Source organism: Chanodichthys erythropterus, chromosome 22 (genome assembly GCF_024489055.1).
Source record: "Chanodichthys erythropterus isolate Z2021 chromosome 22, ASM2448905v1, whole genome shotgun sequence".
Classification (NCBI taxonomy): domain Eukaryota; kingdom Metazoa; phylum Chordata; class Actinopteri; order Cypriniformes; family Xenocyprididae; genus Chanodichthys; species Chanodichthys erythropterus.
Genome location: NC_090242.1, coordinates 16,694,258 through 16,838,436, shown reverse-complemented (window position 1 = coordinate 16,838,436; position 144,179 = coordinate 16,694,258). Strand labels below are relative to the sequence as shown.

General features: G+C 36.9%; 3 protein-coding genes across 3 annotated transcripts in view; all 3 read left to right on the top strand.

The window, feature by feature from the left end:
• Positions 1 to 33,610, top strand: part of cacna1bb (calcium channel, voltage-dependent, N type, alpha 1B subunit, b) — a 194,733-nt gene extending 161,123 nt beyond the window's left edge. Inside the window, exons 33-51 of the mRNA XM_067376885.1 lie at positions 15 to 179; positions 1,315 to 1,425; positions 7,381 to 7,464; positions 9,358 to 9,474; positions 11,706 to 11,771; positions 13,570 to 13,661; positions 13,773 to 13,923; positions 15,092 to 15,219; positions 16,729 to 16,825; positions 21,247 to 21,352; positions 21,689 to 21,796; positions 22,064 to 22,173; positions 22,672 to 22,829; positions 22,934 to 23,063; positions 24,082 to 24,192; positions 25,694 to 25,732; positions 29,060 to 29,315; positions 32,752 to 32,975; positions 33,062 to 33,610. Of these exons, the coding sequence (XP_067232986.1) occupies positions 15 to 179; positions 1,315 to 1,425; positions 7,381 to 7,464; positions 9,358 to 9,474; positions 11,706 to 11,771; positions 13,570 to 13,661; positions 13,773 to 13,923; positions 15,092 to 15,219; positions 16,729 to 16,825; positions 21,247 to 21,352; positions 21,689 to 21,796; positions 22,064 to 22,173; positions 22,672 to 22,829; positions 22,934 to 23,063; positions 24,082 to 24,192; positions 25,694 to 25,732; positions 29,060 to 29,315; positions 32,752 to 32,975; positions 33,062 to 33,610 (2,802 nt within the window). The remainder of the gene's footprint in view (positions 1 to 14; positions 180 to 1,314; positions 1,426 to 7,380; positions 7,465 to 9,357; positions 9,475 to 11,705; positions 11,772 to 13,569; positions 13,662 to 13,772; positions 13,924 to 15,091; positions 15,220 to 16,728; positions 16,826 to 21,246; positions 21,353 to 21,688; positions 21,797 to 22,063; positions 22,174 to 22,671; positions 22,830 to 22,933; positions 23,064 to 24,081; positions 24,193 to 25,693; positions 25,733 to 29,059; positions 29,316 to 32,751; positions 32,976 to 33,061) is intronic.
• Positions 33,611 to 38,589: 4,979 nt separating this feature from the next.
• Positions 38,590 to 116,466, top strand: si:ch211-196i2.1 (collagen alpha-1(II) chain). Its single transcript, XM_067376436.1, has 68 exons — positions 38,590 to 38,707; positions 61,338 to 61,482; positions 62,358 to 62,516; positions 63,565 to 63,760; positions 66,509 to 66,640; positions 66,830 to 66,910; positions 79,978 to 80,631; positions 86,587 to 86,631; positions 88,006 to 88,125; positions 89,778 to 89,816; positions 89,902 to 89,955; positions 90,782 to 90,835; positions 91,703 to 91,810; positions 91,978 to 92,031; positions 92,156 to 92,209; positions 92,407 to 92,451; positions 92,639 to 92,692; positions 92,852 to 92,896; positions 93,085 to 93,138; positions 93,219 to 93,263; positions 93,340 to 93,393; positions 93,718 to 93,762; positions 94,012 to 94,065; positions 94,366 to 94,410; positions 94,499 to 94,552; positions 94,663 to 94,770; positions 94,886 to 94,939; positions 95,268 to 95,321; positions 96,324 to 96,368; positions 96,481 to 96,534; positions 96,979 to 97,023; positions 97,545 to 97,598; positions 99,036 to 99,089; positions 99,596 to 99,649; positions 99,762 to 99,815; positions 100,566 to 100,619; positions 100,809 to 100,853; positions 100,989 to 101,033; positions 101,120 to 101,227; positions 101,317 to 101,370; positions 101,455 to 101,508; positions 102,760 to 102,813; positions 102,935 to 103,042; positions 103,168 to 103,221; positions 103,299 to 103,406; positions 103,798 to 103,851; positions 103,980 to 104,033; positions 104,116 to 104,169; positions 104,325 to 104,378; positions 104,507 to 104,614; positions 104,716 to 104,769; positions 104,902 to 104,955; positions 107,543 to 107,596; positions 107,773 to 107,826; positions 108,069 to 108,122; positions 108,245 to 108,298; positions 108,413 to 108,466; positions 108,554 to 108,607; positions 108,692 to 108,745; positions 108,909 to 108,962; positions 109,245 to 109,262; positions 109,475 to 109,528; positions 109,633 to 109,695; positions 110,187 to 110,352; positions 111,161 to 111,270; positions 111,353 to 111,433; positions 112,342 to 112,524; positions 115,162 to 116,466. Exons 1-68 carry the CDS (start codon positions 38,590 to 38,592, stop codon positions 115,303 to 115,305), a joined length of 5,451 nt encoding a protein of 1,816 aa, XP_067232537.1. The 3' UTR covers positions 115,306 to 116,466.
• A 4,419-nt stretch (positions 116,467 to 120,885) lies between these two features.
• Positions 120,886 to 140,434, top strand: man1b1a (mannosidase, alpha, class 1B, member 1a). The gene is made up of 13 exons (XM_067376501.1): positions 120,886 to 120,987; positions 122,792 to 122,900; positions 123,068 to 123,255; positions 124,087 to 124,223; positions 126,200 to 126,309; positions 126,420 to 126,611; positions 128,198 to 128,346; positions 128,508 to 128,696; positions 128,772 to 128,962; positions 132,069 to 132,189; positions 137,325 to 137,519; positions 137,837 to 137,968; positions 140,228 to 140,434. The coding sequence occupies exons 1-13, from the start codon at positions 120,886 to 120,888 to the stop codon at positions 140,432 to 140,434; spliced, it is 2,022 nt and encodes a 673-aa protein (XP_067232602.1).
• The last annotated feature ends 3,745 nt before the right edge of the window (positions 140,435 to 144,179 follow it).

Below are 144,179 nucleotides of genomic sequence, written 5' to 3'. Positions count from 1 at the left end.
GATTTCGTCAACAGCGAGCTTGTATTGACTTTGCCATCAACGCCAAACCTCTGACCCGCTACATGCCGCAGGACAAGCAGTCTTACCAGTACAAGATGTGGAAGTTTGTGGTATCCACTCCATTTGAGTACTCCATCCTGAGCATGATTGCCGTCAACACAGTAGTCCTCATGATGAAGGTAAAACATAAGTTGAAGGACTGCGAATGACGTAATCGAGTCAACCTCGCTACGCTCTCAAAATACTTAAATATTTGTATATGTATGCATATTTTGTGATTGAATTTAAAATGTATTTTTTTTTTATATAATCAGTATTTGTACAATGAGAAGTTTTATATTTTATATTTTATCATTTTTAATTTGATTATGTTGTGTGCAGTGCTTCATGGGAGTGTAGTTCTTTTCCTCACTAAAGCCATTAACTACACTGTTGTGCCTTTGTCTTTTTTTCTGATTTTTTACACTTTTTTGCTTTGTAATGTTATGATTCACCTCGTAGCTGGTTGGCTTTGTTCATGGCTTATAGCGCTTTAACAAATACTTTTTAAAAATCCCTATGGGAGAAATGAATGGAAAAAAATATGTGTAAATCCTCACAGGAACCTCAATTTTTGTGATATCAACTTCAAATTTGGAACACAACTTTTTCAGACATATGGCTTTGATTTTCTAGTAATCCAAATTATTTAGTAAAATATATATTTTGTATAATATAAAATGTTTAGTGCAGTATATTTACTTTAAACATAAACGTCCTCTTTAAAACTAGACCAACTTTAGGTCTGTATTCCACAGCATTCATGAATTACAACCATTTTCAGAGTGCATTTTTACCTCTTTACTGAAAAAGGGGGGTGACAGTTAACAGGTTAAAAAAAGGGAAATTTACCACCCGATGTTTATCTAGGATGCTTTTTTCTCTCTGTGGCCTGGCAGTAATACAGAAGACTGTCTAATTAAATTGAACAAAAAGCGGCTTTTTAGATTAAATCAGTGCATCCGAACATACAGGCATAATGCTTTTTTTCCCTTGGGAACGGTCTAGTGCAGCTCAGAGTTCATCAGTCAATTGTTCGTCTGGTAAGCTGCCAACAGGAAGTGCCCTTTATCTGTAAGTTAGTGTGTAAGGCATTGCCAAGGTTGATTGAGGTTCAGCAATGCTGATTATTGCATATGAAATGATGTTTGTGAATAGTCAGTTATGAATAAGTCATTTCTAATTTTGGAGACGTGAAAGCCTATTTTACAGGTCTTTTGAATATTTGAGTGAGTGCAGAGTCACTATCGCTGTATGTTTTTTCTTCCTCTGCAGTTCCATGATGCTCCTAAACCGTATGAGGACATGTTGAAGTGGCTGAACATCATCTTCACGGCTCTCTTTACACTGGAGTGCATTCTCAAGGTCATCGCCTTTGGCCCTCTGGTGAGAGTGGAGAGACTCCACTAATCTTTTATCATTACATTTTACAACGAAGGGCCAAAAATCAAACTTGATTGAGGTTGTGGGCTGAAAGTAAAAGTTGCATTATATAAAACTATTAAATGATTAGTTGACTTTCAAATGAAAATTACCCCAAGCTTTACTCACCCTCAAGCCATCCTAGGTGTATATGACTTTCTTCTTTCTGATGAACACAATCAAAGATATTTTAATAAATATACTGACACATCCGAGCTTCACAATGGCAGTGAACAGAGGTCACTAGTATGAGCTTAAGAAAGTGCTCCATCTAGATCCATCCATCATAAACATGTACTCCACACGGCTCCGGGGGGTTAATAAAGGCCTTCTGAACCAAAGCGATGCATTTGTGTAAAAAAAAATTAAAGGTGCCCTCGAATGAAAAATTGAATTTATCTTGGCATAGTCAAATAACAAGAGTTTAGTAAATGGAAATGACATACAGTGAGTCTCAAATACCATTGTTTCCTCCTTCTTGTATAAATCTAATTTGTTTAAAAGACCTCCGAAAAACAGGCGAATCTCAACATAACACCTACTGTTATGTAACAGTCGGGATCATTAATATGTACGCCCCCAATATTTGCATATGCCAATGCCAGCCCATGTTCCCAACATTATGAAAGGCATTAGACAAGGGCAGGCAGTAACGTCTGGATCTGTGCACAGGTGAATCAACAGACTAGGTAAACAAGCAAGGACAATAGCAAAAAATGGCTGACATGATCCATGATAACATGATATTTTTAGTGATATTTGTAAATTGTCTTTCTAAATGTTTTGTTAGCATGTTGCTAATGTACTGTTAAATGTGGTTAAAGTTACCATTGTTTCTTACTGTATACACGGAGACAAGAGCTGTCGCTATTTTCATTATTAAACACTTGCAGTCTGTATAATTCATAAACACAACTTCATTCTTTATAAATCTCTCCAACAGTGTAGCATTAGCCGTAAGCCACGGATCATGGCCTCAAACTCATTCAGAATCAATGTAAACAATATAACAGTATACAATACTCACATAATCCGACGCATGCATGCCGCATACATAACGAACACTTTGTAAAGATCCATTTGAGGGTTATATTAGCTTTGTAAACTTTGTTTATGCACTGTTCAAGGCAAGCGCAATCTTCGTGGGCGTGGAGCAGGAGAATTAAAGGGGCAGTAGCCCTGAATCGGCTCATTTATAATGATGCCCCAAAATAGGCAGTTAAAAAAATGAATTAAAAAAAATCTATGGGGTATTTTGAGCTGAAACTTCACAGACACATTCAGGGGACACCTTAGACTTATATTACATCTTTTTACAAAAAGTTCTAGGGCACCTTTAAGTAAAATATCTAGCTAATATTAAAGTTATGAAACACTTTCTTCAGCTCATACTAGTGACCCCTGTTCACTGCCATTATAAAGTTTGGATGCGTCAGGATATTTATTAATATTTCTCCAATTGTTTTCATCAGAAAGAAAAGCGTCTTATACACCTAGGATGGCTTGAGGGTGAGTAAAGCTTGGGCTAATTTTCATTTGAAAGTGAACTAATCCTTTAACTAACTAATAACAACGACTTTTGTCTCAATAAACTCCTAATTACTGCTTATTAATAGTTAGTAAGGCAGTTGTTAAGTTTAGGTATAGGGTAGGACTAAGGGTTTTAAGTTTTGTTTATACTCTCATTCTCAGTCAGATGGGGCACACAGTGGGCGTGTTAAACAGTTGTGTTAGATCGCTTTGAATTGTGACTCGTTGTAAATTAAGCTACTGTAGGTTCAGAGAAATGAAAACGGTTATGCTAATATGTTATCTAGAATTATTCAGTGCCCACAGTAACAATATTATGCATATTAATTGCTACTATAAACAGTATTACAGAATAAACGGCACACATCTACTTCAACGGCAGGTTTTTTATATTTTTCCCCTCATGACATCCCTCATAAAAATGAGCATTTATGAGCATTTAAACTTAAAATAGGCAAATAGAGCAATTCTCGGCCAGAATAAACTGCAAGGCTTTGATCCAAAACTGAGAGGAACTGAAAAAAAGTGAGAATAAAGCTGTGCTCTGTTGGTTGATTGACTAGCCTGCAAGGCCATCAGAACTGTGAAATGAGCGAGAGGCTAATGACGGCCCTGTGGGTGAGAAGAATGTGTAAGTATGAGTATGGCTGAGTGTACAGTATGAGCGATGCATCATACATTTCTCTTCAGTGACGGCTGGTCTGACCTGCAGCAGGAGGTCTCATCTCAAGCTCCATTTCCATTTATGAGGCTCGTTTATTAAGAAGCTTTTGTGGTGCGTGACGCTTGCGTTTACCTCCACCTGTTCGGAGCCCAGGGTTGATGAATGGGTCTTGCTCATGTTGTTCAGTCCGGGATCCATGTCTAGCAGCAGTTGACTAATCTTTGCGGCGTTCAGGAGAGACATGGACCCAAGGCTAAGACACCTGACAGACCGTCCTGCCTTGAAAGATCTATTTCACAACTCACCAGATTGCCTGTTTTTGTGTGCCACATTTTCCTCACTAGAATAGTAAAAGCTTTTTACGAAAGCGTTTTTACAAGTGAAATCAGTCCATACTTAAGCTAAATTGAAAACTAAAATGCCCAAAGATGTCTCTAAGGATTAGGAATAAGTGTAGTTTTAAAGTGGGGTAAGTATAAATGATTCAATCACAAAATTTAAATCTAGCTGTTTTCACATCTACTACCTACTGTTACGGGTGGCTGGTAGAGAGATGAGGCAGATACGGATTTCCACGATAATAGAGACTTTACTTCAAACAATGGCAATGAACAACAGACAGACACCTTAACAAAACAGAGAACGGACGAGGAGTGAAGGGAGTGAGTGCAATATATGGGGAGTGCTGACAATAGAGTCCAGGTGCAGGTGATGAGTGACGATGAGGAGCAGACGAGGGAAGTGAGTGCAGGTGTGGAGAACAGGAGGATTCTGGGAAATGGAGTCCAGGGAAACAAGGGATCTGTAACAGTACCTCCCCCTCCCGGTAGGCGCGTCCTCGCGCCGTAGATGTAACAACCGGGAGGGGGGCGGGCGCCCTGGAGACCTCAAACCGGAGCAGGGGAAGGAGTAAACTGGAGTGGAGGTCTCCAGGGCAGGTCCAAAAACCATGGCGGGTCAGGAGCCGTGGGCAGCCATGGGGGGTCAGGAGCCGTGGGCAGCCATGGCGGGTCAGGAGCCGTGGGCAGCCATGGCGGGTCAGGGGTTGAAGGCAGCCATGGCGGGTCAGGAGCCGAAGGCAGCCATGGCGGGTCAGGAGCCGAAGGCAGCCATGGCGGGTCAGGAGCCGAAGGCAGCCATGGCGGGTCAGGTGCAGCGGGCAGCCATGGCGGGTCAGGTGCAGCGGGCAGACATGCAGCGGGCATACATGGCGGGTCAGGTGCAGCGGGCAGCCATGGCGGGTCAGGTGCAGCGGGCAGCCATGGCGGGTCAGGAGCCGAAGCCTTCGAGGCGTTGAGCCCAGGCGTCGCTGAAGGACTGGCGGGTGATGGCGGAACCGAAGGCTCCGCCGACCGAAGCGCAGCCGGGGCTCCAGAAGGCCGCAGTGAAAGCAGAAGGACAGCCAACAAAACGAACACCGGGGGGAGTGAGGAAGCCAACTGAATCCGAGGGACGGAGTGACGGAGCGGAGACGGAGGAGTGAAGTCCAGAGGGGAGGGCAGGCTGATGAATGACCAAGGTGTGAGTGGAGGCAGGATGGAGACTGGTGAAGCTGGAGGACTGATGGGCAACGGTGGAGCAGAGGGAGGTTGGAGCCGGGGTGAAGGTAATCGCCCAGAGGTCCGAGGTGGAGATCTGGGCGAGGGGGCTTGAGGTGGAGGTGCAGTATAGACATGACTTGGAGGAGGCGGGAGAGGGAGGCAGGGAGGGAAAACAGTCTTTGGGCTGGAGAGTTCAATCACAGAGACCATACTAGGAGCGGCTGGCACGGCGGCGGCGGCTGGAGCGGCAGGCTCGGCGGCGGCGGCTGGAGCGACTGGCTCGGCGGCGGCGCTGGAGCTGAGGGCTCGGCGGCGGCGGCTGGAGCTGAGGGCTCGTAGGCGGCGGAGACTGGAGAACTTTGCTCGGCGGCGGAGACTGGAGAACTTTGCTCGGCGGCGGAGACTGGAGAACTTTGCTCGGCGGCGGAGACTGGAGAACTTTGCTCGGCGGCGGAGACTGGAGAACTTGGCTCGGAGGCGGAGACTGGAGAACTTTGCTCGGCGGCGGAGACTGGAGAACTTTGCTCGGGCGGCGGAGACTGAGAACTTTGCTCGGCGGCGGAGACGGGAGAACTTTGCTCGGCGGCGGAGACTGGAGAACTTTGCTCGGCGGCGGAGACTGGAGAACTTTGCTCGGCGGCGGAGACTGGAGAACTTTGCTCGGCGGCGGAGACTGGAGAACTTTGCTCGGCGGCGGAGACTGGAGAACTTTGCTCGGCGGCGGAGACTGGAGAACTTTGCTCGGCGGCGGAGACTGGAGAACTTGGCTCGGAGGAGACTGGAGAACTTGGCTCGGAGGAGACTGGAGAACTTGGCTCGGAGGAGACTGGAGAACTTGGCTCGGAGGAGACTGGGGTTGAGGGCCACTTCATCCCCTCAAATACAATTAAAATCCCCACAGGCACTGGAGCTGGCTCTGTGGGGATTGGAGCTGGCTCTGGAGATACTGGAGCTGGCTCTGGAGATCCTGGAGCTGGCTCTGGAGATACTGGAGCTGGCTCTGGAGATACTGGAGCTGGCTCTGGAGATACTGGAGCGGGCTCTGGAGATACTGGAGCGGGCTCTGGAGATACTGGAGCGGGCTCTGGAGATACTGGAGCGGGCTCTGGAGATACTGGAGCGGGCTCTGGAGATACTGGAGCGGGCTCTGGAGATACTGGAGCGGGCTCTGGAGATACTGGAGCGGGCTCTGGAGACATTGGGGCCGCTTTCTTCCTCCTCCTCCGCTTACTGGGCCCAGTAGCGGAATATGGGTCCAGCCTGGGGCAGGCAGGGAGTTCGCTGGAGCGGTATGCGGAGGAAGCCGGAGGTTGACTGACTGGCCCGGCCAACCGTGTTTCTGGATGGACCGGACGACAACACTGATCCTGAACCTCTTTCACTAAGAATTTGGAGCCATTCAACCACAAAATTAAATTGATAGTTTCGCTTAAGGAGAAACAAAAAACAGGTTCATCAAAACGGATAGTGTCGTCATCCAATCCATCCAAAAACAGGGAGATCAACTGAGCGTCGGGCCAGTTAGACAAGTAAGCAAGTTCAACGAACTCCTCCACATACCTCTCCAGCGAACGTCCTACCTGCAGGAGCCCGATAATGCGTTCGCTGGCTGTTAGGGTGAGAGGCGATGGAGGAGCTGGATCCAGGGAGCTGGGGAAAGTCTCCATTTTTTTTTCGTGGAAAATCCGGTCGGTATAGGTCCGTTCTTCTGTTACGGGTGGCTGGTAGAGAGATGAGGCAGATACGGATTTCCACGATAATAGAGACTTTACTTCAAACAATGGCAATGAACAACAGACAGACACCTTAACAAAACAGAGAACGGACGAGGAGTGAAGGGAGTGAGTGCAATATATGGGGAGTGCTGACAATAGAGTCCAGGTGCAGGTGATGAGTGACGATGAGGAGCAGACGAGGGAAGTGAGTGCAGGTGTGGAGAACAGGAGGATTCTGGGAAATGGAGTCCAGGGAAACAAGGGATCTGTAACACCTACATCAACACCTGCCTTTAACACAACATCATAACTGAAATCAAACCTCAAAAAGGACTTGTTTTTGAACTCTTTTATTGCAGAAACTCCACATGGCACTTAAATAACACTCCTTATAGGAGATTTGTCTCATTCAACTGATTCCAACAGAGTTTGATATTAGCGTGTTGCATATTTTTCTCTATGTTTGCAGAACTACCTGAAGGAGGCGTGGAACATTTTTGACTTTGTTACTGTGCTGGGGAGCATCACAGACATTCTGGTTACTGAGATCAAGGTGAGTCATCAAAGAAGCACATCAAAGCTTTTGAGAACCAAAATTCAAAGGTATTTAAAAAATAAAATCATTTTAAATTTCAACACATATGATAGATGTTATAAATTATGTATCTTTCTGCAGTAGAAGTTCTAGATGAGAAGCTCTTGAAGCTTAACTTTATGTCTCTGTGAGCTTTCAGCGTTTATTTTTTGTGTCGCACTTGTGTTGCACTTTTAGTCTGCTTTCAGTGTGTCTTAAAATTGTGTTAACATTGTGTGGACAGGGTTCCATTGAAAACCTTGAACTATTAGAAAATTTGAAAATTGTCAAAAGTCATGGATTTTCAAAAATCTTTCAAAAATATATATATAAATTAGACGGTATGCACAGGTAAATATAATATATTGTAAATCAAAAATGGGAACTTTCAAACCACATTTAGCTGATTTGCTAACATCTGCCCATGCAACATTTGTACTAGATGACTTCAAATGAATTTGCTTAAGACCTCGATTAACTCTTAATCATTCAACCTGTTATAAGACCAAATCATCTGCTGAAGATGACAATCCAGAGATCTCCCCCAATGACTGTTGACAGCTGCGTCTCTGCATGTTGGAGACGGACTCCAGCCTCTCCTAACGATTTCACTGTGACTCTTGTTTTCATGCTTAATCTCTGTTGGCACCTGTCCCCTTCCTTTCCCCAATGGACTACACAGACGGTAAGTGGCTTTATCGCTCCTGCACTGCCTGTCTTCGTCCAAACCTCTTCTCCTGTCAAACATCTTTATGCAAATTTTGAATGCTCACCTTTATACCTGCTGAGATCAGGCTTGACTATTGTCAAATTTGTTCAATCCAGCATCAAGCTAAGATGTAAAGGGTGAGGGGGATTTATAAGGTCTATTCACAGTAGCCATGTTTCCATTCACCTATTTTTATGGGCATTTTGGAATATCACATAAAAACACTGGAGTGAAAAATGTGCATACATTTTTTTTTTTTTTCATCCAATAAGTAGGCAAGCATAAACTAAGAGGAAAACACATTTACCAAATAAATTTCTTGATTTACTGTAAAAAAAATCTCATGTGACTTTGCCTTGACAGTGGATGTGACTGGATAACTGGACTAAGCAGATCAGTTTAAATGCACAGCATTTCAAATATTGGTTTAGTTATTCTGAAATGCCTGAGCCAAAGTCTGTCATCAAAATAAATTGGTATAATGACCTCCCAGAACTGTCTCACTTGATTGTGTTCACAAACACATCCGAACACAAGATAACATGACAATGTTTATTGCGTTTTGTCTGCACGCTCTGGAAACGGTGCATTATTCGCAGATGTTTTATGCGATATTCCAATTTAGCGCATAAAATTATAAAATTCTGTAAGTTGGATGGAAACATGGCTAATGATGAATAGATTTTCCCTATTTTTACCCCTTTTCAAGTATTGAAAGAGTAGGGATGGGTGGTATATACATGGGCAATATATACTGTGAAGTTCTATATTTAAATTGTCCTTGTTTTTTCGTTGGTTTGTGTCCAATAAAAAGAAAAAAATAATAAACTCAAATTAAAATATACTAAAAAAAAAAATAATAAATAAAAATATCTATAATTTGTGAAGTATTGTTGATTTTATAATACTGTGATATAAGATTTTGGTCATATCACCCATCCCTAATAGATAAAAGCATGTTCATGCAAGATTATTCATGCATCATAACCAGACTATCAACAACATTGTCCTGCATGAGACTAACTAGCCTTAATACCTTATCAATAACAGATCTAATAGAGGCTATTGCTGACACGCTGACTGACTGAGGATGCGTTTTCGTCTCGGGTTGAGATACAGCGCCAGTGATGCGCCTCTGATCTTTCTTTCTTTCTTGTATCCAGGATAAGAAGATTAATCTGAGTTTCCTGAGACTCTTCCGGGCCGCTCGTCTCATTAAACTCCTCCGGCAGGGCTACACCATTCGTATCCTGCTCTGGACCTTCGTTCAGTCATTTAAGGTCAGACCTTAACCTTTGACTTTACTCTGACAACTTAGGAGCCCTTCACAATGTGCAACTTTTCCATTGTTTGTATGACCGTTGAGCTCACGTCTTGCATCTCGCACATGACATGGCATTCTAAAGACAACGCTTAAGTTAAAATCAGTTCAACTTTTGAAAAAACGCATCTCGAGACCTTTGCTTTTTTCCCCATTCCACTGCCCGCGTCAACGCGTTCTGTGTGAATGGCCCCTTAGACAACATTAAAGGGTTAGTTCACCCAAAAATGAAAATAATGTCATTTATTACTCACCCTCATGTGAACCTTCATTCATCTTCGGAACACAAATTAAGATATTTTTGATGAAATCCTCAGGCTCAGTGAGGCCTCTATTGCCAGCAATGTCACTGAACCTCTCAAGAACCAGAGAGCTACTAAAGACATATTTAAAACAGTTCATGTGACTACAGTGGTTCTACCTTAATATTATAAAGCGACGAGAATACTTTTTTTACGGCAAAAAATAAACAAAATAACGACTTTTCAATGATATCTAGTGATTGGCGATTTCTAAACACTGCTTCGAAGCTTTACAAATCTTTTGTTTTAAATCAGTGGGTCAGATCGCGTAAATGAAGCCTCGTTTACCGAAATCATGTGACTTTGGCGCTCCAAACCACTGATTCGAGCCATTGGATTTCATAAAAAATATCTTAATTTGTGTTCCGAAGATGCATGAAGGTCTTACGGTTGTAGAACGACATGAGGGTGAGTAATTAATGACATTATTTTCATTTTTGAAACTAGGGTGAACTAACCCTTTAACTGTCAACAATAATTTCCAAGAAAATACATCATATAAATAATACATAAAGTGCTGGGTAGGAAATTATTATATGTAATCTGGATCAGATTCCAAAAATTATATTATTAATAATATAAACAATTATATTACATTTTAAAATACTCATAATCAGACTACAGTTACATTTACATTTACAGTATTTGTGTTTTATTCTGAAAAAATTGAAACATTTTCTTAAATAATTAAAGGATTAGTTAACTTTCAAATGAAAATTAGCCCAAGCTTTACTCACCCTCAAGCCATCCTAGGTGTATATGTCTCTCTTCTTTCTGATGAAAACAATCAGAGAAATATTAATAAATATCCTGACGCATCCAAGCTTTATAATGGCAGTGAATGGGGGTCACTAGTATGAGCTGAAGAAAGTGCTTCCATCCACATCGATCCATCATAAATATGTGCTCCACATGGCTCCGGGGGGTTAATAAAGGCCTTCTGAAGTGAAATGATTTGTTTGTAAATATACATATTTAAACAAGTTAAGAAGTCAAATATTGAGCTTCTGCTGGACCGCCTTCCATACTCAAGTTATGAATAAAGTGTAAACTGGCGTCATGTCACTTACACTTTTTCCGTAAGATAAATAGAGAAAGCATAGGACGTAGCGTAAGCTTTATGAACTGCAAGAGTTTTACTCTTACACTTTCTTCGTACATCGAATACGGAAGGCGGTCACATATTTATGATGGATCGATGTGGATTGAAGCACTTTCTTCAGCTCATACTAGTGACCCCTATTCACTGCCATTATAAAGCTCGGATGCATCAGGATACTTATCAATATAGCTCCGATTGTTTTCATCAGAAAGAGGAGAGACATATACACCTAGGATGGCTTGAGGGTGAGTAAAGCTTTGGGCTAATTTTCATTTGAAAGTTAACTAATCCTTTAAATGCAATTTTTTTTTTTTTTTCATTTTAATTAATTACTACTTTAATTATTATTAATAAATAATTATTACATAATTAATTATTACTTTTTCATCAACTTAAGAATTTCCTGCAGTTCCTTCACCAAAACTCAGACGTAATGTAATGTTTAATGCGCTTAATAATGTTGATGACAACGATACAAGATTATTCTATTCAAACCTATGTGATAACATTTAGTCAGATTATATTACCTAAAATGTGTAAGGTAATAGATTGTTACTAACTGCAGTTTTCATTTGTGTTCAGTAATGGACTATAATTTGTAAGTAATGTATCCATCCATGCCTGTTTTTAAACCCTTGTCTTTAAATATTTTTTATGAACATATAAAAAACATACTATAATAAATGAATATCTTTGCCTGTCTAGATCAGGTGCATCAGAAGGTTAATCAGTTAATGTTTCTATAACATTTATGTTTGTCTCTAAACAACTGTATTTTGTCCTCAGGCTTTGCCGTATGTGTGTCTCCTCATTGCAATGCTCTTCTTCATTTACGCCATTATCGGGATGCAGGTGAGATCCAGAGGACTTCAAAAGCCTCTGTTGCTCTCTCATAAACATTACCCTTCATACAACCTTTCCATCTGAGCCTGTTACACCATGGATTCATCACCAGAGCTGCTGCGTGCATTTTGCTTCACATTTAACAGCTTCAACATGATAAACAGAGTATTGACCTTTTCGGTAATCTTTTTAAAAAGCAAAGCGATATATGTTTAACCATAAGCGTTTTGCAAGGGCAGGTGGTGTTTTTCCATATGAAAGATACTTTATGAAAAAGAGGCCATTGTTCCAGTCTAACAAACTGATCTCATCTTTAAGTTTGATTGCTCATTTAAGGACGCACAGGCAATCTCCCAGATTGTGTTGGAAATGATGGCGTCTGCCATCTAGTAGATTAGGACTGCATTGTAAATCAATCCTAATTGTATCCTGTAAGACTTGGAAAATAACATCATCAGTAAGCCATGTAATCAGCTGTACGCTTGGAACTCCTGCCGCCAACTGTTTGTTCACTTCATCATTCAGCATAAAACGTGGTTTTGAACCAGTTTTTGCAACCTTTCTGATATTTTTATAGGAGGATTTGGATTATAAGCTTATTAGATCCATGGTTCAATTTCAAGCTTTATTTACACCATGTGACATTCTGTTGATTACCACAGACAATTTCACACCCTTCATTCTGTAAAACTGTGTTTACCTTGTAATTAAAATATGTGGGGCAAGAGCTTGTGTTTTAAATCATAAATGTGAAGCTTATATTTTTGTTAAATTAAACTAAATCTTTTTGTTACTGCACTTACACTACTGTTCAAAAGGCTTTTTTTTTTTTTTTTTATAAATTCAACAAGGATGCTTTAAATTGATTAAAATTGACAGTAACAATATGTGTAATGTTACAAAATATTTGTATTTCAAGAAAAAAATATTAAGCTGTACAACAGTAGTGGCTGCTGAAAATTCAGTTTTGCCATCACAGGAATACATTACATTTTAAAATATATTAAAAAGAAACCAGTTATTTTAAATTTTAAGATTATTTCACAATATTCCTGTTTTACCAGAATGTTTTAAACAGTAGTGTCCATTAATACTTGAACATAAATGTGTTATTTTAGTTGCACCAGGTGTGTGAATGTCTGATTATGTGTTACCAATGTATTTCCTGTGTAAATACTCCCTCTGTGGTATCCATATTGTGCAAAAGTTACAGGGTTTACTGACTTAACATGGTCATGAAAAGACATAACTTGGCCCAAAATGCTTCAGACAAGTCAATTGTTTTAGGAATAATATAAAGTATACTCTTAGCAGTGGGTTTGATATGCATTCTTGGTGGCAGAAATGTGTATAAATATATTACTTTTATTATATACTGTGCATATGCCACCCGAAAAGATGATCCATCCTTGGTCACTGGATGAACTTTCATAATATATGCGGCTGACGGATTATTGTGATTTGTTTTACTGTCTGTCAGTGCATTACAACTTTGTAGATTTGAGTGAGTCAGTGTGTTTATTTACGTGCCTGCTGTCTGACATAAAGCCATAAAATTCAGAAACATGAGTCACAGTTTGTGCAATATGTGTATATGGCATTGTGAATACTGCAGATGCTTACTGTAACATACCCTCCAGGCAGTCTGAATTATTGAGACAGTCCCTGCAGGTATTTTCATAAAGCTCCAATAGGAAAGTGCACACATCGTGCAATGTTTTTCTCGGCCCATCTCAACCAAAAATGCTTGCATTGTCTGTAATTCATCCAAAATTAGAATGCTGATGTGCTTTTCTCTCTGTGTCAGGTGTTTGGTAACATCAAGTTGAATGAAGAGTCAGCCATCAATCATCACAATAACTTCCAAACCTTTTTTCAGGCCCTCATGTTGTTGTTCAGGTAAAGCCATTGTTTAATCTCTGTTCAACTCTTTACTTCATACTGTTGCAATTTAGCACAAGCGAAGCCAAAGATTCTGACTTTAGCTGTTTGTGTACATGTATTTTACAGGAGTGCTACAGGGGAAGGTTGGCACGAGATCATGCTGGCTTGTCTGAGCGAAAGGCCATGTGACGACGAATCTGGCTACAGTGGAAAAGAGTGCGGCAGTGATTTCGCTTACTTCTACTTTGTCTCTTTCATCTTTCTTTGTTCTTTCCTGGTTAGTGGAGCACATCTCACATTCAAACAGATACACTTAAAATGACAATGCTGCCATTGTTTCAAACCTTTATGACTTTCTTTGTTAGTTATAGCAGGATGTCTAAGCTTCTCTTTTAAAAACAATGAAAGTAAATGGTGACAATGGCTGTCAAGTGAGGTTTTCAGCAGATAATGACATAATTCTTAATACAAAGGTACTTTAAGGCTTCAGAGCACTTGAAATATGTTGTTATGTTGACCAGTTAAATTATGCTTTTGAGGTTCTTGTTTGGAACTTGACAACCCCTGGTCCCTATCCACCTTCATTGTATAAAAAAGAGCAGCTGAGACATTTTGCTAAACTTCTCCTTTAGTGTTCCACAGGGAAATAATGTCATAAGTTTGGAATGACATTTTATTTTTGGTTAAACTATCCCTTTCAGCAGTCATGCATGCTCTTACTTGGACACAACATCCTAAGTACAGAAGTTGAAGATGTCTACCAAGTGCCCAAAAATGGATCTAAATATGAACTAGTCTGTTAACGGCCTGTTCATTCAATACTGTCATTCCAAAGTTTGGGGTCAGTGAAGTTACAGTAAAGACTTTTCAATTTTAAAATAAATGATATTCTTTTTTTAACTTTCCATTCATCAAAAATCCTGGAAAAAAATGATCACAATTTCCATAAAAATATTAAGCAGCACAACTGTTTTCAACAGTCATAATTAGAAGAAATGTTTTTTAAGCACCAAATCAGCATATTAGATTGATTACTGAATTGCTGCTGAAAATTCAGTTTTGCCATCACCAAAATTACATTTTAAAATGTATTAAATTTGAATGTTTTTTAAATTGTAACAATATTTAACAATATTACTTTTACTGTATTTTTGATTAAATAAATGCAGCCTTGCTGAGCATAAGAGAATTCTTTCAAAAACATTTAAAAATCTAACCGACCCCAAACTTTTGATAGGTGTAGAGTATATGTACAAACAAAATAGTATGCAAAACAAAAAATTGCGTAGAGTACGCTGGCTTTAATCAGTGAAAACTTCCTTTAAGTCTAGCCAATAAGATCCCACTTGTAACATCAAAAAAAAAAAAAATCTGTTATTGTATTTTACATAATTCTGATTGAGATTTCTCCTTTTATATTTAATAATCCTTCCTACAACCATCAGATGCTGAATCTCTTTGTTGCTGTCATCATGGATAACTTTGAGTACCTGACACGTGACGCTTCTATTCTCGGGCCTCATCACCTCGACGAGTTCATCCGGGTCTGGGCTGAGTACGACCCTGCCGCCTGGTGCGTATCTCTCCTCCACTGTGTCACCTCAGTTAGTGCCTCTTTAAAAGAATGTGACAGCTCAAGACTAAGTGATTGAAAGATGCCGGCTTAAGAGAGTACGCCACCGGCACTGTGTCTGATTTACTCATGGCCTTAAGTCACAAGAATCGCATTTTACTGTGTGACCATGGCTAACATCAAATCCTCAAGCTTTGTCTATGCTGAGGAATGCAAATCTTTGCACGCCATCCACTTTTAGTCTATCTTGAGCAGAACGGATTTGAATCCTATCCTCTCTGTCAGTGTAATCCATTCTAACTTGAAAAGGGGCCGTTTACACGACACCGTTTTCAACTAAAAATGGGAAACTTTTTATGCGTTTTGACAATGGTGCTTTGGGGGCCTGAAAACGCAAACTTACACAAACGGGATTCAAAGTGCAAGTTTTTGAAAACTATATTGTTATTGTCTCTGTGTAAACTACAAAAATGTGAATTTTTGAAAAAAAAAAAAAAACAGTGACGTCATGTGCATGTGTATTGTGTTCATGCATCGCCATCTACTGGCCTGCATGCATAATACAACATTTTTAGTTTTTTTCGTGGATCTGTATGAACAGGGTTCGTTTTGACAATGTTTTTGTCTGTGTGTAAAAAACGCAAAGGAAAAACTTTACGGTTTTTAGTACATCATTGTCGTGTAAACACGCCCTCAATAAGCATGAATATTTTGAATACATATATACACGGAATATGGAAAAAATGTATTAAAATCTGTCTTTTTAACCCTTATCTGTTTTTTTCAGCGGAAGGATACGCTATATGGATATGTACAATTTGTTGCGTGTAATCTCACCCCCCCTTGGCTTAGGAAAGAAGTGCCCTAATAGGGTGGCATACAAGGTTTGAAAACCTACACGCCTTCCCTCTAGAGGGCGGTGCTGTAAAATCGAATGCCCATGAAATGCCTGATGTCTGATTGGATTATACTCCCCCTCTTCCCTTACTAATTTTAATATGGGTAACCATGGTAACCAGGAAACAAAGCCAAATGCTAAATCCCTCACCCCAAACTAATCCCATATGTTCACAATGCACATTTCTGTCTGGTTGTTGTAAATACTGATGTACTAGAGCAGCTTTTATTTGCTCTGTTAATATAGTGCTTAAAATTAGGCCAAATATTAGCTTTGTTCCTGAGTATCTGATTGGTTAGCCGTGGTTGCATCCTAGCATGCAAGGACAGAAGCTCCAGACTGCAGCCCCTCAGGCCAAACCCATCATGCCATGTTCTTCATCCCTGGATCACCGGCAGCCTGAAAAGCAGGCATGATCCATCCGTCCTTCTGAGACAAGATGGTATCAGATACCCTTGACCTTCCTTCAGAATCCTTAATAACAATGCTTTTTTTTTTTTTTTTCATTTCCCTTTCTTTCTCTCATTCACATCACATTTCCATCATGTTCTCCACTACTCTCCTTTTCTTGTCTGTGTGACCTTTGAACTCTGGGTGTCGCCCCTGTGAAGTGGACGCATGTCCTACCTCGATATGTACGAGATGCTTCGCCACATGTCCCCTCCACTAGGTTTGGGAAAGAAATGTCCTCCACGAATCGCCTACAAGGTAGATCCCGTCCCCCTGACCTTTCCTTGGCTCCTCCTCTGTCCTCTCATTGGCTGATGTGGCTGTCAGTCAGTGTTCTTACTGTGGAAGTGATTTTTCGTGTGTGTTTCATGTTGTGCTTTTTTTTTTATGTGTCTTTTGATCTCACTGATGTTCTCAAAATGCTAGATTTAAACTGAAATGATAGTTCTGTTACAAAACTTTGTGAATACTAGTAAGTCTCTAATGCTCACTAAGTTTTTTTAGAAGGCAGAATACTAGTAAGCAGCGTTTGTGCCTTGAAGATGCACTTAAAATGCTGTCCTGATAGGCAGCTCAATAGATTTTGAAACCAAACAAATGTAGGCAGTTGAATAAATATACAGCAAGCACTGAATTTCCTATGGCATCTGCAGCTGTACTAAAATTGTTCCATCATGTAAGAGAAAGTAAAGAATAGTGCGGAAAAAAAAAGAGAAAATCTGAATATCGAAACTGAATCTCAAACGTCACTGGTACAGGGCTGCCTGTTTTGGTCGCAGCCCGTTCTGCCACTTTGAGAGCTGCCTCCGAGTCAATAAGTTTACACACCCTGTTCCAGCTGTCTGAATGGGTAACGTTCAAGAGACACGCGTCCGTGGCTGTCTGCTGAGCTACTCTCTGAGGCCACACAGTGTGTGTGAGTGTAGGCTTGAGGATGCGACGTTCTCCAGCGAGCTCTAAATAGAACAAGCCCCCACTCCCCCCACATCAGAGCACTGAATCAACAGGGAGGAAAGAGCAAAAGCTTGCTGTAGATGTGTGCTCAGTGGAGCGTCCTTTCCTCCTTTCTCTTTTTTTATTGGTAGTTGTTGTGGAAACATGTCTTCACTGGCCTACGCTCTCTAATGAAGGAAGAGTGTTGTCCCTGTGCATGATTTTACGCTCTTATACACTACACCACAGAAACAGATCCATTCTCAGTTTATTTTGCATCTGTTTTCTTTTCACCTCTATTTTCAATTACCGCTGAGTGTGTTAATGTGTGAAGCGTTTGCTCTGACTTCATCTTGAGTGATGTGTTTGTGTGGTGGGTGCTGCTGTGGCTCTTGGTTTTGATTGGTCAGCATGCTATCTTTTCTCGCTGTCTGATCATCATCCTCTCTGAAGGTCATCGCTGACTCTATGAAAACACCTCATGTTTCAGTGCACATTAACAAATGTATTTGCATTCTCGATGTGGACAGTAGTCATAGCTGTCCGCATACAGACTGGCAGTATTTAATAACAAGACCTCATACACAAAAGACTAAAGTAGTTTGATTCTTACAAATTCTGTCAAGAACAAATTCATTCCGGGTTCAGACTACACTGTATTTTTGTCAGTTACGATAGTCACTGTGTCAGATTATACGATTTCGACTCCTGAAATCTTGTCGTGGACAAGAAACATGTCAGACTATACGTTGCTACCCGACCATTCATCGCTTGCCGTCTTTAACAATGTGTGTGCTGTCATTGAGAAGGCGGGACCATCGACTGACAGAAGGTGCATGAGCGTAAACAAACAATGGCTAGCAGTATACGAAAAAATTAAACATGCTAGTCTTTCTGTTGTGACGTCATGAAGCATCGCAGATGCAGCATCAGTTGCTGTCCACTATGACACACTACATAAGCTGAATCGATCGAATCTTGCATGCCGACGCCCATTGACATTTACGAATCCCCACAGCACCTTACATCAAGCAGATCATGGCAAAATCGTGTAGTCTGAACCAGGCATCAGGTCATGTTTTACCCCAAAATCAAAAAAAAAAATAATAATAATAATGTTTTGAGAAGGTGAAGCACATTGGGTCTTTATTTAGATGACAATTAAGCACAAACACATTCCTTTATTATATATTACAAAAATGATATTTACATTTTAAAGTTTTGATACATTTTGTTACTGTTTGTTGTTTCATGTTTAATTCCATTTTCTGATTTTAATTTAAAAATAAATTGTATTGGCAGGATGAGTTATTGAGTATATTGTTCTGCAAAAAAAGTCTTAATGAAAAAAAAATAATTTTATTTATTTATTTGTTTATTTAATTATTGCTTTAGATTTGGGGTGAAATATGTATTCCATGTGAAAAATGGAATACTATATCATTACATGCAGACATATACATTGATGTTAGTGTGTTTATATGAAAAAAATGAGGATGACTATCAAAAATCAGCTGATTCTGAAATCTTAAAGGATTAGTTCACTTTAAAATGAAAATTACCCCAAGCTTTACTCACCCTCAAGCCATCCTAGGTGTATATGACTTTCTTCTTTCTGATGAACACAATCTGAGTTATATTAATAAATATCCTTACGCATCCAAGCTTTATAATGGCAGTGAACGGGATCAACAAATATGAAGCTCAAGAAAGTGCATCCATCCATCATAAACGTATTCCACACGGCCCCAGGAGGGTTAATAAAGGCCTTCTGAAGTATTTATTTATTTAAGTATATTTAAAAATTTATAAAGTAAAATATCTGGCTTCCGCCAGTCCGTCTTCCGTATTCAACTTACGAAGAAAGTGTAAAACTCTCGCAGTTCAAAACACTACGTCCTACAGCTTCCCTATTCAAATGAAGAAAAAAGCTTAACTGACGCGATGTCAGTTACGCTTTTTCCCTAATTTGAGTACGGAAGGCGGTGTGGCAGAAGCTAGATATTTTACTTGTTAAATATGGATATTTTTCTTCACAAACGCATCGCTTTGCTTCAGAAGGCCTTTATTAACCCCCTGGAGCCGTGTGGAGTACGTTTATGATGGATGGATGCACTTTCTTCAGCTTTATACTCCTTGATCCGAAGTGGTAGGCCACATAAAATCACAGAGCTGGGTTAGCTCATGCTGAGGTGCACAGTGCGCAGAAGTCGCCAACTTTCTGCAGAATCAATAGCTACAGACCTCTAAACTTCATGTGGCCTTCAGATTAGCTCAAGAACAGTGCGTAGAGAGCTTCATGGAATGGTTTCCATGGCCGAGCAGCTGCATCCAAACCTTACTTCACGAAGTGCAATGCAAAGCGTCGGATGCAGTGGTGTAAAGCACACCGCCACTGGACTCTAGAGCAGTGGAGACGTGTTTTCTGGAGTGATGAATCGTGCTTCTCTGTCTGGCAATCCGATGGATGAGTCTGGGTTTGGCAGTTGCCAGGAGGACGGTACTTGCCTGACTGCATTGTGCCAAGTGTAAATTTTGGTGGAGGGGGATTATGGTGTGGGTTGTTTTTCTGAGGTTGGGATTGGCCCCTTAGTTCCAGTGAAAGGAACTTAATGCTTCAGCATACCAAGAAATTTTGGACAATTTCAAGCTCTTTCAAGTTTGGGGATGGCCCCTTCCTGTTCCAGCATGACTGCGCATCAGTGCACAAAGCAAGGTCCATAAAGACATGGATGAGCGAGTTTGGTGTGGAGGAACTTGACTGGCCTCCACAGTGTCCTGACCTCAACCCGATAGAACACCTTTGGGATGAATTATAGCGGAGACTGTGAGCCAGGCTTTCTCACCAACATCACTGCCTGACCTCACAAATGCGTTTCTAGAAGAATGGTCAAAAATTCCCATAAACACACTCCTAAACCTTGTGGAAAGCCTTCCCAGAAGAGTTGAGGCTGTTATAGCTGCAAAGGGCAGGCCAACTCCATATTAAACCCTACGGATTAAGAATGGGATGTCATTAAAATTGATGTGCACGTAAAGGCAGGCGTCCCAAAACTTTTGGCAATATAGTGTATCTCTGATTGTGTTCATCAGAAACAAGAAAGTCATATACACCTAGGATGGCTTGAGGGTGAGTAAAGCTTGGAGTAATTTTCATTTTAAAGTGAACTAATCCTTTAACAGAGATTTTGAAAACACCCAGTTTTTTTTTTTTTCTCTCTTCTGATTTTGAAGTCCAAATACTGTTAAAGGTGACCAGTTGCAAAGTAGAATTGAAGTAATGGTCAAAAATCTTTGTGCACCGTTTTTGTCTAAATCTGATTAAAAAAAATTGAAAGTGTTAATGTGATATTACACATCGTCAGGTTATTATGCATAATCAGTGTAAAGTCGTGCATGTAACCACACATACTGAGAAACCTGTAAACCTCCACAGCTTTACTGTCTGCTAGCAGGAGAAATGCAACAAAACATCTTCCATCTCCAACATCACTCATCCTCCCCACAGCATCTGCATGAAATACAAACACTCTCTCTCCTTCTCATCATTTTGATGTCCTGATGAGACCATTTGTGTGCTGAGATGAGTGTTCGGAAATGACAATTGACGAAAGAGAAATTACATAGCCCGAGTCGTCACTCTCCCTCAGCATTCAAACTCCTCCTGGCATTTGTTACGGTCATTTCCGTATCCCACAGTCATGTTTAATATTAATCACATGCTCTCTGTGTCTGTGACTCCACAGCGGTTGGTGAGGATGAACATGCCCATAGCTGAAGACAACACTGTTCACTTTACCTCCACTTTAATGGCTCTCATCCGGACCGCCCTGGAGATTAAACTGGCATCAGGTGATTGTCCGGCAGGGCCAGAGCACAGAGTCACTTCAATATGTCAAAAGCTCCTTTAACTGTCCATCTGCTTCAGCAGACTTTTCACCAGTCACTGCTTTGTTTCATCAGCCTTAATTAATTTAAAAACGTTACAACTTAATTGAATGATGCTTTCTGCTCTGACTTTGACTTTTATTCAATCTTTTACTTGGTGCAAAATATGATTAAAGAATAAGATAACATCCATTAACAGCTCAACAAAAGAAATCTCACTGGGAATATTAAAGTCTGCAGGAATTATTAATTTTGATTCTTTTAACATTATTGCGACTTGCTTTCTTGCTGTTTTTCCAGGAGTTCTGGCTCAGCGCCTTTGTGATGCTGAGTTAAGGAAGGAAATAAATAAAATTTGGCCTAGCTTATCTTCAAAAACAGTGGACTTGCTGGTGACACCTCATAAACGTAAGCCCTCCATTTAAAAAAAAATGTCATTATAAAATGACTATTTCTGTTTAAAAAGCAATTAACATTTATATGGATTCTTAATTAAATGGTTATGGGAGTTTGAGTTTTCAATTTGAAATGATATTAATGCCGTTTTCCACCTGAGTGATTCAGTCTGGTTTTGCTTGTGGCATCTCTGAGTTTTTGCTGCCACCTAGTGGACATCAGTTTTCCTTCTGCACTAATGTCCATATGATACCTCATGTCCTTTTCACTCTCTCTTAGATAATGAATTGACTGTAGGGAAGGTCTATGCTGCTCTGATGATTTTCGACTACTATAAGCAGAACCGAGCCAAGAGACTCCAACAGCAGCAGGCTGCACCAGGCACACAGGTAGAGCATCTTCATGAGGGATCTGCTAAAAACTGAATATACTGCTACAGTTTTAGTCTCACATAGCCAGACCTTCAGACTGATGGCAGAAACCGGCGTGTAAAACTCTTGGATATATTTAATTTCGTCTTCCTTGAGGGGGGTTGGCATCACCCCGGCTTTGTTTCCAGGCCGTTAAAGAAATCCTGCTGAATTCAACCAATTAGATGGTGACCTTCAGAATTATAATTAATATTAGAAATAGTATGTTAGATGTAGGGATCCAGAGGATGGAAAATTTTCTGTAAATTTCCAGAAACTTTCCAAAAATCCTGGAAAGTTTCCGGAAATTTACCCGGATATTTTCTGCCCCTTTGCATCCCTTGTTAGATGTAAATTAAAGCCATACTTTATTATCAATTCAATTATTAGTAACAAAGTTTCTCAAAGAGTCATTAATAATTGATTAATGTGGTCCTCGTTAAACTCATCTTTGTGTATATTGTGTCTTCTCCTCAGAGTAAAGTCGGAGTTCTCTTCAGACCAATGCTTCCTCTCACACACTTGCACGATCAGGAGCCAATGCTGCCACAAGTCCTACCTGCTTCTCAATTAGAGACCACACCACAGCCAGAGGCCCCGCCCACCTCCTTTCACCTGACCAATGGGGATGCAGTGTGAGTGTTCTACCATTCTGGTCTTCAAATACTTTCCTTTGAGAATGTGTTTTGTGTTTATTATTTTTGAATGTATCTTTTTTGTGTAATTTTGTGTGTCAAAGACAAAGCCAGAGCAGTGGCATGAAAAAGTTTCCCTCAGGAGGCATACCTCAGGAAGCTGCACAGGAAGCGAACAGAAGGCCTCTCCAACGTGGCCAATCGGAAGACGTGCCAAACACATACAGATCTCAGGTGATTTATTGCAAAATAGTCAGTCTTATGTAAGTTAGGTGTCGGACATTTATAGCCATTTACTGCACTTGTCAGTTAAACTATATTTTTTGTGGCTTTCTTTAAATTGAATGTGTAAAAACTGCCACATCCACCAGCAACAATTCCACACACAATGTTTGTACCATTAGTAACTGCTGTAACTTCTTTTCACTGTTCAGTTCTTTGTTACAAAGAAGTGTGCTTAACTGCATTGACTTTACACTAGTAGTATACTTCAAATCTATTATATATTGTAGTGTATATTATAAGTATAGTATAGTTTGTAAGTATAGTATACAAGTATATATTTAAAAAAATGCACTTGTAGATAATATACTGTAATATTACTGAAACAAAGGCCACTTAAGTGTACTTATAGAGTACACTTTCATGACTTTGTAATAATATCAAATTATATGCTTTTCCTTAAAGTGCATTTTTTTAATCATTATGTTTTAATAATCTTTTGTCTTGCTTTAAGTACACTTATTTTGATGTTGACTATCATACGAAAGCACATGTAAAATACTTGATTATAAATGTAACTGTAGTGTGTTATTCAATATTACATTTAAAGCTAATATATTATAAATGTACTAAATTGCACTAAAAATGTGTAAATTTATTGTGTCTGGCTAAATTGCACTACTTGTACTAAAATTAGGTTTCATAAATGCGAATGTCAGTACATTCGGCAGTACAATAACCATATTTCAAAGACAATAGAAGTAATTATGAAATTAGATGTAAGGATGTAATAAAGTCCTACTAAAGGCAGACTGGGTCAAAAACTCTAAAGTTCAGTTACATTTAAAGTAAATTTAAACTATCTACATTTACTTCCAAATAACATGCAATTAAGTGTCAGAAAACATTATTCATTTTGCACTTAAGTATATTATTTCAATAATATGTGCACTTTTTTATATAAGTGTACTCCTTTTTTACATAGATTTCATTTATGCATTTGTTTTATCTGGCTCTACATATGTTGCAGGAATTAGTTGAGATGAGTGACATGGAGAATGACTCGGATGTGGGTGGGTATCCTGTGCTGGAGGGTCACGGCAGAGCTGCCTCCATGCCCAGACTCAATGCTGGCTTTCAGGTAAACATCTCCTATATGTGTTGGCCTTATGAGGTCATTCTGGTGGGAGTTGGGAGTTGAATATAACTGCTGTACAGCCTTTGTTTCTTATTCTCACAAAATTGATTTCTGCAAAGAAAGAGGCAGCTGGAGTATGACTGCAGGAAGATACAGGGAAGAGGAATGAATGGGCAACTGTATGAAAGAATGGATGAATGGAGGCAATAGGGAGGGTGTATTAATGAATGCAGAGAGGAGATAAAAAGTTCAAGCAAATTAATTGGTGGAAGTCAGAAGAGTCTCCACTGTGAGACACATTTTTGTCTCCTCAGCTCAGTTGAGTGTGTGTGTGTGTGTGTGTGTGTGTGTGTGTGTGTGTGTGTGTGTGTGTGTGTGTGTGTGTGTGTGTGTGTGTGTGTGTGTGTGTGTGTGTGTGTTTGTACAGGTTTGGCTATACTTGTGAGGTCCTCACTTATATAGTGAAGTGTGTTTGTGTGTGTGAGAGAGAGAGAGAGTAAAGGAGAAGAAGGGGGACAATGCAAAGTCTACATACTGTATACCGAACTATATAGGAATATTTTAACTTATCTTTTCTGTTTATCTTATTTTTATCTGTTGTATTTTAATCTTTTAATTTATTTTACATTATATTTATATCATATAAATATCTAGAATTCTTATTTTAATATTGTTTATATTTTAATGTAGTATTTATGAATATTTTGAAATTCGTTCTTTTTTAGCGTTTTTGATATTTTAAATTTTTTTTTTAGTATAAGTTTTAGCAATTTTGTGATCTTGTCATTTTCAGTAGTTTGTGTTATTTAAAAATTTAGCTTTCTATTTATCTTAATTTTTTTTTACTTTAGTACTTATTTTCAGTTAGTTACCAAGGTAAAATTTCTAATAGAATTTTTTTAAGTAAAAGTTTTTCATCTAATATTTATAATGTATTGTATGTCAGTTATACTCCAAAAAAATAATTTTAGTTATAGTAATAATAACACTAATGTAATTTTGTTTTTACATGTTTCATATTCGGTTTTTTCCTCATTATCAGCTGTAGTGTAATTATTTTATGTTGCTTTTTAACTGTAATTTATTTCTGTACATACTTTTTTTCTGTATTTTTGCCACATCGCTAAATGACTCAAACAGTGTTCAGCATCCTTGTTATAATGTCTTGTCTTTAGTCTTGTCCTGTCTTGTCTCGTCCTGTCTTGTCTATTTCTTCTTTCTCTCCACCTCTCTTTAAAACATCAAACTCACTCAAATCTCTTTTCCTCCACCTTTTATTTCGATACAAACAATCTCTCCACCATCCCTACTTTTTAGCCACCTATTTTCTGACCATACTGGATCTTGATATCTAAACTCTTCATGAACATCATCCAGTCTTTACTCTGTCCCTCTCTTCTGATCTCTTTCCTCCTGTCTCACTCTGTTGCTGTGTCCATGAGTGCCACAGCTGTGTGCCCTGCTCTCCTCACCTATGTGTCCTCTTCCTCTTCCCGTCCAACAGCGGAGCCACTTACGCCACACCGCCGGAACGTATCTAGCAGTATGTACAAGTGTTCCACCTGCAATCGCTCTCTCTCTTTTTTTTTCTCTCTCTCTGCCAGCCACTCCATTTTTATGTTGGCTTGTGTGTGCTTTGTCCATTCCAGCTCTTTTAGAGTCCACACTCTTTTAGCAGGCCAATAAACTTATACAGGCACACTTCATATTAGCCTGGTGAGGTAAACACAAAACTGACATGCACTGCAAAGACATATATAGTAGTTAATCACTGTGGAAAACTCATTTACAAGTAATGGAATAGATTAACCACAGTTTTGTTACAGCAAAATGAAAAGCAAAGAATAAAATGCAATGCTTATTTTATCTTGGATGTTGTGAGGTGCTAACTGTAAGTATGAGTGTGTTTCATTTAGTGGGTTGTGTATCATTTTGATTTGTATTAGTGCAGTCCTCTCTTCACATATCTTTCAGCGATATAAATATATTATAAACAGTGTTGGGGAAAGTTACTTTTAAAAGTAATGCATTACAATATTGCGTTACTCCCTAAAAAGTAACTAATTGCGTTAGTTACTTTTTTATGGAAAGTAATGCGTTATGTTGCGTTATTACTTTTGCATTACTTTTTCTCATCCGGGCTGTTTGTTTGTTTGTTTTTATAATAATAAAAAGTTATATTTTTGCCAAATACAAAGGCCCTTCAACACCAAAAGTGAAATGAATAAGCCTCAGGCTAAAGGAAGTACAAATTCACATCTGTACAGTAGAGGGTGCAGTTTAAACAAACAAGCCTTTCATCTGTGCAGCCATTCTGGAATACAGAGCATAGAACAAAGAAGAAGAAGTAAATGAGTAAATGTATGTTCACATTTAGTCTAGAACTAGTCTAAAATAACCATCATGTTCACACATAGCGCAGACAACGCCTCTGCATTTCTCTTAACATAGACATGAGAGCTGTCAGTCAATAAATGGGAAAACAAAGTAACTTGCGTTACTTATTTAAAAAAGTAACTCAGATATTTTGTTGTAAATTTAAAAGTAATGTGTTACTTTACTAGTTACTTGAAAAAAAGTAATCTGATTACATAACTCGCATTATTTGTAATGTGGTACCCTCAACACTGATTATAAACATACACCGTTCAAAATTTTGGGGTCGGAAAGATTTTTGAATGTTTTTGAAAGAACTCTCCTATGCTCAGCAAGGCTGCATTTATGTGATCAAAAATACAGTAAAAACAGTAATATTGTAGATCATTACAATTTTAAATAAATGTTTTGGTTTTTAATATATTTAAAAATGTAATTTATCAGTCTCACGTGATCCTTCAGAAATCATTCTAATGTGCTGATTTGGTGCTCAAGAAACATTTCTTATTATTATCATTGTTGATTAATATTACTGCTTAAAGGTGCCCTAGAATTAAAAATTGAATTTACCTTGTCATAGTTGAATAACAAGAGTTCTGTACAAGGAAATGACATACAGTGAGTCTCAAACTCCATTGTTTCCTCCTTATGTAAATGTCATTTGTTTAAAAGACCTCAGAAGAACAGGCGAATCTCAACATAACACTGACTGTTACGTAACAAACGGGATAATTAATATGTACGACCCCAATATTTGCATATGCCAGCTCATGTTCAAGGCATTACACAAGGGCAGCCAGTATTAACGTCTGGATCTGTGCACAGCAGAATCATCAGACTAGGTAAGCAAGCAAGGACAATAGCGAAAAAAGGCAGATGGAGCAATAATAACTGACATGATCCATGATTACATGATATTTTTAGTGATATTTGTAAATTGTCTTTCTAAATGTTTCGTTAGCATGTTAAATGTGGTTAAAGTTACCATCGTTTCTTACTGTATTCACGGAGACAAGAGTCGTTGCTATTTTCATTTTTAAACACGTGCAGTCTGTATAATTCATAAACACAACTTCATTCTTTATAAATCTCTCCAACAGTGTGTAATGTTATCTTTAGCCACGGAGCACTATCAAACTCATTCAGAATCAAATAAATACTATACTCACATGATCCGACGCATGCATGCAGTATGCATGACGAACATCTTGTAAAGATCCATTTTGAGGGTTATATTAGCTGTGTGAACTGTGTTTATGCTGTTCAAGGCAAGCGCGAGCTCCGGGGGCGGGGGAGCACGAGATTTAAAGGGGCCGCAACCTATATATCGGTACATAGTTAATGATGCCCCAAAATAGGCAGTTAAAAAAATGAATTAAAAAAAATCTATGGGGTATTTTGAGCTGAAAATTCACAGACACATTCAGGGGACACCTTAGACTTATATTACATCTTTTAAAAAGAAGTTCTAGGGCACCTTTAATATTTTTTTTGGAAAACTTTATCCATTTTTTTCAGTAGGCTATTTGATGAATTTATAGAGTTGAAAGAACCGCATTTATTTAAAATGGAAATCTTTTGTAATATTATAAATGTCTTTACTCTCACTTTTGATCAATTTAATTTGTCCTTGCAGAATAATAGTATTCATTTCTTTAAAAAAAAAATATTACTGACCCTAAGCTTTTGAATGGGAGTTGGATTGGGGGGACTAAATATAATGAATGAACTACAGAAAACTTCATAATTCCAAATTTTGTGGATCGATTAGATTCGAACCAAGTATTCAGGAATGCAACAAAGCAAAATAAACTTTTCTTGCTCAAGCTATGTGGAAAGGGGATGCACTGCTTCTTAGAGTTTCTGAAATCTTATGCCACTGGGCGGCACTAGTGAGTGTTTGTAGAAGACTACAAAAATAGAAATTCCAGTCATCAAGCAGTGGTCATGGATCCTCTAAAGAGTCTGCCTTAAAGTCACTTTTAGGCCAGTTTAACATTAATTCATCTTTTTGAGACTGTAAATGCACATGTACACTGTATTTACATTATACTATATGAATACAGATTTACAGACATACATAGATTATTTGTATACATGGAACAGCAACAGTTAACCAAGAAAAGCTCCAGTGACTCTTTATCGATCAGTGACCACTGCTTGGCTGTGGATAGTTCATGCAGCAACTATTCCAGCCGTCCAGTCCGTGTGTATAAGAGACGAATCGATGACAGCATTCAAACAGCAGAGTGTTTGCATCGACCGTGACGATGTTCCACTGTTTTCCGACACGCGTGTGGGTCCGCAGGAGCGGGCTGAACGACGCTATTCAGTGAAAGTGTGTTTTCATGCTCAGCTGGTGTTGTGCGTCTGTTGTGACAGGTCTAGTGGTCTGAAACTCTAGTCATTCTAGTACTGTGCTAGATATGTGTCCTGTCCTTTATCTCCTTTCTTCATCTTTCACATGTTAACACAATTTATTTCTGCTGCACAGCCTATCGCAGACGTGAGTCCCATGCGGCGGTCTACGTCCTCGTTGACTCCTCAGAGAGGGGTGCGAGAGGTCAATCTGAGCGAATATGACCTGGAGAGGCCCCAGATGGCCTCAGGTCAGACCCTCGCTCAGGAGAGAGAGAAGGAGCGAGCCCATCATCATCATCACCATCATCATCACCGCTGCCAGCGGCGCAGAGACAAGAAGCACAAATCACTGGATCGAGCCATCAGTGAGGAGCAGCCACCGCCCACAGGTGGGCTTGATTTTCATCTCATTCTTTTACACTCTTCAGCACATCCATGTGAAAGAAAATAGTGAATATCATACAGCCAGTACAGAGCCAGACAGTAGATCTCAACCTTTTTGATTCAAAGGTCCCCTCTGTCTAACACAATATTCCCCAATAAGACTGTAAGACTTCTATATAATATAATATTAACAGACTAAACACCCTCTGACTCAGCCTGCTACAGACAAACTCTTACACCCACACTTTTGGGGGAGATAAACCCATGAATAGCATACTAATAGTAGTTAATAAACAAAAAACTTTTAACATAAAAATCTTACATACTTCATCTTTAAATAATTTTACGTCATCCACCCACTAGAACACCCTAGCAGCCACATAGCAACTCGTTAAAATCTGGGCTTTGGTATGCAGTTTTATATGTTTTTTTATTAATAAATTACAGTTTTATATAAGATTTGACATTTGCCATATATAGGTCTGTAAAATCTTTAAGGATTATGAAGAAAAATGGAGTACTCGTTGAAAATCCCAGCTTCCTTTGCTTAGCACAGTGATGTAAATTCTTTTAAGGATTATAGTGATCAGGTTATCGAGGAAAAGACTCTTTATTGCTCTCCAAAGCGCTTTGGTCTGGGATTTACTTTGTCAACCTCTGTCTTTGACTGAGAGTGGGGCTTACAAACCATTGCTAGAAAATGTGCTTTTGAATTATTTCTGATGTTTGTTTCTTTGCCAGTTTGTGGCGTGACTGGGAAAGTCAGCATTTGAGAAAAAGCAGCTCTTGATCGCTCTCAGAATGACAAAATGAACCACCTCCTAGTTCTTTAATACAAGACTTCTACCCTTTTCTTTCTCTACTCCTCTCATTCTGTTCTTAGAAACTCTGGAACGTAAACATGTCTCTCAGCCTGAGTCTGGCTCTGCTGTTAATACATCGGTCAGCTTTGACTGAGTTGAAACAGGGCAATATATCAATTCACTGAAAGCTCATTTCACTTGGGTGTGTTTGTACTCAGATTTCAAACACATACAGACACCCACATACATCTTCCTCTACATGTTTTTGTTCCTCTGTAGTCAAAGATCACAACACCAAACAGCAGGGCTCACACACACACCAAGTCACCAGCCCTTTTGTTGTGATATATAAGTGCCCTCTGGTGTTTTGAATACACAGTGGTTTCGATTAGTGTTGGGCAGTGTCTGGTGTTTACAGCTCAGTTAAAAGGCCCTGGTGCATGGATACCATTGTTTATTGACACACTTGGAGGAGAATATAAGCAGAAAAAAAATGAGAAATTAATAATTAATCATTTAATTAAATTGAAAAATTCACATTTTTTTAAGTACACAACCCACATTCTTTTTTCGTGCATTATTTATACAAATTACTTTACACATCTTTATTCACTACATGAACACGCTTGTTTATTGACATAATAGGGAGAGGACTAAAGCAGAAAAAAATAATTAATTTTTGAAATGATTTTATGAAATGATTTTAAGACTTATTTTAATTTTAAGAATTATTTTAAGCATTCTCTCAGTTATTTGATAATAGATGTAAATTAGTTTATTAACTATATAGTTTAGTTTATGAACTATGTGTGTGTGTGTGTGTGTGTGTGTGTGTGTGTGTGTGTGTGTGTGTGTGTGTGTGTGTGTGTGTGTGTGTGTGTGTGTGTGTGTGTGTGTGTGTGTGTGCATATACATACAGTACAGTCCAAAAGTTTGGAACCATTTTTTAATGTTTTTAAAAGAAGTTTCGTCTGCTCGCCAAGGCTACATTTATTTAATTAAAAATACAGTAAAAACAGTAATATTGTGAAATATTATTACAATTTAAAATAACTGTTTTCTATTTCAATATATTTCACAAAGTAATTTATTCTTCAGTGTCACATGATCCTTCAGAAATCATTCTAATATGCTGATCTGCTGCTCATGAAACATTAAATGTGTACAATTGTACAAAATATTTGTGTAAAATATTTTTTTTCAGGATTATTTGATGAATAGAAAGTTCAAAAGAGCAGTGTTTATCTGAAATCTAATCTTTTGTAACATTATAAATGTCTTTACTATCACTTTTGATTGATTTAATGCATCCTTGCTGAATAAAAGTATTAATTTCTTTAATTTCTTTTCAAAAAAATAAAAATAAAAATTCTTACTGACCCCAAACTTTTGAACGGTAGTGTATAATGCTACAGAAGCTTTGTATTTCAGATAAATGCTGTTCTTTTGAACTTCCTATTCATCGAGGAATCCTGAAAAAAAAGTACACAACTGTTTTCAACATTGAAAATAATCATAAATGTTTCTTGAGCAGCAAATCAGCATATTAGAATGATTTCTGAAGGATCATGTGACACTGAAGACTGGAGTAATGATGCTGAAAATTCAGCTTTGAATCACAGGAATAAATTACTTTGTCAAATATATTCAAATAGAAAACAGTTATTTTAAATTGTAATAATATTTCACAATATTACTGTTTTTACTGTATTTTTAATTAAATAAATGTAGCCTTGGTGAGCAGACGAAACTTCTTTTAAACACATTAAAAATCTTAGTGGTTCCAAACTTTTGGACTGTACTGTATGTATATATATAGAGAGAGAGAGTTCAGATGCAAAAGAGATGATATTAAGCAAATGCTGTCTGCATATAGTATACGTTCATCAAATACTTTCGCTTCAGATCCACTAAATCCCAGCGTCAGCCCATTCAGAAATACCGGATTGTTTGCAGAAACCACTAAATGCTTCTCTTTGTCAGCAAATCGTTACAGTGGCAATGACAGGATTTTGTGAGTAGCAAGTAAACACAACAGTGTTCCTTTTGTTGCTGTAAAACTGACAGAAATTGACATTTTACTATGTCTTGTTGTCCAAAGAGGAGGACTTAGAGGTTTTTGCAAAAAAAGATATTGTTAAATACCAATGAATTGACTAAAGTGACATTTTTCAAAATAAGGCATTTCAATAACTGACTAATAAACTTTTCCTAAACATAGGAGCCTGGTGAAGATGCTTATTTAAATCCTTTATATATTCAAATAAATATATATATATATATACACACAAATACACACACACACACAAATGCTGTTCTTTTGAACTTTCTGTTCATCAAAGACTCCTGGAAAAATGTATCATATTTTTCTGTGGTTTCTACAGCAGCAAAGTTGTTTTCAACATTGATAATAGAAAGAAATGTTTCTTGAGCAGCAAATCAGCATATTAGAATGATTTCTGATGGAAGGATGTTGAGTCAATATTGCTAAATCAGGCTGGTCACAACACACAAACAAGAAATGGTTTGAAAATGCCACAGAATATCATATTTTAACATTTTAAAAACAAATACAAAATTCTTCTTTGAACAGGACATCGACTGGTTAATATACAGTATGTGATGTTTTTCTGTACAGCAGCAGATCCAAACACTGAGTCATTGCCTAGGGAACGAGCGCGGGAACGTGACCGTGGCCGCTCCCACGAGAGGAAGCACCATTCATCCTCAGCGGCGGAAAGACAGCAGCGGTACTACTCATGCGACCGCTATGGCAGCCATGAACATGGCCACAGCGTGTCCGCCGGGCCCAGCCGGGCCACATCGCCAGGAGAACCACATGACCCAAACAGGCTTAAACAGGTCAGGTGGTTTCTCTCGGTCACACTAGCTTCTAAACATGCTGTTTTGGCAGCGACTCATACTTTCTTCTCTCTGTTGTGTTTCAGGGAATTAACACTGCTAAAGGAAGTTCAGTCGCTCATACCTCAGGCACCAGCACACCCTGCCGTGGGCGTAGACAACTCCCTCAGACGCCCCTTACTCCTCGGCCGGCTGTTGCCTACAAGACTGCCAACTCCTCTCCGGTCCAGCTCAACACTGCCCAGTCTACAGGGCCCTGCCCCACTCGCCTTAGTCGTGGCCTGTCAGAGCACGATGCCCTACTCAGCGGTAACGCTCACCGCCAGTCTCCCGTGCCTGTCACTCGTATCAGCTCTGACCCCAACATAGGTCCCCTCCAGCAAGACTCGCACTTGTCTGAAGCAGATGACTTCCACGATGCCTTGAGCACGTACGGTGCGGGCCGCTCCCCTAGGACTGCACCCTCCGTCACCTACACATCGTCAGGTGCAACCTCCACTTCCACGCTGCTCTCGCGCAGCCAGAGCGGAGTCCCCAACGGCTATCACTACTCCCTCGGAGTGAACTCGGCACCCGGTTCGAGCGGCAGAGCATCTGGAAGCTACCAGGAGACTGAGAGAGATGACTGGTGTTAGCATGATTCAATCTAGCATGCATTTTATCATCTTTGCCCTGAGTGGAGGAGCTATTTTTGGGGGGAAACGAGTTTTGTCCACAGTTTACACTGCTTTCTGCCCGTTTACCATCAGGTTGAGCACATAAGATTTTATAAAGGTGTACTTCTCTTGTTTAGAACGAAGCAGACAACCTTGTCACTGTTTGCGAAAGTAGCGGCAAGCTGGAAAGCGTTTAAAGGTCTTGATGGGTTTCAAACAGTTTAGCCTCAAGTGACACTCCCCACCGCTTTTAATTTAGTTAGGGCTGATTCCACATGCAGGGAGATGGTCACATCAGCTGTGCCTGTGATCACGACCTCAGACCTCAGAGAGGAAGATGCCCAAAAATACAAGCTATGATCAAAACACTCTTGATCAGTTGTGTGGAAGAAGTGAGATGTTTAGTTGTTGTGGTTGGAGAGGTTGTTTAGGCTCTTTGCACAGGACGCAATGACTGAAAAGTTATTTCTAGGGATTTTGGCTCTGTGTCCACTAAAACGTTTTTTTTTTTTTTTTTTCAGAGGCTTTGTTTAGTTGTTTGCAATGGAACCTCCATATATTTTTTTTTTAAAAAGCCAGCCAAATGATGAGGCACAGAGCGTTTATTCCACGCTGAGCGTTGCACGCTTGACGTTGATGTTCAGCTTAACTTGGATCAAGTGGAGGAGAGACAGGACAAATACCACATGACCAGCCGCTTGTACAATGACTGAATAACTATGGTCTGAATATTCATTTCCATACCAGATGACATCCCTGGACTACCACAATATTAATGAAAAATAATGCTTGGAGAACCATTTCGTTTGCAATGAGTCTACCAGGTAAGCAGCTAAACACTGCGCCTCCAAAGCGTTCTCAAGTGCCCACAACTGGGCATTTTCAGAAGAGCGCCTGGCTAAAAACTCTTTGGTGGACACACAGCCTTAAGGTTTGTGCTGCTGTAATTGTACATCCTTCACTAGCGTGAGTGGAATAGATGGTTTGCTCCCACCTACTGAAAAAAGGCCAAATTGAACTCACTTTTCTAACAGACTGCAGTAGATTGAATATCTTTTCACAGTGTTCCATTTTGTACCTTGTAAATGATCCGAGTGTAGCTGGACATTACATAAGGTCTAATCCTTTTCTTACTCTTGAGAGGTAAGATATCAAGTGCCTAAATTTTGAGATTTTATTGCCACATTGGTGCGCAATGCATTACGAAGCATTTTGGCTTGAAAGAGGCTGTGAACAGAAGCTCTATGGTGTAGGTTAAATGTCACTGATATTTGTTTCTTAAATGTACTTGAGCATGTATTTGAGGAAAGATATTGCACAAAACAAAGACTGTAGCGTTATAAAGATAGTTTAGGTGGATGTTGATGATGTTGGTCTATTCAGAGTGTGTTAATGAAAAGATTCAGTGGAAAATTGATGATATATTAAAAATGCTAATGCAGTTGATTTATAGAGGACTGAAAGGATGTTAGAAGGTTGTATTTGTTGGTTGCTGTTGGTGTCAGTGTTGTTTCCAGAGGGTGTATTGTGAGCTCATGCCTTTCTCTTCCAGTATTTAATTAAAGGAGGAGGAAGGTGAGGGAATTGAAGCGCTTTATTGACTTCCACTTGTGTCTATTGTTCACCACGCAAAAATGCTTCAGTGCGACCTGTTTGAAATAAAGACTATGTTGTATTCTGATGTTTTTGATGATAGTTAATAAATTAAGGTTAATTTATTCTGAGAAGGTGAATTTCTCTCTGATCCTGCCCATATTTTCAGTTTGTCGCCTCCAACCGCGTCTTTTCTATGTCAGGGGTTTTTAGATGGTGTTATATTAGGGTGAGCCTGCAATAGAGCACAACAGTTGCTGTCCACTTTTTCAGCTGTTTCGGTTCTGGAAATTTCAAGCAAAAAAGTATGTGAAGTTGGGGAATTTTTTTAAATAGAATGAGGGAATGAATCCCACAAAGCTAAAACTTTTGACTTAAATTATAGACGTTGTGTAGCCCCGCCCCTTTTTCAGCACCACGCTCATTGTGTTCTGTCTTCCGGTTTGTATTTCCACAACAAGAAGGTGAGATGTTATGGATTTATGAATGAACATTTGTTATGACATCTGCTTCAAACATTACAATGCTCATGATAACTTTATTCCACTTCACCAGCTAATTACTCTTTGACAGCGATGCCATAGAAATATACAGAGCTACTGCAAAAACTGAAGTTCAAACTAAATTCTAAAGATGGCTGCGTGCTTGTTTATCTGGCGCATAAGGTGTATAAAGTTACTGGAAATCGATAAAAAAATGTAAGCATTTTTATATTGATTTTTTAAAACAAAGAGGTATAAAGCTACTGGGAGGAAAAAAAACATATTTTGATGTGATTTTCATGATTGGAAAATCTGTTTGAGTGGTGTATACAGTAGTGACAGGAAACATCCATGGATATTATATCCCACCCATTACTGTTTAAAGTCCCCCTGTGGCTAAAATTAAGTTTTTAATGTTGTTTATATGTCTATGTGGTGTTTTTAATATGTTTTAAGACAAACCATGTGCAAATTCATATGTCAGCACCATTGCTGAGAATTTTCTCTTTAAAACTGCAGTGATCTAAAAACGAGGTTTGAAATCGCTGGTATTTCTTACATCACAGACTACCTTCTGACCAATCACGTCAACATGCCGGTAGGTTTTAGCACATGATTAACTATGACCGCTCTGACGCAAGGGAGTCTCAAAAGCAGCCAGGTTATCCTGTAATATTTTATTACTGATATGAAAAATCAGGTAGTCAACCAAAAGGCTAATTATATTAAAGGTGCCCTAGAATCAAAAATTGAATTTATATTGGCATAGTTGAATAACAAGAGTTCAGTACATGGAAATGGCATACAGTGAGTCTCAAACACCATTGTTTCCTCCTTTCCTCCAAATCTCAACATAACACTGACTGTTACATAACAGTCGGGATCATTAATATGTATGACCCCAATATTTGAATATGCCAGCCCATGTTCAAGGCATTACACAAGGGCAGCCAGTATTAACGTCTGGATCTGTGCACAGCTGAATCATCAGACTAGGTAAGCAAGCAAGAACAATAGTGAAAAATGGCAGATGGAGCGATAATAATTGACATGATCCATGATAACATGATATTTTTAGTGATATTTGTAAATTGGACACCTTAGACGTATATTACATCTTTTAAAAACTGGTTCTAGGGCACCTTTAATTACCGTTATGTGTCTGAAGTTGTAAAAAGCGATACCATTGTGCAGCGTTTACCTCCGTAAGTTGACCAAGTTGATCTCGTCTGAGCGCGTGCGAGTGAGTGGGGGCGGGGCTAATTAGCATATTCATAGATCCGTGTATACTAAATGAAGCAAGGGTGTAGAGTTACAGTTCTCTATCGAAAAAATGAAAAGAATCTTTACCTGTGGAACCTGACTGTTGTGCTCTATTCCATAAGTTCAGGGAAACGTTGACTGTTGTACAGTAGGGCTATGCAACAAAATGACACTTTAGGACTGCTCCTCATCCTGTAGCTTTACCTGCACTCAACACACTCTAGCTTTAGCACCAGTGGGACCAATTCACTGCTTCATAGAGATCTTGATATGCAGGATGTGTCGCTCACCTAAAAATGCATTGCTGGTTATGCTTGATATTGAACAGCCCTCTGAAAGAATATAAAATAATATAGTGGTATTTGTACTGGTTGCACTAGGAGGTGAACCAATGCCGTTTTACGCAACCTGTCACTAAAAGGATGGTTAATGTAAAGACATTTTATTTCTTTATTTTTTTACACTATGTGATGTCCTAGTGAACTGCTTTTGGCCATGATTTCCTTGCTTTGGGATGGAGATGAGTGTTGTGATCTACCCCGATACCCAGTAGATATTTGATTTCCCTTAATTAAGACATCACCTTTCCTCTTTAAAAAAAAAAAAAGAAAAAAAAAAACAGAAAAATATATATATACCAGGTGCCAAATTTATTACAGCACTAGTTTGTCTCTGTGTGCTGTATAGGCTACTTTGTCCAACTAAACTGTGGCTAATCTCTTTGGATGATGTCATGTTTGCATGTTATGATGACATATGTGCATGTAGGAAATTGTAAACATTCATTTATGTTTTTCTATGAGAAGTTAATTGGCTGTTGATTTTTTTTTTTTTTTTTTTTTTTTTTTTAGAAACAATGTTTGCTACACTTACCTCTGGATTTCTGGGAGAAAATTAGAAGACCATGCACTTCTCAGTTTGTTGTAAAAGAGTTGTTGAACAGTGGAGCGATGCACAGAGACGACTGCCTCACTCATGTGATCTGATGATTGATCTATGATGCCATATATTTTTGCTCATTGACTCTTATCAGTCTTATCATTTCTACCATTTACATTTTGTATGAAAAACATCACTGAATTGAGAGATATATGGAAATAAATCTTGGGGGGAAAATGTTTGCCTTTCTTTAATCTTTCCTATTCAATTTTAATTTGGTAATGCGATGTTTGTGTCATGGACAAATCTGAACACACACACACACACACACACACACACACACACACACACACACACACACACACACACACACACACACACACACACACACACACACATATATATATAGCCTATTCTCTTTCCTCTTTATATATTGCCTCTGCCAGTCTCATGTCCTGAGATGTTAATGAGTCTTGGGATGCCGCTTCTCATTGGCCTGTGGCGTGGGAGTGGGCGGAGCTCCTTGAGCAAATACTGTCCAGCTGAAGGTGTCTGGCGACAAGCGCGCAAGGTGATCACAGTGACGCTGAGGTGCGGTGGTAAAGTGACCAGACTTCAACGGTAGACACGTACCACTCCAGTATTAACGGCCTCAGACAAATCTCATTATCTTCTAAACTATTAAAATGCGATGAATGATCACAGCGCTTGTCTCACGGCATTATAAATCAGGTAGACATGATGCTCGCGCCTGTGGTGTGGACTGCTGTTTTAATTAGTTTCGTGAAAGCTACTATCCTGGACACCGGTCCAACTGATACACCAGACATGGAGAGCGGCTCGGGGATAGTTCTGACAGGTAAGTCGTCAAAATGTAATTAATTAATGTATTTATTGTGTAACTTATAGAGTATAATGTTGTTTTTTTTTTTTTTTTTTTTTTACATCTGTTGAGAATAGCGTATGGTAAGGTGCCTGTCTGACCACTAATGTTGCTAATTTGCATGTTTAGATAACTGATAAATAATTAAAAAAATAATGTATAAAAATGTGAGCTCTGAATAAATGAAGGAAATATACATTTTCTTTCATACATATAAATATTAACACTACCTGAAAGTTCTTTCATGTACATGTTTTACCATTATTTTTCATGTCCAATGTTTCCCTCTGGGAGCCGCTGTTGTTTAAAGCTTTACTCTGTATTAGAGCAGGTGCAGGTACTTCAGCAATGAACTATTTTGACACCCCGCCTGTTTAAACACTACTGCTGTGTTTCCAAACATGAGGGCTGAACTAGTGTGACCGCACATACATGATAAACACTGGGCAGTGATTGCTGCATGCAGCACCTCACCCATTTTCGCTCTTGTTGTCCAAACACATGTTTAACAGATTTGTGGCAGATGTGAGGGCAATTAGTTCCAGCAATCTTGGGAGAAGGTAGAGGATGCCATCATCATCATCAAATGTATAGTGACCTGAATTCTTTTCTGAATCCTTTATATACATTATGCACAAGCAGATGCATTTAACAAATGATGCTTTGGTTTAACCTGATGTTCTTCTGCAATTAAATTGTGATTCCTGCAATTCAATTGTGTTTATGCGCCATTTGCAGTTTATGCCCAGTGCTTTGTCAACAAACTTTTCAAATTAATCAGCTTTTTGCTTCCTCCAGTACTGCTTCTAGCAACTTAAAAAAAAAAAAAAGCTTATTTTTTGCCATACACAGTCTTTTATACTATTGCCATTGTCACACAATGTATTGGTACTATTAACATCCACCTGATTTTATTTTTATTTTTTTATTTCGCTATGATCTTGATAGCAAATATATATATATACACAGTCCAGTCCAAAAGTTTGTAACCACTAAGATTTTTAATGTTTTTAAAAGAAGTTTCGTCTGCTCACCAAGGCTACATTTATTTATTTAAAAATACAGTAAAAAACAGTAATATTGTGAAATATTATTACAATTTAAAATAACTCTGTACTATTTATATTTGACAAAGTAATTTATTCCTGTGATGCAAAGCTGAATTTTCAGCATCATTACTCCAGTCTTCAGTGTCACATGATCCTTCAGAAATCATTCTAATATGCTGATCTGCTGCTCAATAAACATTTATGATTATTTTCAATGTTGAAAACAGTTGTGCACTTTTTTCAGGATTCCTTGATGAATAGAAAGTTCAAAAGAACAGCATTTATCTGAAATACAAAGCTTCTGTAGCATTATACACTACCGTTCAAAAGTTTGGGGTCAGTCAGAATTTTTATTTTTATTTTTTTGAAAAGAAATTAAAGAAATTGATACTTTTATTCAGCAAGGATGCATTAAATCAATCAAAAGTGGCAGTTAAGACATTTATAATGTTACAAAAGATTAGATTTCAGATAAACACTGTTCTTTTCAACTTTCTATTCATCAAATAATCCTGAAAAAAAATATTGTACACAAATATTTTGTACAATTGTACACATTAAATGTTTCTTGAGCAGCAGATCAGCATATTAGAATGATTTCTGAACGATCATGTGACACTGAAGACTGGAATAATGATGCTGAAAATTCAGCTTTGCATCACAGGAATAAATTACTTTGTGAAATATATTCATATAGAAAACAGTTATTTTAAATTGTAATAATATTTCGCAGTATTACTGTTTTTACTGTATTTTTAATTAAATAAATGTAGCCTTGGTGAGCAGACGAAACTTCTTTTAAAACATAAAAAATCTATCTATCTATCTATCTATCTATCTATCTATCTATCTATCTATCTATCTATCTATCTATCTATCTATCTATCTATCTATCTATCTATCTATCTATCTATCTATCTATCTATCTATCTATCTATCTATCTATCTATCTATCTATCTATCTATCTATCTCTCTCTATATATATATATATATATATCTATATATATATATATATATATATATATATATATATATATATATATATATATATATATATATAGAAACAATAATGCAATAATGGACACTTAATTATGCATGTTCATTCCCTTATTTTAAAGGATTAGTTTAGAATTAAAATTTCCTGATAATTTACTCACCCCCATGTCATCCAAGATGTTCATGTCTTTCTTCAGTCGAAAATAAATTAAGTTTTTGAGGAAAACATTCCAGGATTTTTCTCCATATAGTGGACTTCAGTGGGGTTCACTGGGTTGAAGGTGCAAATTGCAGTTTCAGTGCAGCTTTAAAGGGCTCTACATGATCCCAGACGATCAGTCATTTTCTAAAAAAAGTAAAAATGTATATACTTTTTAACCATAAATGCTCATCTTGCCCTAGCTCTGCGATCCGCACACATGACGTAATCATATTACAAATGTCAAGTAACGTGGGGGTGAGTAAATTATCAGGAAATTTTAATTTAAAAGGGAACTAATCCTTTAACTTAATGTGTAACATTTACAATTATTTAACTTTTAAGCCAAATTATATACAATTTTAGCTTTGCCATATAATTAAACTTAACTATTGTTATCGGCCAAAAAAAGGAATTTGTTTTATCTTATTATTATTATTAAATGAGAAAAAAAAAACATATTTGTAATGTTGTAGATTTATTGTTAGTAGTAAAATGCAAAAAACAAATATTAAAAATGTTCTGTTATGAAAACTACCCTTACAGTTTCTCTAAAAAACCTTAAACTGCCATGACTGTATTATACCAAATGACTGCTCATGTTTCATCCATCTTGTTAAAAGGAGAACCTCAGCGCTCATTAAGAGACTTTATTAGTTTTAGCTCATTCTTCTTTTCAATTGTTTTAATCAACCTTCAGTCTCAGCAAACAAGGTAGGCTTGGCTTAATGAGCTCAGATTTTACAGTCACGCTGACCGATGAACGGGTTTATTAAATCCAGACCCCAGAATGCAATCACTTTGATGGCTTTTTGAAATCTGTGTGCTACAGCATGCCATGAAAAGCCCATTTAAGCACAACAGGTTCAGACTGTAAGGCCTGTAGTTATGTAATTCACATGCAACATTTCTCCAGGTGGCTTTAAAACCAGCATTTGTCTTTGTGAGGTGGACGCCAAGTTATTTAAAATTTTATAGCTGTTATGCCCATGCAGTAAAACCGATCGCGCTCGTTCAGATTGTGTTGTTTTTGTGAAATCAAAACCCACTGGGAAATGTGATGAAAATATGATCGCCAGTGATTCTGACAGATGACATCATGTGAATGCCGCCCACCGTGGAGGTGTGTGTAAACAAACTGTGCTGTGATGTGATGTCATGCTTTTGAAAGTGTATCTTCTGCTTTTACTGTACTTGACTTGCTTTGGATCTTTTGACAGTCTTGATGAATTGCATTCTTTTGTTTGATGTCCTTTTTTCAGCTAGATTCTTTTTGTTTGAGTTGGACACAAATGCAGGTTTCTTTGCACTTAGAGTTTTGTCAAACCTAAATCTAAATCAAAAGTCACATATTAAAATCCCTTGGTCTTTAGAGAACACAATTATTACTTGCCATAAGGTTATTTGACATCAGAGCTCATAAACAAAAACAATATTTTTATGAATGATTTGATTTTGATTTTATTTTAAAATTTTAGCCCTGTAGGAGATCATAATTGGCTAATGCTGTTGTTTTTCATAAAGCACAAGATTATCACATGCTGGGTAAGAAAAAAAAATAATTGTATTTATTATTAAATGCCTTTGAATTCAGGATTGTTTTGACTATGGATAAAAGGAAAATAGAACCATATGTTTATATAAAAATAACATGAGTCTTGGATACAAGATTGTGCTTATTCAGCAGCCAGAATTTAATAGTTCAGATTAACAAACATTTTTTACATATAATTCAGGGCATTTTTCTCAAATCACATCAAAAACTCCAATCTGGTCTGTCTATAGGATACTGTATGTTATGAATTTAGTGATGTCATATAAGCCTGTTTTAAAAGGGGCCAAAATAAATTAATAAGCCCTGTGAAGCTGTGGTTTACAGTGAATTTATAACAGCTAAGGGGCGTTGTTAAAATCCCCTTTGCTGTTATAAATCGGGGCTTAAACGGTTACCACACAATACAAATATTAAAGCCAAAAAATATATATCAATGCAACTGGGAAAAAAATGGTCCCTGACCGTGAACCGCAACAGAAGTTACATCTATTACACCATTAGATGGCGGCATAGAGTCACTCAGTCGCAAAGACTTTTATATTGAAACTTGTTGTGAAACACGGAATAAGATGCAAATGACAAATGCTTTGACCAGTGCTGTCAGTTTCAGCAGGGCACGGGAAAACTTATTAAATGTTAAAAAGACAAGATCGCAGCGGACATTCAAACAGATTTTGTATTATGAACATAGGACTGACCTAAAGCAAAATGCTAAATCTGAATGCAGGTAATGCACTCTTCCTCTCTCAAGATCCATAAAGGTACTAAAAACATTTAAATCAGTTCATGTGAGTACAGTGGTTCAACTTTAATATTATAAAGCGATGAGAATACTTTTTTTGTGCCAAAAAAAAAAGATCTTTTAACAATATCTATTTCTAAACAATACTCCATGAAACTTGGAGTTTTACGAATCGAGACAGTGATTCGGAGCACCAAATTCACATGATTTCAGCGGATTGATACGCGATCTGAATCACTGATTCGATTCGTAAAGCTCTGAAGCTTCATGAAGCAGTGTTTTGAAATAGATAAAAAAGTATTCTCATTGCTTTATAATATTAAAGTTGAACCACTGTACTCACATGAACTGATTTAAATATGTTTTAGTACCTTTATGGATCTTGAGAGAGGAAGTACCATTGCTGTGAATGTAGGCCTCACCGAGCCATCGGATTTCAACAAAAATATCTTAATTTGTGGTCCAAAGTTGAACAAAGGTCTTATGGGTGTAGAATGACATGAGGGTGAGTAATAAATGACATTATTTTAATTTTTTTGTGAACTAACCCTTTAAGTTATCTTCAAGCGCCCCTGGATGATCACTGGTCTTCACAGTCATTGTTATAACACATCGCCCTCCACTGGATGTATAATGAGCAGCAATAAACTACAATTTATCATTTTATGCCGTCATACTTCTGTGGTTTGGTGAAACTAACTCAAAAGTAACGCAAAAATAGTGTAACGCATTACAATTCAAAGACAGTTGCTGCGTCTCATTTCGAAGGTTGTGTCCTCCGGAGGTTGCATTTGAAGGCTGCGTACATCATCGAGGCGGTCTCATTTAAGAAAAATAACCGTTAGATTGCAAAGTAAGAAAGAAATGACTGTATTTTACACCTCACAAGGAATAACAGTCAAATTTATTACATTTTTCTTTTCTTAAAGGTGCCATCGAATGAAAAATTGAATTTACCTTGGCATAGTTGAATAACAAGAGTTCAGTACATGGAAAAGACATACAGTGAGTCTCAAACTCCATTGTTTCCTCCTCCTTATATAAATCTCATTTGTTTAAAAGACCTCCGAAGAACAGGCGAATCTCAACATAACACTGACTGTTACGTAACAGTCGGGATCATTAATATGTACGTCCCCAATATTTGCATATGCCAGTCCATATTCTAGGCATTAGACAAGGGCAAAACGTCTGGATGTGCACAGCTGAATCATCAGACTAGGTAAGCAAGCAAGGACAACAGTGAAAAATGGCAGATGGAGCAATAATAACTGACATGATCCATGATAATATGATATTTTTAGTGATATTTGTAAATTGTCTTTCTAAATGTTTTCATTAGCATGTTGCTAATGTACTGTTAAATGTGGTTAAAGTTACCATCGTTTATTACTGTATTCACGGAGACAAGAGCCGTCGCTATTTTCATTTTTAAACACTTGCAGTCTGTATAATTCATAAACACAACTTCATTCTTTATAAATCTCTCCAACAGTGTGTAATGTTAGCTTTAGCCACGGAGCACAGCCTCAAACTCGTTCAGAATCAAATGTAAACATCCAAATAAATACTGTACTTGCGCGATTAGACATGTTGCATGACGAACACTTTGTAAAGATCCATTTTGAGGGTTATATTAGCTGTGTGAACTTTGTGTTTGCTGTTTAAGGCTGTCGAGAGCTCATGGGGAGCGGGAGATTTAAAGGGGATTTATGCATCTCTAATAATTAGAAAGAGAATAATTGATAGAACTACACATGCTCTCCATTGTTGTCTCTCAACTTCGCTTAATCGGTGCATATGTAATTATGGCTCAAAATAGGCAGTTAAAAAATTAATTTAAAAAAATCTATGGGGTGTTTTAAGCTGAATTTCAGACACGTTCAGGGGACACCTTAGACTTATATTACATCTTTTGAAAAGGGGTTCTAGGGCACCTTTAAATAAGACATCCTTGATGACGTATGCAGCCTTCAAATGCGACCTCCGGAGGATGCAGCCTCCGAAATGAGACTCGGCTAATAATATTGTACTGTAATTACTTTCAAACGATGGTAACTAGTAATATATAAAGTATTACATTTTGGAAGAAACTTGCCCAAATCTGGTTTGCCACAATGATAGTTTGACAGGTCTTGCAAATGACCTGGTTCTGATACATCTTCTTTACTGTATCCAAGATAATCCCAAAGCACGGTTGTTTTTGTTTTGTTTTTGGTCCTTATCCTGTCCTGACTTCACTATCCGTTTCTGTTCTTTCTTCCACGTTGTAACAGTAAACCCACTCTGTTGTTCTCACACTGAATTAAGGCACACTGCTTTCAGATTGCAAGTTTGCTTTCCTAAAAAGCCACAGTGATAACCATGCTTTCTGGTTAAACAATACCTATTGGTTTATTTTCATAGTGTTAAACTGGAACCTGCAGGTTTTGTCCTTGTCATCTTGACTGTAGTGTTGGCATCATTTACATTTGTGGCCCCCGTAGTGCCTCTGGGCCAGTTAGATTCGTAATTTATTACCACTTACGTTACACTCAATCACCGCTGTAATGTAATCTGCAATGTCTATGTCAGGCAGACAGACAGCTGGGGGGAAAACCCATAAATCAAGAAATAGCATAATCATCAAATCAGGTTCTTTGGTGCTTTTTCTCCTCAAAGAGCTTTGCATTGGTCATGATATAAACATGCCACAAATATGACCATTTTTCTTGTGGATTTGACACTCTTGTTGTGGCTGGTTGACATTGTAAACAGCACACAGCTGTCTGTAATGACACACTGCAGGGTATTTTGTCTCCTCAAATGGCTGTTGATCCAAACAGTGAAGCAGAAACCATGGTAATATCATGTTAACAAGGAATAAAAAAAAAAGATGAGAACACCTGGCACCAATATGATTTATGCATCTCTAATAATTACAAAGAGAATAATTGATAGAACTACACATGCTCTCCATTGTTGTCTCTCATTTTCTTTACAAAAGTAACATTCTCCTTTTGGTAAACAGATATGAAAGCTTCAATGGCTTCCCGCATCTAGTCAGGGAAAGAAAAAAACATAACTCAGGAATCCAAGAAAAACACCCGGTGTGAGTTAGGAGTAGTGCCTGTCTGCTGGATGGCTGACAAGAGCAGGCCTGCTGTAGATTTGGACCTAATGGTGCTCTTGGCACAGTTTTGCCTTGAGCCAAATCTTAAAACTATCACAATGTTCAAATTTATCTTTTAAAAAAAGTGGGTATCTATAACTAGAATAGCAGCCCCAACATCTCTGCTTGTATTCCGCACTGAAATGTATGCCAGATGATGTCATGCTATTCATGAGCACCTAAACACGCACTCATTCAGCCGACAATACAACCTGTTACTACTGGCACACACTGGGGTCCATTGACGCGTGGGCACTATGAATGACATCACCACAAAACAATTTATCCTGTTGGAACATATGGGCCAAATATGGTCTGTTTAAAGAACCTCTGAATCTGATTATAATATCTTTGAAGAACCAATGGTGGGTAATTGGCAAGCATTATAATGTGAAGTTGTTAATGCATTGTTTCATTATAGGATACTTAGTTTTGTAGCATACTTTATTGTTAAACTATATTATTTGTTGTTGACTGCAGATTATAAAGAGGTTTAGTGTTTCTTTTGTTGTTGTTGTTTTTTTTTTTGAGATTCATGACTAATGCTGTTTGAATTATGACAAGCAAGAGAAACATACGGTGGCCGAGAGAGCTCAACGCGCTGCAAATAAAGAAAACATCTTCATCAGTTTGACAACACACGCGCTGCAAACTCCACAACACTTACAAAAAGAAAAACGCGCTGCAAATAAAGAAAACATCTTCATCAGTTTGACAACACATGCGCTGCAAACTCCACAACACTTACAAATAGTGAAACGCGCTGCAAATAAAGAAAACATCTTCATCAGTTTGACAACACATATGCGCTGCAAACTCCACAACACTTACAAATAGTGAAACGCGCTGCAAATAAAGAAAACATCTTCATCAGTTTGACAACACATATGCGCTGCAAACTCCACAACACTTACAAATAGTGAAACGCGCTGCAAATAAAGAAAACATCTTCATCAGTTTGACAACACATGCGCTGCAAACTCCACAACACTTACAAATAGTGAAACGCGCTGCAAATAAAGAAAACATGTGGAGTTTGCAGCGCGTGTGTTGTCAAACTGATGAAGATGTTTTCTTTATTTGCAGCGCGTTTTTCTTTTTGTAAGTGTTGTGGAGTTTGCAGCGCATGTGTTGTCAAACTGATGAAGATGTTTTCTTTATTTGCAGCGCGTTCCACTATTTGTAAGTGTTGTGGAGTTTGCAGCGCATGTGTTGTCAAACTGATGAAGATGTTTTCTTTATTTGCAGCGCGTTTCACTATTTGTAAGTGTTGTGGAGTTTGCAGCGCATGTGTTGTCAAACTGATGAAGATGTTTTCTCATTTGCAGCGCGTTGAGCTCTCTCGGCCACCGTAGGAAACAGCATCATAACAAATTATGATATAACCATCTTGGCTGTCAGCATTTTCTTTTTCTTGGTATCTGCTTATTTGTGACTTGTCAAATCTTGTCTTGACTAATCTTTAATAATGACAGGCTTTCAGGTGGAAACTGAGGTCAGCTATCTTAAGTCAAATCGGCCGTTTCTGAAGCTCTGACACATTTGTCACAGATGAATGAATTATTTGTTTTCTTTCTTTCTTTCTTTCTTTCTTTCTTTCTTTCTTTCTTTCTTTCTTTCTTTCTTTCTCTTTCTCTTTCTTTCTTTCTTTCTTTCTTTCTTTCTTTCTCTTTCTTTCTTTCTTTCTTTCTTTCTTTCTTTCTTTCTTTCTCTTTCTTTCTTTCTTTCTTTCTTTCTGTCTCTCTTTCTTTCTTTCTTTCTTTCTTTCTTTCTCTTTCTTTCTCTTTCTATCTCTTTCTTTCTCTTTCTTTCTTTCTTTCTTTCTTTCTTTCTTTCTTTCTTTCTTTCTTTCTTTCTTTCTTTCTCTTTCTTTCTTTCTTTCTTTCTTTCTCTTTCTTTCTTTCTTTCTTTCTTTCTTTCTTTCTTTCTTTCTCTTTCTTTCTTTCTTTCTTTCTTTCTTTCTTTCTTTCTTTCTTTCTTTCTTTCTTTCTTTCTTTCTTTAAAATTATATAATTTGAATGAGAGATTCCACTCACTGACTCAATCCGGGTCAGTTTAAGGGTTAGTTCACCTCATGTTGTTCCAAACTTGTAAGACCTTAGACCTTAGAACACAAATTAAGATATTTTTAATGAAATCGGAGAGCTTTTTTTAATTTTTTTTATCCTCCATAGAAAGAAACATATTTGCCACATTTAAGGTCCAGAAAAGTAGGAAAGACATCGTTAAAATAGTCAACTTTAATGTTATGAAGCGTTGAGAATACTTCTTGTGCGCAAAAACAAAACAAAAATAATGGCTTTATTCAACAATTTCTTCTCTCCCCTGTCAGACTCATACACTGTTGACATAGTAAACACAGTGCAGGCTTCCGGGTTCTACGTCAGAACGCCGACTCTAACATTAAGGTTGAACCACTGCAGTCACGTTGACTATTTTAACGGTGTCTTTACTACTTCTCTGGACCTTGAATGTGGTAATTATGTTGCTTTCTATGGGAGATAAAAAAAAAAACTCTCGGATTTCATTGAAAATATCTTGTGTTCTGAAGATGAACAAAAGTCTTTCAAGTTTGGAACGACATGAGGGTGAGTAATGACACAAATGTATTTTTTGGGTGAACTAACCCTTTAACTACCTGCTATGACTTTATATGATAATAAATAGCCCTGTCCTCTTTAAGTACAATAAGATAGCTATAGATAAACTGTGTTTTAGTGTGTGCATCTCAGCTGGACCACAATTTGATTACATGTGGTTCTGTTGTCTTTCTCATAATACCTTCCAAACACACTTTAAAGACATGAAATCATTCATTAAACACAATCTACTAAAGGACAACATTATTTTTTTAATACTCCACTAAACACAAACACATTCAGCCCTTTTAAACAGTCACATGATCCTCGAGCAGATAAGCAAGGTGTGAGCATTCATTCACAAGCCATTGTAACTCCCAATATTCACGCAACAAGCTGTTTGTTGTGAAGACAAGCTGGACTTCATCTCCATTAAATTGGGAAGTGTGGACTTTAGTCAATGTAGATGCCGTTTTTAATTTGATACATAAGAAGGGATTTTTTTTTAATAAAAATGTAAAATAAGTAAGAAAATGTTGGCTTATTTCTTAGCAAAACATATCTATGACACCTTTTTTTATTATTAATGAACACTAAATGATTATCTTACGTTGTGTGTGTGCCCATGTCGTACTTGAAAATTCGATGAGGGCATGTGTTGTTTCAGTCATAACATCATATTTCACTCTGTGAACCGTGTACCATGACGTAAGTGTCTTCAGACTGCGAGTGGTTTGTGGTCTTATATCAGGTTGTGTGTTATTGTTTCTGACCAGTTTAAAGCCTGTCAATGCACAGATGCTGTGGTCAAGAGAGCTGTTTGTCTCCCAGCTGGTCCAGGTTCTTGCTTTTGTTTGGTCTCTGAAGGTCTAGCCTGAAGTCTGGCTTTGGTGGGGGGCAGTGTTAGCCCAGCCTGTAGGGTGCGCGGTAAAACCCTGTAAAAATTTTACAAGAGCTTTTTACAAGATACTAAAAAGACATGTTGTAGCAATTTCTGGTGTTGTCTTGCCCTTTTAGTGGCCTTTTATGTGATAAGGTTGACCCCTATGTCACGGAAACGCAACATTTGTTGAGAACAAAGTGGATTGTGGATTCATTGGAGTTGTTAGTGTTATCTCCAACAATGAAGTTCAGTCCGTTTCAGAGATCCGCTAGACTTTGAGCTTGAACTTGAGGTTGCCTCTGTAACTTAATCTTTACAGGCTGGTATGTGATGTGATGTAAAATAAAATAACATGATGTATTGGAATGGCATATATAATATTTCTGTATTTATAGATCTCCTTATTCACCCTTGATGGGCCTCGAGATGGAGTTGAGCATTATATTATAGGTCTCTTTATACTTATTGGCTTTTCTGCTTATGCTTTTTTAAACTGTAACACTATCATTTTGGGTCTTTTCCATCAATTCACTCTAACTCGTAGGTTTATGCATGTTCACACAAATACTCCATCACCAAAGATGTTTATCTTGGATCTTCCAACATCTCATGATTATGCATTATTAAATTAAACTAAAATAATTCTTCCATCTTTGCTTCAAAATATTGATGAGTATGTCTGCAGCTGTATCTTTTTTTTGTATCAAAAATAAGCATCTCAAACTATTTTCCTAGTCTGCCCGCCAAACCTCAACAAAGGTCTTTTGCTGAGTTACGCAACATAGCTCATGTTAGGATCTGTACTGTTTTCCAAAGCTTCGTATAGATGTAGACAGTGAGCTACATAAATATTCCTCAAATTGCTTTCTACAGGAAAAAATGATTAGTTGGCTCTTTTTCAAAATAGAGGCATGGGCTTGTCCTAAAAATGATGGATCTCCTTAAATGATTCCCAAAGTAGCTGTCAGTCTGTTTGTTTTAGTTTAGTTTGATGAAGTGGTTGTTAGATCACAAACTCAGTCACATCTATAGGTCTTTGTATGTGAATGAGATCATGCTGCCAATGATCATTTATTCTGGAAGATTCCTACAAATAAAACTAAATATAAAAATAAAATTGCAAATTACGGATCTGAAAACCTAGCCATCTGATGAATATGATGTTTTCGTGATGTGAACACTGGCATTCTGTAATGTTTTCTGTGCAGTGCTTGTCCTGGCATTGTTCAGTCTCTTTCAGATGTTCTTAAGGTTTCTGCTCAGCTTGTAACAGGCGTCTGTAGCATCAGGGGTCTGCTGCGAGTGTGTTTTTCTCATCTGGTGCAGAACACAGGTTACAAGCAGTCACCTCCTGACCTACAGATGAACACCGCTCCCTCTCATGGGCTTTCACGCTTTCTCACATGCACACACATACATAGGGTGATTTCCATTTTCATACCCGAACTTCACCACAAAACACATTTCTATATGTATTCATATTTAGTTAAAACAGTATTTACGATCAATCCTTTTAAATTTAAGTTAAAAATGGCACAATGTGACACCTGTAGTAGTTGGTTTTCATTTCTCAAAAGTACTGGATTGCTGAAACATGCAGGGCTGAACAGTATGTAAGGGCTACATAATGTGAAGCTGTGTTAGTACTCATACCAGATAATACAAAATATTTTTATTTGTTAAAGTCAAGTTAAAAGTACAGTATGTAACAATGACAGCTAGCAGTTGAAATGGGTACTGCAGTCCAAATTCAAAATATTGAAGAGAGTCGTTTCCCCCACCCCCTATTCCTCAGACCCGACACTAGCGGGTTGCCAGATTCGGGACACGCAATTGACAGTTGGAAGGTGAGGAAACGTACACACTGTAAGTTGATGAGTTGATGTAGCCAAGTTTTAATATAGATTTTTCAATGGATGCCAAGGCTTTTTAGGTAGGGTAGAATCTGCGACCTCTGACCCAATTTGTTTGCTGGCTTCACTGGCTGCAAAATGCTGTGTTTTCCACAAACTGGCAACCTGGAATTTCAAAATACTATTTGGTTGTTAAGTCTGACGTCACACTGCAGCACTTCTGGGTTCAAACGCTCTATCTCATACCACAAGAAAACAAGAAATGGTGCTAATATACACACATGATGTGGTGTAATACTTCCAAAAAACTATTATCATAACCTTTATCTCCATACCAAAATCCCAGATGGCCAGACAGTGATTTATCTTTTATTAATCGTTAAAATATTAATGTCTGTGACGCTGTGAGCACGGAGGCTGCTGTGTAGACTGTATTTAAAATGGTTAACTTTAAAATGTTAAATGTTTAATATGAATAAATAGTGCATCTTAAACGGCCGTGGAGATGCCATTCTCAAGTGAAACGAGTCGAGGCTTGGACCCAGAAATGGTGTTCCTTACGTCACGACTTAAGCGGATTGGGTAGATTGGCAGTGGCTGGGATCACATAGACCAAAAAAAAAAAAAAGATATTCTGACACGGAACACATATTTCAAAGTAAAATAACTGGCCGTAGCATTGTTTTTCAGAGAAATGAGTACAGTCAAAAAATTACATATAGTACCTTTAAAGGGGCTCTATGTAAGGTTTTTACTTTAATAAAGCATAAAAATACCCAGATATGTTTGCAGATATTTAGGAAACATGCTAAGTTCACCTACTTGTTTCTCAGAAAAACAATGCTACAGCCAGATATTCTACTTTGAAATGTGCGTTCCGTGTCGGAATGTCTGTTTTTGTTTTGGTCTGTGCGAAACCTCGTGCTGCAGTTTATCCAATAGTATTTCGACATCACAGGTTGCCAGTTGGCGGAAAACAGCGCATTATGCAACCATGGAAACCAGCAAACAAACTGGGTCAGAGAATCGCAGATTCTTCCTGACCTAAAAAGCCTCTGAATCCAACTAAATATCTCTATGAACAAAAGCATATTAAAATAGGTAAAATAACTCATTAGCTTACAGTGTGTAAGTCTCCTCAGCTTTCATTGTGAATTGCGCTCCCTATCGTTGCTGGCAACCTTTGAACGAGGGGGCGGGGCAAACAATATTTTGAATTTGGACTGCAGTACCTATTTTGAACACTGGGTGTCATTATTACATAGAGCCCCTTTAAATACTTTTTTGGTTATTTACTTTTTTTGTAAATAATTTACTTTCTTTCTGTACATTTATACAAGTTGTGATGCCTAGCATTCAAACTACTTTAATTTTTATAATAATTTCAACATTAGTGCATTAAGAAATTCACTTCATTCCAGGTTTTTTAGTTAATAGTTTATTGAAAAACAAACCTTAGTACATAAAACAAATTGGGATCGATTTTCCAGAAAAGAATCTGGAAAGAATCTGAAAATAATATAAATTTATGAATTTTTGACTAACGATTAGACATTGAATATAACATTTATCACTTGTATTTGCCTCACGTTTCTGTATTTGGGTCTTTTGTGAACTTTTGCAGGGTGTTTCTGGACTTGGTTGTGTTTTGAGTATTTACAGCACATGTGTTATCAAACTCATGAAGACGTTTTCTTAATATGCTAGTGTTTTTGGGGGGTTTTTTTTGCATGTGTTTTCTTCAGTTGCAGTGAGTTCAGCTCTCTCGGCCACAGTACCACGTGTGAAAGTGCAATTAATAATACTGCAAGTATGTCTTGCGTACCAGCAGTGGGAGCTAAAGCAGACATTAGTGTAAATGGTCAATTTACAGTGAGTTTTCTCTTTCAGGTCAACTACTGTAAGAAAAAAAGGTTTCTTGGTCAACCAGCTTCACCACAAAGACCACCTTGGTCAACCAACATTTTTGTCCACTAGCAAGAACAAAATTCATGCTGGTCTATGGGGGACTTTACTGTAATCTCAAGAAAGTCTAAGACTAGAAACATACTCTACTCTGCTGTAGACACATGATTTTTACAGTTGGATAGCTGCTACAAAGACAGTGTTTGACATGGATATTTGACAACCGGCTAACACACAATAACATGCTAGACAGAAATGTCTGACCTCAACCACAATGCATATTAATTTGTGATTACCTCTATTCAGGTTTACAGTAAACGATGGCGAATTTGACCTGGAGCAATTTCAGTCATCTGCCTCCTGTTATTGTCTGCAGATAAGTATTCACAAGTGTCCATTTTAGACAGGCATGTTTTGACTGGCTCTACATACATAATTTTTTCTGACGCAATGCTGTTGTGTCTTTCATGGTTTTGGGCATTACATTTTAGACAGCATAAGTGGAGGGATCAAGTTATGTAGTGAAAATATCTGTGAAATATGAAAAATGTTTCAAAATGTTCAGAATGGCATACTAGCACAGACATACTGCTTAGTACTTGTATATATACACAGTACTGCATAATACTTCATTAAAAAAAATATCCATTGTCTTTCCAAGGGAAAGGATATTCCTCATTTGTGCTCATTTTTGCAGCTGTGTATCACACTACTAGAAAATCACTTTTAAACAGCTGAGAATCTTGAGAACTAGCCTACTTCCCAGTCAGTTCAGATACTCTGAGTTCACTATCTCTTATATTTTAGGGCAAGAAAGCTGATACTACTTAATGATCCTTTAAGCTCTTGGCAGATGAACCACTGCACAGCTATTACAAGTAAAGTCTCCTTTCTTACAGTGGGTCTTTTGAGCCTTTGCTCCAGAGTATTCCCTAAGGAACATGCCTTATTCTCTGTAGTCAAAGGCTGCCAAGTGCTGTCAATTCAAACCAATCCGAGAAGGTTAAACAGAATTCTAGACATGCCTGACTTAACTCCTATGACTTAACAAATCTCTGTGTTTTGAAAAGGCTTGCCCCAAAGAAATGCCATCGCAGCAGAACACACACTAGATAGCAGTAAAGTTGTGTGATTCCCTCAAATCCTCACTAGTTATCTTTGAGTGCACTTACTTACTTAATATATTATTGCTTCAGTAAGTAAGTGAAAGATCATCTTTTACTTTACTGGATGTTTCTTCTCCCTTGAGTTTGAGTTCCCACTGGCACCCAGTAGACTTTTCGCTCCCCTATATCCGGGAAGTTACTTACAGCCTGTATCTTTCATTAATTTTCCAGATGAGCGGCAGAGCGAAGAAAAAAAAAATCTGTTAAGGCACGTGTTCTTATTTAGACAGTCCTAATGAGTCCAGCAGGGTCTTCACATATATATATATATATATGTATACAGTGAATATCCCTGGCTCTGCAGCAGGTTAAAGCCATAAAATAACATATTCGCTGTTAAGATGGCAATCAAGTACTTGGAAATTCAATCTACTGACATTTTCTTATTACTTTTGATTAATCAATATACAAGTATGGGTGGAAGCTGAATAATGGACAGGAACAAATTTATCAAAGTGACCACATCTTGGGTTGTTAAGATGCAGTGTTCTTCCCATGTGGAGGTCTAGGGGAAGTCTTTAATCACTGATTATTAGTGCCATCCAACCTCAATCTCTTCAGGCTGCCCTACATAATTGGGGTACAGTAATTGAGCTATCCTCTGGCCCTTCCCGTGCCATTAGTGTAATGCGATCCTGGAGGGAAGACGCTGTGGCAGGCGACTCTACTTCCCCTGATTATGGAGCTTCACATGATCTAGGCGAAAGGGGCCCAGGGTGGATATCAGCTGATGGCCATGTATTACTCTTGGAAATCAGCCATTTGGTTCTGGTAGGGCATTTTCGCCAAGGACAGAGCCTGATATGACCTCATATGGGGTGGTTAAGGCTAAATAATCCATTACCTTGGGGTACAGGGTGACGACAGCTTCCATATGCAAGAAGAAGACTCCAGGAAATGTAGTTGTGACTTGGGGAAAAAGGTTAAGCATATGTCTTTCTACAAAGGCTGATTTTTGTTGCATTTAAAATCCCAGTTTTGTTGAAAGTTGGTGTAGCAGTGTCTGCTGCTTTTATGCTAGATGATTGCTTTTTGATCCACTAACAAGCTCCAGATCCATAAGTTCTGTCTGTAGAAGACATTCGTGCATGCTATATAAGGAAAATCTGTTTTGGATGTGGTTTGTGTTTTAATATAAGCTAGCAGGCCTTTAAATAATTAATAAAAATGGCTCTACTAAAATAACTCAAGGGACTCAAACACATCAGGAAAAATCCAATTGGTTGGTTGATTTACTTTATGGTACTGCCTTGCATAATCAAAAGCATGAATGTCCTTTTATGTTCTTTAAAAAATATGATTGACATGAGGTTTTTATAGGCAAGTCAATTGGAGAGTTTTCACAATGATCAAGGGGTGTGATGTCCTGCTTGCTCTGCAGGACTGTATAATATTCTGTATTCAAGTCAAATTTAGTGAAATACCCTGGAAAGCAGCTGTTTTTCTCATTTGGTGAAATGTGTGAACCCCATCTCGTAACATGAAAGCAGAACATTTTGGGAATTTTCAACTGGCTTTTATCAGTCATCACAGCAAAGTGTCGTTGTGTCACATGGGATCAATATGACCTCTGACCTCTCAACTGCCTTTCAGAACATGAGCTCTATGTCTGGTTTCTCATATCCATATCTCCTCTGAGAGTTTTCATGGAGTCTGTATCACAGCCCATCAATCCAGTCTTTTTGAGGCAGTTTTAACCCTCTTTCAGCCACCTGGTAGGTCCAGGTGAAACAACTTCTGGACCTCAACATCTGCTTGGATGCTTCAACAATTCTCACAGAAGGTTTATTTTTCACAATTTCTTACTTTATAGCCTATACTCCTCAGCCTCGCTTTATTTTCCTTAATTTGTTGGTTGCTTTGGTAAATGTAATATTGTTCTTCTTATCATTTTGTCTGTTTGTAAGACCTATAAACCTTCACACTTTTTTGAACTTTTAAACAGACAGACATTCTAAGTTTGTCTTCATTGTAATTTCCTTAAATTCAAATTTCAGTTCTGCATCCTGTTTGTTTCAGAGTCAGAAATTTAACTGCAATGAAGTCTAAAAGCTTGACATGCTGTACTAATTCTGTACTAGAGCATCACATCTTGCTATTATCAGCTAGAGAAGCCCAGACGATGGTGAATGATAAGAAACATTGTTTGAAGATAATGTAGTGGCTCTGTATCTAGTTTTTGCTTCATGCATGCAGCATGTGACATGATGTAACTTGTGGCTAATTCTGGATTTTATTTTGTGTCTGCACATGCGGTCCATCAACACAATCCCTGAGTGCCAGTGTTATGCGGTGTCTGAACTCTCCTCCCACGTGATACAGACAACCACATCTGGCGCTGTGTATTGGGCTCTTAGGAGAAAAACGAACCTGCTTTCTCAGGATATGCTGAGGAAGATGCTTTACTTCATTTGTTTTGTACCATATGCTACTTTATTGCTATACAGGCATCTCTTATTTGCACATTTAAGCTTTTCTGCAGAAATATGCCATATTTAAAGGCCTTTTCTGTTTGTTTTTCTTGTAGCACGTAATCTTGAGTAATGAAAGACCTTAGTGAGTTTCATCCTTCTGGTATTTTACTCAAGTGAATATAGATGGTTGCAATGGGATATTATTTATTTCACCTTCTCATGTAAAGGTTAATGTTTTGCATCAGTCTTGTCATTCCTCCTGCTTTTAAACTCTAAGCTGTCTCTGGCTCATTTATTTATGGCTTGACCGTAAGGGTTTTGCTTTTATTCTTTAGGTCACTCCTCATGCAGCATCCCATTTCAAATGAGCCTACTGAAGGAATCTTCTACCCACTAAAAACCATTATGGAAGAGTTATGAGGGAAGAACAGACTTTACTACCAGGGCAGAGCAACTCATTCGTCTGCCTTCAAATTATCTTTCCGTCACATTGTCTCTGGCACATTTTTTCCAAACTTTTTTTGTGTCATTTTCTCATGTTGTTCAATCGTGGCCTCTTCAAGTGGTCCATCCACCTCCTGTATTTTGGAAAAGAGCTTGCACATTTCACCACAAATGTTTGTCTCTAAAGAGAGATTCCAATAAGCATGTGTGAATGATCATGAGGGTCTTCGCTGCAGGGCATGGGCATAGATGAAGAGGCTTTCATTTAAGATGCAGTTGTGGCTTTTGATGCATGTTTTAGACAACAACGCAGTACTGTTATGGCTGGTGAGACTCTACAGAGAAGTTATTATCATATGCCATAATGACTTACAGAACACCAAACAATCCTTATTCAAATAGTTCTCTGACATTTGATCAATTATTCTCATTATTCTCACATAGAGGTGCTGACAGGAAATGAAGCAGTGGTTGCATGATTGGTACTTTTATAGTTACTTGTAATTGACTGAAATCTTTTTAGTACTAAAGCTGAGTTTACGTGGTGCGATTTTTGCTGTCGTTCTAGCTTGCAGGCATTTTTTTTTTTTTTTTTTTTCCTTTTGGGACTGGAGAAATCGCATGGAAATCGTTGATGCCCGTATGGCCACGGCTGATGTTGTGTGAGAGGAATTACAAGCCGAACTGAGTGCATTACAAGCACCTCCCAAAAATTTTTAAACATGTTTTTAAAAAAAATCAGGCAGTCGGCCCGATTTTAACCAGCATATAGGCTGTCCCCTCTTGCCAAATCATACACAACCATGTCATATAGGCAAGATCTATGAATATTATTATAGCTGCAACCCTACAGTATAATACACTGACACACAAATGCACTCTCTAGTTGCTTTTGTTGAAAGGAATGGCTGTGCTTCTTTTTAGCAAATCATTTGAACACTCGTCTTTTTAGTTTCTTTCTTCTTTCTTTTCGAAGCTATATTAGCAACATTGAATGCTCCATTTTCCATGTTTAGTGCGAAAGCTCATGCGATTTGTCGCCACCATGCAGTACAGTTTTGCCATGTACCAGCTGCTTTGACACAATTATCTGGTTATCTTACTCGTAACATGTGCAATGGCTCACAAACTCCAAAGTGTCCGAACCCGCACAGTGTATGCCCGCTTTAAGTAACTATGAAGATTATAAATTATTTGGTTGAGCCACCTTTTGTTGAATAGCAAAAATGTAAATAAAATGAACGAATATAATGATATTAATATTATAATTTCAAATTTAAATTGAATTTTGATCAAAATTCTCTGTGTTCTAATTTTATTTTTTATATTTCAATCTGCTGTAAATGATATTTGCCGTAGTTACAAAGCACACTTTCCACACCAACTCTGGCTTGTAATTAATGAACTTTGTCTTTTGTCGGAGTTGGTTTATGTGCCCTGTTATCCACTCTGTTGCACATCCATATGGCAGTCGTACGGCTTGCAGACATGATGTGTCCTAGAGGAATGTTCTCCTTGGCGTAGTCCAAACACGGCCACAGAAGAACTGTAGGCCCGAGCCTATGGAAAGGGCTTGACTGATTAGAATGCATTGCTTACAGCCCTTGAAGAAAGTATTCAGACTGTATGCATTGTGTGACCCCCAGATCAATCTCTCCTGTCATAACACAACTTTGAACATGAGCCGTGTTTTGAAACATGGACACCACGGTGCCCTTAGGATATGGCGGTAGTATGAGTGTACACATTTCAAGTAAGAACGCTTTCAGGCATCTGGTTTATTTTTTCTGTGTGTTGTCATTTCTGTATCTGAATTTGAGGGAGAATGCATCAGTCATTTTGCTGGAGTGAACTTGGGTAAGAGCTGTTTAACCTTAACCTTTCCTGAAAGTGAGGAGTGTATACGTTCTCTAGTCCTCTTTGTTCTTTCTTCTTCTTCTTCTATATGATCTAAATGAGTGGAATATCCTTGTAGGATCTTTTATTCAAATGTAATTTAAGATGACAGCATCTCAACATCTGGACTGAAGTCATCTGCGCTTTGATGTGAGTGTGATGTCATATCCTCAGTATTTATGGATCTTTTTGTTAGTCTAAAGCAGGTCTTAACCTGAAAATCACTTCTTTTGTTTTCAGACTTTCAGCCAGCAGGCTCGGTTTGTTGATATATCATTGTAAGGACAGAAAGTAAGCCAAAATCTTCTCTGAATATCTGTAAAATGTTCCATTGGATAGCTTGTGTATGGGTTAATATTGTAGGCTAATGGTTCAGAAACAATCATAGTGTTTTGAAAGGTGGATTTTAGTCTATGTCACCAGATAGGGGTCTTGATGTCTGTTTCCAATGTAAATCTGTGTGACCGATACAGCTTGACTAATATCTATGAATAATGTGACAACCATTGTGGGATTGACAGGAGTGAAGTATAGAATCTAGCTGAACTGTTATTTTTGAGCAAAAAGAGTATGAGAAAATGTAATAAAGAAACTGTTGAAATTTCAAATGTCCGAAATAAAAAAATCTGGTGTAAGTTTGGTGCATGTTCACTTTGCAATGTGGCTGAGGTTGAGTGAGGGAAGAGGGGAATGTGTAATCCTGTTGGAGCAATTACATGTTCCTGGAAAAAGGCTTGCAGTCCTGGTCCAGCACTCGTTACATGGTGTGTAAATCAGCTGTGGTCCGTGTGCATGTTCAGTCATCAGAATCCTCGCTTAACCTGTTGACTCACTTTCATCCTTGTTAGCAGTGTTGGCAGAGGCACTGTTTTTTATATATAGTTTAATTTTACATGGTAATTTCACCAATTTTTACATTTAGATTACCTTTTATTCACTTAGGTAATTTTTTAAAACACTAATAATTTAACAATACTACTAAATGATTTCTTTTGCAGATCTCAAAATGAATATCCATTTTTCATACAATGTTTTTTGAACATTTTTCTGCGTTATTAAGTGGGTCTTTATATTTAATTATTGGCCTTCGCTTACAACTTTGTCTGTGGTGATGGATCAGTTCTCACAGAGTCAGCTGACTTCACTGCCAGGTGTGTTTCAGACCTGCTTTCTGAGTCACTCACTCTCATTTGATTAAATGCAGCATTCAGCAAGATTTATTTGTCTCATTTTGCACAATACTGCACACTAAATACACACAGATGAACACGAGCAAGCTCACAGTATACTCTATAAATTAAGACCTTCAGCGTCCGCAGGAAATGAGCATGTTAAAGAAGGAACACAATGGTGGGCACTATGGGGTATGACTGCTCCGTTTAAGACCAGCTGATTTGTTATGACCCTCTAAACATTTAATGAAAGGACTGAACAGGTCTGTTTCTCTGTATGGTGAACTGATTTCCTGAATGACTGCTCTCACACACAGACTTACCTCAGAGTTGCTAAGACCTCATCAGAACTAATGATTAATATTGGAAAAATTCACCTACAAAACAGAGCCTTTTGTTTACAGGCTCGGTTCTCATCTGTACCTGCTGTTTTATCCAAAACAGATGTTTCTGGGATCCATTATGCAATTTAGGGTAGACCTACCTAGTCACCCTGTGATTTTCCCACCCTCCAATGTTTCAGCAAAAATGCTGAAGTTTTGTTGAAAATGTGCTTAAATGGACCTAACATTTTTTCCTCTTACTTTTAATTGTTTGGCAGAAGCAATAGACCTTCTTGATCATCTGTGGCAGGTGGCTAATCGCAGCAATGCATCAGTAACGCATGAAAGTCAAAGATGTCCAATCCTGCATGTAGGCCAGTACTCCACCCTCTCTATCCCACTACAGCAGGTGTTTGGACACAGGTACGTACACTCAACAGCCACTGACATTAAAAAAAAAAACTGTTTTTATTTTGTTTTTCAGTTTAGACACTTCAAACTTGGTTTGTACATGCATTATGATTGATACACAATATAACATACACAATTTTGGGTCTTTGCGAGAATATCTACTTGTTTTTTTTTTGTTTTTGTTTTGTTTTTTAAACTTTATATATGATATTCTTCCATAAAGTGTTAGTTCACCCCAAAAATATCATGTCATTAATTACTCGCCCTCATGTCGTTCCAAACTTGTAAGACCTTTGTTCATCTTCAGAACACAAATTAAGATATTTTTTGATGAAAACCGAGAGCTCTCTGACTCCTCCATAGACAGCAATAAAATTAAGGTCCAGAAAGGTACTAAAGACATTGTTAAAATTGTCCACATGACTGCAGTGGTTCAACCTTACTTTTATGAATACTTTTTTGCGCAAAAACAAAACAAAAATAGCGACTTTATTCAACAGTCTCTTCTTTTCTATGTCAGTCTCTTATGCAGAAGAGATTATTGAATAAAGTCGTTATTTTTGTTTCATTTTTGCGCACAAAAAGTATTCATAAAAGTAAGGTTGAAGCACTGCAGTCATGTGGACAATTTTAACGATGTCTTTAGTACTTTTCTGGACCTTGACAGCGGTAATTAAATTGCTGTCTATGGAGGAATAAGAGTGCTCTCGGATTTCCTCAAAAATATCTTAATTCGTGTTCCCAAGATGAACGAAGGTCATCTTACGGGTTTGTAACAACATGAAGGTTAGTAATTAATGACAGAATTTTCATTTTTGGGTGAACTAATCCTTTAAAACCAGTGTAAGCATGTAATACCAAGCTTTTTTCTCTAATTTCTTTCTCAGGTTTGGTGATGAGTTCAGTTTGCTGTTGCATCTGCGTAGCTCCCAGTCTGAAGACCGCAGTGTGCTGACCTTCCTCTGTCCAGATGGACACATTCTCCTGCAGATCCGCATCAGTGCCTACACCTTCACCTTCATCAGCACCCAACAACGACATTATGAGTGAGTCTTCACATCAGTGGCAGACGGGGAGTGTTTGGGAAACCTGTTTAAAAATGGCACACTCTAATTTTATCTCTTGCATTTGCCATGTAGGAAGTTTCTAGGAAGTCCCTAAGAAATATCAGAGAGTCCCTGATTTCTGTTCTTATGTATTTATTTTTTTATTTAGCATTTAAAGCATCTGATCTGAATAATTAATCACAGAAAAAAAAAACTTTTTGGAAAGGAGACAAGACTACATAATTGGCAATGCTGAATCATTCTTAAATGAGGATTAACGGGGAACTTGGTGGTCTTGATTATTTTGTGGTTCATACTTTGGTCCCAAAGCCGTCATCTTGGCAGGAAAAAAGATAATTAAAAAGGCACATCTCAGTGAATCCTGTTATGTAACCACAGTCTGTTTATTCTACTTCTCCTCTCTTGTTTTTTGTTGCTTGCTTTTTAATGTCATTGACCTTCTTTGTTCCTCTTCCATAATGACAAAACCATCCTCATCCTCTCCTCATTCTTCATGTCAGTAAAGTATTAGTTTTGGCTAATGGTTAATCTTAAACACAAGCACAGCTTGTCGAGCTCTGTGATATATTTAATCTAGATTTCTGTGACTTTAGGCAAGCCTTACAGTCGAGATGTATAAATGAGGCATGGGGTTTAAGTCATGGCCTCTCAAAACTAATATTTGTATCTGTCGCCTAATTTCCCACCTCCAGGACAAAATAAATGGACGTTTTACACTCACATTTTACCTGTTTGTGCTTCTCATTCATCATGAGGTGACATAACCGTGCCATAATGTTCTTACTGTGTTCTCATATGGTTTTCTGTTTAGTTTAAGCTTGCATATATGAAAAAAAGTCATGTGTCATTACACAGACAGGAAGTGTTGTATCTCTGAATGTTTTGCCAGGAAATTTAATGGCTTCTACTTTACTTGGGTTCTCCTAACTCTTCCTGATCTCCTGTACTTTAACATGCTATTTGTTTAGCCCATCCTGTCAAAAAAAAAAAGTTTGTTTTTCAAAACCTGTCCTGCTGTTGTTCCCAGGTTCCCCGTGGCAGTGCTATCCGATGGAGGTTGGCACCGTGTGGCCGTCAGTGTCTCCTCGGGACGGTTGGCATTGTATGTGGATTGCTCCATGATTGAGAGCGTGGACTGGGCCTATAAGGAAGGTTTGGGAATATCCACCGATGGCCTGGTTATGGTGGGAGGAATCATTGAGGGGTTCGAGACCCCTTTTGAGGTTAGTTTTCAAACAAAATTTAGTTTTGTGTGGTCCAAACATGCAAGTATGTAGTACCTACTTAGTGTAAAATAAGACTATCCTTCATCTCACCAGCTCTCGGCACATGACATATACTGTAAATACATCTCCAGAACGTTCCCAGTCGGCATTTAAAACCAAAGTCAGGTTTATGGAGGATGAGGGTCTCTCAGCGTATAGGAGTTACTATACCCTAAGCTGAACATCTGCGTTTATACTCATCCAAGTTTCCAGATGGATTGGCCATTGTGTTGCTAACAAGCAGATAGAGATTTTGTATTTTTATGTGCAACTCTCTGTTACAATTTACCAGCACGATTTCTTACATAAATAATAGCTGATGAAAAATTGAATGAGTATGATTCAAAAATAGCAAGGCATAACATTTCTTTTGCTGGCACTGTTCCATGTAGCACTCATTTATTGAATGTTTTTATTAAATGAAATTATTATAAACTTGAACTTTTCCCTATAGTGCAGGTATCCTAGCTTTAAATCTGAAGTTCCTAATCCATTCATGCATTTTTCATACTGACGGCCATATTTATTCACTGTTGAATATTGCGTACGGAGGAAAGGAGTAACTTCTACTACCCTAAACGTGATTGTTGACATTACCGCGGAGGCACTAAATGTTAAACAAGACACACATGTACCAGCTTAAGTGCCAGTTTCACCTGTTTGGCATTAGCTATAATTGACCAACGTAAAGTTAACTACTGAACATGTAAAATGTATTTAGCTGGAGTGTATACATGGCCAGAGATTATAGATTATAACATTGCACAACAAGAGACCCACTTTAGGTTGAGGGATAAAAGGCATTTTAGCAGATTTTTTTGGCCTTTTGAAATGGATTTACGCTATGTTATGTTATGTTGTGCTGAAGAACAGGCCTTTTAATGGGGGTAGGAGTATAGTTTAGACAGCTGTGCAAAAAAGTTAAATGCCCTTTTTTAGTTGCGTTAGACAGGGAAAGTTAATACAGCATGAAGTCTAGGCTGAGTCTCAGAGAATTACATCATAGAGTCCAAACATCCCATTTGCATACTTACACACTGAACTCAGTCATGAGGTAACATGATGAGAGTTAGCATTTTAGCAAATTTCTTGACTTCTATGGCAACACTTTGTGATCATTATATTATTTGCCATTGAGGAACATTGTTTTTAATGTATTCCACAATCTTTTTACGCATTCTTTCACAAATTGGAGAGCCTCTGCCTCTAAGATATCCCTTTTAGCTAATCATGTTACAGACCTGATATCAATTAACTTAAAGGGATAGTTCACCCAAAAATGAAAATTTGATGTTTATCTGCTTACCCCCAGCGCATCCAAGATGTAGATGACTTTGTTTCTTCAGTAGAACACAAATGATGATTTTTAACTGCAACCGCTGCCGTCCGTCAGTCAAAAAATAGGAGTGAATGGGAACTTCTACTATAAGAGTAAATAAAACTTGCTTAGACAAATCCAACTTAAACCCTGCGGCTCGTGACGACACATTGATGTCCTAAGACACGAAACGATCGGTTTGTGCGAGAAACCGAACAGTATTTATATCATTTTTTACCTCTAATACACCACTATGTCCAACTGCGTTCAGCACTCGCTTAGTGAGGTCTGATCACGCTCTGAATATTGCTCTATAAATATTGTTCGGTTTCTCGCACAAACCGATCGTTTCGTGTCTTAGGACATCAATGTGTCGTCACGAGCCGCAGGGTTTAATTTTAATTTGTCTATGAAAGTTTTATTTACTCTTATAGTAGAAGTTCCCATTTACTCCTATTATTTGACTGACAGACGGCAGGGGTTGCAGTTAAAAATCACAATTTGTGTTCGACTGAAGAAACAAAGTCACCTACATCTTGGATGTGCTGGGGGTAAGCAGATAAACATCAAATTTTCATTTTTGGGTGAACTATCCCTTTAATTAGTTGCTATATGTTCTCCCAGCTGAATCTTTTCAAAATTTCTTGTGTTTTCAGCCATTTGTTGCTACTGTGCCAACTTTTTTGAGTCCTCAAATTTGAAATGAGCTCATTTAGTGGATAAAAGTGTAAAATTTTTCCATTTAAACATTTGTTATGTTATCCATGTTCTATTGTGAATAAAATATTGGCTCATGTGATTTTAAAGTCTTTTATTTTTCATTATATTCAAATTTTTAAAACCTCTAACATTTCCGGAATTCGGGTTGTAGAATACTAGGCTTAAAGAGCCTACAAGAGTTCATGTCAAACTGAACATAATTACAACCCATAAGATGTGACTGAGGACAAAAACAAATCGAAACTCCTAAATGAACATGTTTACAAAGATACTCGCAAAGACAGGCATTTTGACACGTAAGTATGTCTATTTGACCGTTCAAGCCCATTAAGATATGTACGCGTGCTGTATGAGCAGCAGTTTTATGTGCTTTATGTGCAGTTTTATACAACATACACATGTGACTGCAGTGCTAAAGTCTGACGTCATCAATTTGCCATTGGTTGGTGAGATCGACCTATTTTAGTGACACCAGATCAAGTCATAGAATGTGATTTATTGATTGATACCGATCTGCGGCCGATCAATTGGAGCATACTTAGTACATGCTTATGTGTTTGTGTGTCTAACCAACCATGCATGCATTGCATGTATGCACCTTGTGACCATATGTATTGAATGCATGCATCTGTGTAGGTGTAAATATTTAATTTGCCTTGTTTCTTCAGGGTGATTTGATGCAAGTGGCATTTTTGATGGGAGAACCAGATGCAGCTCGAGATCAGTGTGCTGCTTTCCAATCCCAGTGTGGCAGAACCGGACACAAACCTCCTCGCTCTCCTCGCATACACACTGTAGAGGTGAGCGAGCCATACTGTACAAGGAACATTATACAACCTACCCATGTTGATGTTTTCCAAATCAGGCTAGTTTCTACTAAGTGACATATGGATTTGTGTCAACATATCATAGTATTTGCCACTGCAATTCATTTCATTTTTTATCTCATTTATCTTTTCTGTCTACATCTTTTCTCTTTCTCTGTCCAGGAACTTTTGCTGTCCTCAAATGACCTGGAAGACTTATTAGTGTCAGCAAAGGACAATGACTCTATTCGTGCAAAAATGACTGTAAGTATTAATAGTGTTATTTTTCATCTTTACTGTATATGTAGTAAATTACCTGGTTCACCCCAAAATGAAAATTCTATCATTTACTCATCCTTATGTCATTCCAAACCCATATGACCTTTTGTGAAACACAAAAGAGGATGTATTGCACAATGTCTAGAGTGATATACCACGAAGAAAGAAGAGGACTGTCACACATGTCAAACATTATGAAAAAGCAACATAAAAGTGTTTGTGTTAGTCTTTTGAATCCATATTTGAACTGAATGAGTTTTAGTCTGTTATCATACAGCTTCACAACACTATGTAGGAATAGGAATATAGCGGACAAGTCATATAAACCACTTTTATGCTATATTTATGTTGCTTTATGGTTATTTTGAGAGCCCAACAGCCTTAGTTCCCATTATGAACGAGAGCTCTTTTTACAATCTCTAGTATGCCTTCTTGTGTGTTCCATGGAAGAAAGAAAAACGGCTTTGGAGCAATATGAGTGATTTTTAATGACAGAATTTTGGGTGAAGTAACCTGTATCTGTCTAAATCAGCCATTAAATTATTTAGCAAAAGATCAAACAGCCTAAAAATACTATTAAATATATTGATATTGTTATTCTCCTGCAGTTTCATAAATTAACTGGATAAGGAATTGCTCAATCCTATCTGCTTTGGGCACATCGTGACTTACTTTCTTGTGTTTTAAAAAGTGTATTTATCTCAAGCACTGACGAGTATTTAGTTTTGTGAATCATATTTTGATTGCATGTTTGATGTTGATATAACTGCTTAAAATTGTAGCCTGAAGCATTACACATGAACTTTCAGTTTATATTACCATTAATATTCTTATACCTTTTAAGAAACTTTAAGAATTTGTATTTACACAAATCCTGTCAGACTAATTTCTTCTCCTGTAAGTGTTTTTGTTCAAAAAAAAAAAAAATCCAGTCTTCAAACATACTGTGAACCTGTAATCACATATCAAACCCAAACAGGCTTTCCAAATCTCCCCTGTCTTCTGTTAATCTAAATAAAGATGGTGTGTGGTGTAGTTGAGTTACAGCAGTCGAATCAGTCCATGTGTTTGGCTGCTGTGTGAATTTTGATGGACTCCATATTCTTTTTGATTCAAAACCAAATGTTTCTGTCGGTGAGACCATAGTATGTTTAAAACATCTAGTGCCCTAATCAATCACCTGGACTCCATTATGTTAAGTCAAAAAGGTGAGGGATTTCAAAGACTAAAGCACACCAGACTTTTTTTTTTAAATAACCTGTTTTATTTCTCCAGTTTTGGTCTCTCTTGTGGCGTAACCTCTTGACTATGAACTTTTTGTTGTGTTGTTTCGCTTTGATGCCTCTGCCATTTTTGGTTTGCCAGTTTCCTGGATGGATTAATGGGAAACTTATGGTTTTCTTTGATCTCTTAAACCCAACAGGAGGTCAGAGGTCAAAGGTAATCACTAAATTAGCTTGTCACTCATTTCCAATGTCACAGCTTTGAGGCCCAAGTCAAGAATGTTTAGTTGGATATGTGTATGTATGCATATTTTTGGGTCAAATGACCAATTGAGAGACTCACCTACTTGATGTATATACAGTGGCTTGCAAAAGTATTCAAACCCCTTAATTTTTTCACATTTAATGTTGTTGCCTTGTTAAACTACTTTAAATTTCTTTTTTCACATTAATCTACACTCCCACTCCATACACCATAATGACAAAGAAAAAAAATATATAAATGACAACTTTTGAAAATTTATTTAAAAAAAAAAAAATATATATATATATATAAATAAATTATTAATAATAATAATAATAATAATAACAATTACATTAAGGCACAGACCTCTCAATAAAATGTCTAACTGCTGAAAGTACATGTCAGAGCAAAACCAAATGAGGTCAAAAGAAGCTCAGAGACTGTAGAGCTCAGAGACAGGATTGTGTCAAGACACAGATCTGGGGAAGACTACAAAAAAAAATCTGCTGTACTGAAGGTTCACAGAAGCATGTAGCCTCCATAATCCTTAATGAAAGAAGTCTGGAACAACCAGGTCTCTTCCTAGAGCTGACCTCCTGGCCAAACTGAGCAATCGATGGAGAAGGGCCTTGGTTAGAGTGGTGACCAAGAAGCTGATGGTCACTCTGGTTGAGCTCCATGATGATCATACATGGAGATAGGAGAAATTTACAGAAGGACAAAGATCACTGCAACACCCCAGTGATCAGGGCTTTATGGCAGAGTAGCCAGACTCAAGTCTCTCTTCAGTGAAGACGCATGAAAACCCACTTGGAATTTGCAAAAAAGCACCTGCAGGACTCTCTCAGCCTGTGAGAAACAATGTTCTCTGGTCTGATGAACCTCAGTTCCAAGCGTCATGTATGGAGGAAAGTAGGCACCGCTGATCACCTACACAACACAATACCATCCCATCAGTAAAGAGTGGTGGTGGCAGCATCATGCTGTGGGCGTGTTTTTATAAAATATAGAGATGGCCATAATGAAAACCTAGTCCTGAGCATTCAGAAACTTTGACTGGGCAGAATTTCCAACAGGACAATGACCCTAAGCATACAGCTAAGACAATGCAAGAGTGACTTATAGACAACTCTGTGAATGTCCTTGAGTGGCCCAGCCAGAGCCTGGGCTTGAACCCAATCAAACTTCTCTGAAGAAACCTGAAAATGAGCTTATGTGAATCTGAGGAGAAGAATGGCAGAAAATAGCCAAATGCAGATGTACACAGCTTCTCACATCATACCCAAAAAGACTTGAGGTTGTAAAGGTGCTACAAGTACTGAGTTAATGGTAGCTAAGTTGTCACACATCTGTTTTTTTTGCTTTGTCATTATGGTGTATGGAGTGTAGATTAATGTTGAAAAAAACTAATTTAAAGTAGTTTAAGGCAGCAACATAACAAAATGTGAATATTTTTGCAAGGCACTATATTTTCTACCTTATTTTTCGATGCGGAAGTAAGGTGTTTTCTGTGAATGTGCAAGACTTCCGATTTATTAGCCGCTATAGGGAAATAACAAGAATATCAAGAATATAACTGCTACAAACCATCATGTTTATGATAAAGACAATACATTAAAATAATATGGTAAGAAATACCAGTTTGCAATATCAAGCAGCATAACAAGCTGTTTTTTACAGCTAAAAATAACTGGAAGCGAATGACACCAGAAGCCAGACATTAAATTTACAAATGGCCGTGCTCGCTCTTACCTGAAAAATAAGGTAGATATATTATGTACAAACCCCATTCCAAAAAAGTTGGGACACTGTACAAATTGTGAATAAAAACAGAATGCAATGATGTGGAAGTTTACAACATAGAATACAACATAGATGACATATCAAATGTTTAAACTGAGAAAATGTATCATTTTAAGGGAAAAATAAGTTGATTTATAAATTTCATGGCATCAACACATCTCAAAAAAGTTGGGACAAGGCCATGTTTACCACTGTGTGGCATCCCCTCCTCTTTTTATAACAGTCTGCAAACATCTGGGGACTGAGGAGACAAGTTTCTCAAGTTTAGGAATAGGAATATTGTCCCATTCTTGTCTAATACAGGCTTCTAGTTGCTCAACCGTCTTTGGTTTTCTTTGACGCATCTTCCTCTTTATGATGCGCCAAATGTTTTCTATGAGTGAAAGATCTGGATTGCAGGCTGGCCATTTCAGTACCCGGATCCTTCTTCTACACAGCCATGATGTTGTAATTGATGCAGTATGTGGTCTGGCATTGTCATGTTGGAAAATACAAGGTCTTCCCTGAAAGAGACGACGTCTAGATGGGAGCATATGTTGTTCTAGAACTTGGATATACCTTTCAGCATTGATGGTGCCTTTCCAGATGTGTAAGCTGCCCATGCCACACGCACTCATGCAACCCCATACCATCAGAGATGCAGGCTTCTGAACTGAGCGCTGATAACAACTTGGGTTGTCCTTGTCCTCTTTAGTCTGGATGATATGGCGTCACAGTTTTCCAAAAAGAACTTCAAATTTTGATTCGTCTGACCACAAAACAGTTTTCCACTTTGCCACAGTCCATTTTAAATGAGTCTTGGCCCAGAGAAAACGCCTGCGTTTCTGGATCATGTTTAGATATGGCTTCTTTTATGACCTATAGAGTTTAGCTGGCAATGGCGAATGGCACGGTGGATTGTGTTCACCGACAATGTTTTCTGGAAGTATTCCTGAGCCCATGTTATGATTTCCATTACAGTAGCATTCCTGTATGTGATGCAGTGCCGTCTAAGGGCCCGAAGATCACGGGCATCCAGTATGATTTTCCTGCCTTGACCCGCACAGAGATTGTTCCAATATTTGGCATGACATTTCAAAATGTCAAATAATTTGATACGTTATCTATATTCTATTGTGAATAAAATATACGTTTATGAGATTTGTAAATTATTGCATTCCTTTTTTATTAACAATTTGTACAGTGTCCCAACTTTTTTGGTATCGGGTTTGTATATGTCTAAGTATGTGTGTAGTACTTTACCTTGTCCACTGTCAAGTACTGTTACATGAATGAATGAATTCTACAGTATATAAGCACCATGCGGCTCAAGGTCTGGAGCAGAGGCCCTGTTGAGAAATTAGGTTTTATGTGTAAATGTTATAGAACATGTTTGCTTAACCCACTGGGTGACGTGCGATTGCCAAAGTTTAAAATGCATGTGTGTTTGTGTCTGTCTGTTTCTGTTTATTTGTTTTGGGTTGTTCTGCTTAGTCTACATGGGCAGTGTGTATGTTTACAAGTGGTGTTAGTGTATTTAGAAATATACTTGTTCTTTTTGTGGGTTTCATTTGGCAGAGGTTGGCACAAGCCTGTAATTGATTTGCTCTGCACTAAAATTAGGTTTGAGTTGGACTGAGTACTCCTCTAGGGAAGTGACAGAATTACTCAGGCTGTGAAGGATTCACAGTGTGCCTCCAAACGTGCCTTTGAACTCACTCTGTCTGTGAGTATAAAGTAATAAATGTATGATCTGTGTTTTAAAGGTAGTTTATTTGTTCATGAGCAAAAGTGAGAACATGCATGAGACAATGCCAGCTATGCTAAACACTATGGAAGTGTTGTTTATAGAAGATCTTCATTTACAAAGAAGCCTGAGCGGCTAATTTCCTCACCTCTTCTTCCTGATATCAGGGACAAAGGTTGAAAGTTAGGTTGAGTGCATTTTGTCCATTTTGTCATCTGTCATTCTCTGCCCAAAGAGTTATTATTGTTGGTTCTTTAGAAGGAAGGGCTTTAAACAAAAGGGTAATTTGTTATACAAGTTGTCTAGACACTTTACCTTTTAATTGTCTTTTGTTTTCCTGATTTATTTCTCAATGCTGTGATATACAGTACTACTTCTCAAAGGTATTTTTTTATGCTTATTAGCATGCATATTACTAAAATATTGCTGTTTATTAGTACTTATAAGGCACATATTAACGCCTTATTCTGCATGACCATATTCTACATCCGAATACCTAAACTTAACAACTACCTAACTATTAATAAGCAGTAATTAGGAGTTTGAGGCTAAAGTCGTAGTTAATAGTTAGTTAATAGTGAGAATTGGACCCTAAACTGGTATGACCAATTTTTTTTTTTTTTTTTTTTTTACAGAAATTAATACTTTTTATTCAGCAAGGATGCATTAACTGTAGTCAAGAGTGACAGTAAAGACTTTTTTACTGTTACAAAAGATTTATAGTTCAAATAAATGCTGTTCTTTTGAACATTCTTTTCATCAAAGATTCCTGTTTAACGGTTTCAACAAAAATATTAAACAGCACAACTGTTTTCAACATTGATAATAATAAATGTTTCTTGAGCAGCAAATCAGCATATTAGAATGATTTCTGAAGGATCATGTGACACTGAAGACTGGAGTAATTATGCTGAAAATTCAGCTTTGGCATCACAGTAAAAAATTACATTTTAAAATGTATTCAATTAAAAAATATATATATTTTAATTGTAATTATATTTCACAATATTTCTGTTATACTGTATTTTTGATCAAATAAATGCAACCTTGGTAAGAATAAGAGATCCCCAAACTTTTGAATGATATTGTAGGTTCCTATTTTCTCTTGCATCACTTTTTGATTAGTCAAAAACTTTAAGATGAGCCCCCAATTTCTGTTACGACCGCTAGGGGTCAGCCGTAACAGAAGGGAAGCGAGTCTCAATAACAGAGAGATATCAAAATCAATACAAAGTTTATTTACAATGAAAATAAGGGTTTCAATGTCAGGGCAGACACGGCCAAAACAATAAACAAAACAATCTTCTTTTAGAAACTAAATTACCTCACCAAAAATAAAGAAAACAAAATACAACTTAACTTACCTATCTCCCTTAACCATAAACAAAGTGAAATTAAGATACAAATAAATTGGCGTCAAACCCCCTACCTCCCTTAAAGTGAAAATAATATTTACAAGAGTTTTTATATAGTTTTATATAGTTTTTATATATATAGGGTTTTGGGCAAACAAATCAGATTTGGAATTCAATTAGCGTAGTCAAACAGGCAGAGATCAAATAAACCAGGTAATCTAAAATATTAACAATAAACAAACACTCACAATCTCTCTGGCACGACACTCTCAAACAAACGATGACGAAACGAACAGTATTATCAAAAGTCAACTTAGGCGAAGAACGATGGCGATAGCAAAAAGTCAATGAGGCACGAGGCAAAGGCTGAGTGTTTGGGGCGGTCCTTAAATACAGGTCAGGTGCTTAGCTGGACCAATCAGTGTTTCCCGAACGGTAAATGGAAACCACGCCCACCTGGAACACAAACACGACTATACACACAGAGAAAGAGTATACAGTGACAGATGAAAACAGACAAAATATCTTAGGGTCTTAACACAAGTCTCTACAAAGATGTTTAAACACATACTGGCACACATGCTTAGGTGAGAAACAACCTTGGATTAAAAAAATAAAGAAGCTATTTAAGAGTTATGAGTATATGAACACATCTGTCATCTTAGTAATAACTGAAGCAATAAGTTGTTTTCTTGTCTCTTTTCTTTGTGTAGTTTGTAGTGCATGCCATTTCCATGTCTCATTGGAGTCAAGGATTTCCAAGGATTTCATTGATAGGATAAAAAAATAAAAAATATATTTATGACTTGATTCTATCAGGTATTTTATCAATGCCTACATGGGACAATTGTGATTTAGTAAATAGAATTCTATTACAACTTTTTCATCCAAGAGATGTAAATAAATTTAATGTAAATGCAAATTACACTTAAGTTCTAAAAAGTTTTGGTTTTTGGTCAAGACAGCTGCTGAGAATCCCATCTATAAAAAATCTGTTTGATCAGTTCAGATGGATCTGTTTCCAGCTGGCAGTTATTTAGAACAACAAATATGAATGTGTTTGTAATTAAGTTAATATCTATTTATACATGTGCGGAAACTTGTTTCCCATTTGAATGTCACAATGACAATAAACAAGAGTAAGCACCATGTGATTATGTGACATTCTCCTCTTTTAGAGCTAATCTGTGCAAATTGTTACAGAAGTTAAGGCATTTTTCCCTTTTTGGTGTGTATGATGGTTTACTGAAAACTCCATAAATATATGTCATTGTGCAGGCGTCTATATCATGCCTGTTCTCCTCCTCACTGTGTCTCTATCCTCAGGCAGTCACAGACCTCAACTCCACTGGCTGTAATTATCAGTTCTGAGACAGTAATTTAGTACCATCCATCCCCAAACCCACAATAAATCACAAGCAGTTAATGCAAAGTGACTTTAGGTGCTTTCACAATAGCACTTTTGGTGCACACCCGGGTTCGACTGACGTCAGAGTTCTGTTCGTTTGGATGACGTAAACGCTGTCTTCTGAACTCGGTTGTGCAACCGCGAACCATACACGAGTCTGCTTAAAAAGGGTGGTCTGGGGTACAGTTCATGTAAACTCCGGTATGGTTCAATGCTGATATGAACGCAATCATACTAAATCGCGGAAGTGAACCGCTATTACTGACGTTTGATTTGATAAAAATGTGTGTTTGTGTGTGTTTCAATTTTTCAGTTTCAATTCCTAATTTTCCTGATGAGCGTGACTGATGCTCCACTACTGTAGATAGATATAAGAAGATACAGTAGATACTGTATAGATAGACAGACAAACTTGTCAAAACTTATCAGGGTCCTACAAATCCAGAACTGACTGGAATTTTCTGGAAGCAATTATCCGCTATTTGTGAAGGACCCTTGTGACAGATCTCTGTGGATTGTCTCCATGAAGACTCCACATTGCTTTCTGCTTTGTGAGTGAAGAGAGTGGATGGCCTCCTCTTTGATTTAGGGTCTTCTCTGTGATTCAGGGCACTGATAGTCACTTTTTCTTCTTCTACTTGAACATAATTCACATCAGCAGAATCTCAACAAGCTGTCTAGGAGCTTTATCCTGTCAAACGATGCCAAAATGTGTCTGCAAGTGAGCAGTGTATGAATTTCCCATTGGTCCATTTGTCCCTATTAGCAAAAAGTTATTGTATAAATCATATTGTTTCTGTCAGTTAATTCTGATCCACCTCAGCAAGCATGTAAGTACTTGTATCTGGACACTACAAGCGTTCTTAACCACTCACAAAGACAAGAGCGCACCCTCTCACATACACCCGCTCGATTTGCCCTGAGGCCACACAGCCAAACAGGTGTCTCATTGTGTGAAGTAGATGATATGTGTGTGTCTGCATGTAATCTGCGTGTATGTGGGTGGATTGAGAGTTTGTGGGTGTGCTAGCGTGTTTTGCACATATTTGACTAACCTTGACTGCGTTTCACTGCATTAATGTCGTTGATGATGTACGTGTGAGTGAATGTGTGCGTGTATGTATGTGTGCCACCATGAGGATCTGGATTTGTTTGCTTGGATGGTTTCTGTTGGATTTAATGAGATTTGGAGCGCAAGGTCAGAGGAATCACATTCCAAAGGTATGGCTTCATTCTGGAAACCTTTCCAAAATGTGTTTGTTTGGGAAAATTGTTCTTACAAATCATGCATTAACTCCTATCTAATAATGACACGTGGGTTTGGTGGTGTGCGGTAATCCAACACTTAATGAAGCTCCACTTTGATTTCATTTTTTGTGGTTTTTAGTATGTGTATAAATATTCGTGTTGAAAAATAAGACATATGCATGCAATCAAGTGTTAGTCCATCTCTCCTGAAGGCTGACAGTGGTTTGGATGCAGATGTGAGAGGTTACAGTGGTTTCGGGTTATATGAGGGAAATAGTTTTCACTTTGCTAGTTCGACCCTTATTACCACAAACGCTGGGTTCATGTCTAGTGTCAGTGTGCAGATTTTGACTATATTTGACATTTATTGGTTTTGCAGTATTTTTCAATATTGCAGTTGATTTTTAGCACTTCTCTCTTTTTCAGTTTTCCCTTTGCTGCTTATTTTACCATACTGTTTTTTTTTTTTTTTTTTTAATATATAGGATTGTTTTATTATTAGTATATGCATAGAGCTAAATTGAATTCCCAGCCTGACATTGCATTTAAAAACTCTCTGTGGCAGGAAACATCTATTGTTATATTGGTCTTGTCATAAAATGGTTAAGATTGAGAATGAATTCAGTTATTTCTGCAGATGGTGTTTTCTTACTTAATTTTATTTTTGCGCCTAACCATCTTTTCTCCATATAAAATTTTAGTCCCAATTCCCACTTTCTTTGGAAATGTAGGGCATTTCTTTATGAGAAACATTTTATGGGACACTATATTTAAATCAAAGTCAAAATGCAAGATAGAGCTGGTTTGACATTGCCCATAAATACCTGTGTCTCTGTGATAGATTTACAGATAATTGCCGTTTTTCAAGTCTTCTTTTGTGCTGGCTTATGTGTATGCGTAATTGTATGTACTAGACCCTTGTTTTGTAGGCTCACTTATATATTTACAGACCAAGTCATTAGATGCAAATTTGTACATTTCAGAACTGAAGTATAATAATAGGCGAGTTTCTATTGATTTTTCAGAACCGTTTTGCCCATATGCATGTATTTAGTACTAGTGGTGGTTACCTGGCATGTAGATGCGTGTGTAAGTAATGTCTCTGGAGCCTAAAGGCATATCCCTTTTATTTTGTAGGAAACTCTTTACCTCTTCTGCAGACCTGTCACTGATCTGTCTAAACTGTGTTCAGTCAGGGAAGGTTTCTGTAACAGAGCTTAAATAGCAGCAGGGTTGCACATCACAGCCAAAGCTCTGGGAACATTCATTTTTGAAGTGATCGTTGGTCTGGATTATGTCACAACAGTCATACTCCTATAGACAGATCTTTGCCTAATCTTGTCACAGCTTCTGTATTTCCCCCACTTGTCAGGACAGTCAGTGTGAGTAGGGGATTGTTGTGTAAAAGTCACCACCACAATCTTGGGTTGTTGCTGTATGGTTGCTAGGTGTCTCTGTCATTCTGGTCCCTAGATAAGTGTTCGGTTTTATCGCTCACTAGGAGAAAATCACTTTAGTGACCTTTCTTTTTTTTTTTTCAGTGATCAAATTTTGCCTCTGTTTTCTAACTTTGTGAAAGAGAAAACAAACAAAGGTCTCTGATTACTAATTAAGGACAAAGCACAGCAGCAGTGAAGTTTGTTTTTATGGTGGTCCTAGTCACAAGAAGCCCCCTAGTGCCCAAATGGTATTATAGCTAGAGCTGGAGTGGAAGTTGCTCTTTTCTGGGTGACTGGGCACTTAATGTGAGTCAGTGTGTTCGGACCCTCTTTGGCAGGCTATTAAAGGGATATCAGACCAACAGCAGGAAGATAAGCTGGACGACAGCCCTTCGTAGCCAGGTGGAGATCAAGTGTCGGTTTAGCAGGCTATGGCCACAGAAAGAGCCATTGTTAGTCAGTATTAGACCAGAGGGTCTGATTTTACCCACGTTTCCTTCCTTCGGTCTTCCATCTCACCTTTACAGGCTACAGTCGGATGTCTTCTTGCTGACTGATATATTATTCACTGAGTATATAATAATAAATAACATATAATAAAATACAATATATTAAAGACCCCCTGTGGTGAAAATCGAGTTTTTAATGTAGTTTGTATGTCTATCTGGTGTTTTTAACATGCTTTAAGACAAACAATGTGCAAATTCATAAGTCAACACCATTGTTTAAAACTGCAGTAAACCAAAGACCGTCTCAGACCCACGGTTTGAAATCGTTGGTGTTTCTGACGTCACAAACTACATTGTAACCAATCACGACAATGTGCTAGCAGGCTTTAGCATATTATTAACTGATGCAAGGGAGTCTGATATATTATGCCGATTTATTTTTCTGTTGATATGAAAAATCGGGTATTTAGCAATATGGCGGGTGTATGATGCATATTACGATGTTGTGATGAACTATATTCCTTTCTCCACTGACGTTGTTCAAAGCGTTTCTTAGGATACTGATTGTTAGAAGGCAGCTGACTCATGAATGTGAACATGGTTTGTGTAACATTAGCAACACATTATTAGCTGTTTGATAATGTAGTCAAGCAAACGCTAATCTTATTAATTACCCATATGTGTCCGGCGTTGTAAAAAGCGATACTATTGTGCTGTGTGTGAGTGAGTGGAGGCGGGGCTAATCAGCATATTCATAGATCAGTGTACATTAAATGAGGCAAGGGTGTAGAGTTATATTCAAGCTATTATAAGGCATTAAGAATTTTTTTTTCAAAGGAAAAAAATGTTAAATGTGTAATTTTGGTGATCATAGATGAGTTTTAAGGGATAAAATGATTGACTACAGGGTGACTTTAAATACATGTATAATATATATGTATATATGTGTGCGTACACAATATATATGGAAGATTTTTCACATTTGTTATATTTATTAATATATTAATGTAATTATTTTATACAAGGTTGCACTTTAATTTACAATATGTGTACTTACAGAGTACTTACCTAAGAAAGTACAGGGTAATATAATGTAACTACATGGGTTAAGGTTAAGTTTAGGGGTAGGTTCAGGGTTAGTACCTGGTTATTACCCAGTTATTGTAAATACTATAATAAGTATGAAGAACAAGACTTTAAAATAAAGTGCTACCTTATACAAAGCCATGGCATCCAATCTGGCAATACAAAATAGAATGGTTCTAACTGTGCATAATATAAATGGCTTCATATAACCTTTCACAACTCCCAACTCTCTTTTTGAGTTTCTCTTTTTGTAAACCTTGCAGATGCCACCAAGAGAACTGAAGTACTCATATTGTCCTACAAAAGTCACTTTATTAAAACACCTGGCTTGCACATCATGCAAATAAAGCAACTAGACAGAATCACAGCAGACTTTAAAGAGACACATGTTTCAGTTTTGTACAATGTCATTTTGATGTACTGCAACAATTCCCTGCGTTTGATACCGTGATGTGGTTGTTTCATCACAGAGAGATGGTGTTTTTCATTTCCCTTCTCATCATTCAGAACCAAACCAGATCATATGGAATCCAGACCATGATTTTGTCTTTTTTTTTTTTTTTTCGTTTTGTATCCTTTTCCAAATCTCATTGACTTTGTCTCAGCATGAACAAATGTTGTTTGTATGAGTGTTTTGTGTCACTGTCACACTGTTTTGACTCTTTAAACTACCAGTGTGATGTAGACATGGAAGGATGCCTTGTTGGAGTGGTACAGTGTAAGCTGTGCATGCAACTCATGCACATCTGATTTTTACATGATGTCAGAACTCAGTAGATCATTGCTGATTGCTACAAGATGCTTAATACTTTAAATGATTGTTGTTTATCTTCCTGGAATTATCAAACACTCGTATTTACCTGAACATCTGTTAACAGCAGCAACTTAACAACCGTATGTTAAAATGGAGATTACTGCTTTAATCAAATCACATAAACATTCTCATGGTAAATTAGACATTATGAACAAATACAAGTGATTATATGCTAAAAATAAAGCTTCCAGATGTAATTGATGAATAGCTTACACGCATTTTTTGCCACCCATTAAGTAATTTATTTTTATTAATAGGGTCTCCGTAGACGTGGGATTATACGTGGTGATGGTACTCTGCCCACTGGATCCAAACGTCCTGTCCTTGTGGGGCGAGGTGATGTGTTTGAGGTGGATGAGGATACAGACCTTGTGGACCAAAATATCTTGTCCAAAAACGGTGGTAAACCTTCCAAAACCATCCCAACTGACACTACAAGCAGTCGTGATGGAAAACCAGAATCCATATCTAAACATCTAGATGAAAACATCACCACTGACAAGCACAAACCTGGCAAACCTTCACCAAAGAAACCAGTGGATACCACAATTATCAACCTGGATGTTCAAGTACCCAAGAGACCTACCGCAAGTACTGTATCTAGTGGAGAAATCCATCTAGAAACCACCTCCAGTCCTGAGGATCGAGAATCCAACTTGTTAAAAGAGGATTCGGAGGCCACCACACAGGCTCCTGTTAGCACAACTTCTTGGGAAGGCATCTCAAAAGGCAGTGGAAGAACAACATCCAAGACTCCAGATATCCCTGCAGGGTCTGGTTGGGGATCGGAGGAGCACCCAGGTACCATTATACTTACAGGCAGGCATGGAGACCTTGTGCGTGGCTCTGATGGGAATATGTATCGCATCCAACGGGGACCTATGGGGCCAGTGGGGCCCCGGGGTGAGCCTGTGAGTATAAATTCAGTATATATCAATGTTGTTGTAAGAAAGCTAAAAAGAAAGTAAAATATAAATATTAGATGAACTTTTAGATGTGATGATCTGTTAATTTGAAAAATGAATGAAAAAGCTTATTTAAAATATTAAAGGTGCCCTAGATTAAAAAATTGAATTTACCTCGGCATAGTTGAATAACAAGAGTTCAGTACATGGAAATGACATACAGTGAGTCTAAAACACCATTATTTCCTCCTTCTTATATAAATCTCATTTGTTTAAAAGACCTCCAAAGAACAGGCGAATCTCAACATAACACAGACTGTTAGGTAACAATCGGGATCATTAATATGTACGCCCCCAATATTTGCATATACCAGCTCATGTTCAAGGCATTAGACAAGGGCAGCCAGTATTAACGTCTGGAGCTGTGCACAGCTGAATCATCAGACCAGGTAAGCAAGCAAGGACAACAGCGAAAAATGGCAGATGGAGCAATAATAACTGACATGATCCATGATATCATGATATTTTTAGTGATATTTGTAAATTGTCTTTCTAAATGTTTCGTTAACATGTTGCTAATGTACTGTTAAATGTGGTTAAAGTTACCATCGTTTCTTACTGTATTCCCGGAGACAAGACTGTCGTTATCTTATCTGTCGTTGTTGTAACTTCATTCTTTATAAATCCCTCCAACAGTGTGTAATGTTAGCTTTAGCCACGGAGCACTATGAAACTCATTCAGAATCAAATGTAAACATCCAAATAAATACAATACTTACACAATTAGACATGCTGCATGACGAACACTTTGTAAAGATCCATTTTGAGGGTTATATTAGCTGTGTGAACTTTTTTTATGTTGTTTATATGGAGTCAAATTAATGCCTTAAAGTTTTGCACAAAAATAAAGTTTTGCAAAACACAAAAAAGAATTGAGCTATAAAAAAATGTTTTGCAAACAAAAATAAAGAATTGCAAAGGAAAATAAAATATTGAGTGGAAAAAAAATAAGTTTTGCAAACAAAAATAATAAATTGCAAAATAAAATAAAGTAGTGCAAAAATAAAAATATAATCAATTACAAAAATCAATGACAGCTGTAATGCTATTTTATCTTTGCCACATAATTTTCATGCTCAAACCTACAAAATCATTTGTAACGCTCATTTTATTCTGCGTTTCAGTCAAGCGTGCGCTCACGATACCGGTTTTCTTTTGCGCTGCACTGTTCTGTGCGGATCTCTTTATGGCACTGGTTTGACGTGGGGGTGGAGTCAAGAAACGGGGGCACGCCCCCGCGAAATACATTGGAGGGGAACGTAATCGGCGACAGGTGAAATAATTCTTTGACATGGTGAAAAATAATGAATGGTTTGTTTTTGTTGGTTTGTTTAGCATATGTTGTCACTGATTACGACCCCCTCCAATGCATTTCTTATAGTAATATGACCCGTTGCGCTCTGTTTCACTGCCTGTATCCACTTTTGTGTCCTTAAACATTCGTTTTTTGGGGTCAACTGCTTATAAAAACGTATTTCTGTTTTTTTTTTTAGCTTGTTAGCTGTACACCTTGTCACGTAGCAGCTTTTAGGCATTGTTCTGTTTATTGTAATGAGTCAGAAAAGACAAGAAGGCAGCCTCACGCAATACAAAGTCAATGGAGACTGTTGGATTGTTTTTCCCCCGGTGGGCGTGGTTTTCAGATTATAATAAATGCGCTCTGTCTCTATGCTTGATCTGATCTGGGTAGCGTTTCCCAAAAGCATCGTAAGCCTAAGTTGATCGTAGCTCCACTGGTTTCCAAAAGCTTATGATGCTTTTGGGAAACGCTGCCCTGTTCTGTTGCGATCTGCGTCTCCTGCCGATGACGTGTTTCGCGGGGGCGTGCCCCCGTTTCTTGACTCCACCCCCACGTCAAACCAGTGCCATAAAGAGATCCGCACAGAAAAGTGCAGCGCAAAAGAAAACCGGTATCGTGAGCGCACGCTTGACTGAAACGCAGAATAAAATGAGCGTTGCAAATGATTTAGTAGGTTTGAGCATGAAAAATATGTGGCAAAGATAAAATAGGATTACAGCTGTCATTGATTTTTGTAATTGATTATATTTTTATTTTTGCACTACTTTATTTTATTTTGCAATTTATTATTTTTGTTTGCAAAACATTTTTTTTATAGCTCAATTCTTTTTTGTGTTTTACAAAACTTTATTTTTGTGCAAAACTTTAAGGCATTAATTTGACTCCATATGTTTAAGGCAAGCGTGAGCTCTTGGGGTGAGGAGCACGAGAATTAAAGGGGCCGCAACCTGAATCGGTGCATATTTAATGATACCCCAAAATAGGCAGTTAAAAAGGGACACCTTAGACTTATATTACATCTTTTAAAAACATGTTCTTCGGCACCTTTAATAAATACTATCATAGTGTATAAATAACACTAAATAACACTGATATATCTTGCAGAAATTGTTGGTCTTATGTCACATCCTGTTAAAGAATTATGTCAAACAATTCTGTGTCCAAGAAGGAAATGGACACAACAGCTGAAATCAATTGCTGTAGCATAGACGTCAAACAAGATATGTAAAGCTTTTTACACAATAAATAGGAAACTTCTGCCACAATCAACAAAAGCAGCAAAACCAGGTCTGATGCAGGAAGCACAAGAGGGGAAAATTAAAGAAGGGAATTATTAGGACTTTGATGTTGGATCAGGGGCATGCAGTCTATATAAGCTGCAAATGCTGTGCATTCCCAAGCCATTCATGAACTCGCTAAATAATATTAACACTATAAATTACTATAAATGTCCTTGTTTGAGGTGTACCATAAAGCTTGCATGATAAAAATTTTGGGAATACATAGTATGTAACTGTCCGTCATTTATTTATTTGCCAAACAACAGTAATTTTCTTAAAATATGCAATTTATGGAAGGTTTCGTCCAAGCGGATCCACAACAGCATTGGCACCTACGCTCTGTTGTTATGTTTCGTCATCATTGTCCTGTGTTCTCATTGGATTGCTAGCATATGGGGGATTTCATGTGCAGTCTCTTATTTAGATCTGAGCCTTTTAGTGTGTCCTAAGCCAATCCATCATACTATTTAAAGGTGAATTATTTAGTTTCTGCAACATAAGTAGCACCAACGGAATTACAAAAATACAGCATATTTTGCAAATGCCCCTTTTGCACCTCCCTCAACTCAAACATCACAATCACAGCTCTTACGGGTGCTTGTGAGGGTACGTCTCAACATGTAAATGTAAGCTACTTTTAATAAAAGGTCCAACATATTAAGAATACTTTTAGCTGTGTTGCGATGTGTCATGAGAGTAAGCAACTGAGTACCTTACACTCTGAGTCAATGTGAGTGTCTCCCTTATTAATCCCATCCAACACCAGACACATTTTTGGTTATGACGCACCACTCAGCATACCCGTTTAAAGAAGTCCCCACTCGCCACTGTGTTGTATATGTGTATTTCAGCTGTTCTCACCTTAGATTCATCTGGCTCTTTATAAATGGCTGTAGGAGTATGGGGGTAGGATTGTAGCAAAATTCCAAATAAATAGATTATGATCCACAAATAAATGTAAAGATATTCACAAAAAATAATCGTATCCAAAAATGAATAGAATGAGATCCACAAATAAGTTAGGAGTTAGGAGTTTCACAAAAAGTAATTAAATTCACAAATAAATAAAATGAGATTTACTAATAAAAAACATATTCACAAATATGTTTTTATGTCACAAGCACAACTCTGCCTGCATTTATTTAGCTGTTTCTCAATATGCGTTCTTCAGCGATCTTGCGTCCTTGTGTTCTTGCTTTACGTTATCATCAACCGTCGAAGTTCATTCCAATACTCAAGAACGCAAGAACGGAGGACGCATGAAAGTACCCGGATGTGTTCTTGATATCGAGGATGCATCGAATGCAAACTTGAGGGAATCGAACCATTACAAATCCCAGAAGACGCTGCGGCGGTCGACGTACGGAAGCCTGTAAGCTTTAAAGTTTTCATGAGATTCCAGCTAAGCTCGCAAATATGTGACGGCTCATGAAAGTAAACCATTTGTTTTGCTTCATTTTAATAAAATGATAACCTGAAGAAAGCCTGCAGTATTTTTATTGGCATATAAAAAATAATCTTAACATTGACAAAGCATAACAGCCAAAGGCTACTCATTTTCATAAATACACGTGGTGAAATAAAAAGATATAAAATTATATGAAAACAATGTCTATAATAATATGAAAGAATTTTTTAACAGGTTATGACAATTGTTTGTGATGTTATGTTGTATTTATTGTGCATTAGCCACTTATAATATGCTGGGACGGTCAGTTGAGCAACAAGATCGCAGCACATCTCAATTCTCAAATGATGCGTTCTTTGTCCTCGCGTCCTTCGAGATCGTTCTTTCAAGGTCGCCTGGCAAGACCGGACTCCACGAGAACACAAGTCCGTTCTCTGCGTTCTTGGAATTGAGAAACAGCCATAGTGAATCACCACCTGTACATTTGTGAATCTCTTCCTGCGCATTTGTGGATTCTGAAACAATTCTAGCTTCAAGAACTCAGACAAATCCACAAATAGGTCGACTCCACCCACCAACTACTCAAGCCAATCATATAACGGCCACGTGGCGCTGATCAATCACAGCACACTCTCGCTACAACCAATCACGTTTTGCTTTACAATTGGGGTGAACAGACTCTGAAAGGAGCTCCATAGTATTTATTTTTTGTGAATATCTTTACATTTATTTGTATATAATGTATTTATTTGGAGATTAGCTACTAGTCAAAATGCAACGTTCACCTGGCTTTACAAGTGACTGGGCCTAACAGAAGTAAACCCAGATGTGGTGCCATCTGGAGGCCTCTGGCTGAGCTTCAGTGGCCCAGGCATTGTAAAAGGCCTCCATTAGTTCATGAAGGGTTGATTTATATGAGGTGGCTGAAAGCATTAAGCACTGCCTGGGAGCAAAACGCAGTAGAGATGCAGTAATTAATACCCCCTCTTCTTCACATCTCTATTACTATCATACCCTCCATTTCTGTCTTGGTGGGGGTCAAGCTTTTAGTCATATGTTGAATAAGGACCTGATTTTATCATGCTACGGAGTTAAAAGCCTGTTCTTATTAAAACTAAGTGTTTATATGAACCCCTTCGCTTGAGTCTAAAATATTGTACTGCGATGCAGTGTTATTGTTAACTAAAACTGTTAAAATGTAAATGTTAGATAAAAAACTCAAATTAGAATGCCTTGGCAGCTAAAATAACTAAAACTGAAATAAAAATAAATTAAAGCTAAATAACTTTTTTACAAAAGCAAAAACTAATAAAATGACAAATGCATATTACAAAATTACTAAAACTTACACTAAAATGAGAATGAAAACTGGAAATATAAAAATAAAACCTAATTCTATGTTTTAATAAATACTATAAAAGTATATAAATGTTGGTTCAGTAACAATGGTTCAGTATTTTATTTGTTTAAAGCTAGATCAGTTAAGTTAACAAAGCTTGTTATAAACTGTTTAGAGCCATTAAGTGATAAAAGTTTGTACTCTATGTGAATGGTTTTGTTGCAAAAAAACAGATGTCATCATGCAGGAAGTCAACTTTTAGACTGGCATTGTAATTGTTAACAGGTTAGGCTTAAGTGTAACAATGTGCTTTTTTTTTTTACCTGGTCAGAGTACCATTAAAGTTAATGGATTTTTTTAACTTGTCTGAACTCTGAATAGTTGTTTTGTTTGTTCAGATCAAGACTGTTTGTCAGTTTGTTATTGCTTATTTACTTCTTTCTACTAGCTATAAAACTTCCATTTTAACCCTGTTAAACAAGCTTGCTTGCCATTAAAAATAAAAGCTGCATGTTTTATTTTGTTCACACTCTGGCTTTGTATAATTTAAGTTGTTTTTCTTTGCTCCTTCTAGGGATGTCCTGGGAGTGTTGGCTATCCAGGAGCCAAAGGTGATAAGGTATGATAATCAGAGCGTTTACTAATGATACATTATTCACATCAATCCTTTAGGATGAATTAAGTCAAGCCGAGGTCAAAGTGCTTCACCACTAAAGTTCATGGAAAGTTCACGTGCCTGTGGTCATGACCGGCTGACCCCTTGCGTCCTTTTAGGACCTTTGTCACTTCATATGACTACTCTCATATGTTCAGTCTACAAACAGAATTCGAAATGCCAACAGGGAAGCTTGCAAAACATGTCAGTCTGACTTCCTATACAGTATTTCTTTAAAGTCACAGATAAATAAAAATTAAATTTCATTTTGCTTCAACTTCTTGCACTTTTTTTTCTTTTTCACTTTATAGTTAGAAATGTAACACTTCAACTTTAAGTGTTACATTTCTAAATATCAAAAATATATATCAAAATATATCCCAATATTTGAATATAAAAAATATTCCATTGACAGAATGTTAATCAACAAGATGTTGTATGTGTCGTAACCATGGCATAAAGGTTCTATTGCACCATTTTGTTTATGCGAAACCAAAAAAATAAGTTTATCTAAAACTTTAACGCTATGTACACTACCATTCATAAGTTTGGGTTCTGTAAGAAGTCGTTTATGCCAATCAAGGCTACATTTACAGTAATAATACTGGAAAGAAAGCAATAATATCAATAATAGTATCATTACAATCTAAAATAACTGTTTTCTGTTATAATATATTTTAAACATATTTTAAACAATATATTTTTAGGGCAAAGCTGAATTTTCAGCAACCATTACTCTAGTCTTTACTGTCACATGATCCTTCAAATCATTCTAATATGCTGATTTGGTGCTGAAGTAACATTTCTTATTATTATCAATGTTGAAAGTTGCTTAATATTTTGTGGACATTGTGATACTTTTTTTTTTCAGGATTCTTTGATGAATCTTTAAAAGAAATAATAATAAAATAAAAAAAATCTTATTGACAGACTTTTGAACAGTAGTGTAATTGTATAGGCACTTGTATTGACATTGGGAAAAGAAAATTTAATTATCGGTTATCTGGTGATATCTAAACTGATCTAGGCTGCGTTTCCTAAAGCACCGTAAGCTTAAATAAATCGTAGAACCATTGCCACCAATGGTCTCTACAATCAACTTAGTTCACAGTGGTTTTGAGAAACACTGCCCTGATCTGTTCTGTACAGTGCTGTTTTACAGTATGTGCCATTTGTCTGTTTATACAACGCAGATGTGTGATGGACTTTTGTTTATCATCCCAACAGCTGAGCTGTCATCAGGTTTGGGATTTGTAAAAGCTTGTAAGCATATGTCAGTGTAAAGGGATATAATAATATAGTGATGCAGTCCTCCTTACTGTTGTCATGTTTTTCTAGGGTGCCATTGGGCTTAAGGGCCGTCCAGGTCGCCGTGGATTCCCAGGACCTCCTGGGCCACCTGGGCTGCCCACATTCTACCTGTGGAGAAACACACCTGAGGAATGGGCTGCGTTTCAGGTGTGTTTTCTCTCTTTTTTTACAGGTTTTCCTGACTGAATGCTCTGTCCCTGTCTGTGGTCTCCCTGTCTTCATTCTTTATCCCTTTAAAGTGGCTGTCAGTGCACAGCTGTATCTTGTGTAATAGCTCAGAGAAACACCACAGTCGTGATTGAATAAAGATGCCCTCAGAGAAAGAGAGAGAAAGAGGAAGGAATTCTCTCTTGTTGTTGTAATGGGGTATTTGTTTCCTACAGCCTTTGAACTGTCCCGCACTGTACATTCAGCAATCCAGCTGAGGGCAAACGCTTTTTCTTCTCTTACTGCCGCATGAGATCATAAGTTGTTCCTGTAACTAAAGGAAAAAGCAGGAGGGATATCCCCTTTGCACAAGCCCAGAACAAGGTCACCTTAACACAATCAATCAGTCTCACCCTTCATGTCAGTTTCCAGCTCTGTATCTCTGAACGCATCTCCTTTGTGATAACCGAAACCTCAGTCAAGTGTGGTCTAATTAAAAGCAGCCTGTGACCTTGTAGCTTATTTTGGTATCCGTGTCCTTTGTGCAAGATGCTGTCTTTGTGAACGCCTTTGTAGTTTACAGGGCAGTATTTAAGTCTAAGGTCTGGTTGGATGGGAATGGATCATTAAAGCTTTAGTAAGACCAGAATAGTATGGTTATGGCTTTTGCCTTCATTAAAATGACTCCTCAGAGTAATGAAGAGGAAAGCTTCAAGAATAGACTAGGAATGACAAAATTTTATATTTTGAAAATTGGCTAATTGGTGGGTTGTCTGAATAACCATCCAATCAATCTGCCCAAGGAAGCTCAGTATAATTAGGCTGGTTTTGACTTCTCCTGACCCAGATTAGTAGGGATGCACATCAGAAATAGAATCAATATTAATGCCAAATCATGATATTGATTTGCAATATTATATTGCAGTAGTTTGATTTGCAATAGTAAAATCATGAAGGCTGTGATTCAATTAAATCTATTCAAAAACTGTGGGAATGTGGCCTATGAAAACTCAAGTGGAACTCAAGTATTAAGTCTGTTCCTGTGTTGAGTTTGTTCATGTAAAGAGTATACCCAAGTGTGAACACTTCATTTTTTCACATTTTCTCATATTTGTTCAACCCTAAAAGGATGTTTCACTCTAAAAAAGTATTCAGAGCTTTTTCATTTTTTTTTTCTATGCAGATGCACTCTTCTTTTATAATGATTAGTTCTTTTCAACTATAGCTATTCAAGTCATAACATTTCTAAGCGGGCCCTTACATACTGTAAGTAAATGTAAAACAGTTCAACGAGATGTAACAGTTTGGAACATACCAAAGGAGTCTCAAGACACATTTTAAAAAGTTGGACTGTTTGTAACTTGACGTAGTGTGCTAAAAATGTAGCACTTATAGCACAAGACACTCCTAAAAACATCCTGCATGCATATGGCTATAGCTGTGGTGGTCATATCAAAAGAGTTTTATCAAGTTGTTGGACAGCTAGTTGACCCATCCTTAGGACAACCAGAGCACTGGAGGTTCTGTAGGTTTAGCTTTACAGATTATCACACAATGCTTTAATATCAGCTGTGATATTGATGATGTGATAAACATGGATAGTCATGTGATGGCTCAAATAAATTATATTTTTCTCTCACTCTCTCCTCCAGCAAACATCGTTCTTCCAGCTTCTTCGTGCAGGCTGGCCTGTAAGTATACAGCACATCTTTGTGTAAGTTATATTTCTGAACATGGAATATCCCTGACACTGGTCTGCTTCCTGTGAGCTTGTAGAGAGCGCAAGGTCTGCCAGGTCCGGAAGGAGAGATGGGGAAACCTGGGCTACAGGTGAGGCAAATCCTGTCTATCCCTGCGTCCCAATGTCCATACTATCCATCCTAAATAGCATGTGCATAGTATGTTGAAAAGAGTATGCCAAAAGTCCCCGGATGGTCTACTATTTCCGGTAGATTTTCGAAGTGTGCATCCGTGCACACTATAAAGGCTAATATTGTCCACAACCCATTGAACGAGGATTCAGTTTGCAACTACAAACAAAAGTAAAAAGTGTTTAAAAAACATGTCAGATATGTGCGATTGACGCTGAGAGGTTTGAGTGACTAATAATCAGTTCAACCTGGTAGAAAATATTTAATGTTATCCGTGTTATTTTCATCTGCAAATACCAATGTGGACTTTTATAAATATATAAATGGCCATTAACTTTTAAATGCATCATTATGCATTAATATGAGAAGAGTTCTCCACATGAAAGACCCGCGACTGCAGATCAACGTGCTGCATTTCTCTCCGATACGGTAGGAAATTAGCTAAATGAAATGTGGAGGATGTAAGATGATTGACAGGCCAGTTTACGGTAAAAGGATGTGACAGAGAGAAAAGACACGATTGTATGACGTGTTAGTATGTCCCAAAGCTTATCTACTATTTTGCTACACACTCAAAAGTAAGTACTTTTTGTTCACAGAAAGAGTACATACTTTTAGGGTGTAGTATAAGTAGGTGAATTGGGACGCAGCATTTGTGTACCACCTGCTTTAATTAGGCTTAGTGGCACCTGTGTTATGTAGCTCAGTACTTCCTGATCTCAGATGACAACACCTGCTCTGCTAAATCATGCTCTATCTCTCTCTCTCTCTACCTTCTCTACTAGGGGCCACCTGGGGAGCCAGGTGAACGAGGACGTCCAGGACGTATGGGAGACATGGTAATATCCTATATTGCAATCATTCTCATTTTTAGTGGTGCTTAATAAGGATCATTTTTATCAGTGGTGCTTGCTTTGGAAAGCATCCATTCTGCTAATTAATTACATACTAACTAATAACCTACTAATTGTATACCATTTGTTCACCAAAATGTTGCTGTTTTTAATTATAGTGTATTCGTAATAAGAAAATACAACAGTCTGTCAAGACAGCTGTAATTGTAAATAGGCTAATATTTTCTCTTTTTTGTCAGAGCAAGACATCATGTCACCTCAAATTAATTAATTAGCTGCCTTTTTATTGAACTGGGCAGTTATTACACACACAACCCCACCCAATCATTGCTGAGATTTAACCACAGATGTAAACAAAGGCCCTTGTCTTTGCAATCCTCATTGCGGTTTGTGACTGACACGTTTTGCTTCCAAAAACCTGTGCATGAATCACTGCTTAACTTAGCTTCTGTGAGCATTTAATGAAGTACAGTGCACCGCTATGGGAAGGAGTTTTTTTTTCTCTTTTTTTTTTTCTCTAAGTCATGTTTATAAAAGCTACTGAAATGACATAATCCTGGCTTAATCTAAGCCTTGTCTGCGAAACCGGGCCTAAATTAATTTTTATCACTTCACCATTCTGATATATTTAGATGTAATTTAACTGTAGGTCAGAAAACCAGCATGTATAGTACAGCATCCATCCATACATTCTCCAGTAAATTTGGTACCTGTAGACTAACTGTAAGCAAACAGCACTGAAAGTCTTAGACATTACATAATATAGCAACAATTACAGTATTAGTTCATGATATTATGACTCACATGTATTTTTCTTTAATTTATAATGATTTAATCTGTGCTATTCTGCAGGGTGACCGTGGACCAAAAGGTGTGGTGGGAAGAACAGGAGTCTATGGAAAGGATGGGGAAAACGGACTGGACGGGCCTCAGGGGTCTCCAGGGATTCCAGGACCAAAGGTCAAGTAACCATGTTACACCATACACAAATAACTCTTGTAACACTCTGATCCAGACTGTTTAACTTTAGTAGAAATAAGCAATTTATTTCAGTATCCTGACCTATAAGTGTTTTAATTTGTGAGATGTTTCCTGTTAACAATTCAGTTTTAAATTCTAAAACACAGGGTCCTCTAGGATATAAAGGTGAATCAGGCTCACCTGGAGAGAAAGGAGAAGAGGTGAGGCAAAATTGATGCTGGTAACTAAAATGTTGTAGGTTCAAATCCAATGATGAACTATCTTTTGTACCCTTGAACACAGCACTTTTTTACCCAAGGACTAACACTGTTAATTTTTTTGCAGGGCATTATTGGACCAGAGGGTCCATGTGGGGATATGGGAAAAGCCGGTGAGAAAGTAAGCCATCATTAAACCAATAAAGTCAATAAATGCTAGAACCCTATTTTATAGGGTGCATTGTTTGTATATATTGCCATCTAGTGGTCAGGCAAAGAACTAATAAATAGGCACTTGTAATTTATCTCATTCTAGGAACACGGTTTGGTAATTTTAAGTGTTTATGAAAAAATTTAAGCTATGCTTCACATTTACAGGGCTCAAAAGGAGTACCTGGCTCTCCTGGTCCTGTCGGCCCTCCTGTAAGTCTTCTGCTGTAACTATGACTGCAGCATTATTCATTGTAGCAACTGTATGAATAAACATAAACAAGACTTATTCTTTAATTACATCTGGCCTTGTCATTTAAATATACATGGTTATAATAACAATATTAACCTAATAATCCTTTTCAGCATCTTGCCTGATTGTATTTTGATTCTTCTTCAGGGTCCACAAGGCATGAGAGGTATGGAGGGCCCTGAAGGGCATCCCGGGCCTGATGTAAGTGAAGACAAAATTATTATAATTGCACAAAATGATTATAATGCACTAAATGCTCAACATTTGTTTATCAAATGCACAAGTGTACATATAACATGAGGACTTTTTCACATCAAAGTTTACATCTAGTTATAGTAATGTTAATGTTACTGTTTACAGGGTGATGATGGGATGGATGGACCACCAGGTCTTCCGGGTGCACCTGTAAGTAATACAGAATATGTCTGTGTGACTCAATATGGATCGACTAAAACATCATTGCATTGACACTACATTATGTGCTTCCTGTTTCAGATAAATAATTTTCCTCGTCACTACACTGTATTTTATCATGCTTTTCATGTATGATTTGTCCATTTTCTTTCAATCTCAGTTTGTTTAAATGTTTGCAGGGAGCTCCTGGTTGGACAGGTGTGGTTGGCGCCCAGGGGCCTAATGGGTCTCGTGTAAGTATTTTGGCCATTTCAAACTGTTCCAATCAATTGTTAATCTGTGACATACTAACATTTTCTATTTTACTTTCTAGGGGGAGCCTGGGCCTCCTGGAGCTGTTGGTCTTCCAGGCCCACAGGTATGCTATTTATTATATGGGACAGTGTAATGTTCCTGATAAATGATCTCTGTATAACTTATATGTCATTTAATAGGGTCCCCAGGGATTAGAGGGACAGATCGGGCCTCCAGGGCCCAGGGGTCCACAGGTGAATGTCTTCTATGAGTGTTCTACTATAATTAATCTATAAAGAGATGATAGTCTTGAAGTTTTTTTTATATGGGTATCTACATGCTAATATTATGCATACTAAGTTGGTAAAGCTTTTTTTATGTAGCACCTTTTAAAACAGTAAAAGCTTTACATAAAAAAAAATACATACACGTATAGAAATAAGACAGTAAAATTACTAAAATCACATAGAAGAAATAAGATAATAAAATACGAAGTGACTAGCCTGTGACAGGCTCTGTTATACAATATATTACGTGAACATGATCCATATTATTCCATTCATATGTTTCTCCACTAGGGGCTGTCTGGCCAGGAGGGTTTACCTGGTCCAAAAGGAGAGCCTGTAAGAACTTTAAGTTAAATATCTTTCTTTAAATTACTTTGATCTTAATAAAATTCAAAGATATTTAATCTGAACACATACACTAGTCGATGAGTTTCCTATGCTCATCAAGGCTGCATTAATTTGATCAAAAATGAATAAAAAAAGTATTTATTTCTTAAAAAATAAATAAATAAATAATAATTAAAATATATACTGACACCAAACGTTTGAATGGTGGTATACCTTCTTATCCCTGCTCATTTACAGGGACCTGCAGGGCCAATGGGCCTCAGAGGGGAGCCAGGATTTGAAGGATTAATGGTAAAAGCCTAATTCAGTCTGAAGTGTTTCTTTTTTGTTATTGTTTTTAATGAGAATTGTTCATACCATGTTCACACTTTAAGAACAAGCTAAAATGGCCACCAACTGATGTATCACATCAGCTGTTACTCATAACTAGAGAAACATATAGTACACATAGTATACATTTCTAAACAAACTCCACGGTACTAGTTTTTGTAGCAAAAAAAAAAAAAAAATGTAATCAAGGTAATTTTGTTTCATACATGTACTGGTTAATTAAAGTCATTCTGTGTCGTCTTCGTGTTTTCTTAATTTTAGGGTGTGTTAGGAACACAAGGACCAAAAGGATTTACTGGTATCAAAGTAAGCTCATGCCATCTCTGTTTTAACCTGTCTTTACTACATATCTGAGTTTTTATTTTGGCTCTTAATAGCTTTACTGTCTTTTAAGGGTAACAGAGGACCTGATGGAGACCAGGGAGACTTTGGACCTAAAGGAAACAAAGTAAACATAAAAATACAAATATTTACTGTCTACATGGTACATTAAGTGGATGTACTAGGTTTCTACACTCATGATAACAGCACTTGTTAAAAATTGTATTTTCTTTCCAGGGTGCTAGAGGAGCCCCAGGGTTTCAGGGCATTCAAGGTGTGCAGGGACCAACGGGCTTTCCTGGTTTCCCAGGCTTCAGAGGTCTGCAAGGACCACTGGGTATCCAGGTATGAGTTACACTAATATTGCTTCACTAAAAGCAAATGTGTCTATTTCAAGTGATATTAGTTTGTTTATCTGTACATGGTTAGTCTTAATACACATATTTCCTCACATACATAGGGAGAGGATGGAGAGGCTGGTCCGCATGGCAAAGTGGGCAAGGAGGGGTCAAAGGTTAGAGTTGCTCTGTACTATAGGCATTAGGATTTATACCCCCAGTTTCAAAAACAAGGCTTAAGCTCGTCCCAGACTAAAATGCATGTTTGAGCTGTTTTAACTGATAGCAACTTGCACTAACATATCTTAAAATATGTCAGTGCCATTGTTTTGTCTCAAGATGCACACCAGTAATGTTTTTTTTTAAATGTCCTAATTGGATTTAGGCCTAATCCTGGCTTAATCTAAGCCTTGTCTGTGAAACCGGGCCACAGTGTCTTAAATTATAAAAACCCTTAAGTGTAATATTCTTCATCACTAATGTGAAATGTCCATTTTACTGAAGGGGAGCAGAGGTCTTGAAGGCCTCCCTGGAAAGCCTGGTCCTAGAGGCCTAAAGGTAACACACTTTATGGTATATTATCATATACACTGCCATTTAAGTTTGAGGTCAGTAAGAATTTAATACTATTATTCATCAACAATGCATTAGATTGATCAGTAAAGACTTTTACATTGTTACAAATTATGTTGTATTTAGAATTTTTGTATTACAAAATACAAATTTCATTGTTACAATTTCTATTTAAAAATAAATAAATTGAGTTTCCTCAACAATATTAAGTGATTAACTGTTTCAACACTGATAATAATAAGAAACGTTTCATGAGCACCAAATCAGTACATTAGAATTATTTCTGAAGGATCATGTGACAATAAAAATTGGAGTAATCACTGCTGAAAATTCAGCTGTCATCATAGGAATAAATTTATATAAATTAATATATTTTAAAATGTATTAAAATTAGGGTTAAAAAAAAAAAAAAAAATATATATATATATATGTATATGTATATATATATATATATATATATATATATATATATATATATATATATATATATATATATATATATATATATATATATATATATATATATATATATATATATATATATATGTATATATAAATACACACAAATTAATGTATATATTTAAGAGAAATGTTATGTAAAAAATATTTTTATTTATATATAATATAAATTATATAAAAATATAAATACATATACTTGTAAATATTTCTCAAATATATACATGAATGTGTTTGTATTTATATATACATAATAATTACACACAGTACACCCACATATATTAGGCAAACTCAGACTTTTATTTTGTATGTGATTATTCACGATTAATCATTTGAAAGATTAAAATAAAATAGGTCCTAATTGAAATAGAAAACAGTTATTTGAAATTCTAATAATATTTAACAGTATGACATTTTTTACTGACCCCAAATATTTGAAAGGTAGTGTATTATGGTCATAAGCTTTAAGGTATTACAAATAGAAAATGTCATCTAGTTGAGCTGTATGATATTGTTTTAATAAATTTTCAGGGACGAACAGGGCAGAGGGGTCACACTGGCATGCCTGGACTTCCTGTAAGTGTCCATACGCAAAAGCTGAGAGTAGTGGAAATCCTTACCTCCCCAGTTAATATCAATCTCCTGTGTAGAATGTTGATTATGTCAGTGTTGATGGTGTTTATTGCAGGGTTTACCTGGCCCACCTGGACCTGTTGGAGCTGAAGGAAAGCCTGGTACACAGGTTCCCATTCTATATTCTAATACCATGATAACTGTGAAAAGTAGATTTTTTTACTGTAAAAAAAAAAAAAAAAATGCATTTTTACATAAATTAAAAATAAATACAAACCTACTGGCTACTGTGAGAAAACATGAAAACATTATATGATTTCAAATTTTCGACTTTATTCTAGTCATAATTCTACTTTTTTGAATCATATGGTTTCAGATGACATTTCAAATGACTTTTTCAAAAGATAAATAAATTGTAAATTCTTGTTCTAGAATTTGTAGAATAGAATATTATAATAAATACAAATACATCTCATTTATTGTTACGATTACTACAAATAACTCAGTAAAGGTTCTAGTAAATATAAACAGGTATTTTAACCAGCACTTGTAGCGTTACACATTGAGACTGTAAAAAGTTCAAATTGATTCATTGTTCTTTCTTGTGCTCCAGGGACTGCAAGGCCTTGTGGGTAATGCAGGAATTAAAGGACCGATGGTGGGTTCAGAACTCTTTACATAGCAATATCCCACCTACAAATTGTCTAAATTGGTATTTATAAAGTCATTAATATAGTCTTTGGCTACTGGGCAGGAACTGTTTATTTAGCTATCACTGCTACGCTTTCATATTGAGCACCTCTTAACAGACTTTATATACCATTAATGAGCCATTTTTGGCAGTGAATGGAGCTCTGTAATGCCGATTGTTGTCATGAATCCAGCAGACTGAACTCCCGGTGCAGAGCAAATAAAAAACGATGATCACATTTTATAGAGGATGGGCTATGCCTTTTATGAATCATAAAGAGGTTATACAAACAAAGACAGTCTTTCCAGGAATTTAGTGGGCACCAGTGTTTTGTGCAGCTTGTCAAAAGTTTAATTTGCACCCCTATAAATGACTCTAGTAAAATGCAGTAAACGAGAAGAGTAATGGTCGGTGGTGGTAGCAGAAAACACTGGTACACACATGAACACACAGGCTTTTAAGGTCTTGGTTGGTTTCCCAAACTTCAGGGATTGCAAGGTATTCCTGGAGAACCTGGTCAGGATGGACCCCCAGGATCTATGGTGAGTTTTTTTCTCTATTCCCTGTCATTTCCACACATGTCTAAGTTTCTAGTCAGCTGTACCTGAAGCGGAATAGCTTATTTGTAAGCACAAGAATTATGACAAAATGTCAGCATAATAGAAAAAAACTCCCCTGTTTGCAAGACAGACACCCACCTGACCCCTATCTGACTTGCCAATTTTATTACCCACAGTACCTATATTCAGAAAACATAATAAATTGAATCCATATTGCATATTATTTTTCATAGTATTGAATTTGTTACACTGTGCATTCAGATCAGGGGATGTGCCGTTAAATTTTCAATAATTCTTGGCACGCCTGCCTTTCAGTGTCTAAAAAGGTTGAGGTGGTTGTCTTGAAGTTATATGTGTTGTCTGGTTTTTAGCTTTGCATTTCTATACACATAAGGCATATGATTACACTTGCACACATTCTGCTCTTTCTCACACAACAAGGGAGCACATGCAAATAGAGATCAAAGCATATTTGGGTCTTTGAATCAGCCATTGTTTGTGTAACTTGTCTTGTAAGACAGACTACAAAGCAAATTTACAAACTTGAATCCTTTGAAACAACTACTGTTGTGTCTGAGCTAATTAATTCAACTCTTGACCCCCGTTCAGTAATATTAGGATGATTTCTGAAGGATCATGTGAAGACTGAAGTAATGGCTGCTGAAAATTCAGCTTTGTCTTCCCTGAAATAAATTACATTTTAAAATATTTTAAAACAGAAAACACTTACTGTAATAATTGTAAAATTGTCGTAATTTTCCACAATATTTCTGTTTTTACTGTATTTGTAGTTAAAGTCCCCCTGAAGTCAACAATTTTATCCCTTAAAACTCATCTTTGATCACCAAAATGACATATTTAAACGTTTTTTCTTCACGCCTTAAAACAGCTTGAATATAACTCTACACCCTTGCCTCATTTAGTATACGTGGTCATATGAATATGCAAATTATCGCCACCTCCGAAGAGATCCACTCGTTGATGATCACAAATTGATGTGATTGGTTACATGGGAGTTTGTGATATTAGAAACATCAGCGATTTCAAACTGCGTTTTTGAGACTGTTCACTGCAGTTCACTGCAGAAAAAATACTCGGCAATATTCAGGTTAAATGCCATATTGAACTTAACGCAGATGAAAACAAGGCTGTGAGGGAGAGACGTACAGTCTTTAAAATGGTTTGCACTGTATAAAGGTCTTAGATCACGTAATTTTCAGTATGTTGTTAAACAACAGTACAATCCATCGAACACACTGTATTCTATCCCTCACAACCTCACTTTCATACCTGGCAAAAATTGGTGCTACCCTGGTCTATAAGATTACTTCAGCAAATCAATACAAAAATAAAATACTGCATTGTGATCTGTTTGTGAATTGTTAAATCTGTAATGATGATTTTGTATGTAAATGACAGGGTCCTCCAGGACGAGAGGGGCCCATGGGCAGTCCAGGACCACCAGGAGAGAGGGTATGTTACGATTTATTTGTTTGCTCTTAGGATGCTTTCACACCTGCCTCATTTAGTTTAGTTGAATCGTACTAGAGTTCACTATCCCCTTTGGTGCGGTTGTTTGGGCAGTTGTGAAAGCAGCAATCACACTCGGGTGCGCACCAAACAAGCATACCGTGTACCCAGTAGTGTCTGAGTCCGACATTTACAAATACAGACACAATAAGCTCATGGAGCGAACTTGTCAATCATTATTTATGGACGAAATTGAGAAAACTCTGACCAATAAGAGCTCATTGTACTCGCATGTGACTTCCATAAATGCATTTTGGTATGCTTTGAAATGTTGCTGTGTGAAAGCAAACCAAACCAAACCAAGAAGAAAATGCAACATTGTAACAAATTTTGTCCCTGTTTCGGAACAAAACAAATGATCCATAGGTTTGAAATCACCCTTATATAATTTATGTAATCAAGCTGCTGATTTTTCATGATTATTTGGTATGTATGGTTATTTTTCTCAGGGTTTCGCTGGAAAGACAGGAGCGGAGGGGTCGCAGGGCCCTGTTGGCATGTATGTAAGTGACCCCTCTACAGGGCTTTATAGAGGAAAAAGGGAGCGGGATAAGGAGAATTATACTTAAGGTTGATGTTTTGACATTGCATCCTAACCTGTCATATTCTTTTTAGGGTTTTCCAGGAAACGTGGGTATGAGAGGAAGAACGGGCCACGACGGAGACAGAGTAAAGACAAATTGCACTTTAACCATCCTGCAATAACCACAATGTCATTTTATTATGCTGTTGTACATTGTAGTTATTATGTCAAAGCTTAGATAAAGGCTCCTTTCTTATCCGTAGTCACCTGCCTCACAGGCAGCTGACGTATGAGGCAACATCCTTATCAAAATATGATATAAATGACTGGAAGCAGCTCAATTAACAGTCACTTATATGCTGCAATCAAGCACAGATATTGGGTGGGTGAATTTTTATTTAGGAAGACCTACACTATAATTCAAAAGTTTAACTTTTATTCAGCATGGTCACATTCAATTGAACAAAAGTGACAGTAAAGACATTTATATTGTTATTATTTAAAATAAATGTTGTTCTAAACTTTCTATTCATCAAATAATCCTGAAAAAAAAGTATCACAGTTTCTACAACAAAACTAAGCAGCACAACCGTTTTCAACATTAAGCACTACATTGAGAACTAAATAAGCATATTAGGATGATTTATGAAGAATCATGTGACATAAAAACTGAAGGAATGGCTGCTGAAAATTCAGCTCAAATTGTAATATTTAACAATTGTTTTGCTTTTACTGTATTTTTTGATCAAATAAATGCAGCTCTCTAAGCTTGGAGCAGCCTTCATGATGATGGCTAAACATGTAAAAAGCTCATTTGGGTTTAGAGCAAAGCTGCACTGTTTTTAGACTTCTTAATAGTAACTTTATGTAAAATAATACATTTTCTTTTCTCATAGGGAGAGCCAGGTCTAAGAGGGCCTCCTGGACCACCTGGGAAGACTGGACCACCAGTAAGTGTGTCATGGATATTGTACAAACTGGGATCCTAAATCAAGCAGATCATTTTTATTTTATATTTCAGTTACTGTACCTTCATTTCTTTCATTCTATGGACAAATGTATTTCAGTTTCCACTGCTGTAACACTACCATTTACATGCTGTGATGATAATATTGTTAACCTTTATGTGTATTTTTTAGGGTCCCCCTGGTCCAGTTGGAGAAAAAGGCCTGCCAGGACCCCAGGTATATAACACTTCTCAAAGAAAATAAAGATCCCGACCTTACTCGCTCAGTGAAGTTTGATTTCTCATAAAACAGAAATATAAAAGGCTTCATTTATTTCCTTCAATTATAAACCAATAGTTTACCTCTCTGCAGGGCCGTCAGGGAGATCCCGGGCATCAGGGAACAGATGGGCCATGTGTAAGCACATAATAAGCTTCATTTACATTTTATCTCTGTTTGGCTGTTAATTTTCAAACGCTGATTATGATTGATTGTCTATATAGGGTCCTCCAGGACTTCAGGGAGTCAGTGGGGTCATTGGAAAACCAGGACCCATTGGAAGTAAAGGAATCCCAGGGGAACCTGGGCCAAATGGGCCCCCAGGTATTCCAGTAAGTGATAATTCACCCTAACATACATGATGATGGATTTTAAAAGCTTTGCTTTATGAAAGTTAAAATTGCTGCAAACCTTTCTTCAGGGTTCACAGGGGGCAAATGGTGTGCCAGGTGTAGATGGGGAGAAAGGAGAAAAGGTGATTTAAAGTGATTTAAAAGATTTAGAATATCTCAAATTATGTTTCCTTGTGAAATCACTAAAAGTTGCTATAAATGTACAGGGAATGATGGGCCCTCCTGGTGACAACGGGCCTCTCGGACTGGAAGGGCCACAGGTAAGATTGGCACAGAGCTGCAAAACTATTTGGTCTTTTATGTTCAGTACAAAATAGCAAACTAAAGCATTAAAGGTCCCGTTTTTCATGTTTTTTTGAAGCTTTGATTGTGTTTATAGTGTGCAATATGTATATAAAAAATGTGACCGCACACTCAACTTGCAAATAGTTTATTTACCAACGTTTCGGCAAAAAGCCTTTGTCAATGTATAGTTTCACTCCAAGTGGAAAGAGCATAAATAGACAATCAACAGGTGCATACAATTAATCCCAATCATATATACAACCAATTAATTAAGTATTCTAAAAAACGATATAGTGTACAACTATAGTGTGCAATATAACATGTGTTCATGTTTCGCGTGTAAAAAAAAACACAGTATTTTTCACATAATTTACTTATCTGTATACCGCTGTTTCCACTGTCATAAAAACGGGCTGATGACTTCCTTGTTCTATGAAGTCCCTCCTTCAGAAATACGTAACAAGTTCTGATTGTGCCAGCGGTTCCTGTGTTGTGATTCGACAGCAGCTTAGCTTACCCGTTGTGGTCCATAAACAACGCCTTCTCCAGACAAAGAGGGAACTGCTCCATCTTTCAAGAATAATCTTTGTGCAAATCCGGCATTAAACTGATTGATATTGAGGAAGCTGTCCTCAGCAAAATGTGCTGCACATAGATTTACGTGTGGATTATAATTTTCGGGAACCGAGTTAAACATAAATTGTAACCATTGATCTCCAAGTATAGCGTCCCTGGGAAGGCCAAACAAAGGTGATTGGACTGCGGGATGAAAATAACAGCGTTTCGACGTCATGGCGACAAACACACTCTACAAACACAACTCTTGCTTTTCTCCGTGGGAGCGCAACAAGACCACGCCCCCTTTTTTGTGTATTCCTGTGGGCGGAGGTTAGTCAAAAAACTGTTTTAGTGACGTCATTAAAGAAGGAAGTAGAGGGATGTAGTCCAAACTGGCCGTTCGATGTAGGCGACTTCTGTTAAATAAAATATCTTGCTTGGCATTGAACTTTGAGCTTTAAAATTTTACAGATTTTATTTATACTCTAACAACAACATTACACACTAACTTAAGTTTGAAACATGGGATCATGAAGAGCGGGACCTTTAAACCATGTGCTGTTTTAATGAACCAGAGTGAAATCACTTTGACACACAGTCTCAAATGGTTATAGCTTTAATAAATTGGTGGCAATAGGCATATGATAAATATTTTCTGACCTCTGTAGGGTCCATCTGGTCCGGCAGGTTTGGAGGGGCCTCCTGGAAGGAAAGGTGATAAGGTCAGGCGACAGTTATTAAATTATATTAAATTAAATTATCATAAAATTATATTTGCTTGACAAAAATAACATTTATGTCGTTTTTTCCCTATATCTTTTAACAATTATTTTCTTCTGGCAGGGGGACAAAGGTCCCTTTGGAAAGCTTGGCCTTCATGGACCGAGAGGAGACACTGGCCCTACAGGTGCAAAAGGTCCAATGGGTCCACCAGGCCCAGCAGGCAATGAGGTGTGGAGATTAATTTCTTAATGTTGGCACAACTGTGCAATTTACCCCTAAAGTCATCTGTCTCAAATATGATCAGTCTCTCTGTCTTATAAAAGAGTAATATTGCTGTCTCTCTCCTGATGAAGGGTGATGCTGGTCCAGTTGGCATTGCTGGTGACCCTGGCCCTAAAGGAGAAAAGGTCATTCATCTTTTACACCTATAGTGTCATTTCACAAGGGAAAATGCTGTTGTACTATATTTCTTTTTTTCCCTCAGGGTGATATTGGGCTACGAGGATTTACTGGTTTAGATGGGCCATGGGGAGACGTGGGGGAGCAGGGAGAGAAGGGGTTCCAAGGAGACAAGGGCCAAATTGGACTGCAGGTGAGTACAAATCAGCATTTCACATTTAAAGAAATGTATCATTTTATTCAGCAAGGATGCGTTAAATTGATCAAAAATTACAGTAAAGACATTTATAATGTTACTTTTTAGGAGAGTTATTTTAAAATGTAATAATATTTGGCAATATTAGTATTGTTTGTTACTGTGCATTTGATCAAATAAATGCCTTGGTGAGCATAAGAGACATCTTTCAGAAGCTTTAAAAATCTTGCTAATCTCAAACTATTGAATGGTAGTGTATGTATTTTTCCTAAATAGAAAACAATCAAATATGTTGTTTGTTTTCATGGTATCTTTTACCATGTAAAATGTATAGTATTTTTACTTTTTTATTGCATTTGTGTGTGATTGTTTGCTTTTTTTATGTCAGGGTGAGTCAGGCCTCATGGGTAGGATTGGACCTGCTGGTCTGAAAGGTGTAGAGGTGTGTAGTATCCTTATTTTACAAGAGTTCATTATACTCTATGATCTGTTTCATCTGAGAATGATTGACCGCTATGATTGATATGGTGATTACTGATAAACGGTTCCTTTTTTGTGTGTGTGTTTCAGGGTGGACCAGGCCACCCAGGGCTGGTGGGGCCAGATGGACCTCTAGGAAGCAAGGTACCATGTTTGATTGTTAACTTAGAGCATCTTTGGATTATTTAATTTCTTTTTATGCTCTAAAACTTAGTGTCTCTTTTAGGGAGAAATTGGGCCGAATGGTTTACTTGGTGAGCCAGGGAATGCTGGACCTGAGGTTCTGATCCACTTGAAATGAAAATACATTACAATATTAACATATTTTGCAAAGCATATAACATAAAACGTCTTATTTACATTGCTTTCGATGTCAAAAATGCCGTTTTATTTACAGTATGTTCTTATTAATCATATCTATCCTTTGTGCCTCAGGGAATTGCAGGTCCCAAAGGTGTGCGAGGGGACACAGGAAAAGCCGGCACACAGGTAAAAAAGATCATTAGTTCATATTTATGTTCATCTTCCAGATGATAGCTCATTCTTTGTAACAACGGGAGAAATTCAATGTCATTTATCTCAGAGTAACTGATTCATGATCATACTTTAACCTACAGGGTGGTGTTGGATCAGATGGTCCCCAAGGTCCTTTAGGCCCTAAAGGTCTCCCAGGGCCTGGAGGGGAGAAAGGAGACCCAGGAGATAAAGGAGAACCAGGGGCAGAGGTGAGCTTGTAATGAACTCCACTAAGATGGAGATTATTGCTTTTTTAAACTGATCATAAAAACATCTACATGCTCAAAATGGAGCCATCTCTTCCCCTTAGGGGCCAGACGGCCTTCAAGGCATACAGGGGCCACCAGGACTGCTTGGTTTGGAGGTACAGACCATTAAAACCCAGAATATTGCATTTAAAAAGTTGTTCAATCAGTTGGTATGGCATTTTTGGCTTGGCTGTATATAGAAATACACTTCAAGTGATTGATTAACCCAGTTATATCTACAACCTTAGGGTCCACAAGGCGAGGCAGGGGTAAGAGGCTCACCAGGCCAACCAGGAGCTCAGGTCAGTGCTCAGCGAGACAAATATGTACATTTACAGCAAAGAAACAACCAATAAAGACACCTTAATTTAAAGGGATAGTTTACTCAAAAAGGAAAATTATCTCATGATTTACTCACCCTCAAGTCATCCTACACTGTAAACCCCAATAAGTTAGGCTAACTCAAAAAAATGAGGAAATCAGTTACATAAATTTTTTTGAGTTATGATGTTCCCAATTTTAAGTAAGCAGAACTGCCAAGTTTTGAGTTTATAGTACTCATGTGTTAATTGCTCCTAACTTGAAGTACTGAGTTAGCTAACTCATACATTTTAATAGCAATTAACTCTCTGGAGTCGGGTAATGCGCCGGTGCGTTTTGCAGGATTTTTTTCACATTGCAGCAAAACAGACTTAAAATACTCCGTCATTTTTTGTCATAGAGACATAAGTAATATATCAATTGAAACTATAGAATGTCTTCTTTTATTTGTGTACACTCAGAGTAAAAACAAAATGTTTTGCTTGATCACATAGGGTTTTTTCACAGCCTACCTGACTAAAAGAGCTCATTATTTATGCAGGTCATTAGAGCTCTTTATGTGATTCTTTTGTCTTCTCAGGTGTAAATCATCCATTATTCATAATGATTCACGCCTCCACGCATACTGTGTTTCTTGACAAAAAGTGTCTTACAAAAACTAAATCAATATATTGTTATAAATTTAAGAGTAGTCAGCATAATTTTTAAATAATTTTGCAGCAAAAACTCTAGTCTACAACCTCCAATACCCAGAAGTCTTGTGAACACAGATTTAATATACTTTTTTGGCCTTATTTCAGTGACTTAAGTTTTTTGTTTTTTCAATAACCACGCATAAACGTTATTCCTTCAAAAACACAAACATGTACATACATGTTCCTCACATATTATAGCCTAGTTTGTGCTGAATACAGTGTAATGACACTTGTGTCTTGTTTATGAACAATTGAAAAAAGCACAAATGTCAGGGCATGTCAAAACTTCTCCAGGCCCCAAATCAGCCTCAGACTCCAGAGGGTTAACATAAAAGATTAATTAACTTTTTTTATGCTGAGTTCTTGCATATCAAATGAGTTATGTACCCCAAACCCCAATAACCTATTGTAAACCCCACTTGTCACCATGATGGTAACTCTCCAAAAACCCACATTTACAGAAATTCTTCTAAATTAGCATAACAAAACATTAATCGCTAAATCTCCCTTACCATTAATCATGCCATCCTGGCCAAATTTGCCTCAAAAGAAAAAGAAAGTTCTAAATACTCATAGTTAATTTAACTGAACTAATTTGTTCATGTTTGTCCTACTTAAACCAATTAGGTATTTTGAGCATTAGGGCTTTCTTTCAGATAAACACAATCGGAGATATATTGAACAGGAACATATTTATATACATATTTAAATTTATCCAAGCTTTATAATGGTAGTGAATGGGGGGTGAGATTTTAAAGCCCCAAAAAATGCATCCATCCATCATAAAAGTAATCCATACTGCTCCAGGGGGTTAATAAAGGCCTTTTGAAGCAAAGCAATTGATTTTTGTAAATATAAATAAATAAATAAATAAATTTTATATATATTTTATATATATATATATATATATATATATATATATATATATATATATATATATTATTATATAATACACAGTGGCATGAAAAAGACACCCCTGGGCTCTTAATGCATCGTGTTTCCTTCTGGAGCATCAGTGAATGTTTGAACCTTTTTTAATAGTTGTGTTTGAGTCCCTCAGTTGTCCTCCGTATGAAAACACAGATCTCAAAATCATAGAGCCACTGCTGGAAAGGGTTCAAATATGCAAAAATGCTTGAAAACTGATGAATCTGCAGGATCTGGAGGATTTTTCTGAAGAACAGAGCTCAGTTTAACTGCTGAGGACAAACAAGAGACTCATGAACAACCATCACAAAACATAAAAACAGTCGTGGATCATCAGGTAACCACACACAGTATTGAGACTCAATGGTTCACATACTTATGAATGGGGTTATTTTAATAAATTCAGCTATTGTTTTGTCTTGTGAACTAAATGCAAACATCTTTTATGTAAAATATCTTACTCAGGACAGTACTAAACAAAAAATAACATGCATTTTTTATTATCCCTCTTATTTTATTAAAATAATTCTTTTTCACAGATTCTGCATGGGGTTCACATACTTTTTCATGCCACTGTGTATATTTTATATATATATATATATATATATATATATATATATATATATATATATATATATATATATATATATATATATATATATATATATATATATATATATATATATATATATATATATATAACATTTTAATAAACTAAAATAACTAGCTTCCGGCAGTATAACTTTGTAAAGAGAGCCAGGATATTTTAAAACACATCTCCAAATGTTCATTTAAAGAGGATAGTCATATACACCTAGGATGACTTGAGGGTGAGTAAATCATGGGATAATTTTCATTTTGGGGTGAACTATCCCTTTAATTATGCCTTTGTTTCAACTCTGCTTGCTTAAACATGACGCCATTTAATGAGTTTTGATTGTTGCAGGGCCGTTTGGGTAACCCAGGACCTGAAGGAAAAGAAGGCATGAAAGGAGAGAAGGTAAGGTCACAATGTTCTTTTCTCTGTCTTAATCCCTGTCTGCTATCTAAAATAAAAGTGCTTCCTCTATGCCTTTGTCCTTGTTGTCAGATACGAGAACTGTGTTTAAAAATACAGATTTCCCAGGACTCTTATCTGCAATTTCATTTTGAATTTGGTTATTGATGCATTTTTAGGGAGCTCAGGGCAAAGATGGAGCACCTGGAAAAATGGGTCACATTGGACGGAGGGTAAGATGTGATATGCCTTCAAAAGTGCCTTTAGTGTGCTCTCTTAGATTCTATTAAATGTTTCCAAATCTCTTAGTAAAAGACAAAGAAGTTTAGCAATATTACTGTATATTGTCAAGAATATACAGTACTTAGTTTATTTTAGACTCTGAAGTCATAATGCAGAAAAAACATTTGTAAAATTGTGGTGATTATGTTATTATATGTGATTATATTATTTTTTTGCTGTTTGACATCTAAAGGGTAAAAGAGGAAAGGCAGGGTTGAGGGGGACCAGAGGACCAAGAGGAGAAAAGGTCAGAATTTAGCGATTATATCAACATGGAATTTTAAACACATGGCGAGCTTAATTCATGAATCCTATGGCTTGAATTGGACACATTAGGTATTTCCTTCTTGGCTTCTCCTTGTCCAATAGGGAGAGAGAGGAGATGTAGGAGAGAAAGGACTTCCTGGATGGGGGGGAAGTATGGTAAGATTGATACTCTTGGTCAGAAATAATCCATTTCAAAATTGTCACATCTTTTGCAAATAACATTGTGAGAATGAATGAAATAGGAGAATTAAGATGCTTGATGCTTGACAGGGAATCCAAGGGCTGAGAGGAGATCCTGGGGAGCAAGGTGTCAAAGGAGCAGAGGTGCTTTTACATATTTACTCAGACATGATTCTTTTTGACCCTTAAAAATGCATTCTTAATATTATTTCCTTAACCTGTCCATAATAGGGTGAGAAAGGGGATCAGGGACCTCATGGTCCACCAGGGAGAGATGGCTTGAAGGTATGTTGTATCACAAGCACATCCAATGAGACTGCAGTACAGCCCATTCATCCTCTTATAAGAGAATTTATTTGTTCTCTTTAGGGGAGTCTGGGGCCTCTTGGTCCTCCAGGCCCCCCAGGACCAAAGGGAGATCAGGTAAGAGTCAAATCGTCTTGAGAACACATATATTCTTTTGTTTTTTTCTTGTTTTTTAATGCAATATCTTAGATGTCTCTCATCTCTTTTTCCATCATTTGTAAGTTGCTTTGGTTAAAAGCATCTGCTACATAATTATGAAATGCATATACTTTTCCTAAAGGGCAATATTGGTCCTGCTGGGCCTAGAGGGACACCTGGAATACCTGGACTACCGGTGAATGTCTTTTTTTTAAATGTTTCAGCATTTAAAATAATAGAAAACTGTGCCTTTTTAAACCGTAGCCGAATAAGTATTAACACATCTGCTGCCGATGCATTTACATGTGCTCTTTCCTTTCAAGATATCGAGCCATGGTTAATTCATTTTTAATGACACAAGCAAGGACAGTGAAGTGCTTTATCGCAGCCACAGACCTTTTTTCTCTTCTTTTTTTTTTTTGAATGCGCATGAACATCATTTATAATTTCTTTCTCTTTTATCTCCTCCACCCTGCAGGGCTTGTTTGGAGACAAGGTATGAAATTTAATTTCTAATACTTTCTTTAGTCAGCATCCATCATGTTAAAAGGCAATATTCTGGATTAAACAACATAAAAATACATAAATCAAATATTTTTTACATTTATTTTATAGTTATTTAATATATTTATTTATTTACAGTATATGTTAAATTAAACATGTTAAATTTGTACATCAGTTAATAATCTCTTGTCATTTTAATCTTAGGGACTTAAGGGATTTCAGGGGCCTCCTGGTCCTATTGGAAGAAGGGGCTTGCCAGTAAGTTGCCAGATGCTCTTTACAGTGTTTTTAACAATATGAAAGCATTTTTGATAGCAGAAAAAAAAAAAAAAAAAAAATCTGTGTTTGTTTGATCATTTTAGGGTCCACCAGGGCCACCGGGACCTGCTGGTAATACTGTGAACCTGACCCTGACCCAGATCAAGGCAAGTGTTTAAAAACTTTAAGGCCCTTTTCTCTTAAATATGTTGCTGATCATTTAAAGGGTCACCCAAAAGGGAAAATTACCCCATGATTTACTCACCCTTTCAAGCCATCCTAGATGCATATGACTTTCTTCTTTTCAGACAAATACAAATATATTAAATAATGTCCTGGCTCTTCCCAGCTTTATAATGGCAGTAAATAGAGAATCAGATTTTAAAGCTCAAAAAAGTGCATCCATCCATCATAAAAGATATCCAAACGGCTCCGGGGGGTTAATAAAGACCTATATTTTCACGATTCAGACATTTATCTAAATAATGTTTTTCTTTTAAATTTGAATGAAGGTAATCTTGTATTGTGTACTGATACCATTGAATAAAATACAGTACTGTATAAAATACAGGCAGAATGTCACAAAATCTTTCTTTTTCTTGGACCTTCAGTAACATGCACAGTAAATCTATTTGTCTTACTTTTTCATCTCCAATAGGACCTGATGTACAGTTCAGACAAGCCCAATTACTCTCTGATTCAGACACTGCTGGACTCTCTGTACCATGACCTCCGGCTGCTGGTGGACCCTCCGGATGGCAGCAAGCAGCACCCGGCCTCTACCTGTCTGGAGCTGTGGCTGTGCCAACCCAACTACACCAGTGGTCAGAGCTCTACTTATATCTTTCATCTTTATCTTTTAGCTTTCAAAGACATTTATCTGTTTGTTCATGTTCTCCTTTGTGCTGTATTTTAGTAATCTCTGCATTAAGGCGCTTTCACACTGAGCGCGAAGCGATAAAACTAAGCAATTTGCAGATGAACGGAGCTTTCACACTGAACGTGAAACATTGATTGACTTCAGCTAATTCATGCCTGCACTATAGGTGCCGCTGACCAAGAATATATTTTTCCTCATGTATGCATCTCGTAGGTTTTCCCATTTGTTTTTAACCTCGTCCGCTGCACAACATACAACAGTAAATTAAGATAAATAAAGTTTGGTACTACACAAAACCATCATCGAGTGCATGTAATAACTTCCGACTGCGATCTATAGTGGATTTTGATTCAATAATGCAGACATGCATTATTTGTAACGTTTTATAATAACACAGTGGTCGAAAAAAATGCTTTGTCATGCTGCGATTGATTGCACCCGGTGTGTATAGCTCCATAGGGATCTATTGTTTCGATTCAAGAGCGTCATTGCGATGTACATTCATGTTGCATAATCATGTGAAAGGCCCTTTACAGTACACAGTACACTCATTGACCCCATTTACACTTGATATTAAGATCGATCTCAGGTCATACAACCACAAGTGGACAGAACATTGCACATCCAATGTACACTTAATACAGCTACATTACTAAAATAAGAAGAAAGAAGTGTCTGTGTACCATGAAGCATACTGTAAGTTGTTTTTGATAATGCAATCTGTTAAATAACTATTTTTGTAACCGTTTCAGGTTTCTATTACATTGACCCAAACCAAGGCAGTCCTTTAGATGCTCTTTTGGCCTACTGTAACTTCTCAGAATCAGGAGCAGAGACCTGCCTTCACCCCAGAGATGCACATGTAATGCCCTACCTTACTCCTCACTGTCTCTTTGATGTCAAAAAACATCGAAATGTTATTATTGCACTTTCACTTTCCACAGCTGCCCATAAGGTCTTGGCTGAATGACTTGGGAAATAACAGCAAGTTCTACTGGTTAAGTTCACTGGAGGGAGGTTTTAAAGTAAGTAGCACTGTTGGTCTGTGGAAATTTTGACTTCTAATTGGGTCAAAGTTTGTGTTATTGACAACAAGGTTGTCTGATTGTGTGATAGTTCACCTAAAATGAAAATTTTTGTAGACTTAAGACACTTTTCCACTACGTGGTATGGCTCGGCACGACTTGACTCAGTTCGGATTGGCTCAACTCGCTTTACTTTGGCTCGGTTTGCTTTTCCACTGCGGTTTAGTACTGCTTCAAAGTGGGTGGTATTATGGACTGATCGCTATAGTTGCTCCGCCACCTTGTCTGCTGACCACAATACAGCCATTTCTTTTTTTTTCAAGTTGCGTGCGACGGCATTTAAAGTAAGTCATTAAAAAAAAAATTGAGCGAACAAATACTGCGGTGGCTGTTACTGACTATTTAAATCTAGCGGCTTTCGTGTCTAATGTTTCAAATCCAGTGATGCTGGTAGTGACGATTCTCTCTGACCAATCAGTGATCTGCAGTGTTACACATCACATATTAGTATCGGTACAGCTCGCTTGGAACCTCAACTGAGGTGGTAGTAAAAAAAGTACCAGGTCCTAGGTACTGTACACAGTGGAAACCCCCCCAAAAGTGAGCCATACAGAGTCATTCCATGCAGTGGAAAAGCGCCATTACAGAGTCATTAGTTATTTTTATGGTATTTTTTTATTTTTTATTTTTTTTATGGAAAATAAAAGCCTGGACATTGGCCTAAAGAAAATAAAACTTTGAATGCTTTAATATTTTTAATTTATTAATAGCCACTAATAATGTTGTTCTTATTATCCATAAAATGTTTGCTCTTTTTATGTTCAGTTTTAAGCCCTGTTGTTGCATACAATAAACTGTCTGTGTCCTTCAATTTTATCATCAAAACCCATCTGTCCATCTTTGGTCAGTTTGAGTATCCAGCCCTCAGTGTGGTTCAGCTGCGGTTCCTGCGACTCCAGAGCAACAGAGCAGAACAGAGAGTGACGTACTCCTGTTTCCCTGGACACCGACTGGGCCAGACACAGCGACAGGTTCAGTTCCTCACAGACGCCATGAAGCAGAGCTATTTAGGAGCATTGCAGGATTGTGTGGTACGTGGTGTCTAATAAAAAGTTTTGTGTTTTTTTTTTTAATCACATTAACACAGGTGAATATTTTGTCCACAATTAATTCATTGCAGTAGTGAATCAAGTTAGGGGCCTGTTTAATTTTTTGTTAATGTTTTTAAAAGAAGTCTCTTATGCTCACCAAGGCTGCATATATTAAAAAAACAGTATTCTTGTGAAATATTCAAAATAACTATTTTCTCTTATAATATATTTTATGATGTAATTTATTCTGGTGATAGCAAAACTAAATTATTCAGCATCATTACTTTGCTGCTCAAGAAATGTTTATTATTATTATTAATGTTGGAATAGTGTGCTGAATATTTTTTGTGGAAACAAGACAAAAATGTAGGGCTGATTTTGATTTTATCTTTTGAGAATTGATTTAATTGGAAAAGGTGGATGTAGAAACTGAATGCCAATTTGCTAAAATAAAGTCTAAATAGCAAAATGGCTATTAGTTTACATTGGGGATTTTTGTCAGCTCAACCCCTTTGACCTAAATTTTTATATATTAAAATAAATATTTATATATTAAAGTATTTTTTTTATTTACTTGAAGCCCCCCTGAGGTTTTACTGTAAGTTAATATTTAAAAAATGTAACAACACATTCGCATGTTCACAGTTCTCTGATATCTGTTAATGTGCAAATATATTATTTTAATTTAAGTATTTTAATTTCAAATAATTTAAAAAATATTTATTTTAATGTTAATTGTTTCATTATATATAATATATATATTCATTCCATATATAAGTGCTATATTTGTCGGTCTGTGGGAATTTTGACTTCTAATTGGGTCAAAGTTTGTGTTACTGACTACATGGTTGTCTGGCTGTGTGATATAAGTGTGATATAAGTGCTATATTTGGGTCCCCAGTGTGTCTACCAACCCAGAAAACATGAAAAAGGACAACCCAGTAACTTTTTTTGACAAGCCTTTCTTTGCAAACATGTGAAAGAATAAGCCGCTTAGATTTCGCTCCCCTAGTGATGTAGGAACGGGATATTATTATAATATTACTGCCCCTTAATCTGCACGTTTCCACCCACGCCACTGCCATTTTGTTTTTGCAAGCGAAAACAGTGTAACGTACCAGTTCTAACGCCATAGCAAAATTTGAGCAAAGCATGCTAACTGTTCTGTAACACTATTTAAAGTTTCGTTAGCTTGGATAGCCTGCAACTTAACCCTGGCAAGCTCGATTGCTAAAAAGGGAGCGTTTCTGTCCAAGCGATATTTTTGGAAAAAAATATTAGACCATTTACAGCATTTGATAGCAATCATAAACGTTAGCCTGGTGTGTATGGCTCTATTTGGCAAACAGGTATGCTATGTATAAAGGGCATCCACATGAGTTTTACACAAAAGATTAACATGATGGCACATGCTAGTCAATGAGTTGAATCAACTCCACAGCAACTGCATAAATGTATCCACTAATCATTCAGAAATGTCCAGTTGTAACTTCTTCCTGAGTCTCTCCATCAGTGTCAGACTCTGGTTTTAACAATGTAAGGTTGAACACTGTTACTGACAATCACCATTTTGGCTGCGTGAGATTCTCTAGCACTGTTGTTGTTGAGCAACCGCCAGTGTTGCAAACTAATTTTCAGGGGAAGTTGCTAAAGGCAGATCGTTTTGTTGCTAAAAGTTGCTAAATGACATTGTGACGTAATTGCGCCATGACGTCATTACGTAATCGCAACGCAAAACTTCATAGATATTATTTGAAATGCTAATTTAGATTTGATTGTAAAATAAATACACACACAGCATTTTTAAAATGAATACAAACAACACTTTTTTATGACCAGATTTATTTTTATTTTTAACAATTACATTTTATGTAGTCTATTTTCCTTTTAACCAGTGAAACTACAAATGAACTGAGCAATTAAAGCCCTGTGGTAGTTAATATGCTACCGCTAAATGATCGTGCCTTTTTGTGTAGCCCCACCCCCACTCGTTGTCTTTTGTCTTGATGTCTTTGTTGTCTTTTTGTCTTCCGATCTTAAGGAATTATGAATCAACTGCTCATTCTATTTAGCTAGCTTGTACGTGTGCTGTTTTGATTAGAGTCACTTTCCAAAAGTTGCTAAAAGTTGCTAAATAAATGTTAAAAATTGTTAAATTTGTTGCTAGGTGCTTTTTGGAAAAAGAAAGTTGCTAGTGTAGTCTGAAAAGTTGCTAAATCTAGCAACAAAATTGCTAAGTTGGGAACACGGGCAACCGAAGCACAAGCTGTTATAGCTCCACCCTCTTCTGAAAAACAGGCTGGGAGAAGCAGCTCATTTGCATTTAAAGGGACACACACAAAAACGACATGTTTTTGCTCACACAAAATTAGGGGCAAATTTGACATGCTATAATAAATGATCTGTGGGATATTTTTAGCTGAAACTTCACAGACACATTCTGGCGACACCAGAGACTTACATCTTGTGAAAAGGGGCATTATAGGTCCCCTTTAATATCCAATGACAGTTAATTGGAAATATTTTGGGATTCTGTGTTTGACTGTCGAATGGAAATGTATATTTTATGGCGGAATTTACACACTTCACCATTAACAATTATTTTAAAACCCTTTATGTTTATGTTTGGTGTACCAGTCTGCAAAGGAAGTGGATCCCGGACCGCGTGAGTCTGTGTTTCAGTTTGAAAACATGGACCTGCTTCCTCTACATGACATAGGAATCTTTGGCAACAGCAGTCACGAGTTTGGCTTCACCATCGGCCCTGTGTGCTTCAGCTAGAGACACACTGAATGATCTCGGTACATCCTGTGTGTTTAACCCTAAATACAAGCAACAAAGAGAAGAAAACAGAACACTGAAGAAGCGTGTGGCATCTACGGCTTGTGGTAAAGGAAATACTCTACAAAGTTCTTCAGACAGTGACTCCACACGAGTCCTGTCTATCCCGGTGCTGCCAGACATTTGGACAATATCCTTTGTTTGTTTACAGGGACTTTTGGCTTTGTAATTGATGTACTGTTTTATACCTAATTTTATTTGATTTAGCAATGTTTTTTAATCACTAGCTGGTCTTGTAATAACGTTGCAGATGAGGCTTGGATCGTATCAAGTGTAATGACAGGGTTCTGACGTGACCACTGTGTGGTTGCATGGTACAAGTTTCAGCTGTGTACTACTTAATCATGTACAACAGGTTACCATGGATTAACCAGTTATTATTATAAGACTTTGCATTATAAGGCAACATAAGTGCATACTTGGAGTGTATAAATGACACTTTTTTTCCCCCTCTCATTTAAGTGTCTAACTTGAATTTTAGGACTGATACAAACAAAGCGTCCCAGTGAGGACACAGCTAACCTTCACATGAGGTTTGAATATCAGGAAGTCTGTGCTACCTTTTTGTTTTCTCTGTTCATGTCATGGTTTGATTTCAGAAATTGTAATATTGTCTAAATATTGTTCAAATGTGGTTAGATGATTTATGGGTGCCGTATTTACGAAACAGCAGTTGTTGTTTCAAAGTTGTTTCAAAAAGAGAAGAATAACACTAACCACAGAAATACACTTGTGCAAACAGTGATCTAATGTGCATTATTATGGGTACGAGACTGAAATTCAATGCACATGCAAAAATTCATAGAGACGTGTCCTTTAGTTCACATTTACTGTATGTAGGTCTCAGGGAGCACTTACGTTAACAAATATGACTTATACATGTACGAAAATACACAAATGATGTTGGTAAAATAGGTTAATTTCATAGAAAGTGTTGAGAATAATCAGACAAATCCAAATTTAAGTATCATTCAGCATTGCTTTAAAGCAGTTATCATTTAATAACATTTGAAACCATGTTGAAATTAGGCGCAGGTGCTTTATTTTGTTCAATTACATTTTGTAATGTATATTGTGTTTACTATGTATTTGTGGTGACATCTGAAATCACATGCTGGTCATCTGTTTGAGTATCAGCTATAACAAAGTGCATTAACAATGTATCACTTAAATCGTGTTGAACAATTTTGTATCATTGTTTGAAACACGAACGTTTCTTAAAAAATGTTTTGTGAAGTTGTATTTTTCCCTATTCAAACAGCAAAGCGTGGTAATGAGCTAAACCGCGGCTGCCCAGTTACACCCCAGGAGGATCCATGAGCAGGTACAAGGGGCCCTAGAAGTGCCTTTTGTCTGTAATTCTTTTCTGAATGCAGTCTGTAGCAAAGAAATCTGCACGGAATGGGATAAAGTGGGAAATCTACTGCACACTGCATGCATGAAGTTGCCATAAAAATTTAAAAAAATTCAGACTGGTCATTGGGAATGCAACGGAAAGTGTCAGACTTCATCCAGATACATACATACGAGAGGCTGTGCTGTGTCGTGAAGTCACGGCTAAAGACGTTGTTAGCCATTACTTATTCACGATACAGCACTAGCCTCGAGTATCTTGTTGCTTTTATAAAACGGTTAACGTTACCACACAATACAAACATTAAAGCCAAAAACATGTAACAATGCAACTTTCATGAAGTAGACTCTTACTAAAAGCCTTCCTTCCGCCGGAAAAAAATAGTGCCTGACTGAACAGCAACAGAAATTACATTATTACGCCATTAGATGGCGGCAAAGACTGTCTTTATGAGTGTGTCAGTCAGTAGAGCAGACTTTTACATTGAAAAGACTGAATTGTTGTCAACACGGAACAAGACAGCTGACAAATGCTTTGACTAGCGCTGTCAGTCACGGGAAAACCCCTTAACTGTTAAAAGGACAAGATAATACATCGGACATTTAAACAGATTTTTTTAATATGAACATAGGACTAACCTGAAGAAAATTCTAAATCTGAATGCAGGTAAACTCGCTCACTCGATCTTTTTCTCACAATACTCTTCTACATAATACAGTAAGCTTCAATGAACAATATCAACTGAGAACATGGAGTTTACGTTGCTAAGAGTGGTTAGTATGGGTGTTGTGTAGTGATACACAGAACCATTACGGTCATAGCTGTGTTTTATCGTGAATAACACACAGCTATTGACCAATCAGAATCAAGGACAGGAACCAACCGTTTTATAAAAAATATAATATGTTTTTTTATATATATATATATAATATATATATATATATATATATATATATATATATATATATATAGGGACTGTTTTTTTCCAGCGGAAGGAAGGCTTTTTTTACTTCATGAAAGCTGCATTGTTACATATTTTTGGCTTTAATATTTGTATTGTGTGGTAACTGTTTTATAAAAGCAATAAGGTACAAGTGGCTGGTGCTGTATTGTGAATCGTGCCTACAACGCCCTTCAGCCGTGACTTATTCACAATACAGCACCAGCTTTTTTAATTTATTTTTTATTAACTTTTTATTATAATTTTAGCTGCATTATAAACACTATGACAGATTCAATGAACTATATACAAACAGATGCCATGAAAATTATCACAACCAAATAATATAATTAAGTAAAATTAGTACACATAATTAGGAAGTCAAGGTTTAGCACCAAGCACCAGCCTCTTGTACCTTATTGCTTAGATAAACACTTTTGAATTTGCTGTGTGTGTATGAGTACATCATCATCATCCTCTAATATATGAATTATCATGAGGAAGAAGTGTTATCAGTCCCACAAATCAGGCCTTAATCATCTGTTTACTTATTTAGGCTATATGCTAATTTACAGTACTTAAGTCAATTAAACTCTTATAATTAAGTGTATCAAAAATACATTATATACATATACATTATTACATTTTTTTTAATAGATAACATATGGAATAATTATACATTATTAAGATATTTCCAGTTTCCAAATGGATTATTGTACGCCTACTTATTTGTATTTATTATTATGGACATTTTTCATTTTAAATATATTATTTAACGTAATATATAAATCAGCTGGCAAACCAACATATCACAAATATAATTGTTAATTGATAAATGATTACTTCATTGTTGAGGTGAAACCTCCTTTTTGAAAGGGAAGATTGTTGTACGGTCATGAACGTGTTAATAAAACAGGGCGGAGCCCGAGCGAGTGACGCGTGTGCATGAGGATCACGTGATACACTAAGGAGCTGTCACATAAACATTGTCCTGTACACAGCTGTTTGACTATTAACAGCGATCATGCTTATTTTTTATACAGATTGACACATCACGATTAGACTGTATATCAGCATAAATGAGCGTTTTGTGAGAGGAACGCGCGGTTTGTAGGAGAGCAGCGTGATGGAGGAGAGATAGAGATCTGATAGCCACTCCTGCTGTCACCTACACACTGAGTGTACACTAATACTACACGAACACTGGATGGGATGCATTGGCTGTGACCTCTTCATGCATGTAGATCCTCTTTCTAACCAGGATCAGCAAGTTGTCCAGAGAAAGGTAAAACAAAGATGCGTTTGGAGGCCAGTTAGTCCCTTACCTGAGCAGATGGGTTAGGCTAAACAGTTAATATAGAATGAATGAATTGTTTCTCTTTCTCTTTATTTCATTTCAGTGTGCTTTATTGGCATAACAAACACTACATTTGTATTGCTAAAGCGTTTGCAGCATCGTGTACAATGAGAAATCCGTCAATGTAAAATAAATATAACAAGTACAGGCACATGACACCATATTTTCAAGTATTTTTAATTTGACTGATGATTTTTTTTTTTAAGAAAAGTGATTTATAAGTCATATAAGTAGAATTACTTGCAATACAAACCCTTATATTTATGACCATTTGGGGCATTTTCGTATGGTATTGTCAGTATATCAATGTTTATATTTTGTAAAAAATTGTATCAGTGTATTAAATATGACCCAAACTTCTTATATTATATATTTTATATTATATTATATCCTCTAATATATGAATATCATTAGGAAGAAGTGTTATGGATCCCAGAAAACAGGTCTTAGTCATCTATCTACTTATTTATATGCTCATTTACAGTAGTAATAAAATACTTAAATACATTATATACATATACATTATTAATTTTAATATGATAACATATGGAACAATTATTCATTTTTAGGATATTTCCAATTTCCAAATGGACTATTGTATTTATTTTTTAAGAAAAGTGATTTAAAAGTCATAAGTAGAATTAGTATAAACAGTATAAATCCTTATATGCAGTATAAACCCTTATATTTCTGACCAGTTGGGCCATTGTCATATCGTATTGTAAATATATTTATATATTAAAAAAAAAAAAAAAAAAAAAAAAAAATGGTATCAGTGGATTACATATGACCCGAACTTCTCTCAGGTACCTTCAAGACATGCTGCCAGTGTTATGGTTGAATATGTAAATTCAATATGGCTGACCTATGAACAAAATTATTCAGATGTTTAAAAAGTAAAAATATCAAGGAAGGACATTGTAAAACTATGTGTTGCAGAAAATTAAAAATGGTTGGAAATATATTTAAAACAATCATTTGATACAACATGACCGAAATAATCAGATTATGTTGATTCAGATTACGAGTTATGTCCAAGCTTATCATTGAAATGAATATAACATGTGACATTTTAAAAATAATAATATAGTAATAATTACCATTTTCTCTGGATATAAACTGCTCAAAAGCTATAGTGATGTATGATTTGTGAGTGAATCTTTTGAAATGATTCTTTTCAGTTAATCAGTCGACCAGTTTACAAATCATTTTGAATGATTCATCAGCAAATCAATTTTTCTTTGCATGCTATTTAATAGAAATATTAATATCAAGTAATCTAAAACAACAGGAAAGGTCATGGGAATGGTTAAAATGTGTGGGAACAATTTCCTCTTATTCAAGTTCACCTTCACACTTAAATTCCACTCTCAAACAGATGATTTTACTTGTAATTTGCATTTGGGAAAGTCTGCATTCAACCTTCTCCTGTCCAGCAGCATATATGTGTCATCTTAGTAGGCCGGTGTCTTTAAATCTATTCTATCCAATAAGCTGAGTTTGGTATGATAGAAACCAGATGGACTTAGGCTAATGTTCTTAATCCCCTCTTACATGGCTCTCATGGCCCTGGGACAATGAGGTGAACAGCCCTGTCCCATGGTGTTGTTCTCAGATCAGATGTGCCACCCCACGCCTCATTTTACTCCAGACTTAGTCTTGTATCAAGTAATCTTGTGAAAAGATCATTGTTTTACACCTTGATTCTCCTCAGGGAGCTGAGATCAGCATTGCTGGAGCAACAGATCTTCATGTGCTCAGCTCATGTTACGAATAGTGATTTGTGGGAAAAATCACTTGATATCTGTGTCATTCTTGTCTCCCCCCCCTATTTGATTCAGTGTGTTTGAGTGGTGGGCTGTGTTAGAAATGTACTCGCCACAGAGGAAGGACTTTGTCTCTCTGACGCTGGGAGAGCAACACAGCCACAGCTACACCAACGGCAAGCACCGGAGACAGTCCTGCTGGAGGGTTAGTGTTTGACTCTTTTCTTCTTAAGATACCATCAAAACTATTGTTTTGCAGGGCATAAATACAGAGCATTATGTATTCTCGGTGCATTCATTAAGTGTGATGTTCGAAGGCTGATGGCTTCTGCTTCTTTCTTTGTTTGTGTAAATGAGTGCCATTTTCCTGTCTACGAGACATCTTGACATCTATTTATTATTCTGAGAGGAAAGTTCTGGCACTGTAGTCATTGTGTTCAGTTCTAGCCAGACCGAAGATGTCAAAACTCTTGGATTTTTACCCCCCTCACGTTTAATCTACTAATTTGTATATACTTAATTATCGCCAGAAACCAGAAACGCACTCCCTGCTTAGCCGAAAACATAATTATGTAGCTTGGAAAATACCCTTTTAATTTAAAATGTAGCTTCACCAAAAATTAAAATACTGTTATGCTATTATTTACTCAGTCATGTCTTTCTAAATGATGTTATCTTTTTTTTTTCTTTTTCTTTTTTTCTTTGGGAACCCAAAATGAGGCTCTTGGTTTTTTCTTTTTGTTTTGTTTTTTAAGAAATTAAGACTTTTATTCAACAAGGATGCATTAAACTGATCAAAATGACAAAAACAAGCAACATTAAAACTAAAAGCTGTTCTTTTGAGCTTTCTATACATTAAAAAATACTGAAGAAAATGTATCATTATTTCCATAAAAAAATTAAGCTGCACAACCGTTTTCAGCATTGTTAATAATAAGAAATGTTTCTTTAGCAGCAAATCAGCATATTTTAAGGATTTATGAAGGATCATGTGACATTGATGACTGGAGTAATATGCTGAAAAATCAGCCTTCCATCACAGGAATAAATCCAAAAGTTTGGAAACGACCTAGAAAAGTGGGCTTTTGGACAATATTGGCATGAATCCTTTTTAATTTGTGATAATTTTGCACTAAGGGACCAACACAAACTATGAAAACATATTTTATTATATAAACAGTTTATATATATATATATAATATATAATATATATTCCTCAAAATATCCACCATTAGCAGCTATCGGACCTAAACTGGGTTCTAATTGGTTCATTGTATTCTAAACTTAATTGGCAATCAATTGTTGAAGCTATTAAGGTGTGCTGACCCAAAAATCTTTTACAAACCTGGGCCAAGTTTAAACCAGTAACCAGGTATCACAGCTGACTTTAACATGTATATAATGCCATTATTATGTAATCAAAATGAAAATTATTATTGCTGGTCTTCAATGATAATGTCAAATAACTGTAATGTATTTGCACCAAAAAAGATAAGGATTTATGCTGATATCATCCAAAACCACACTTTGCCAGGAGTGTTTCCAAACTTTTGGTGGGCAGTGTAAATGCAGCTTTTGTGAGCATAATAGACTTCTTTCAAAAACATTAATACGGCTAACCGACACAACTTTTTAAAGGCAGTGTATCTAATTTTTGTTTCACAGAAAAAAGAAAATCATGCAGGTTTGAACAAGATGTGGGTAAGGAAATGTAGGAATTTTTGGATGAACTATCCCTTTTATGCATTCCTTTATCTGAGAGGCGCTAATTTAATTAGGATAGGAAGGTTATAATTGAGTTGAATAGTTAGGATGATTAAACTATAATGACATCTTTATTGAGAGAAAAGTTCTTTTAGATATGATTTGTGAGCGCAGGATGAATCTTTTTCCAGTAGATTTGTTTTTGTAGTACTATATTCGGCAGTCATTGCAGTTGCCATTTTCAAGCCATAAAAAATATAAAATTGCTGCACTTTCCTCTGATTGTCCATACATTGTTTTTGCAGAAATGGAAGCAGCTGTCTCGGCTTCAGCGCAGTCTGATTCTTTTCCTGCTAGCCTTTCTCTTCATCTGTGGGATTCTTTCCTATTCCAGTCTGGCAGAGCAGTGGAGAGGTACTTTATACAGCCTCCTTTAATGACATTTCACAGGATATGAAAGGTGAAAACACAACAGGTAGATGATTGGTACAGCCTTGATGCTGGGGTAGACGTTTTATTAAACCTCACACAGTTTGCTATTAATAATTCACATGAGATATTTCTGTCTGTTTATTCTCCAGGGCTCTCTGACAGATCACTGAAGGAGGACTGGGTTGAAATGGATAACCGAGGTCTCAGGCCCATTCCTCCTGGCCTCATCCCAAAGCTCCCACCAGGAGTTGTCCCTGGGGTCCAGGACGTCCCACCAGAAGTGCTGCCGGAGCTTCAAAGACCAAGCATTCCAATACTTCCCAAACCTCCAGCTATGGTTTGTAGGATGCTTCTCAGATATTTGGGATCTATTGTATGTAATATTGGTTACTTTATCATTTTTGCTACTCATTTTTAAGGGTTTTTACAGCCCCTGCTAAAACAAACAGAAAAACAACTTAAATCTTAAATGTAAGTTGTAATTGTAAAATACAGTTGTTTAGAAATTCAAAATAAAAGCTTTTTAAATAACAAAATATTATTAATAATAACATTATTAAATTGATTAAGTACATTTTAAAAAGATACAAAAATTACAACTGTTACTAAATTCAAAATAAAATCATTAAAAAAAATTAAAAAATGGAAAAGATTATGATACAAAATAAAAGCTTTAAAAATACCAAAATAATAAATATTTTAATATAAATATATTTTAATACTATGTTAATAAAGTACTGAAAAGTGCTAATCTTTCATAAGTATTTATCTTTTAAAAATGCATTTTAACCGTTCATGTACACAACAACAGCGTTTTGGGGGGCTGAAACTGCAAACTTTTGAACATGGGTTTTTAAAGTGCAAGTTTTTGAAAATGATAACTTTGTTTTCTGCATTTAAACTACAAATTGTGGAAATGGTGACGTCATTTGTATGTGTTCAGTCTATAGTGCATACTGGATTTTTTTACAAAGTGACATCGCCAACTACTGGCCTGGCAGCAGAATACAGCAATATTAATAATTTTTGTGGTTCCACGTGAAAGGGATTGTTTTGATAACGTTGTGATCTGTACATGAAAGACCAAAAGATTTTGTTGTGTAAAGGTACCATAAGATACTACATTATTTATGCTTGTCTTTTTATGTTGGCCGGTTTGAATCTGCAGAGGAAGCCCCCTAGCAAGCGTGGTCCTCCTGCTCTACAGAAGCGAGGGAATGTGTCAGATTGGCAGGAGAAAGATGGAAAAGAACCCGTGATCAAGAGGGAAGACGAAGAAGGGAAAGAAGCAAAAACAGTCATTAGGTTCGGACTTTTTACATTCAAGCAATGAAGACATTTTTAAATGAGAGTTTTATTAATGATAACTGGTAGAGGATTAGACATTGACATTTATTTGTTGTTGGCTTAGTATTTAACCTTGCGAGTTAGTAGAGGCATTAAAACTGACACTGTAATTATGGGTTTTATTGCCATTTATTTGTTATTAGTCTCACTCACATGCTTGGCGCTCCTAAGAGCTTTATCTCCTCCACTAAATGAAATACATTTTCACTTTGCTGCTTGTCAGATTCATCTGTCACTGTATTTGGGTACAAACTTATGACAAATTCCTTTAAGAAATAGTAAACTGTGTGTTAATTTACTCGCCGTCATGTCATTCGAAACCTGTATGCTGTAATTGGAACAGGGTTTTGCAAACGCAGACCTGCAATATAATGATCCCCTTGAGAGGAACCCCATTCCTAATATATAAAGGTATATAAATAGATAAAAAAATATATACACCACTGAAGTTATTTAGTTTTTTTTTCAAACAATTAAAGGGTTTGTTCACCCAAAAATTAAAATTCTGTAATTTATTACTTACCCTCATGTTGTTCCACACCCATAAGACCTTCGTTCATCTTCAGAACACAAATTAAGATATTTTTGATGAAATCCGAGAGGTATTTGACTCAATTTCAAGGTCCAGAAAGCTACTAAAGACATTTTTAAAACAGTCGACGTGACTGCAGTGGTTCAACCTTAATGTGATGAAGCATTGAGAATACTTTTTGTGCACAAAAACAAAATAACGACTTTATTCAACAATATCTTCTCTTCTGTGTCATTCTCGTATGCTGTTTACGTTCAGCGCTTCCAGGTTCTGCTTCAAAAACCCGGCTCGGTATTGGCAGATGCTGTTTACGTGATGCAGGGGCCGGTCAATAATGAGTTGGCATTCTGACGTAGAACCTGGAAGAGCTTAACATAAAAAGCATATGAGAATGACACAGAAGAGAAGATATTGTTGAATAAAATCATTATTTTTGTTTTGTTTTTGCATTATTTTATTTTTGCTTCCCTCTTCAGGCCCCCAGTTTAAAAACTCCTGAATTTGGAACACAGTTTATTAAAAATGTTCACACAGGACTTTTACATACAATGACATTTTAGGGTGTTCTCACACTTGGTAGATATTGTCCAATTGAAACAGACTCTGGTGCGACTGCTCTGTTAATACAGTTCATTTGAATAAGTGTGAATGCTTCCATCCTAACCTTAGTGCGCACCAAACCAGTGGACAGGCACTGTGTGTGTGTTCACATAGGTACACAATAATTGGCTACACATCACATTAATTTCACTTGTCACTTAGCGAACCAGGACTAAATGCATCATTTTCTTTTTTGGTCCAAACCAAAAGTTCTGAAGTACACCCTTATAGTGCTCACAGCTGCTTTACAAAAAAAAAAAAAAAAAGATTTAAAAAATGATAAGACTTTTATTTTTGGGTGACCTATCACTTTTAAGGCCTTAAGACACCACACTGATGGTTGATGTCACCAACGCCGGCCAGCGTCGTCTGACCCAGTTTTTGCAATCTTTTTTTTTGTATATCTGCAGTCCTAGTTTCGGTTTCCCTTATTGAATGACAAATATAAACTATTTATTCCAGCTTTCGTCACCGCTAGTTCTTTTACGTGTGTCACGGCCTTTAGAGAGAGCAAAAAATGACATCACAGGAGCAGAAGACTCCTGTGTGCTGATAGTGCCTTAGAGAACAGTGTATTATCAGTTGAGCTGGTAACACAGCAGTTTTAAAGTGATTTGTGATGAGCTTTCATTTCCTCCAGCTGTGTCCTGTTGTGGGAGTCCACCTCCTGCTCTTCATTATTGCAGTTATAATCGTGGGGCGTGTGGGAGGAAACGGTGCTATAACTGGTATTGAATCTCTGGATTGGATGTTAGATAAAATACTGTTACAATTGATTCCAGTGTTGTTTTTGGACTCATAGCTGGCGTGGGGCGATGATCGAGGCAGAGCAGGGGACAGAGCTTCAGTCCACCGCCCATGGAAAAGTAGGAACAGTGGCTAATGCAGAGGGAGCTGCCAGCTTAAACCCAGGTATCAGAATTCATGTAGCACAAACTGTGCCAAAGTTTGGCTTGTGCAAATGGCCAACTGTCACAGACGTGTGATCATCTTCATGTCTGTGATTTGATTGTTGTACTCAGTCACAGAGAAGCCCGTGGATCGTGTGGAGGCGGTGCGGGAGGCCTTCAGGCATGCGTGGAAGGGCTACAAGGCTTTTGCATGGGGCCATGATGAACTGAAGCCCATATCTAAGACTCATGGAGAGTGGTTCGGTCTGGGCCTCACTCTCATAGATGCACTAGACACCATGTGGATCCTGGGCCTGAAAGAGGGTGAGTCTTAAAGGTGCCCTAGAACCTTTTTTCATAAGATATAATATAAGTCTAAGGTGTCCCCTGAATGTGTCTGTGAAGTGTCAGCTCAAAATACCCCATAGATTTTCTTTTTATTATTCATTTTTTTTTTAGCTGCCTATTTTGGGGCATAATTAAAGATGTGCCGATTCTGTGCGTGTCCCCTTTTTGATAGTGCTCCGTGGCTAAAGCTAACATTACACACTGTTGGAGAGATTTATAAAGAATGAAGTTGTGTTTATGAATTATACAGACTACAAGTGTTTAAAAATGAAAATAGCGACGACTCTTGTCTCTGTGAATACAGTAAGAAACGATGGTAGCTTTAACCACATTAACAGTACATTAGCAACATGCTAAAAATATCATGATATCATGGATCATGTCAGTTATTATTGCTCCATCTGCCATTTTTTTTGCTATTGTCCTTGCTTGCTTACCTGCATAAAGTCTGATGATTCAGCTGTGCACAGATCCAGATGTTAATACTGGCTTGTCTAATGCCTTGAACATGGGCTTGCATATGCAAAAGTACATATTAATGATCTGACTATTGCGTCACAGTCGGTGTTATGTTGAGATTCTCCTGTTTACAGAGGTCTTTTGCAAAAATAACATTTACATAAGAAGGAGGAAACAATGGTGTTAGAGACTCAATGTATGTCATTTCCATGTACAGAACTCTTATTATTTAACTATGCCAGAGTTAAATTCAATTTTCAATTCTAGGGCACCTTTAAAACCGCAGCTTCTGTTTCATGACCACTGTTAAATCTATTCCTTGTTTCCTTTTCTACTGTCAACCTGAGGCTGTTTCTTCAAGTACAGGCACTTTTATTTCTCAGGAGTTGTATTTTAGGGTCAGTTTTTCTATTTTGTTATATGAAGGTCACATTGCAACTTAGGTTAAAGTGTCTTTTTGCTGCAATTCGGATGACTATAATGTATACATAGATTTGACTATTTTACCCTTGTTGCAGACTTACAAACTTAAAATAAAATTAAATAAATAATTATTTCCTTTTTAAACAAGGATAATATAAAGAACATATTTTTTGTGTAATGAAAAATTGAGGTCAGTATCACATTTGAACCTGAATAATTTTACATTTGCAGTCCTCAATGATAATAATAATAAATGTTTCTTGAGCAGTAAAGAGTAATTTCTAAAGGATCATGTGACAGTGAAGACTGGAGTAATGATGCTGAAAATTCGGCTTTGCATCACAGGAATAAATTACACTTGTAAGTGTTTTACAGTATTTTTGATCAGATAAATGCAGCCTTGGTGAGCATAAGGGACTTTCATTTTATTAAAACATCATTCTGACCCAAAACCTTTGAACAGTTGTGCATATCCACAGTTGGCCGTTGCTAGCATACAAATTAAATAAACTAGTGAGTGTGTCAGAAGTGTGTTTAACGAGAGTATTTTCTGAGTCCACGGGGCATAAAGTGTCCATATTTGAAGAAAAACCCATGAATAAAAAATATATTGAGTGAAAAAGACTACATAAATATGAATATATAAAAAATAGTACTCTCCCTCTCCATTTCTTTATTAGAGTTTGCAGAGGCCAGGAAGTGGGTAGAGACAGAATTATCTTTTTCCAAGAATGTGGATGTGAATCTTTTTGAGAGTACCATCCGTATTTTGGGGGGTCTCTTGAGCACATACCACTTGTCTGGGGACACACTTTTCCTGGATAAAGCTGTAAGTACTTTAGATCTTTATTTAATTTAGTATCATCTTCATTATCCTTCATTTTTGTCCTAGTAAAGGACATAGTATAACTTTAAAGGTTTATAGCTTTTGGCTTACACACAACTAGACCCTTAATAAACTCAACATATGTTGTGTCTCTGTTTTTGTAGAAAGACATTGGCTTTCGATTAATGCCTGCCTTCAAGACGCCATCTAAAATCCCCTACTCTGATGTGAACATTGGTAAAGGAACTGCTCACCCTCCACGCTGGACCACAGACAGCACAGTCGCAGAGGTGACCAGCATTCAGCTGGAGTTCAGAGAGCTCAGCCGACTCACACAGGACCCGCAGTACCAGGTACATTATTTTATTTGATTTCATTTAATTACATTTCATTTCATTTCTCGTATTCATGTCTTCGTCTGTTCTCAGAATGCAGTGGAGGAGGTGACCAGACAGGTCCACAGACTGGAGGGAAAGCGTGATGGTCTGGTGCCCATGTTCATCAACACAAACAGTGGGAAATTCACACGCCGAGGGGCCTTCACGCTGGGGGCCCGTGCAGACAGCTACTACGAGTACCTGCTCAAACAGTGGCTACAAGGTGGCAAGAAAGAGAATGAGTGAGTTACACTAACAGCAGATACAAATGCAGCCTTGGATGACGGTTCATAAATTTAGTGCTTAGACCGGATGTCAATAGCCCACTGGTGCTTTTAGCTAATGGGTTCCAGAGAATTGGCCATGCTCACTGAGCCTAATGTACTGAAGTTAAGGTTCCGGTCACAGATGGGGTGGTATGATTGATTCACATTGTCAGTTATTGATAGAATGAATTGCACCAGGAAAGAATGAAAAATATCTGAGCATGTTTTAATTGTTACATAACGACATGCTACTTAGCCTTGACAGTGCTAAAAGCACAGGGCATTTGTGTTGCACACTTGTGATTCGGTGGATTCAGTATAAGCTTATTTTATTATGAAGTCAGTCACTCCGTGATATAATTGGTTTCAAGAGGTCTTAAATTATATAAGTGCAGATGCTCAAGTTTAGTACTCAAGTGTTTAAAAACCTTGTGCTATGAAGTAGGGAAAAAAAACAGCGGTGATAATCCACTGGTTTAAGGTGAAGTGTGTAATTTGTGTGCCACTAATATCACCAAAAATAAGTCACAGAAATAAAGCCTTCCTGAAATAGGCTTCCTGAATACTGTCCCTGGCAGCTATTGGATGGTCAAATAGATAGTCCCACCCCAAACTCATACGATTGGTGGAGAGTGGAGACAGTGTTGCTCAATGTATTTTAACATAAAAAAATAGTATATTGGTATAATAAGGCAAAACAAAATTGGCTTAGCTGTAATTCCATTTTAAAGTATTAAAGCTACAATATGTAAAATTTTTGCAGTAAAATATCCAAAAACCACTAGGCTAGTGTTATATATTTTGTCCAGCTGATTACTAACAATATCTCTAATGTTTTCAAGTACTTGTAAATCATGAGAAAATTCCCATTCTAAACGGTGACACGGGGCAGTGCAGTCGCCTGTCAATGATGTCAGTTACCTTTGTTACCGCCTTTACTGACGTAGAAACCACATGACTACAGTGCCGTGGACAAATGCAGAAGTAGTGTCTATCGTCCAGCAAACCACTAGCTTGCTTCAAGCAGTTCCTTATTTACTTCTTGCACGTTTTATGGTGGATTGTTACTTATTTATGGAACATAATTACTGTTTACCATCTGCCGCTGGTTCTGTCGACAAGGACAGCTCCTGTAAACTCATGACCGGAAAAGCGGAAGCGGCGCCGGAGACTATGTCATAATAAAAGTCCCGCTGCTCGTGAGGCGTGTGTTGATCAATCGCTTCAGCTCCTCGTTCAGCTCCCGCAACACTCGGTCCTGCTCTGCTTCACACTACAGTAACGTTAATAATCGCGTCCACGAACATGAGTTCTTCCAGACTCCAATCCCTATTCTTTTGCACCGTCCGTTGAGATGGAGACCACATGTCCCAAGTTTCCGCTCTAATACTTGCCGTCATCAAACTACGCCTTTGTTTTGAATAGGCTTCTAGCGACCTCTAGCGGAAAAAAATATCACAAATTGTACCTTTAAGTAGGTATGCACAGTATATGTATGTATATTAATATAATATATATATATATATATATATATATATATATATATATTTATGTATATGTATATATTATATATATATATATATATATATTTCTTGCTATTGATGGAATTTTCCGTCATTTATGAAACAAAGCTTCTCTGCCATTGACAGAATTTTATGGCTTTCCATGTTTTTACTGTTATATGGTAGGGGGCACTATTAGAAATCTTCTGAAAGAGTACAGAATCCCCTGATCAAAACACAGGCGAAGAAGCAGAAGCACGCGATAGCATATGTAAGCAGATGCATATGTAAAATAATCAACATGCATTATACTGAATGAATTGTCAACTCAGGAAAAGGTACAGGACTGTGAAGCTTTGGGGGTGTTGATGGATGTGATCTACTCCATCTATGTTTTGATCATCATTCTGAATCCGATCCAGATGTAGCCTTGGACAAAAACGTGATTTTTCAAAAAAAAAAAACTTACCCACATTCAAAGCATTGATTTAAAAAAAAAAAAATGAATGAGTTAAGCTCATCTTTCTTCTGATGTACTGCATGTTCAGATATTCATAACTAATTATATAATTATATATTTGTGTATTATACTGATCAGTGTCAGTTGATATTGGAAATATTTTGGAAAATATCAGATATTAGTGCCTGCTCATTTTCTCTATTTTCACATTTAGATTACCCTACTGTCAATTAATGCTGATGATTATATTTTTTAGTGTTTTATTTCATTTATTTAGACAAAATAGTATTGAATTGTAATATCATCCGTTTGTCAGTTATCAACCATAACATGAAAATAATTATTGGCTCCTTAAATGGAGTGTCTTTTTTGAGGAGAGGTGTGCTATTACTTTTCTAACTAGTTGAACTTAAACATTTTGTCTGGCGGACAATAAAATGGGTCAGAAAGCCACCACAACACCACAGCATCATGATGACAACTGTCATAGGCACGTTTCGTACATGTCCACCACCATTAGGGACAATGCCAAGGTGTCATTGCTCCTAGAAAAATGGGACATCAGCCATTTTCTGCAGTTGACAGGATGTTATTCTGTCTTCCTATTCTCTATGTTGGTGCGATTCAGACTCTGTTGAGCTTGACAGGTCATTGTCATGCACGTCAGTGCTTCTGCTCACACCTGAGTCTCGTTAGACTCCCGCTGTCTTGACATCACGCACACTTGCTCCTCGCTGATAGTATTTTTTCATAGGGTTTGGTTTTGAATAATTCAATAAAAAAATGTGTTCACTGGGGTTCGGTAGATATTGACTGTTAATGAGTTGATAAATGTCTGGTCTGGAATATCAAATCCACCCAAGACCAGGTTGGTGATGGATATGCTAGTCAATGACAGGGAAGGTGGTCCATTTAAATGACCTCTGAATCCTGTCTGTTATCTTGCTAAGACCTCACTACCTATATGTTTGATTTTATACATCACAGAGACACGTATGAGGATCAACTGAGGTCTGGGACACTCTCAATGTACATTTAAGTTGCAATAGCTTATTTTTGTCTCTAGAGGGCGAACTCAATCGCTTCAAATGCAGAGTGTGATGTATGTATATCGTTCCAGGCTGCTGGAGGACTATCTTCAGGCTATAGAAGGTGTCAAAAAGAATCTCTTAAGACAGACTTCTACTAGTAAACTGACCTTCGTTGGGGAGCTGTCCAATGGCCGCCTCAATCCCAAGATGGTGAGAAAGTCATAACTTCATTTCAGCCGCCAAGTGTCATTCTTAAAGGGGTACTTCACCTAAAAATGAAAATTCTTATTTACTCCCCCTTATGTTTTTCCAAAGATGTATGCTTTTATTTTTTGTCTGTGAAACAAAAATGAAAATGGCAAAAAAATCCTATTTTGATGTTCCACAGAAGAAGAAAAAAAAAACACGAGGGTGAGTATAAAATGAAAGAGTTTTCATTCTTTATTCCTTTGAGCATCCTTATGTGTTTGCTCTATAAATATATTTCATCTTTACCATACAGCATCTGTTCCTATAATCTCCAGGCTTAAATCTAGTGGTTTTAATGAAATTGGCTTCCTCACGAGGATGGAAATAAACCAGCATAATGGTAATTTGAGACCTTTGTGACATGTACAAAACCTTTTTATCCCTGTAATCCTGACATATGAAATAATGGTCAGTAAAATACAATTTTTTGAAATGGAACAGTTTATTGAACCTTTAGACAAAATCGTAAAAAAAAAAAGGATGGTGAAAGTTTGCATATGTTTTTTGTTGAGTATCATATGTGATAAATAATCATTATGGCTCATATAGTATGATATACTGTAGAAGAATATGGAGCTCATGCTCGAGGAGAAAAAAACGAACAGTTGATGGTCCCCCCCCCAAAAAAAAAAAAAACTGGTTACCTACATTCTTCAAAATATCTTCTTTTGTGTTCAGCAGAAGAAAGAAATTCATACAGGTTAAGAATAACTTTAGGGCCCTATAAAATCTGTTTTATTTTTTTCCAAATTCTGTTTTTTCCGTTTAAATTTTTCTGGATTCAGTTTTTTCCGTTTTATTTATTTTTTGACTCCATTTTAATGGTTAAATTACATTTTAGTAATAAAAAAGCATGTCTAATTTATTGAAATAATGAATCTTGTCCAGTTTACCAACAATTTAATAAAAGTTTAACAAAAAAATATTTTTTTTATTTTTTATTCTTTCCCCTCAAATTTTATTTTTTTACCAAATTCTGTTTTGTGGATTCCATTTTAATGGTTTAATTCCATTTTAATAATCAAAAAGAATGTCTAATTAATTGAATTCTTAAAAACAACTATAGAGAATTGCATGCCGGGGCGGCGCCGCCATTTTGACAGGATCGCCCTCTATTACTCGTACTGAAATTAATACGGATTCTTGCTTACCTTTTGTTTTGTTTCTGCCATTTAGTGGAACGTTAACATTTTTAATGGTATCGTTAGCAGGGAATAGAAGCTCTTTTATCGCGTCGCATGATCATTTTATTTATTTAATTTTTTTTTTTACTGAAGTTTTGTAGAATTTCGTTTACAATGTTGATCTGTTTACCGTGTCAAACGCTGGACGCTCACCGCTGCTTCAGCCATCCTATGAATATCCAAATAAATCTGTGATCAAAATGCTGAGAAAAGTCGATTCATTTATTTGTTGGAAACATTTAAATGATGCTTAAACGAGCATACTGAGTGGGCCTACAACTGTTGTCATTGTAATCCCCCTTTTCCACGATCATAGATGAGGAGAATCAGAGATTATGGGTCAAATTCAGTGGACAGACGGACACGAACACAATGTATTTTTATATTTATTTTAACAAATGACAACCACACTAAGCAATTTCATACCTTTATAAAACCGTTAAGAAGAAAATGTATAAAATGCTTGCATTTTAAGTGATACTGAAAGTTTATATTTCGGTCTCATCCGTTTTTCTGCATGTGCTTTATTTGTAAATAGTATTTGGTCTCTTTAATATCAGTCTAAGTGCATTAAGCGTTTTCTTGAGAGGACACGAGAGGAAACCGTTTAAGATATAAATGTGTTGCGTTCATATTTTGGGCTCATTTGCGTATCTCCACGCAGTATGCTTTAATAAATATGTACAGAATTGTTTGTTTGTCACATGAAGCGTTTGTTAAGCATTTGAATGTCCCCGTCAAGTTCTGCTAATTCACGAGCGCAGTGAGAGTCAGACTTGTAAAGGTAATGTTAATTATTAAACCAAACGAAATCAAAACGTTCAAAAACACTTAGCAATGCCATTCTTTTATTGAGTGATAAGCAGTGGGTTTAATCAGTGCCATTAATAATATATTTGCCATCCGGCGTCTTCTCGTCATCTCCTTGACCTGCTTCCCTTGGTGTTTTTACACGTAGAAAAGGCGAAAAGTTTTCTCTCAAAACGATGATCTGAGTTGCAGCATTAATGACATACAATGGTGACATTTTTCACAATCATGACAAAAAACAAATTACTGCACTAAACTCAATAACGGAAAGGCTGCGCGATCCTGTCAAGATGGCGAATAAACAAAGAAGTTACCCAGAACTCAATGTGGCGTGACGTCTGATTCGTATTCTCTATATTCATTAAAAAATATATTTTTATGAATTTTTATTTCTTCAGAAGTTCTGTTGTGTATTTACATTTTTGTATTTACATCAAATTAACGCATACCATTTTATCTTTTAATCATGAAATTAAACTTTTTTGTCAAACAATGTGCTGCACAACTATGGAAGCCCGTTTCCGCCACAAAAAAAAAAAGCCACTAAAAAAAATAAAAAAATAATGAATTGCGACTTTTTATCTCAGAATTCTGACTTTTTAACTCGCAATTGTGTGTTTATATCTCACAAGTTATAAAGTCAGAATTCTGAGATAAAGTCGCAATTGCGTGATAAAAAGTCAGAATTCTGAGATAAAGTCGCAATTGCGTGATAAAAAGTCAGAATTCTGAGATATAAAGTCGCAATTGCGAGTTATAAAGTCAGAATTCTGAGATAAAGTCGCAATTGCGTGATAAAAAGTCAGAATTCTGACTTTCTCACTACTGTGAAACGTTATTTCTCACAGTTCTAACTTTGCTTGCGTTTCCTTTCATTGCGACTGACCATCAGCATTACTGCTTTATTTATTTATTTATTATTATTATTATACATTAAATAGACCATCAGGATTGCTGCTTTGTTATTATTATACATAAAATAGAGGACATCATAAAGGATTATTTTTAGCGCCGATTTACCAATAAAGAAATATTGATTTTACTGGAGGAGACACATAAAGATTAGTCTCCGGACATGTGCATATAGAATGTTTCCACGGTAACCTTGTACACAAGTACAGCGTTTCAAGGAGAAAAACAGCTTTTACTGCCATCTAGTGGGCTTAATACTAAAACACCAATATCTATCATGTTTCATCAACTTTGCAACTCAAGGGTAGAATCATGCAATTCTGCAAATTACAGTCGAGGTATTTGGACAATAAAAGTTGTTTTTAACAGAATGGATACACTAATGAATTTTGCACAATAATAACAATATAATAATAATCATAATAAGAAGAAGAATCAACTGTGGCGGAGGCGCAATAAATCAGACAAAGCTGAAGTGGCACATTTTATACACCAACAGCTTCAGACTTCACGGCAGCACGGCTATCGTTGCATGCACTGTTACAGACAGAGATACTGACCATCAGTTAATTGCGAGAAAAAAAGTCAGAATTCTGACTTTTTATCACGCAATTGCGACTTTTTATCTCAGAATTCTGACTTTATAACTCGCAATTGCGACTTTTTATCTCAGAATTCTGACTTTTTATCACGCAGTTGCGACTTTTTATCTCAGAATTCTGACTTTATAACTCGCAATTGCGACTTTTTATCTCAGAATTCTGACTTTTTATCACGCAATTGCGACTTTTTATCTCAGAATTCTGACTTTATCACGCAATTGCGACTTTTTATCTCAGAATTCTGACTTTATCACGCAATTGCGACTTTTTATCTCAGAATTCTGACTTTATCACGCAATTGCGACTTTTTATCTCAGAATTCTGACTTTATAACTCGCAATTGCGACTTTATATCTCGCAATTCTGACTATATCACGCAATTGTGACTTTTTATTTCAGAATTCTGACTTTTTATCACGCAATTGCGACTTTTTATCTCAGAATTCTGACTTTATAACTCGCAATTGCGACTTTTTATATCAGAATTCTGACTTTATCACGCAATTGCGACTTTATATCTCGCAATTCTGATTTTATATCTCGCAATTGCGACTTTATATCACGCAATTGTGACTTTTTATTTCAGAATTCTGACTTTTTATCACGCAATTGCGACTTTATATCTCAGAATTCTGATTTTATATCTCGCAATTGCGACTTTATATCTCGCAATTCTGACTTTATATCACGCAATTGCGACTTTATATCTCAGAATTCTGACTTTTTATCACACAATTGCGACTTTATATCTCAGAATTCTGACTTTATAACTCGCAATTGTGAGTTAAAAAGTCTGAATTCTGAAATAAAAAGTCGCAATTCATCTTTTTTTTTTGTGGCTTTTTATTTTATTTTATTTTTAGTGGAGTTTTTTTTTTTTTTTTTAGTGGCGGAAACGGGCTTCCATACACAACAGAGCTTTACTGTTAAAATTAAAACATGAAGAAACACTGAGATTGTTTAAAAATATATTTTAATAATTTATTATTAAATTAATTTATCTAAATTCTACTGTACAACAGTAATATGTTTCTGTCAAGTTAAATCGAACTTTTATTTTGACGGTTTGCCTAGGCGACAGAGGACGAAAATACCACGAGCGCCGCACGTGCTTCAGCGTGCGTGCGCCCGCGCGTTGTGTGTGAGGTAAATGCAAATGAAACTGCGCTTCCGCATCATTCATTTCAGAGGCACACAGACATGCAGGATTCATGTTTAAATAGTCTTTTTGCGGTTTAATATTCAGTCACTAGTGTAAATCGCTTTTTCATTTACGTGTACTGACCTGCTTTTAATTCATTAATCAAAAATTTGACATTCCGTGACATTCCGCGTTGTATAGTAAATTCTGTTTTCCATGATCGCAGAAATTATAGGGCCCTACAACTTGAGGGTGAGTAAATGATGACAGAATTTTAATTTTTGGGTGAACTATCCCTTTAAATGCTTAGTATATAATCAAAACTGTGTAGCTCTTTATTGTGGAGGTGAAACATAGAAGGCATGTAGTAAGGTTTTGATAATGTAGAGGCCTTAAAATGTTGTGTATAACCTCTTTCTCCATAACAACACTCTCTCTGTCATCCAGGATCATTTGGTATGTTTTCTTCCTGGCACGCTGGCTCTCGGTGCTCACAACGGCCTGCCCGCTGATCACATGGACCTAGCTCTGCAGTTGATGGAGACGTGCCATCAGATGTATGCACAGATGGAGACAGGCCTGAGCCCAGAGATCACTCACTTTAATCTGCAGAACCACAACGGACGAGACATCGATGTGAAGGTTCATTAACCTGTACAGTCACCACTCATTTTTGACAATAAACTCCCTGGGTGGTTGGAGACAAGGCCTGCTGATGCAGGTTTTGGAACCAAACCATAATGCCTTTTCTCTCCTTTGTCTAGAAATAAAATGATAATAGACCCCCAAATAGTGCAGAGGCTGTGTTAGGTTCAGATTGTCTAATCAAGGTCTTCATGTTTATCTTTTCTAGAACAAAACTATTTCTGCTCTCAGCACTGATGAGGATGACCTTTATAATAGTTAGTGCCCTTTTACATTAACAGATTTTTTTTTTCTTTCTCAATATGTGTGTGCAGCCTGCAGACAGACACAACTTGCTGAGACCCGAGACTGTGGAGAGTCTGTTCTACATGTATAGATTCACCAAGGACAGCAAATACAGGGACTGGGGCTGGGACATACTGCAAAGTTTCAACAAGCACACCAGAGTGAGTGAGAACTGCAACATTTTCCTGGTTTACATGACAAGAGGTGCGAACACCCTTGTAATTCGCTTCAACCTTTTCTAACTTTATAAATGATTATTTTTAGTTTAAGTGGTGTGTGTAAAGGAACTGGAAGCAAGCAGATTATGGGTGTTTATAAACTAGCGTGTAGTGCCATCTGCTGTTAAAGGGATAATTCACCCAAAAATGAAAATTTGAAAATTTGCGAGACATCACTTCCATCATCAGAACACGTTTTCTGACCTCACTAACCACTAAAAACTAAGCTCAGAATTGATTCGAGAGAGAATTGCAGAACATTGGAAAATATCAGAATCGCTGCAGATTCTTTGTATCATGGATCAAGAATCGACGAATATATAATATATATATATATATATATATATATATATATATATATATATATATATATATATATATATATATATATATATATATATATATATATATATATATATATATATATATATATATATTATATAATTTCATTCATTAATACAGTTTATTCACTATAAATGGTAATAAAATATGACAAGATTTCAGAGTTAAACTGTGTCAGAAATGTTAATTATGTCACTTATAACACTTTAGCAAAACATTGTCAGGTCAAAGTGTCTGAATAATTTTTGGTTCCAAATTTTTATAAATTGTACTGGTAGTCAACTGTATGAAGAATTTTTGGGTATAATATGTTACAGTTTACTTTATTTTTCTATCGTCACTTACATAAATGAACTATAGTGTCCTGCACCCACTAGTAAAAATATATCAGAAATATCAAAAACGTTTGAATAATTTTTGGTTTGACTGTGTGTGTGTGTGTGTGTGTGTGTGTATGTGTGTGTGTGTGTGTGTGTGTGTGTGTGTGTGTGTGTGTGTGTGTGTGTGTGTGTGTATGTATGTATGTATGTATATATATATAATATATATACACATATATACATATATATACATACTATACACACAGTCAAACCAAAAATGATCCAGATGTTTCTGATATTTTTCTGATATATAATATACATTACCGCTCAAAAGTTTGGGATCGGTAAGATTTTTAATGTTTTTAAAAGAAGTTTCGTCTGCTCACCAAGGCTACATTTATTTAATTAAAAATACAGTAAAAACAGTAATATTGTGAAATATTACAATTTAAAATAACTGTTTTCTATTTGAAAATATTTTAAAATGTAATTTGCTTCGTTCCTGAATGATGCAAAGCTGAATGATTCATTGACTTGATCATTAACACTTGCTGCCACCTACTGGCGACTTTAGTCTCCCATCTAAAAGTAGGTCTATTCTATAATTTTTTACCATCTAAAAGTAGGTCTATTCTATCATTTTTTTCCGCCAACATTTTTATTTCTATATTCAAATTTTATATTTGAAACATTAATATCATAACATTATTTATGCAATTGTAATTGAAGTGTAAATGCATAAATGTTACATCGTAATGTCAGTTCATACAGCTTCTGTGCAATGCTAAGATGAATTTTGTTTACAATGATTCATTTGATTGGTAATAAAAGCCTGTTATTCATTCAAGTATTCAGAGAAAAATCTGGTCTGTTTTCATGTTTTTTATGAAAGTCAAACCAAAAATGATCCAGATGTTTCTGATATTTTTCTGATATATAATATACATTACCGACTCAAAAGTTTGGGATCGGTAGTATTTAATTAAAAATACATATTATTATTATTATTTTACTTATTTATTTATCTATCATTTCTATTAATTTTGATATTTATATTTAGCTGTATTTTTACTTCAGTTTTAGATGTATTAATTTTAGTACTTAAACACATTGATTTTTGAGTTTTTTAATTGTTGATACTTAAGCCAATATTAGATTTGTTATTTATCAGTGTCAGTCCATATTACAGAAAATCCACGATTGTATTATATATTTCTCTTTTTACATTCAAATGACTTTTGTCATCATCTAATGTTCACTTAACATTAATCTCTAAAAGGACTGACAGTTTAATAACGCTCCTTTTGAGCAAATCTCATGATTTTTTTCTTAAAATCCATTTTTTCCCCTGGTACATTATAATGTTTTATGTCTAAATTCAATTATATAATAACTTGTTTTAAGACAAAATTGTATAGAATTGGAATATCTTTCATTTATCAGTCTCAGCTGGAAGCATTTCTCTGCCCATTGAACAGTGTGCTAGCTGTGCCAATAATAAATAAACAAACTTGACTTCTTTACTCAATTTCTGTCCCAGGTCCCCAGTGGGGGCTACACCTCCATAGGTAACGTCCGTGACCCATTGAACCCCGCACCCAGAGATAAGATGGAGAGCTTCTTCCTGGGCGAGACGCTGAAGTATCTCTTCCTCCTGTTCTCTGACGACAACGAGCTGCTCAGTCTGGATAAGTACGTGTTCAACACTGAGGCCCATCCGCTGCCCATATGGCCCTCAGCCTCATGAGGGGGGAAGAAGCCAGAATCATGCCAGTCCTCTCTTGCAGTGATGTTTGGGTTTCAACAAGAAATGATGCAGGTTTCCACAGGAAGAACCCCTCAGAGCTGCTCTGCAGGAATGTTTCTGCTCTAAACTGAGGTGGCAGGTTATGCATCGACCTTTAACTGTGCACGTGAGCTTTATTCAAATGCGGTGAGAATCTTTACTCACCCAGAAGAAGTGTTACTCATTATGGGTGGTGAAACATCTCAAATATTGGTTCCTCTTTTTACTCTGTATTTAACAAGACTTCACTTGCGTTTGAGCTCATGGGACAACTGCAAAGTGTTGGACAAGCTCGTGCAGCTGCCACAATTTTTAGATGTCTCATCTTCCATATTTGGGACAGAAACATTAGTGTCAACTCCGTAAATCACAAGGCAGACTGCTGAAATCACACACACTGAAAAATGCCAAGCACTTTGTAAAATGAAGACTTTTTTTTTTTTTGTTAACGTTGTTATTTCTATGTGTATAGATGGATGATCTCGATGTGAGTGCCTCACCTTTATTTTTGCAGGCTGTTACAGAAAGAAACTGCGTGTCAATTTCTAAATGTCTCCCTTTTGTGAGAGTCAGGATGCATTAGGGAACATATTGGGTACTTTACAGATCATCTTGAGATTTATTTGGTAGCCCTCTGGGATTGTGTAGTTTTCTGTTATTTATGTTGACTTTAGTGAGCGTATTTCAGTGAACGCTAATGATTTGATGTAGCGGATGCCGTCCGAAGCACTGCTTGTGTTACTACGCTGTAGATTTACGTTATTATCTACAAATTTTGGAAGCTGTTGCACGGCACTGGATGCTGTGATGCTACATTCAGCTGAACCGTGATCAAATGTGCATATATGTTCATTTATTATTTAATTCTAATTTCACAGCACAACTAATTGAAAACATTGCTTGAAGGATAAACTATTTCTCATCGACAGTCAAGATCACTTCTGATATTAAAGCTACAAAATTTCCCTTCTCATATTAGAGTGCAGGCATACTCTATATCAGCCCACTGCCATCTGTTTTTAATACGTTAGATGCTTGTAGACAGGTTTGAAACGATTCAATGAATCACTCACCCAACAATGAAATGAAAACGTCGTCATATATTCACCCTCACGTCCTTCCAAAACGAATTAAATTCTTTCTTCCTGGTTAATTCTGAATTAATTTCTCCTTTTGTGTTCCAAGAAAGAAGGTCGTACAGGTTTGGTGGTTGAGTAAATTATCACAGAAGTTTGATTTTTAGGTGAACTGTCTTATGATAAATCCTTAATTTAGGTCCCTTTATTTGGTCTGATATTTATGGAAGCTTGTTTCCGTTACTGGACAAAAAAATTTATAAAAAAGGTAATAAAATTAATTTTTATCTCATAATTCTGACTTTTTTTCTTGCAATTGCAAATTTATATCTCTCAATTCTGACTTTTTCTTGCAAATGATAATGTATACTTAGCAATTCTGACTTTTTCTCGCAATTGCAAATTTATATCTCACAATTCTTTTTTCTCACAAATGGTAATGTATATCTTGCAATTCTGACTTTTTTCTTGAAATTTGGAATCTATCTCGCAATTCTTTTTTTACTTGCAAATGCAAATTTTTATCTCACATTCTGACTTTTATTCTCGCAATTGCAATTTTTTTTGTCTTGCAATTCTAAATACCCGCAATTCTGACTTTTTTTCTCGCAATTGCATTTTTTTTCTCACAATTCTGACTCTTTTTCTCACAAATGGTAATGCATATCTCGCAATTCTGACTTTTTTCTTGAAATTTGTAATCTGTATTTCGCAATTTTTTTTTTTTTTTTTTTTTTTTTTTTTAATCAAACGCAAATTCTCGCAATTCTGACTTTTTTTTCTTTTAATTCCAAATTTATATCTTGCAATTTTTACTTTTTTTCTCACAATTGCAAATTTATACAGTATTTCGCAATTCTGACTTTTTTTCTTGGAACTGGACTTTAAAACTCAGTTTCAAGTTTATATCACAATTCTGAGAAAAACAATCAAAATTGAGGGATATAAACTCGGATTTGCAAGATTTTCGCAATTGTGAGTTTCTATCTTGGAATTTGTACTTATTTTTCTCACAATTGCGACTTCATTTCTCTTGTGCTGTCGAGTGTTTGTTTCTCTTATCATCTCATGTGTCTTTGGTCAAACAGCAGTTATCCAGTCAAAACAATCAGGCCTTCAGAAGCTGTCAAATAATCCTTCATCTGAAACCATCCAGTTTCAGAATGATTGGCATTTGCATTACAATATGTCTGTTCCGTGTCACATTCTTCTTGCTGCTTCTAGTGATATAACATAAAAATCTGCATCGCTTGTGCCTTTCGATTTATAGAATACAGAGTGAACGCATGATAATGAGAGATTTCTCCCTGATTGCTTCTCCCGTCTCTTTGCTGCAATCAGCGGTTTGTGATTACCGTTTGTGCTCGCCAGCGAATGTTAAATGAAGGAGCCCGGAGTGGACACAGATCTGATGAGGGTTTCTGAAGGTCAGGTTGTGTTAGCTGTATTAATATCCAGAGCAGCTGAGCTGTATTTCATAATGGTGAAGTTGCGAATGATATGTATGTTGTAAGATAAAAGCAGGTCTCTGGGGATGTTTGTAAAGTGAAAAATGAAATGGGGAAAAAAAGTAGACTATAAGTAAATTATTAATAGCCATTGTCATTAGCGTTTTTGTTGTTGTTGTTCATTTGTTTGAATTATTGAATTATTTGAATAATTATTATTATTTTGAAATGCTTTTTTTTTTATGAAGCAAAATGAAAAGTCACCGATTTATCACATGCAATTGCAAAGTGCCACCTTTGAGACTTAATATTATAGAATGTATATTTCTACAATTTCCTAACAAAAAGGAACTCTACCTAGTCTAGTGTGATTATGCAATCTGTTCATGTTATTAATTATATGCATACATTTTCATGCTAATTAAATTATGCATATTACATATTCATACTGTATGTTAGAATTAAAATCTATGGAAAAAAAATGTTATCCTGCAAAATGAATTCTCTGGAAGTGGATATTAAATTAATATCGTAAAAGTTGTTCTTGTAAATACTGTTTGAAAAACTTGCTTTGCTACATTACAAAAATAATGTTCTTAATCCATTTTGTCTTGTTTTCCAGTGAAAATATTTAAACATCCTTAACTCAAGCAAGATAAATGTACTTTTGATGAGCAAACGATAAGACATTCATTTCTCGAGTTAAGTTTATTTTTCTTACCTATTAAATCTAACCAAACTTAGAGACGTTTATGCTCAAAAATTGTTCATTCAAAATATATTCTTGTAAAATAAGTCAACATATTTTGTAATTTTGCTTCTCAAGTAAGTTTTTGTTTTAAGGATGTTTAGATATTTTTGTTTTACTTGAAAATAAGATTAAAAAAAATAGTTTAAGAACGTCATCTTGGCTTTAGAACCGCATTTGTTGTTGGTTTTGTTGTTGTTGTTGTTGTTTTGCACAACAGTTACAGTATAACATTTTTGTGTACAGTCTTGTAAATATTCCTACATTAATAACATACTGTACCAAAAACATTTACAAAATAAAACCATCCAGCAGAAGTTATCTTTGTGTTCTTTTTAACAAATGCAGAGGTTTGTTGGCATACGTCAAATCAGAGCAACCGATACAGTGCCTGACATCCACTCAAATACAGTATGTAATTCAGCCAAGCACGC

Coding starts and splice junctions, on each gene's coding strand:
- si:ch211-196i2.1 (XM_067376436.1), top strand. CDS start 38,590: ATGCTCGCGCCTGTGGTGTGGACTGCTGTTTTAATTAGTTTCGTGAAA. Junction 93,264..93,339: donor TTGGTCTTCCAGGCCCACAG/GTATGCTATTTA, acceptor GTCATTTAATAG/GGTCCCCAGGGATTAGAGGG. Junction 100,620..100,808: donor CTGGGAAGACTGGACCACCA/GTAAGTGTGTCA, acceptor TGTATTTTTTAG/GGTCCCCCTGGTCCAGTTGG.
- man1b1a (XM_067376501.1), top strand. CDS start 120,886: ATGTACTCGCCACAGAGGAAGGACTTTGTCTCTCTGACGCTGGGAGAG. Junction 122,901..123,067: donor TCTGGCAGAGCAGTGGAGAG/GTACTTTATACA, acceptor TTTATTCTCCAG/GGCTCTCTGACAGATCACTG. Junction 128,697..128,771: donor CACAGGACCCGCAGTACCAG/GTACATTATTTT, acceptor GTCTGTTCTCAG/AATGCAGTGGAGGAGGTGAC.